The 144,179-nt window shown below is 41.1% G+C and overlaps 4 protein-coding genes across 6 annotated transcripts in view; 2 read left to right on the top strand and 2 right to left on the bottom strand.

Moving 5' to 3' along the window:
* The window catches only part of PROKR1 (prokineticin receptor 1), a 16,205-nt gene extending 9,566 nt beyond the window's left edge, over positions 1-6,639 (bottom strand). The window contains exons 1-2 of one of the 2 annotated variants that reach the window (XM_079792607.1): positions 6,607-6,639; positions 1,342-1,965 (exon numbers count right to left, since the gene is read on the bottom strand). In XM_079792607.1, the coding sequence (XP_079648733.1) occupies positions 1,342-1,814 (473 nt within the window). In that variant the 5' untranslated portion in view covers positions 1,815-1,965; positions 6,607-6,639. Of the gene's footprint in view, positions 1-1,341; positions 1,966-6,020; positions 6,201-6,606 lie in introns of those variants that run through there. The other variant, XM_079792606.1, reaches the window with a different exon arrangement.
* Positions 6,640-27,323: 20,684 nt separating this feature from the next.
* On the bottom strand, positions 27,324-94,178 carry APLF (aprataxin and PNKP like factor). Of its 2 annotated transcripts, XM_079792803.1 has the most exons (10): positions 93,872-94,178; positions 73,658-73,729; positions 65,211-65,383; positions 61,526-61,673; positions 61,144-61,273; positions 54,554-54,735; positions 44,654-45,009; positions 40,776-40,901; positions 30,973-31,019; positions 27,324-28,598 (listed from the first exon to the last, which is right to left on the bottom strand). In XM_079792803.1, exons 1-10 carry the CDS (start codon positions 93,965-93,967, stop codon positions 28,402-28,404), a joined length of 1,527 nt encoding a protein of 508 aa, XP_079648929.1. In that variant the 5' UTR covers positions 93,968-94,178; the 3' UTR covers positions 27,324-28,401. The 2 variants fall into 2 exon arrangements, with proteins under 2 accessions (XP_079648929.1, XP_079648930.1); XM_079792804.1 differs by lacking the exons at positions 27,324-28,598; positions 30,973-31,019 and adding an exon at positions 31,058-31,793.
* Positions 94,179-97,378: 3,200 nt separating this feature from the next.
* On the top strand, positions 97,379-98,902 carry LOC307112200 (F-box only protein 48-like). Its single transcript, XM_079792651.1, has 2 exons — positions 97,379-97,698; positions 98,205-98,902. The coding sequence occupies exons 1-2, from the start codon at positions 97,399-97,401 to the stop codon at positions 98,424-98,426; spliced, it is 522 nt and encodes a 173-aa protein (XP_079648777.1). The 5' UTR covers positions 97,379-97,398; the 3' UTR covers positions 98,427-98,902.
* Positions 98,903-122,723: 23,821 nt separating this feature from the next.
* Positions 122,724-125,372, top strand: FBXO48 (F-box protein 48). Its single transcript, XM_079792029.1, is given in 3 exon segments — positions 122,724-122,818; positions 122,820-123,036; positions 123,557-125,372. Coding segments are annotated over 3 exon segments (486 nt in total). The 5' UTR covers positions 122,724-122,732; the 3' UTR covers positions 123,740-125,372.
* The last annotated feature ends 18,807 nt before the right edge of the window (positions 125,373-144,179 follow it).

Here is a 144,179-nt window from a genome sequence, read left to right as displayed (position 1 = left end):
GAAGGGGATTTAAGGGGCAGATACCCAGCTTGATTTCCCCCCTCCTGCTCCTTCTGTAGGTCCACTCAGGGTGCATCCCTGGATGGACAATATACTGTGGGGCTCTGTCACTCATGTGGAAGACCTTGGCCAAGGAGAAGTAGCCCTCTGCAGGGATGACCCTCTAAGCACCTTCTATGGGTGCAGACTAAGGGCTATTTAAGCTGCTAACTCCCTGACATCTTCCTTCCCAAGGCTCCACCCCTCAGTGGCTTTAAAGCCTGGTTCCTTTTCAACCCCCTTTCCTCAGGAGTGGTGTCTTTCCAGGTCAGTGTATGCCTCATTGTCCTGCCTATGACTCCAGAAAACAGGCTCTATTTGCTGTGCTGCTCCCCGGAACATTGTCCCAACTATGAGAGACAGGCTGAACTCCACCAGAGCCCTGAGGCCATGGAACAGGGAGAACATCTGTGCTTCAGGCTTTCTGGGTTAAGGGAGAGAGACGGGCAGTTCAGATTCAAGTACACGGAGGCCTGATTTGACCCTCAAGGTAAGTGTCTCTGCATTGTAACAAGGTATTTTGTAATGAGAGGAGCTTGCAAAGATTGTCCTGAGGGAACCAGAAACCACCCTGGTCATTAGCACAGGTGATTATACTAAATGAAAAGACTAAGCATAACATCAGAAAGATTTGCATAGGCTGCTCTTACTGATTTTATTTACCTTCAGTAGAAACAGGTCTTCTATGCTGCTGCATGCAAATGTATGAAGAGGGGCAAACTGACTACTGCAACAACGAACAGTAAATAAGCATATGTTCTCTTTTGGGGTTTTTTTTTTAGTTAGTTTGTTTGTTTTTCAAAATAAATCCCTCAATTTTATTTTAAAATCAATTGGTGCTGGTGGGGCTGGGTAGTTCATGTTTCAGTAGAGGAAGTCTTAATAAGACAGAAACCTCCGTCAAGATATTTAAATTTACTCAAGAGTTACCTGCCTAGCATTTAACCTTGTCCCTCCACCCCTACTCTTCCCTCTCTCTCTCTAAACCTTGAACAGATACAACATCTAGGAGCATAACCATAGCAGAGGGATCCATAGCCTTCCCACTGCCCAGTCATCAGGGCTCTGCTACCTCCAGCCTGCCCACAGCTAGAAATCTAGAGCCCTTCTCACTGTCAGTCAATGAGCTAACTTTTCATAGTGCACTTGATCTTAGCAAAAAGGCCAAGAAGCCATGGGGCCAACTTTTGAGCCCTTATAGATCCACATTACTGGTGAATACAGATATCTCTCCTCAATTATAATTGCAGCCAACAATTCCAATGCCCCTTCCTTGGTTGTCCCCACTGTCCCCTTACTCACCTGTCGATGGCGATAGCCAGCAAAGCATTGGTGGAGACGTAGAGAGAGACAGTACGCAGGTAGTTGACAGAGGCGCACAGGATGTGGCCATGCTCCCAGGAGAGCTGGCGCACCACGTAGTAGTCCATCTCAAAGGGGCAGCAGACAATGGCCACCAGGAAATCAGAGATGGCCAGGTTGGCAATGAGTAGGTTGGTGAGGTTGCGAAGCTTCTTGTAGCGGGCCAGGGCAGCAATGAAGATGAAGTTGCCAATGCCACAGACCAGCATGATGCCCACCAGGGCCATGCCAATGACAATCTTGGCAGCAAAAAACGTCAGAGAATTGGTTACATCCTCATCTTCATCCAAGGGCATATCATAGTCGCCATAGCTGAAGTTAAATGGGAAGAAAGCAGCCTGGGCTCCGTGGGGGTCAAGCACAGAAAGGAAGCCAGTGGAGATGTTGGTGGCATTCTCATCCATGACTCCCATGGTGGCCAGATGATGCCTTGAGCAACACAGCTGGGAATTCCTCTGGGATGATGCCTGGGGAGCTGTCTTCTCTCTCTGCTGACACTCAGTTCGGTCTTAATGAGTCAGAGTGTCCCTGCCAGCATCTTTGGGGTTCAGCTCCATCCTAAGCCTTTAAAAGACATACAAACAGTTGGCTATATATCTGAGTGAATCCGGCCAAATTTAAAACCATCCTGTAACCTAAGCAGATCCATTAGCCACCTGCTCAGAGTGAACACTGGGTGATGGAGTGGAAATAAAAAAAAAAGTGAGAGAAGAGAAAGTATTATCAACCACATACCCACTCATTCAGGGAAGATTGGATTGCTATAGAGACAATCAGGCACTGACTCTGTTTATTTCCCTTCCACTGAGGACTCTGAAATGTTACACTTTTTTCTCAGGGACCAAAGTTGGGAGTGTGGGAGGCTGAAGAGAAGGAAAGTGACCTGCTCCAAACTCCATTTCCTGTCCTGACAGCCTGATCTTTGTCCTTGTGGAATTGTTCCATTCTGTTGCTTAAAAGAAGTGATTCTGAGAACAGTGGCTTTGTAATACAGCTTGATATCTGGTATTGAGATCCCACCTACTTTGTTCTTCTTTCTCAGGATTGCTGCAGCTACTTGGGGTCTTTTTTTATTCCGGATGAATTTTTGGAGAGTTCATTCTAGGTCTGTGAAATATGTCATTGGTATTTTAATGGGGAGTACATTGAATCTATAGATTGCTTTGGGTAGTATGGACATTTTAATGATGTTGATTCTACCAATCCATGAACACGGTATGTTCTTCCATCTGTTTATGTCTTCCTCTATCTCTTTTTTTAGTGTCCTATAGCTTTCCAAGTAGAGGTCTTTTACCTCCTTAGTTAATTTTATTCCTAGGTATCTTAATTTTTTTGGTGCAATGGTAAATGGGATTGTTTTTATTAATCTCTCTTTTTGTAAATTCACTATTGGTGTATAAAAATGCCATAGATTTCTGGGCATTAATTTTGTATCCTGCTACATTGCCGGATTAATTTATTAAGTCTAATAATTTTTTGATGGAGTCTTTAGGGTTTTCTATGTACAGTATCATGTCATCTGCAAATAATGACAGTTTTACATTTTCTTTTCCAATTTGTATACCTTTTATTTCTTCTTCTTGTCTATTGCTATGGCTAGCACGTCCAGAACTATGTCAAACAGGAGTGGTGAAAGTGGATTACAAAGCCACTGTTCTCAAAACTGCCTGGTACTGGCACAAGAACAGACATATAGACCAATGGAATAGAATAAAGAACCCAGAAATCAACCTAAGCCACTATGCTCAATTAATATTTGACAAAGGAGGCAATAACATACAATGGAGTCAAGACAGTCTCTTCAATAAATGGTATTGGGAAAATTGGACAGATACATGCAAAAAAATGAAGCTAGAACACCAACTTACACCATACACAAAAATAAACTCAAAATGGATAAAGGTCTTAAACATAAAGACAGCAAACCATAAAAATATAAGAGGAATCCACAGGCAGCAAAATCTCAGACATATACCAAAGCAATATCTTCACCAATACAGCTCCTAGGGCAATGGAAACTAAAGAGAAAATAAACAAATGGGACTACACCAAAATAAAAAGCTTCTGTACAGCAAAAGAAAACATCAACAAAACAACAAGAAAGCCCACTGTATGGGAGAACATATTTGCCAATGTTATCACCAGTAAGGGTTTAATCTCCAACATTTACAGGGAACTCATACAACTTAACAAACGGAAGATAAACAACCCAATCAAAAAATGGGCAACGGACCTTAATAGATACTTTTCGAAAGAGGACATAAGGAAGGCCAAGAGACATATGAAAACGTGCTCAAAGTTACTAATCATCCGAGAGATGCAAATCAAAACAACAATGTGGTATCATCTCAGACCTGTCAGAATGGCTATCATCAACAAATCAACAAACAACAAGTGCTGGTGAGGATGCAGAAAAAAAGGAACCCTCGTGCACTGCTGGTGGGAATGAAGACTGGGGCAGCCACTGTGGAGAACAGAATGGAGTTTTCTTAACAAACTAAAAATGGAACTCCCATTTGACCCAGTGATCCCACTTCTAGTAATATATCCCAAGAAATTAGAAACACCAATCAGAAAGGATATATGCACCCCTATGTTCATAGCAGCACAATTACCATAGCTAAGATTTGGAAACAGCCTAGGTGCCCGTCAGCAGATGAGTGGATTAAAACCCTGTGGTACATCTACACAATGGAATACTATGCTGTGGTAAAAAAGAAGGAATTCTTACCATTTGCAACAGCATGGATGGAACTGGAGAGCATTATGCTAATCGAAATAAGCCAGTCAGAGGAAGATAAATATCTCATGATCTCACTCATTTATGGAATATAATGAACAACATAAACTGATTAACAAAAACAGATCCAGAGACAGAAAAGCATCAATCAGACCGTCAAACCTCAGAGGGAAGGTAGGGGAGGGTGGGGGTAAGGGGAAGAGATCAACCAAAGGACTTGTATGCATGCATATAAGCTGAACCAATGGACAAAGACATCAGGGGGGTGAGGGCACGAGGAAGAGGGGGCAATGGGGGGATAAGGACACATGTACTAGTAATACCTTAATCAATAAAGAAAAGAAAAAAAAGTGATTCTGAATACAATTGAAGAGGGAGGGCCTTGAGGCAAGCCTGTCTGCTCTCCAGGAGTTGGTCTCTTTCCTTCTGGCAAAACACTGCTCTAAAATCACGGCCTCCTAGCAGCCACCCTTCCCGCTCCTCACTGGGCTTGCTGTTCCAACATTCAAGTCTGCGGTGACCCTACAAGCCACCCACAGTCTTTACCAAGGCTTGACCCCAGGCAGAGGCTATAGGGTAAAAGTCACAGCCTAAGCGTTGAATGGCTTGGGAAGGGGGCTCTGGAGCAAAACGCTTTCCTTGGCTGGTGTGTGTCCTGAGGTAAACAGAGTTTCAGCATCCTCCAGGCAGGAGATCAATAATGTCTGTAAAGCATGGAGGTCCTTGGAGAGGGAGGGTGTTACACCTAGAACTGCAAGGAATGACTATGGAACAGCTCAGGCCTCCCAGTCAGCTGCAAAGAAGGGGAGGGGAATCCTAACCTGGATGACTCCATCACACCCCATAATAGGGCTGCGATGGGAGATGGAGAGGGGAGGGGCTGTCCTCTGCACTGCTGGGGACAGAGAACAACAGGAAGTCCCCCTGTCCCCTGCCCTCTCCCCTAGTCCCAGTCCTTCACAGGCTTGAAAACATCAGACCAGGTTGTTGGGGTGTAAAAGGAAGACTGGGGCCTGGGGAGCCCTGGAAATGTCAGGAAAGCCAGAGAGAGAAGCTATGGAAAACCTGAGGTTCCTGGAAAAGGGAGACCCCTAGGGCCCCCAGGAAAGCCTGCTGCCCAATCCCCCAAAGATGAGACATCTGAGCTTGTCTTTGGGGGACCAGGGTTAAGGTTCCTCTGTGTCCCAATTAAGTTTGGCCCCATTCTTGCCTCTCTCCCCAGCTCCTCTCCCCCGCTTTTCTCAGGATTTTTTCCTTCCTCTGAGCCTTCAGTTCTGTCCCTCAGGCCTTGCCCGTTGCCCCTGTCAAGTGTGAGGAGCTGAAAGGTCCGAGGGGACCAGGCTCGTAGCCCGGGCAGGTAGGGCTGCAATCCGGGTGGGATTCTCCATACCCCTTGCAGACCTGTGTCTTGGAGGCATGCCACCTCTGAGGGTAGGGTACCCAAAAGCATGTCAGCCAGAAGGCTCAAAGTCAGGTTTTAAAAACTTCTTGTGGGGCAGGGTGTTCGATTTTAGAATTTGCGGCCTTTAATCCTGAATTCTCACCTCTCCAAGAAGAACCCTATTCCCATCAGGTGTCCCCGGGGACCCTGCTGGTTAGCGCCGGCCCCCTGGCCAGACCCCTCCTCCTGCAAACCTGGAAGCCACTTTGCAGCCTCTGCTGCTCAGCCCTCGCCTGCTCTCAGCTTTGTCCTCGGAGCTTCGGAGGTTACACCTAAGGGCAGGAGTGGGTACCCGGCTCCCCTGAAGGAACGAGCTCCAGTGCCAGTCTCCTGAAAAGCCCCCTCCCCACGCAAAGCCTCCGCCCCGCCGCGGCCGGTGCGGCGCGGGGTTCCTGGGAGCATCTCCCGGGGCATCTCCCGGGCGGGCGCGCTCAGTACCTGCGGCATCCCGGCGCCAGCGGACCAGGTCGGGTTTCTTTATTCCGGGTCCGAGGACAAAGCCGCTTCTCCCCGAAAAGAACAGGTCCCTTTCCTCTTCCTCCTCTTCTCCCGGCTCTTTCCCCGACTCCGGCGCGGGTTGCGCTCCTGCCGCCGCGGCAGATCCGAGGGAGGGCGGCTCCGCCGCGAGGCCCCCCGTGTCCCGCGCCCGCCTCCTGGCACTCGCTGTCCCCGCCCCCGGCGGCCAAGGGGCACCCAGGCACCAGCGGCTGGCTCCGCAGGGCGTGCCCGGGGTCCGGGCTCCCAGCGGGGGTACCTAGGAGTCGCCCGGGCACGCGCGCGGCTGGGAGGCTGGTGCGGTCCCCGGGCAGCTCCAGGCTGGGACCCGCCGGGGGGGGGGGGGGGGGGGGGGGGGCGGGCCCGCCGGGCGGCGCGCGTTCCCGGACTCAGTCTCCCGAATGGCCGCCTCGGGCGGGACCGAGGGCGCCCGCGCTGGGAGCAGGGCTCAGTGGGGACTCTGCGCTGGAGGTGCCCATCTGGCAGGGCTGTGCCCGCCCCAGGGCCCGGGGCTTCTGGGCTGTCTCACCTGGCCAGCCCCGCGCCTCCGCCGGAGTGGGTGGACACGGCCCGCTTCGCTGGGGAGATTTCAAAGCGCCGGGAGGAGCCTCCGGCCCTGCCCACACACCGCCCGCGCAGGACACGCTGGGACCCACCCAAACCTCCTTCGCTTGGGTGCGCCCAACTGGGCACTGGGATCAGCATGGGTTCAGCCGCTCGGACCTCTGTGTCAGAAAGGCTTGGAGAAGTGCTTTTCCCAAAGCAACCAAGTGGGGGAGGTGGGCAGTGTGGATGCCGGAGGGAGGGAGGCGTTCCCCACCCACCGGGATGTCTGTTCAGGAGAAGGCTGGGATGACCAGCGCTAACTTACAGAGCACTATCTCTGATTTCTCAGAAGTCTGTAGATTTCTCAAGAAGTTAAATATAGAACGACTCTATGATCCAGCAGGTCCACTTCCAAAAAACACTGAATGCAGGGACTAGGATACTTGTACGCCAATGTTCATAGCAACATTATTCAAAATAGCAAAAAAATGGTAAGAACCCAAATGTCCATCAACCGATGAATGGAATTTTTTAAATGTGGCATATACATGCATTACAATATTTCTCATCCTCAAGTAAAAAAGGAATGAAGTATAACACGTGTGGATGAGAATGTGGAGAAATTGAAGCCCTGTGCCCTGTTGGTGAGAACGTAAAATGATACAGCCACTGTGAAAAGCAATATGGCACTTCCTCAGAAAGTTAAAAATAGGATTACCATATGATCCAGAAATTTCACTTCTGGGCATATACCCACAATAATTGAAAGTAGTGTCTCAAAGAGATACTTGCACATTCATGTTCATAGCAGCATTATTTACAGTAGTCAAAGATGGAGGCAACTTGAATGTCCATTGACAGATAAATGGATAAACAAACGGTAGTGTATACATGCAATGGAATATTATTCGGCCTTGAAAAAGAAAGTTCTGACATATGCTATAAAATTCTGACCTATGGATGAACCTTGAGGACATTATGCTAAGTGAAATAAGCCAGTCACACAAGACAGCACTGTATACTTTCACTTAAGTGAGGTACCTGGAGTAGTCAAAATCATAGGGACAGAAAGTAGAATGTTGGTAGGCAGTGGCTGGAGGGAGAGGGAAGGGGAAGTTACTGTTTAATGGGTACCCAGTTTTCGTTTTGCAAGATGAAAAAATTTCTGGAGATGGATGGTGATGATGGTTGCAACAATATGAATGCACTTAATTCGTTGAACTGTATACTTAAAAGTGGTCAACATTGTAAACATTATGTGTATTTTATCACAATAAAAATTGTGGTAAAATATTGATACATGCTACAATATGGGTGAATCTTGAAAGCATCATGTGAAGTAAAATAAGCCAGACACAAAAGGACAAATATTGTGATGCTGTGTACCAGGAGAGGAGGAATGGGGAGTTATTGTTTAATGGACGCAGACTTTCTATTTTGAATAAAGAAAAGTTCTGGAAATGGATAGTGGTAATAGTTGCACAATATTGTGAATGCACAAAAATCAGAAACAAAGCACAGACTGTATTAGTTATCTGTTTCGGTGTAAAAAATTACCCCAAAACCTGGTGCCTTACAACAACAAACATGAATTAACTCACAAAGTGTCTGAGCATCAGGTGGTTCCAGGATCAGGGTCTGTCATGACATTGTAGTCAAATTGTCAGCCAGGCCTACAGTCAAATCTAAAGGCTAAATCAGGAGGAGAATCCACCTCCAAGGTCACTCACAAGGTTGTTGTTAGGTCCCAGTTTTTCACTGGTGCTGCATACTTTAGTCATGTGGGTGCAGTCATAGGCTGCCTTCCCCCATTGCTTCTTTTATAAGCTATTCACCGCAAAAAAAAAAAAAAATGTGTGAATGCCAAGAGGTGGAGATCCTTAGAGACTGATTTGGAGGCCATCTTGGAGGCTGGCTACCATGTATGCGGACCTTAGCATTTTCCTTCTCCCCCTTCAAAGACCTGGCAAAGAAAGGTACTTGAGAGTAACGAAGAAGATTAGCCACAATGAAGAAGGTTTTTACCTTCTGAGTAGGGATGATTTCTGGTGTTAAAGTCAAGAGGAAATAATTGGGATAAGGCGTTGGCCAGGGATCAGCATGGGGAAAATGGAATAAATGGACACATATAGTTTGGCAAGTTCTATGCACTGCAGGTCCTATTGAGCAATGGCTTGAAGGGTGTGGTCCCTACATGTCACTTTCTGCCAAAAGCTTCAAGAGATCCCTTTCATCTGAGAGGCAAACACCCATCAGGACCCTGTTTGAATAGTTGTTTCTGTGTCAGAGTTAAGCTAGGACTACCTTGGATTAGAACAACATCTGGAAGTAAAAGAGTTAAAAAAAAAAAAAAAAAAAAAGGAAGGGAATATACACAATCAGTAACTCCAAGGACGTAATTTTTTTTCAAACTTGTGGCCCCACGGACACTAAGAGCCTAGAATTTTCCCCTGTGACTAGAGTCTGCTGCCAAGAGGAAGCCACAATATGTAGGAAAACTCACCATCCCAGAGAACCTTCATCAAACAAGATCAAGGAACTCCTTTGGAAATCACTTTCTTTGGTGTTGTCCCTTAAACAATGCCCTTGGACTACTGTGGATATTTTTCTATCCTATTCCACTGGCAGGATTCATCCCAAAGGCCCTTTGAATTCTCATGTTTTTATCATTTTATTCTTTAATTATGTCCTTTGGTTCAGACTTGGCAGTTTTTAACATCGTGGGGCTTCTTTCAGCCATGTAACTCCTGTGATGCTCTAGTACCATGGTCGGCAAACTGCGGCTCGCGAGCCACATGCGGCTCTTTGGCACCTTGAGTGTGGCTCTTCCACAAAATACCACGGCCTGGGCGAGTTTATTTTGGAGAAGTGGCGTTAGACGAAGTTTAAGTTTAAAAAAATTGGCTCTCAAAAGAAATTTCTATCGTTGTACTGTTGATATTTGGCTCTGTTGACTAATGAGTTTGCCGACCACTGCTCTAGTATATACCACATAGAAACTCAGCTCAAGGAGGCCTCCAAGTTCATTCAGTGAGCACTCATGTTGAGAAAGGAGCAAACAGATGCTCAAGAGGGAAGGCCCGTGGTCCAAGGGAATGGAGAGAGCTGATTTCAGAGCCCAGATTGGAATCCAAGTCTCCTGACTTTCAGCCCAGGCCTCCATCTCTGGCCAGCCATACCCACAATATGGACTGCTACCTGCTCTCAATTTCCATACTCCTTGGCTCCAGGGCCCAGCCACCATTCCTCCTGTCTGGCAAATGTATTCAGTCAGGTTAGTTTTTGCTTTCGTCAGATTTGTTCTCTTGGCACATGATCTCATCCAGTGCCATGAACAAAATCAAGGATTCCTGGAAGATACCCAGAGCTGGCTCAGTAATCATCCTTTTCCAATTACCTACCCAGCATCCGAGCCAGCAATGCTCGCCCAGCTTCCCAAAGCCCACTCAGCAGGTCCTCAGACTGCGCTCTGCCAGCCCCCTCCACCGCCTCACAGCCCCCTGGAAGAGACGTGAAGGAAGATTCAGATAGGTCCGGGGACATGCCCTCATTCCTGATGGAAGCCCATACTCTTCATAGATGGCAATCATTCATGAATTTCACTGGTTTAATGCCATTCTTAAAAAATTCTTAGTAATTGGCAAAACTAACCCTATGTTTATCAGGAAAAATAAACATTCCTCTGAAACCAATACAAAAATATATTTTTTTAAAAAGAATAAAAAGGTAGCAGCATACAAGAATTTTTTTTCAAGAGCATAATAAGAGGAAAATTGACCTAGTAATATAAAAATATGAAAGTTCAAGAGAAAAAGCAGATAATGAGTTTGAGAATAAAGTGGGCCCACTGTCTTGGAATGAAGTCTGATAACTCAGGGGACTCACTAATCTGGAATATTTTACATGGGAGTCAGGGATGGGAGAGGTGAGGACAGGAATGGAGCTGACACATGATATCTGTCTCAGATCCTAGTCTTCCTGATTAAGCCCAAAGTAACAAGGCTATAGACACGGGGACTCTGGGAGACAAGAGGACACCAGTAGTGCTGTTTCGGGGCTCCTGGTAGAGTGGGGAAGAAGGGTCTCTCCTTGTTTGGCTCTGATGTAGCGAGGGCCACATGGAATGCCACTGTGGGCTCAGCTGGCCCCTCGCAGGCTCAGCTGCTGAAACCCTGAGGTGGGTCCTTTCCACAGGGCACTCTCAGGGGAAGCAACACAGCCAGGCCCCCAAAGTCTTTATGAAAGGATGTGTTCAGGAGCTGGGTAGGAGGGAGGAATGTGAGAGGATTATTCAAGAACTTGAATGATAACTTGAACTTGAACCCCCAAGGACGCCCAGAGATGAGGGGCTGAACTTTTTGCTTCATGCAAATGATGGCAGGAGTCAGTTATATCTTCATGTGGGGCTAGGGAATCCTGGTGAAACTGGCAGGGACAGGAAAAAAGCTTTAAAAAAAACAAAAAGGCAGCTTATATCACCAAGTACAACACTCAGGGATAGTAATTTGGTGATTCATAGCCATCATCTTACTAATATTCCCCATTAATATTCTTTGATACAGATAGTTCACTTTTACAGTTTCTTCTAAGAAAAAAAATTAAAAGAATACTCATAACACTATAAAATATAATAAAACATTCAAAAAAACCCAAATCCATGGAAATTGGGTTAGGTATCTATAAGTGTCCTAGGGCTGCTATAACAAAGTATCGCAATCTAGGTGTCGTAAAACAACAGAAAATTATTCTTTAATCGTTCTGGAGGCTAAAGTGAATCAAGGTGTAAGCAGGACCATGTTACCTTGGAGTCTCTGAGTAGAATCCTTCCTTACCTCTTCCTAGCATCTCATAGGCCATCAATCTTTGCTCTTCTTCAGCTTGCAGCTCTATCACTCTGCCTCTCTTATCACAAGGTGTTCCCCCTCATGTGTTTCTGTCTTCATATGGCATTTTCCTCTAGTCATAATGGATTAGGACCCATCCTCACGACTCTATCTTAACTTAATTATAACCACAAAGACTCTACTTCTAAATAAGGTAACATTAGATTTCAACATAACTTTTGGGAGGGCACCGTCTAACCCATAACAAGCATGTCAGAAATGGGGCTGTGAAACGAATCGGGATAGAAGAACAATGGGAAGGGAGATGACTGGAAAGAGCCATTTGTAGGGCTTCTGGGGCAATAGTAATTTCTTTTACTTGATCTGGTAGCTAGTTGCATGCATGCATTCAGTTGATAAAAATTCCTCCAGCTGTACACTTGCAAAATGTGCACTTTTCTGGAGGTATGGCATATTTAATTAGGTTACAGTGTTTTAAAAGTATATTGATTGACATGGAAAGATAGTCATGGTGTATCACTGAATGGAAAACATCAGGTTACAAAACCATATTGTAGTACAATTCCATTTGGAGAGAAATATCTGCACACATCTAGTAGTAGAGAATGTAAAACAAAGCAAATTGCTAACACCAATGCAGAGTGGAGAGAAAATATAAGTATTTTTCCCTTCATTTCAATTGTTTGCATTTTCTGATTTTTTTAAAAAAATGAATCTATATTACTTGTATAATGCTTTAAATTTCACAAATGAGAAAAAGGATGAGATAACAATAAATAGGAGATTCAACTATTTAGGGAAATCTTTAATTTAGATCTTTATCTCACACTATATTCTAAAATTCAATATGGAAGGATTAAAGAGTTAAATTTTAAAAAGTAAGAACTGAAAGAAAACATTGATAAAAATTTATCTGATTTCAGAGTATTGAAAGGCTTTATTAAGAAAAATAAAGTAGAAAATATCCCAAAGGAGAAGATGGAGAGATTTTTCTACATTAAAGTTTTAAACATTTGAAAGGCAAAAAATCATAAACAAAGCTAAAAGACAAATGTCAAACCAGGAACAATATTTATGACAAATATTGCAAACAAAAGGACAACAGTGTATGAAGTACTATTTCATTATGATAACAAAAAAGTAGTACCTCAAAAGAATAATGGGAAAAATACACAAATAAGCAATTCACACACAAAAAAAATGTAAATAACAATAAAAATGTATTTTAAAGTGCTTACCCTCACCAGTAATCATCTAAAAACAAATGAGATACCATTTGCCTATCAAATTAGCCTAGAGCATAAACTGTAAACATTGAAATTGGATCAGTAGCTTAATTTAAGAATTCAAATAAACCCTCTAGCTTTGGAAGGATCTTGAGCTTTCTTTGCTTCCTCGACCTTTACTGCATTCATCCCAGAGCAGCTTTATAATAAATACGGGTTGATTCAGTTAATTCCCCACAATCATTCCCCCCTCTCCTGATTTTAGGTCTGCCTGACATTTGCTGGAGCTGCAGCCAGGAGAATAGCCATGATCGCAGGGCCAAGAAGATGATGTCATTCCAATTAAAGTCTCGGAGTTCCGTGCTCCCAGAGAAATGCACAGGAGAAGGTTGAACTCAAATTACACTTGAAAATGTGTAATTAATCTTTTACGTGGTTTATTGAATAAGTTATAGTCAAGCCATTTTTAAGTTGTGTTTGTGTGTGTGTGTTTGTGTGTGTGTTTGTGTGTGTGTTTGTGTGTGTGATTGTGTGTTTGTGTGTGTATGTGTGTGTATGTGTGTATGTGTGTGTATGTGTGTGTGTTTGTGTGTGTGTTTGTGTGTGTGTGATTGTGTGTTTGTGTGTGTGTGTGTGTGTTTGTGTGTGTGTTTGTGTGTGTGTTTGTGTGTGTGTGATTGTGTGTTTGTGTGTGTATGTGTGTGATTGTGTGTGTGTGTGTGTGTGTATGTGTGTGTGTGTGTGTGTGTGTGTGATTGTGTGTGTGTAGTAGGGGGTGGGAAACAAGTGACACACATGGCAAAGCCCCAGAAGCACTTCTATCACTGGCCCAAAGCCAGACCTTAGCTATACTGCTGACCTAAGGAAAATGCTTGCAATGTTAATTAGCCCCCAGAGCTGGAGGAGGTAGGGAGAAGTGAGAATATTGAGGCAGACAAAGGACTAGGGCTTCCGGTAAAGTGGGTGAAGTAGAATGGAAGCCATCTGTTGGTAAGAAGGGTTCGAGAAGGGTTGAAGTTGCCAACACAGAAATGCCACTGTTACCAATCCAAAGGCCTGACTCTTTGAAAAGCCAAAATTCAAACCGTCCGAGTTTGGAGTAAAGGAAGGTTTACTGATCAAGGGAAGGTTTATTGATCGAGAAGGCACCAACTGAGAAGATAGGAGCCCAGATCTATCTTAGCAAAGTATAGAGTTCAGGCTTCTTTTAAGTCCGGGGAGGGGTAGTGGAAGGGGCTGTTTTTGTAGAACTCCAGCCGAAAGCAGGATTCCTCTAATGATGAACATGTCTATGTGGGAGACTAAGCCAGTGCTATTAGCCGGAAGGCTGTGGGAACAAAGCAGGCCTGAACAAGATGTTCAAAGTTTGGTATAGATGTTTTCCTAAATACAGTGTCTTAAGATAACCTTATAAATAATCTATCAATGTGATATTAACATATGTTAATGTATAATTTCAGCAGATAGAAAGAATAGACTATAAAGTCATAAATGTTCAAAATAACCCCCCTGCCAGTGCCAGAGTATTAGTTTAACATAATGGTGTACATGGTTTGTAAAATACTTTCTGTGTAGATACGTATTAAAGAAACCAGGTAGAAGACTGAACAATCTGAACTTTGGTAGAATTCCAAGCTCAGATGACTTTCCCTGGGGAGATTGTTTCCTGGAACCCATGAGGACAAGACAGCGATGCAGTTATTCTGCATCTTAGTCACGCCCAGGCAGGAAATGGATGGGCCTTGGGCTTGCAGGAGGAAGGAACATTTGGGGCTGTGTGGTAGGGAGGAATGAAGAAGCTGTATGGAAGATCCTGTGGTGGAAGTGAACTGCCCTGGTCTTAGAGAAACAAGACGGTCGCGTGGCCAGACTCCTGCCCCACTTTTCTGCCTGATGGCGAGGAGTCGTGAGAGAAGCCGTGGCAGCGTGTTGGAGCCCCAGGTTCTAGGCAGCAGCCTCCGTGACACCTCGGACCAGGAAAGCAACCAGAACTGGCCCTTTGGACCCAATACAGGAGAGAAGTGCATTCTGGTATTAGAGGTGAGAGCAGAGAAGAGAGGACTCTGTTGAAGAGTCTCTGGGTTAAACAGTTTAAGCAGTGACTGCCACGGAGCTCAGCTACACGTAGAAAGTCTGAAGAGATCTAAAACAAATATAGAGCTTGATGTAGTAATAAAAAATAAAAAACTTCCAACAAAGAAAAGCCCAGAACCAGACAGCTTCACTTCTATCAAACTCTTTCAAAAAATAGAAAAGGAGTGAAAACTTCCTAACTCATTTTATGAGGCTAATACCGCCCTGATACAAAAGCCAGACAAAGATACCACGAGAAAGCTCTAGACCAGTACCCCTTATGAATACAGATGCAAAATCCTCAACAAAATCCTCACAAGCCAAATCCAGCAACATATTAAAAAGATTATACATCATGACCCAGTAGAATTTATCTCTGGAATTAATATACCATATTAATTGAAAATGGCAAAACCATATGATCATCTCAATTGATGCAGAAAAATTAGACAAAATTTAACTCATGTTTAAAAACACTCAACCAAATAGGAACAGAGGGAACATCTTCAGCCTTATAAAGGACATCTATGAAAAATCCAAAACTAACAGTTCAAAGGTCAGCAGTTTGAGTAATCCGCAGGAAAAGCTTCAGCAAAAGTAGTTAGTGGATTTTAAAAAACTCCCTGTTATCTTTTAGTTATTCAGTTTCACACAGACTTTTCAGAATGTAAAAACAACAACAAAAATTACCATTGAATTGTTCTAAATAAGCCAGGGGTATTCACAGTCAAGATTTTACCTATTGGCTTTGTCTGAGGTGCTCAGGTTATTTCTGGAAATGGAGGAGACTGACTCCCGAAGGGAGACTCCAGCTGCCTCTACAGTGCTCTCTTCCTCCAGGACCCAGCCATTCATCCTCCTGTGCAGACGCCATGCCCTGCCAAAGAAGGGACAAGTGTTCATTGAGCACCCACCATGCGCCAACACTGTATATGCATTGTTCACTCAATCCTCATAACAACTTCTGAGGTAGGTCCTATGAGTAATTCCATTTCATATTGGAAAAAAAAGTCTTGTAGTAATGTTCTAAACTTTAGAATCTAAAGTCACACAGGCAGTAAATGGCAGAGCTGGGATTCAAACTCATGTTTCCAGAACTTAAAATGCATTCCCTTTCCATTCTGATGAGGCAAACAAAGCACTGATTTGGAAAATAGAGCAAGATACAGGACTGAATATGTCCTCTAAACCCATGTTTAGGGAATTTTAAGAAGCCTCTTGGGGATTTATTTTGTTACCTCTACAAAAATGATTTTTAAAAATCCTCACCCAAGGATCCTTTTCCACTTCTTTTAGGTAGAGTGGAAGGGAGAGAGAGAGGGAGGGTGGGAGAGATAGAAAGAGAAACATTGATGTGAGAGACACATCAATTGGTTGCCTCCCTCACGCCCCACCTGGGGTCAGGGTATGGGATTGGGGGTGGGGAGCAGAGGTGGGGAAATGAACTTGCAATCCAGGTATATGCCCTTGACCAAATCGAATCTGAGACCCTTTGGGCACGGGCTTATGCTCTAACCACTGAGCACACTGGCCAGGGCTACAAAGATGATTTTTAATGAGTTGTGCATCAGAATCACCTGAGGAACATTTTCATTATACACATGCCTGGGATTCACCCCTGGAAGTTCTACTTAGCAGGAGAATAAAATGTGTTAAGATTTTCTTGTCATTTCTAGAAAAGATACCAAATAAAAATAGTGAGAGAATTAATTAAGCGCAAAAAAAAGTGTATGGGATGAAAAAGGGAGACTTAATTAAGTTGTGGCTAACTTACTGGGTCTTAAAGACATGAGGAAATCTCAGAGGGTAGCATTTTGTTTCCTTGTTTGTAATCCTTGAATCGGACTAGGTTGCCTGGGGCTCCAGCAACAGCTGTATTCAAAGAGCAGTTCTTTTCCCTGTCCTCAATTCAATTCAGTCATTTTTTTTAATGCCTTCTCTTCAAAAGGCTACTTTTTTTTTTAAGAAGTCACATCAAGAAGAAAAGGTTAAATTGAAAAATAAATTTAACAAACATGTATTGATTGCTTGCTGTATGCAAAGCCCCATGCCAGGCAATGCAGATCTTGAAAGGAGAAAAGGGAGACCAAGGTAGCGAGGGCATTTCACAAAAAAAGAAATAGCTTATCTAACACCGCACAAAAACAATGTGATTGTTCAGAAAACTTCTGCTAGATTTTTATTATTGTAAATGTGATCAATTACTTATTCAATGTATATATACATCTTGCCCCCCAAAAAGCTCCTTTTAAGCCATAGGGTCTGTGCAGAAGACTGGATTATTTGTTAGCCATTATTTGCTAGGTAGAGTATACTTTCCTAACTGCACTAGCCTCCTTCCTCCTTGATGAGTTTGGGCTTCGTCAGGTGACTTACTTTGTTTGGCCAATGGAATGTGAATGAATAGACTCTATCTGACCACTTGCGTGGTTTTGCTTGACCTTCCGAGCTTGGCCTTCCACCTGAGAACAACATGTCTCAGAAGTGGCTGCTCCTTTAGTCTTGCTTCCAAAATGAGAACATAGAGCAGAGGATCTTCCCCACATGTTGGACCAAAGGCTGACTAATACAGACTGAAATGGGTTACAAAGACTGGAATCATGAGATGCTGGCGTATTTAGAGATATCATCTAACTTAGTGCCCATACTAGTTTGCTTGGGCTTCTTATAACAAAGTACCAAAGTAAGTGTTTCAACAAACAGAAATGTATTGTATTACAGTTTTGGAGGCTGGAAGTCCACGATATAGGTGTAGTTAGAGTTGATTCTTGCTGAGAGATGTGCAGAAGAATCTGTTCCATGTCTCTTCCCGCTTCTGGTGGTTTGCTGACAGTCTTTGACACTTCTTGGCTTGTAGAAGCCTTACCCCAATTTTTTCTCCCATCCTCACATGTTGTTCTCCTGTGTTCTTGTCTGTGGCCTGATTTTTAAATAAGGCGTGAAAATATTTTTTAAGAAGACCAGTCATATTCGATTAGGGGTCTACTTTACTCCAGTATGACTTCATCTTAACTAGTTACATCTGTAATGACTTTATTTCCTAATAAGGTCACATTCTGAGGTACTGGGGACTAGGGCTTCAACATATGAATTTGGGGGTATACAGTTCAATCCATCAAAGTGCTTTTTATTTTATTTTTTAAAATACGTTTTTATTGATTTTAGAGAGGAAGGGAGAAGGATGGAGAGATAGAAACATCAATGATGAGAGAGAATCATTGATTGACTGCCTCCTGCACACCCCGTACTGGGGATCCAGCCCGCAACCCAGGCATGTGCCAGAATTGAACCTGGGACCCTTCAGTCTGCAGGCCGACGCTCTATCCACTGAGCCAAAATAGCTAGAGCTATCACAGTGCTTTTTATACTTGTACTCCTTGAACCAGAAGAGGACCAAAGATCATTATGGCTTACCTTCCCCGTGTGGGGCCACTGGCCCATACTGTAATGATTCTCTCGTTGAAAGGATAGATAGTTCATGGCATGGTATGTGTTTGTTTACAAAGCTTGTAAGTTCTGGAACAAAAATGGGAATTCATGTGTCTTGATATTAGAACATTTTTCCTATTTCATCTTATCTTTTTAGTGGTCAGTGATTCAGGGAGGCACATAAAGCAAACAGAATAAAGTAATTATCCAGTTAGTAATTGGGGGGGGGGAGGGGACGACAATTTAACAATCATACAATTCAAATCACCCGTAAGTTACACCTACCATTACCAAGGAAAAGTTTCAAAGGCATGAAATCTCTGAAGGAAATAAACAGAAAAATGGCAAAGGCTAACTTTAGCAATCAAAAAGTGATATAAATATACAAGATATTTTTAAATATGAAAGTAAAAGTTTATAAATATAATGAAATGGATCATTTTATGAAATTTTCAAAAATTGACTCAAGAAGAGGTAGAAATCACAGTAAATATAGACAAATGAAAATGTACTACCAAAAAGGTACCAAACCCAAATTTACTCTGAAAGTTAATAAACTTTGAACTATTGCAGAACAGATGGAAATATCCCCAAATATTTACCCATCACCCTTATGAACAAAGATTTTTAAAGACCTTTAATAGATATTAGTAAAATCAGATACAGCAGGATAATCATGACCAGGATTTATTCTAGGAATACAAGCATGGTTCAACATGAGAAATCTATTTTGTAATTTGTTACATTAATAGGTGAACGGGAAAGATGTACAATACTCCTAGATACTAAAAATTTTGATAAATGTAAAACCATTCTTTCCTAGAAAAATTCTTTCTAAGCTGCAAATAAAAGTAAACTTAACCAGAAACCTCTTTCTTGTACAGAAGAAAGCAGACTCAGCAATCAATAAAACTTCACGTTACATATTCTAGATGTTATCTCAGCAAGGAGCTACTCAGCACTCACTCTGTGATCTCTTTACAGTTCTTCAATGTTTTTCCTCTGGAAAAGATGCTCTGGTGGAAAGCCCACAGAGCAGGAGCAATAGGGCCATAGAGATAACTTAATAGGGACATAAAGAAAATCAGAGCACTTACATATACCCAGTACCTACCACTGCGTGTGCCAAGCATCTGCTGAGCACATTACATACAGGATCTCCTCTCATCCTTTCAACACGTCTGCAAGATGGTTTTACAGATGAGAAAACTTGAGCCTCACACTTGTCTGAGGGCTCTTTGCTACTACACCACCCTGCAGACCCAATAGAGGGCAGTAGAGATCACATAAGGGAACAGAAGAAGAGCAGGTGAAGAAAGACGGGGAAAATCTAGCCTGCAACTTGAAAGAACTGTTCACAGGTGCTCACACAAAGACCTTAACAGAATGTAAGAAAACCTAGGGATTCAAAATAAATAGATTTTGGAGCCTCTTGAGAGAAGTGGCCAGCAAGAGCCTTCATTCAGACAGAAGCAAGCATTCCCTCTTTTAGGGTGACTTGTGTGCAGAGGGCCAACGCTGGGGAATAATGACAGAGTGGCTTCAACTACCAGCCATCCTCTAGAAGTCAGTCGTGAAGTAAAGTGTGGAAATATCATAGGTAATCAGATCTGTGGGTTGCTGGGGATGATGCAAACCTATTATTTCCCCCAAATCAAAGCACTCTATTCCTGTCCAGAGCTCGAAAATGCGTTTCTCAGTAAAGGTCAACAAAAGCAAACACGGCCTAAATGTAATTATTAAGCCAGCTGTCAGATGTGACAGTGACAGGGGCAGGATGACATTCTGAGTCAGGATATCAGCTGAAATAGCACGACAGGGTCCTTGCATCTTTAATCAGAAACTCCTCTTTCAGAAATACTGTAGCACTAAAAGAATGGTGCCAAGCTGGCATTCATTTTATTCCCTTACTGATTTATCTCCTTCTTTTAAATTGCAAATCTAGCAAACAAGACCTTCGTTCACTAAAGCAATGAATTTCCATTAGGGCTGATAATTGTACTCATTGGTTATTGATTGTCCACGTTCTATAGCAGTGTCCTGAAGCAAATTCAAGAGGAAAGGTGGCGAGGGTTGGAGGGGGAGAAATTGACCGGGGAACCTATATGGATATATGCATGGTCCATGGACACAGACAATGGTCTGGTGAAAGCCTGGGAGGGGTGGATGTGGGGTGGAGGGTTTCAATGGGGGGCGGAGCGAGAAACAAAGAGGACATCTGTAATACTTTCAACAATAAAGATAAATTTTTAAAAATTCAAAGCATGAGGTAAAAATCGGACTTCTTGGTTTTGTTTATAAGTTTCGGTGTGAGAAAGTTGGTCCAGGCATCAGATGAACTGTGAACCCACTACTGATTAGGGGCAGCTTCAAAGGTACAGGGACTTGGTAGGTTGGAAAGGAGTTTTTGAGCTATTGACATAGAATGCGTGAGGAAAGGGCCTAAATCACCTGCCATCCCCTTAGAACCACCAGTACTACTAATTGTTTCTCTGTAACTTTGAAGAATTCACTTAAACTCTCTGAATCTTTAATTAACCAGTTGTAAATGGGAATAGGATCTAAAGGTGGGGGTGGCAGTGGGAGATTTTATGTTGTGCCTTTTGTTTGTCTTTCTCTGATTTTTCAGAAAAAAAATGAAATTTTAAGCATATTATAGAATGTCAATATTCTTTTATTTTTATACACGAACATTTCTTTAAGATTAAGTTATTGCCTAGTTACTGATGAATGTTCTTCTGAGGTTTTATGGACCTTTACACCTTATAATAGAGGAAGCAACCCATTATTGACTCAAATTATAGTCAACATTTCTTCCATAGCCCACGTTACTTCTCAAGAAATTTGAAAGCTTCTTCCAACAGTAAAATGACAATGATACTTTTATTACTTTCATCCAATACATATTCTCCAATCATCATGATGAAAGAAATGCTTTCTGACATTACTGTCTGACAGGGAGTTAATGAGCTGTATAGAAAAGTTCAGGAATATTAGCTAACCTGCCATCAATTCGAGAAACTACTTAAAGGGCATGATTTAATCCCATTTTGAAAAGTTTAAAAATTTTTAACATAACAAAGGCCACAGGAAAGAAATGACTTTTTTGAGTTAGAGTGAATTATATAGAAATATCATAATTTAAAAAATGAATACAAAGGCATTCACACCTAACACCAAAGAAGGTCTTAATCTTAAGTTTAATATTTCTTTTATACATATCAACACATATGTAAGAATACATTTAATTAATATGAACACAAGGTCTGTTATTTTTATCTGAAGTGTTTTAACTTTTACTAATGTAAGTGTTATTAATGATTATGATAGAGATATTTATAAGAATTCTTGTGTTCTAGATTTATCTTTCTCTCAGATGATATGAATTTAGATTTACTGGCTATAGTGTAAGTCACTTATTCTTCTTGAGTATTCATTTTCTTAAAGTCACAAGGTCTAAATGCATTTCACTGGAGCAAACATTTACTGAGGAAGATCAACCATACAGCACGGGCTAAGTATCATGTGAGAAAAAGAGAACACAGTCCCTACACTCGTGGAAACTAGAATCCCATGGCACACCTAGGGAGACCCCCTTTTCCCTGGTGGGACAGGCCCTCAGGTAGAAATAAAGGACCCCCAAAGAGCTCTGAATGCCCCTGCGAATACTGTCTCCTCCCCTCCTTCAGGACAACACAAGCCTGAGCTGCCCACAGAGCAATTTAAGTCAGCAGCTGCAAGTGGAGATAATTATTTTCTATGAGATTTATCCCATCATGCCTCTCACTCCTGTTTGCCTCACTCAAGTTCAAGATGCCAGGTCATTCATTTCTCACCTACTATCTTACCCCTATGTGTTCAGCAGGTATACAAATCTGACTCGGTTTCTTACTCCTTCCCAACCCCAAATGCTCACCTACTGTAACTCACAGTCTACAATCTACAAAATCCCCCAAATGTTCACTCTTCTTTGAAGAGTCCCATGATCTGGCTCCTGCCTACCTCTACCAAAGGAAGAGGTCTCTCACCCCTCCTGTCTCCTCTCCACATTGCTCATTCTACCTTAGGCAATGCTTGCTTGATGTTTCTGGAACTTCCCAAGCTCCTTCCTGCCCTGGCCTTTGTACCTCTGTCGAGAATACACTTCCCCTGGATCATCACATGGCCATTGCCTTGCTTCACTATAGTCTCTTCTCAAATATCACTCTTCAGGGACATTTTCTAAAATAGCCACCACCATTAACACCCCCAAAAGTCCCTCCCCCCACTCTCTTTCCCATTTTATTTTTATAGCATTTACTACACTTCTATCATAGTCACTGTTTTCTTGGCTTATTTTGCTGTTATCCTATATAATAAAAGGGTAATATGCAAATAGACCGAATGGCAGAACAACTGAACAACCAATCAAAGCATAATATGCTAATGATATGCTAAGGCTGCTAAGCAGCTTGCTATGATATGCACTGACCACCAGGGGGCAGATGCTCCAACCGGTAGGTTAGCTTGCTGCTGGGGTCCAGTCGATCAGGACTGAGTGAGATGAGCTGGTCACACCCTGGAGCCCTCCTACCGTCCCTTCCTGGCTGGCCGACCCTGATTGGCCCTGATCAGGACTGGGTGAGACGGAGCCAGATACGCCCTAGAACCCTCCTGTGGTCCCTCCCTGGCCTGATCATGCACCAGTGGGGACTCTCAGCTTGGCCTGTGCCCTCTCACAATCCAGGACCCCTCGGGGGATGGTGGAGAGCCAGTTTCAGCCCAACTCCGCAGGCCACACCCCTTAGGAGGGCACCAGACGCAGGGCTCATGGCTGTCGAGCACTTGGGACTGATTGGGCATGAGCCCTCAGCAGGCACAGTGGGGCCGGGATGAGCGGTTGGCAGGTAGGAGCTGCGGGCAGCGTTGGACTGCGGGTCTTGGCCCGATCCCTGAAGGCCACCCAGAGGGACCCCACCCATGCATGAATTCATGCACCAGGCCTCTAGTCTCAATATAAGCTCCATTTGGGGAAAAATATTGTCTTATTCATTTCTGCATCTACCGTGACAAGAACAATGTTTGCCACAGTTATAGCTACTAAACTGTATTTGTTGAATGAAGGAGTGAATGAACATAACAGAATTTCTAGAAAAAAAATCATGTTTATATAAGTTTTAGAAACAGTGAATACTATAAACCCCATTTTGAAGATTCACGGTGCAAATTTCCTTTTCACAAACTTCATCATTGTATTCCTTTTTTGAGTCTCACCTATAAACATCCTATAGAATCAGTATTCCATTTGGGAAAGGCTACTGTTGGCTATGGAAGTCTGTTGAGGGTGTTTTAGGAAAGAAATGACACCTCTGACTTCCAGGCAATCCCCTGCTCTCTTCTTGCCCCCTGCCCACTCCAATATCCTAATTTCTTTCCTGGACCAGAAACAGAACTCCATTCTCAGTAGCCCAGACACTTGGGCTCTGGAGTTCATGTGAGAGAAGAAAGAGTCTATATGTCACGGCCACCCAAAACACAAAGAAAGGTGTGATCAGACAGCCCCCTGAGTCAGAGGAAGAGAGCTGTCCCACCTCCGTTCTTGTATTCTTGTATGAATGAATTCTCTCTGCTCTACATACCTGTAGTCTGGTTGGTTATTCTACCTGCCTTAGTAGCCGTTCAAAAGTTGACCTGGAAACATGAGACATGGTAGGCATGGAAGTGGTCTCCAAGTAATTTTTATTGTGCACTGCAGGAGCAAGACAATTTTGAGCGTGTATATTTCCCTATATCAAGTATTTATGTAAATACTTGGCACAATGTATTTACACGCACCGTGATATTAATATATTATATGCACTTTAAAACACAAACAAAATTAAAATTTTAAAAGAATGAAGTCAACTTGAAAAAAAAAAGAATGAAGTCAACTTGAAATAATCAATATTTTTAACATAGGGTTCTTTTGTTTTCAGAATAACTAGGATAGAGCTATACATCACCTTCTTTAAAGAAATCATCCCCATGTTTTCCTTTATTTTGTTGAGATTTAAATTTTTTTCAAACACTCAGAAAAGTTAAATAATAGTATAATGAATACTTGTATTCTCATGAGCTAAATTAAACATTAATATTTTTGCCATATCTGCATTATCTGTGTTTGTGTGTATACTAGTAAATGGAACCAAATGAAAATAAGATAAAAATATTGTTATTTCAGCTATAAACACCTCAGCTTGTATCTCCTACAATTAAGAATACTCTCCCTCAAAATCAAAATACTTCAATCATAGCCCAGGAAATTAACAATTTCCTACCATCGTCTAATATGCAATTCATGTTCAAATTTCTCTAATAGCCCTAAACATATCTTTTAGAGCTGGTTTATTTCCAAACAAGGACCAAATTCAGATTCATGCATTACATGGAGTAGTTATGATTTTTTTTGTTCTCCTTAAGTCTAGAGGGTTCCTCATTTATCTTTTTAGAACATTGTCTTTTTTAAGAGATCATGTAGAACTGCTCACATTTTGTATTTATCTGATTATATTTTGCTGTGGTGTCACCATGTTCCTCTATTACTATATTTCTTCTTTCCTGAGAGTTAGGGTCAAAGGCTTGATTAAACTTAGTGAAACACTTTGGCAAGAACATTACTTAAGAAGCACATAAATCCAGGCCATCCACTATCGACAGGTGACATCTGACCTCTCCAATGTAAAGCTACGTTTTCTCATTTGTAATTTATCTGGGGGATGATATTTTTCAGTCTATTAATGATCCTTGCCTGAATAAATTATTACATTGTGGGTTTTGAAAATGGTGATTTCCTCATTCTCTCATTACTTCTCCATTTATTAGCTGGCATTCTACCGTAAAAATATTTCTACCCAGCAGGTGTGGCTCAATTGTTGAGTGTTGGCCTATGAACCAGGAGGTCACCGTTCAATTCTTGGTCAGGGCACATGCTGGGTTTTGGGCCTGATCCCCAGTAGGGGGCATGCAAAAGGCAGCCAATCAATGATTCTCATCCTTGATGTTTCTTGCTCTCTCCCTCTCCCTTCCTCTCTGAAATCAATAAATACATATTTTTAAAAAATATTCCCTCATCTACTGAGGATGAAATACAGTTCCTTCCCAAAGGCAGAATATATGTTTATTAAAATTTTCCAGAGTAAGGAGTTAATAAAAATCAGCCTTTTCTTACTTTTGCTTTAAAAATAAATCATTAGTAGTAGTATCTCTATGTACTTATAGATTTTCATTTAATGTTTTATAATAAATTAGTCACAATTTTTTTTTCACTCCCAACTGTGGCAGTTTAAACTTATAACTTAAAAATCTCTAAAAATAAGCTCAATAAGTGCTGGTGTAGCACTCCACACACTGGGGTGGGAAGATCTACAAGAACTTTTTCCTTTTAAGAAGTCCCTATCCGTATTAGAGCTTAGGGAGCATTGAAATAGCACTTGTCAAATAGAATGAACTTGGAGACTCATTACTCGGCAAAATGCCAGGAATTCCTGCTACAGCATTATATGAGATGTCTTAAAAAGGTAAACACTGACTTTTCAACATTTTTACCTCAGTCTGCCTACTTAATTACTGACTTTTGGAGAAAAAAGAAGTATCTACGTTAACACTAACATTTCCTTAATTAAAATGAAAACTGTAGTGTTGATTACATAGCTCAATCATAATTTATAGTGTAGTGTAATAATTCAACGTTCTTCTTTTTGCTGGATGTAACGATCAATCCTGACTAGCTAAAGGAAAACAAACATAGATCCTGGGGAAGTTCAGAGAAAGGAAAGGTTGACCCGTCACGAGACATCTCTGAGGCCTCAGCAATGGAGGCTCCTGTCTGTCCGTAGGCTGAGCAGGTTCCCCGAAGGAGCACCTGATGGGCCTGGCTGGGGGCTGGAGGCTGGACCCACCCTGGAGGAGGTCAGAGAGGCAGCTCATGGAGCCGGGACAGGGGCCCAGAGGCCCCCTCCCGGACATGGTCTTGCCGGGAATGGAAAGTTTCCCAGGAAACTGCAGAAGTCCTTTAAAGTGAACTGGACGTGGCTGTCAGGGCATGATGGCATGTTGAGTGGAACTGCAGGAATTTCATTCTCTTAACACTATCATTCTGATAGGAGTGATATTTCTGTGTTGTTAAAATGAAATGTCTTGGGTGTGATTTTTACTGGTTTAGGGAGACAACAGCTAGGGTGCCAGTTTGAAAAACTAAGCTTGGGGAGAACAAACATGTACCCTTGACTAGGGAATGTTTCCATAAATGTCCAGACTGTTAATTCCAGACACTTGCTTATTTCACACATCAGTAAATCTGCTAAGTCACAAACGGGCCCTCTCTTCATCAGGCGACATGGTGGTTATGTAGGTCTGGATGATTGGTGCCATCTTGAGATGTCAACCATGAATCAGAAATAACAAGTGCTACATCTAAGAAGGAAATGGCAGGTAGAGTGCTTTGTGGCTATCAGTCACACCTGCAACACAATTTTATCGTCTGTCAGTTAGCACTTAGTTATCAACACCATCAAAGAAAGGTGAGTTTTTCCAGCTGGGCACACATTGTGCTTCATCTCAGTTTTAGAACAATAAATTTCTCTTTCAAAACAAAAGGGATGAATTACAATGCTATACTTCCATTAAGCTAGCCTTGACACAATTAGGGAATATTTTGGACTTCCCACGTGAGCACTGGGATGGGGATTGTTCAGAGTCATAATGAGCTCACATTCTTCACCCTGCATTTCCTTATCCAGGGGGCAGGACCACGAGATGAAAACCTTCTGGCTTTTCCCCTTGCCCCGCTATAATACACAGAACAGCAATGCTCTGGTGTTCACCTGTTGCCCTAATGATGCTGACACGGTGCAGGAGTCCAAGCACCAAGACATCCAGGAGAACCCAGGCATTCAGTGTCTATGGCTGAAGGTGAACATCAGAGAATGCCAAGGGGCCCCAGGAGAAGGTGAGAAGATTCCTTCCGGGTAAAGGGTGAAGATGCCGTACCAGCTGGTTCATCATGTCTTTCCTCATAATGTTCTCCACCTCCCACTCCCAAACTCACCACCCAATAGGCCTCACAAGATTATCTTGGAAAGATTCAAAAACACTAAGAAAACCATTACAAATCTGTGTTGCTCTTTTAATATGTACATTTTTAGGTTCTTATAGAATAGAAAATATTAGTGTTTAACAAGGACACTTGGTTTAGTGATTTATTATTTCCAATACATATACCCAACTATTATTAAAGATTCTAATCTGTATTTCAAAAATTCTAAGTCACTTGAGATGAGATTATTACTGGGCTTAAAGAAGTTTGGGAACAGAGATACAGAGACATAGTTCATGACACTGGAGAACAAATAAAAGGCCAGATAGCTTGCCACCTTCATCTGAGGATGAAAGAACTAAGGTCCTTTGAGAAAATTATGGTCAAAAATCATTTCTATATTCTTAATGTAAAGACAGCACAATGAAAGTTAAAATAATCAGGCAGGATTTCCATTTGAAAAAGAAACTCAAATACTTTAAGTTTTTCTGTTTAAACTCAGACACACAGTAAATTACAGATGTGGAGCACTAAGTAACATTCCCTGCATGGTGAACATTTCTATAGTATTATGGAATCTATTTTCAGTATCCATATGGTACTAATGTCCCCAAGTTTCAAAGAATAAAATGGTCGATGAAATGCGAAGCTTGCGTCTAGGATACTAGAAAAATGCTAGCTATTATATGATGGCTGTCATTTTTTAAAGCCTGGTTCTGCTTGAAGAATTACTTCAATAGCAATGAAAAGAGGCATGCTTTTCCACCCATGATGTAATTTGCCAGGTTATACTTGCATAGTATTCTACAAAGACAGAATCTTTTGGAAAACAGAAAAAAAGACCAAAACCTGTGGTTTTTTGCTTTTTATAACCAGCAGACAAAGCACATGAAAAATATCAACTATTTGTCTTTAACTTTGTCTACTTTCCACTTCTAGATGCTTTAAATAGGATAGAAAAAGCAAAGCAACAACAAAAAAATTCCACAGACTACACTGAAGGTTAACATTTCAATGTTTCATTTGCAAAGAGTCAATAGTAAAGTCATAACTATAGAAAGGAAACCAATTATTGCTTAAGTGCCTCCTTAGTTTCTGAATATTTTTCCATAAAGAAATAGTAAATGTGAGCCATGTATTATTGCATAACCAAGTTACTTTTTTCTTTTCATAAATTTTTTTGCTTCTTTCAAAAGCTCTTCCATATCTTCCTTCTCTTCGTCCTCCTTTCCAGGTTCCCAGTCAGAATCTTCATCCGTGGGCTCATACTCTTCTTCTTCATCATCTAGAAAGCTGTCATTCAGGTCGTACTCATTGGGTTGCCCCTCATCATCATCCACAGTGTTTTGGACTGAAAAACATAAGTTTGGTACATGAATTGCCACTCAGCCTGGGATTAGAGATGGCTAACTGTAAAATACCCTTCTCCGTCAAGAAAAATTCATTTTACCTAATACATAGCTAATCACTACACACTCCTAGAAAGGGGACTAAAATGACTACTTGTTATTTATTATTCCTAGCTTTTTCTACCATGAGGCTCCTGGACTAAAATGTCCTATGAGATTCATAATAATGGTTCCTTCATAATATCGTACTCGTATCCAGGCCACCCTGCCTTCTGGGATGGTACAGTGTATTTCTGTCCCAGTTATTCACTGCCCCTCCCTATGATATGATTATATTTCTCCATCCCCAATGACACAAGACTTGGCCAAAACTAGTGGGTGGAAGTGGTGTGTGGCCTTCCAAGGAGAAGCTTGCAGAGCTTTTCTGTGGTTCTGCTATTATGATGTCCCCTGGCTATGAGAGCAGTGGGTCCCAGGCAGGGGCTGATCCTCCAGCCTGAACGCTGAGCTGGGACGAGGCCACAGCCAACACGAAGCTGGAAGTGAAGAAGAAACATATCTCGTGTTTGTGTAAGACAGTAAAATTTGGGGATTATCACAGCAAACCTAGCACAATCTGACTGATGCATGAGGGTTGTAATCAAATGAGAAGATACAAAGTTTACATACTTTGGAAAGTTTAGTTTATAAATCTATGATATTCTATAGTTCATTATACAAGTAAGATTACTATAACAGCATTTAGAATTTATAGATTTCTAATTAATATTTTAATACTAGAATTCTTCTGTCTCCAAATTAATTTCTTCCCTCATCCCACTCTGTTTTATATTCCTTCCATAGTGAGCATCAGAGTTGGTCTAAAGTAAGGCAGTGAAAGACTCTGGGAAGATATGGAACATTTAAGAAACAAGTAGGGCCCTGACTGGTTTCAGTGGATAGAGCGTCAGCCTGCGGAATCAAGGGTCCCAGGTTCAATTCTGGTCAAGGGCATGTGCCTTGGTTGCGGGCACATCCCCAGTAGTGGGTGTGCAGGAGGCAGCTGATCAATGTTTCTCTCTCATCGATGTTTCTAACTTTCTCTCCCTCTCCTTTTCTCTCTGTAAAAAATCAATAAAATATATTAAAAAGAAAAAAAAAGAAACAAGTAGGCTCAGCCAGTGTGGCTCAATGGTTGCGCATCAACTTATGAACCAGGAGGTCAGAGTTCAATTCCCGGTCAAGGCATATGCCTGGGTTTCAGACTCAATCCCCAGTTTTGAGCATGCAGGAGGCCAATCAATGATTCCCTCTCATCATTGATGTTTCTATCTTTCTCTCCTTCTCCCTTCCTCTCTGAAATCAATATGCATATAGTAGGACGGTTCTATCTGGAAATCTTCTGAATAGCAGAGGACAATCCCTGTGGTGAAAAGCAAATGTATGGGTAAGAAATATTAATGTATATGCTTTTACATATGCTTTAGTTAATGTCTTCCTAAAGTTCACATGAAATAGATATTTATATTTTTCTTAATATCACTACTCATACAAATAAGCCAGAATTTGTTAAAAGGGGAAAATATTACAGTTCAGAAGGAGGGGAAACAGAAGGTCAAACAGGCTGATGTAAATAGGACTAATGGACGTTAATAGTTGCTTGTCTAGTGTCTATTCCTGTTTCTTCTCCTTCCCCAAAAATTTTAGTTTCTATTGGGGATCCCTGTGGTTTTGAAGGAGGTGACTCTATTCTGGTTCCAGGGCTGGTACAAACTAATCAGTAGCATAGTGAATGGTTCAAGAGAAACAATGTGATCTAAGCTAGTAAAAAAAAGTGAATTTTATGATTTTTTTCTTAGAATAGTGAGAGTCAAAGTTGTTAATTCTCTCTCTCTCCTTAGATGTAGAAGTGGGTACTTATCATCCCAGCTGAATAAGGATGGGAAGAAAAGTCAGTCTTAGGATAATATCAACCCCTCTAAAGACAGAATGGTGGAAGGAGATTGGGTCACTGGTGACCTTATTAGCAATATTAGTGAGCCAAAGCATAAATTATGTCTAAATCTAGTCCTATATTTGAACTTTGCAATTATAGAAGTGAACAAGTTCTCTGTACTGTTTAGACCAATTTGAAATTTTGTTTTCAGGTACTTACAAAGAAAAAAATCCTAATAGATGCAAGGATAAATTTATATATTGTTACACAATGATTGTAGAAAATATTTGCTGCATAAATACTTATATTTTTATTTAATAAAAATCATTAAAATTAGCAATTTGACAAATTCACAGGAGAAATTTTGGAAAAAATTCATAATCACTGGAAACTATATGTAGGTTTAATAGGAGATTCATTTAAAGGTTTCATTTTGAGTTTCCTGAAGAAAAATTACTTACTTGAAAGTGTACTATGTCTATATTCTACCTTGTGCTGAGGATTCTTCCTGAAGAAAAAAAAAGAGAAGAAATCAGAAGTAATATCTAGTTTTCCAGTCACTAAAAATTAATGACTATTTTAATTAAACTAGAACACTCACTAACTCACACAGACCATCAGACCCCAATAAGCCTCTCTTCGAAAGCATTTGCTTTTCCTTGTTAACTACACTCACCATGCTGTACACAGCATTTGCTTTTTGATTTCAACATTTACTGATGCCAGGCATATTTCTAGATGAAAAGATAGAGTGGTGAACCAAAGTTCTTTCCTCATGACTTATACTCTAGAGAAAGACAGCATGAGACAAACAAAATATATCATATTCCTAAAGTAAAATATATTTTATTTTTAAAATGTCAATGTCATATGTTACATATATAAAAATATAATGTAAAATAGTATATAAAACACATAACACAATATAAAATACGTGTGTGTGTGTGTGTGTGTGTGTGTGTGTGTGTGTGTGTATTGTGTAATGTCTAAAAGATACTTTTAAGGTTCTTCTGAATCCAAAGAAAAATCTGACAGTCATAGTAAGCAGACTCCACTGCAATCAGGTTCCTGGCTACTAACTGCTTAGCATCATGAGACACTTAGCTCTAGTCCATCCATCACTCAGGTCAACAAGGAACACAGAGTTCTTCCCAGATGCTTCAGAGAGAGATGCCACTGTGTCTTGGACCTGTTCTCATCTGTCTTGTTTAACTTGAGCATTATGTTGTGCAATGGGCTCTGGTTTCAGGATCAGAAGACTTAAGTCTGAACTGAAACGACACTGTTTACAGGTTATGGGATTCAGGGTAAGTCCTATGAACCAAGTCTCCACTTCCTCCTCTGTAAGCAGGGATAATAGTGCCTACTTCACACAAGGTTGTTCCAAGGGTTAAGTGAAGTAATGTGTATAAACATTTGTAGGCTATTTAGCATTTTACAATTGTCAGCTATTTTTATAGAAATAGAAATCAATTTTACTTTAAGATAGCCAACAATATCTGAAAACTGTGCCAGCAAAAGTAATTGCCAAGTAATACTACATAGCTAAATTTTGCCTTCAATAATACATACAATTATTATGGTTGAATATGTCCCCAATCACACTTCACACACTTATAGAATATTTTCTAACATTTGCCTATGTATATTCCATTCTCAAAAACCAGTTATTTCATAATAAGGCAGAATGCCTTTTTCATATAATCCTGAGTTAATGCCAAGTGGCAATTCTGTAGGGTTCTTTGGAGGCATATGAGCATTTGTAATAACTTTCTAGGACGATGTTAAATTCCATCCAGGACTTGTTCCTAATAATGAATGGAAATACTCAGAGTTCATTCATAAAAGATTTATATCAACCTTTTTCACAAATGGCATTTTCTATAACTCAGCAGGCCTCAAAATCCTGTATGGTGTTTTTGGTGTGTGTGTGTTTGCATTGTTACTAATTATTAACAGTAATCTATGGGTTCTAAACACAGAACCATGCACCCATAACCACACCAGGTTTTTGTGAGCTGTTACATTTTAAAATATACATTTTCTAAAACATTTCTGATTTTAATGATATAGGTATATGAGTAACAATACATAGCTGAAGGAAGAACACTTCAGGAAGAGGTAATTTTTAAAAAGTCTTTAAATTTGCTTTAAGGCCAACGTAGAAACAAGCTAGGGCAGGTGGAAAAACACAGAAAGGTCTGTATAGCTCAACAGGAATGAATGAGAAGGAAAATATAAGGAAATCAAGTCAGAGAACTTGGGAGACATGGTAAAGAGTTTTGTAGGAAGCTACCAGAAGGTGTTAAGTAAGAAAACAACATTTCACAACTTGTTTTTAGAGAATTCCTCTGGTTGCTACGCGGAAAACAAACTACAGAAAGGCAAGGGAAGGAAAGGGATATATCCCAGGGAAGAGGTTATGACTAAGGTGATAGAGACAGAGGAAGTAAGAAGTGGTTAGGGTTTTAAAGGTTGAAATGGCAAGAACTGCCAATGGGCTGGAAGAGTGGTGTGAAGAAAAGAAAAGAAGCAAGGGTGCTTCTTGGTTTGGGGCCTCAATACTCTGTGTTAAGGTGAAGTCATTGACAAAGATGGAGCACACTTGGGACCATTGCTTTCCTGATGGTTTCTGATGTGGTAAGTGTGAACTACCTATTTACAACCAAGTGGGGGCATTCAAACATGAGTCTGGCGCCATTAAGTTAAATTAGCTCACCCAGGGAATAAGGATAGAATAGAGAATGGATGAGATCAGAGAACTGAGTCCTCTGGCTCTGCAATAATCACAGGGAGGAAAAAGGAAGAGGAGACAGCAAAGAAGGCTATGAAAAGTAGCTGGGAATATAATGATGACTGTATAAATATGAATAAACTAGAAGCCCGGTGCACGAAATTCGTGCACGGCGGGGGGTTGTCCCTCAGCCCAGCCTGTACCCTCTCCAATCTGGGACTCCTGGAGGGATGTCCGACTGCCCGTTTAGGCCCGATCTCACCTGGGATCGGGCCTAAACGGGCAGTCGGACATCCCTCTCACAATCCAGGACTACTGGCTCCCAACTGCTCGCCTGCCTGCCTTCCTGATTGCCCCTAACCGCTTCTGCCTGCCAGCCTGATCACCCCCTAACCACTCCGCTGCCAGCCTGGTTGATGCTTAACTGCTCCCCTGCCAGCCTGTTTGCCCCCAACTTCCCTCCTCTGCCAGCCTGGTCACCCCTAACTGCCCTCTCCTGCAGGGTTGATCACCTTCAATTGCCCTCCCTTGCAAGCCTGGTCCCTCTCAACTGCCCTCCCTTGCAGGCCGGGTGCCTCCCAACTGTCCTCCCCTGCTGGCCATCTTGTAGTGGCCATCTTGTGTCCACATGGGGGCAGGATCTTTGACCACATGGGGGCAGCTATATTGTGTGTTGCAGTGATGATCAATCAGTATATTACTCTTTTGTTAGATAAGATAGAGGCCTGGTGCACGGGTGGGGGCCAGCTGGTTTGCCCTGAAGGGTGTCCCAGATCAGGGTGGGGTTCCCTTGGGGCGTGGGGTGGCCTGAGCGAGGGGCCTGTGGTGGTTTGCAGGCGGGCCACGCCCCCTGGCAACCTAAGCGGAGGCCCTGGTATCTGGGATTTATTTTCCTTCTACAATTGAAACTTTGTAGCCTGGAGCAGAGCCAAGCCTGCTGTTCCCTCCGGGGCGGCAGCCATCTCTGTGGCAGTTAATTCACCTTCTACAGTTGAAACTTTGTTGCCTTAAGCGGGTGGGCCCGGCCAGGGTGTGCTTTAAAGCTTTGCTTCCCCTGTTGCCGCCGGCAACCCTGGCCTGCTCTCTCAAGCTCCATTCTGTTGCCATTTGTTTGAATTTGTTTACCTTCTATAATTGAAACTTTGTAGCTTGAGTGGAGGCTTAGGCCTGCAACGGCTATGGAAAGCTTGGCTTGCTCTGTTACCTGGGAAACCTTGCTCTCTGTGGCTGTAGCCATCTTGGATTGGGGTTAATTTGCATACTCGCCCTGATTGTCTGGTGGGCGTGGCTTGGCTGGTGGGCGTGGCTTATGTAGCGGAGTGATGGTTAATTTGCATATTACCATTTTATTAGAGAAGATTGCTCTCTGCTCTCAATTTCTCCACCATTGAGTGGAGAACCCTAAGCATAAATGATCTAACCTCTGTTTTCCATGTTTTCATGAGGAACTGAGGCTCAGAAAGATCCAAGTTATACCATAGAACTGGCATAACCATAACTAGAATTTTAAGTCTGCTGATTTTAAAACCCATATATCTCCATCATAAAGAGCTACCTAAAGATTAAGTAGGCAAAAATAATGATAACAGAATAGTAATTTTTATTTTTGCTTACTTCCAAACATTTGGTAATTTAATACCAAAACTTAACACTCAAAATTTAAATGAACCGGAAGTACTGTTTTACATCAACTATCTAAAATAGTGACTAGCACATTAGGTGTTCAATATTTGCTCAATGAATAAATGATCATACTATCTTTTTGCTTTCATCCCAAAATAATTTACCTTGCATTTTTGAATTCCAACACTTATTTTAAAACCTAATGCAAAAATATGAATTCTATGTTATCAAATATCTAAGTATCAAAATTTAGGAGAAAAAAATAATTAATAAATATGGTCTTTGTTAAATAATGAAAGAAAAAACCAGTATAAAATAATAGAAAGTAGTTAATTTGGTAACTGGAAGTAATTATAATTTACTACTTATGCCAAGAGAAATCTGCAAATTCTTATATATTTGCAATTAATACTAAATATAACAAAGAAAAACAAATTTATTATTAAAATGAATACATATGCAAAAAAAAGAGAAGAAAAATACCATAGAAGCCATATTTTATCAAGGCTATATGAAGATAATAGGTGGTGTTACTGCTATTTATAAATGAATTTTTAAAAATTATACTCAAATATTATGTAAAACTGTGTAGCAAGTGATCAACATTTAGTCTAAAATAGTTTTCTTCTAAGATCATACTCTTATACATGATTAAAGAACTATAACATGGCAAATGATAGGTTACTTTCTCTAACTGCAGATCCTATAAAAATGCATTAAAAGATACTATCAACTTTGATTCTGCTCAACTACAAATAAAATGATTGATAGTCTCACATAACTAATTCTGCGAATTTCAATTACCAGGCAACTATAACTAGTGTTTCTGTAATAAAATCTATTCATTTTGCCTTAAATTATATAATATAGATTATACTAAATACAGGTTCCCATTTTTTATTAAGTGGCTTCTAAAAGTCAGTATCTTATAATTTGAAATGTATACCTGCATACATTATCAGTTAAGATAATATTGCAATAACTGAAAACATTTTTGGAAAATAAAACATTTTATGTCATACCTGTAAACTTGAATCAGCAAAAACAAGATATAATAAATGTACTTATTATCAAATATACATTTAAATGATTTATTGCTTGTGGCGAAACCCTGTTCTTTCACACTGTACAGATCATGTTGCAGATTCATTACAATGAGAGCACTTATAGTTGATGACTGATACACTTCCTTACCTCATCCCTCTTAAAAGGTACAATGAAATAAAAAATAAAAACGTAGGGTTCTGCTTCTGAGAAACATGAAGGCACCAACATCTTCATATGCATAACACCTGCTAAGATTTTGTAAATTCAAGGCAATGTATGAGTTTGAATTCACATTTTTACATTAAACTGGTTGAAAAATCATTCCAATCATTTTAGTGTATATGCATTCTAAATTTAGTGTTTAATTTAACAGCAAGAACAGGAATAATAAAGCACTGCATAAAACCTATTGCACACCAGAGGAAGCAAATGATTCAGAGGCAGGCGCAGCGATCAGTAGGTTATGCTGGACATTAAGTATCTAATATTCTAATTCAGACAAGTATCTCAAGAAAATCAAATGCATGAAACTGAGCTAGGGGAGGGGAGGGGAGGGGAGGGCAGTGAAAGGAAGTCTCTCAGCTAGTCTTCTGACAGACTGCAGTGTACAATGCAAAAATAATAAATTAGTAAATGGGCAAGATATTTAAAATGACAACATCAACTGGATCATTTTAATTATCTTTTTTCAAGTTGATTTTTTATTCGATTTGAAAAATAATAACATCAGAGAAATTGGAATAATGCCTGTAGTCCAGAAAAAATTAAATTTAATAATATCCTTTCCTATACTTTAACTTCCTATAGTATATGGCCAGAGAAAAAGCACATTAATTATAAAAGAGCAACAATACTAGCATATACTTCTGACATAAACTATGAATGCAAGCAAGAGTCAGTAGATTGATATCTTTTAAGAGATGAAAGAAAACAAAATTTGCCAAGCTAAAATTCTACACTGAGTAGAAACATCCTTAAAAACAAAGAAACAAAAAACTAAATAAGGCCAATTTCATACACACAAAAGCTGAAAGAATTCTTTTCCAGCAAATTTTTCACAGCCTGAAATACTAAAAGAAGTTAAGACTAAAAGAAAATAATGCCAAATAAATGGATAAAATCAGGGAAAAAAATGAAGGGCACACAAAGTAATAAACATGCCAGTAAATATAAAAGAGTGATGATGCTTAACATTCAAGGAAGTAATAACAATACTTTATAAGTTAACATGTATAGTGGTAAAAATATATGATGATATATAAAAAAAGGTGGAAGAGGAAATGGAGTTAAACTGATGTAAGAAAGATTATTGCATTGTTTGGCAAATGGTAAAATTAGCAACTGTAAGGTAGATTGTAAGAAGTCAGTGATGACTATTAAACAGAATGTTACATGAAAAAATATCCTATGTAATAATCTACACTAATAAAAGAGAAAAATGATAATTGACCGTACCATCACTACGCCAACAGACAATCAGAGCGAGTATACAAATTAACCCAAAAAAGATGGCGGTTAATTTGCATATGCGGAGGGAGGGAGGAGTGAAGACTGAAGACAGCATAGAAGGAAGAGGGAGGGAAAGCGGAAAGCAAGGCGGCTGTGGGAGGGAAAACACGCGCAGCCACCACCGCCACAAAGGAGGCCAGCCACAACGGCGGCGGTGGCAGCGGGTGGGGCGGGGCAAGCGGTAGCGAGCGGGATGGGGCAGGCGGCGGCGCGTGCGGCGGCGACCACAGCGGCGACAGTGGTGGTGGCAGGTGGGCCAGGCGGGTGGCAGCGGGTGGGGCGGGGCAGGGCAGGGTGGGGCACACGCCCCGCTGCCGCCGCCGCCGTTGCGGCCACTGGAAGCCCTGTTCTTGCAGGAATCTTTCCGCAATGGGCCACTAGTCCTATATAATAAAAGGGTAATATGCAAATAGACCAAACGGTAGAATAACCGAACAATCAATCAAAGCATAATATGCTAATGATATGCTAAGGCTGCTCAACTGCTTCCTATGACATGCACTGACCACCAGAGAGAAGACAGTCAACTGGTCGACCAGTTGCTATGATGTGCACTGACCACCAGGAGGCAGATGCTCTGACTGGTAGGTTAGCTTGCTGCTGGGGTTTGGCTGATGGGGACTAAGCAAGATGGGCAGGACACACCCTGGAGCCCTCCCACAGTCCCTCTCTGTCCCAATCGTGCACCAGTGAGGTCCCTCAGCCTGGCCTGCGCCCTCTGCAATCTGGGACCACTTGGGGGATGTCAGAGAGTCTATTTCAGCCTGATCCAATCCCACAGGCCACTACCCTTAGGAGGGCGCCTGATGCAGGGCTCATGGCTGGTGAGCGCTGCTGTGGGCGGCAGGCACAGTGGGACTGGGATGAGCAGGAGCAGCAGGTAGGAACTGCAGGTAGCATTGGACTGTGGGTTTCAGCCTGATCCCTGCAGGCCACCCAGAGGGACCCCACCTATGCACGAATTCATGCACTCAGCCTCTAGTATATAACTAAAAAGTAAATGGAGAGGAAAAATTGAATGAAAAACAATTGGCTAAATCCGAAAGAAAGCAGGAAAAGAAGAATAAAGGAACAAAGACTTTGTGTGAGAAATCGAAAACAAATAGTAAAAGACAAAATTAAACTGAAATATATCAGTAATTGTATTAAATGTAACTGGACTAAGGATTACATTTAAAAGGTAGAGACTATAAGACTGGATAAAAAAATAAGACCATGGAACCAATTATACACTATTTGTAAGATACATGCTTTAAATATAAAGACAGAGATTGAAAGTAAAAGGATAGAAAATATCTCACAAACACTAACATAAGCTTGAGCAGCTCTGTCATATCATACAAGGTAAGAGTTCTACTTCTGGTAACGACAGAAGAAACCTATTAAAAACAATAATCTTAAAGCAATAGATAATACCAAAAGCAGGCAGAAACCAGAGGGGTGTTACATGGAAAAAGGGAACATCTGAGTGAGTTTCCCATTTCTATGGCTTTTCTATTAAAGACAGACCACAGTTAGTTCATGAAGAAAAACTGACAGAATTAAGGGAAGAAATATTACTATCTCATTTCTGATATCAGAAAGAGTAAATTTAACATATCACTTCTAAGTATGTATATTTACTATAAGCTTTTTGTAGATATTCTTTATAATATTTAAAAAGTTTCCTTCTATTCCTACTTTGAAATATAATCATAAATAAATGAATTTTGTCAGTTTTTATAATTATTAAAATTATATAATTTTCTACTTATTCTGATATGTGGAAAATTAACATTTTTTAATATTAAACAAAACATGCATTCCTTGACCAAACCCAATTTGGTCATATTATAGTTTCTCTCTCTCTTTTTTTTTTAATTGCTTGATTCACTTAACCAACCTTTTTTAGTTCTTTTAGGAATATTTGCATCTAAATTCTAAAGTCATTTTTCCTGTAATTTTTCATTTTGTATTTTTCTTGCTAGGTTTTAGTATTAAGATTATTTTGGTCTCGCCCAGCTGGCATGGCTCAGTGGTTGAGTGTCAACCTATGAACTAAGAGGTCACAGTTCAATTCCCAGTCAGGGCACATGCCCGGGTTGAGGGCTCGATCCGCGGTGTGGGGCATGCAGGAAGCAGCCAATTAATGATTCTCTCTCATCACTGATGTTTCTATCTCTCTCTCCCTCTCCCTTCCTCTCTGAAATCAATAAAAAATATTTTTTGAAAAAAAGATTATATTGGCCTTATAAAATGAGTTGGAGAATATAACCTTTTTTACTTTTTTTGGAATACTCTATATAAACATTGAGTGTTTCTTCTTTAAATGTTTGGTAGAATTAACACCAAACAGCCTTTCCTTAGTGGAAGGCTTTTAATTATGTATTCAATTTCTCTAATATTATGGGATTATTCCATTTTTTCTTGAATATGTTTCTAAAAGACGTATTTTCTAGGAATTTGTTAATTTCTCCTAAATTTTCAAGTTTATTGACACAGCTGATGAAAATATCTAATGATGTTCTGTTGGAATGGAACACTTATTTTCCAAATGATAAGGCATTTTCCTTTCTATCTTCAGAAGCTTATTCTGCCTTCTTATTAAAGACCACAATTACAAAACTGGCAACAACTTCAAAAAGTCCACTAGGTTTAGTAACCTGTATTCCATAATTATCAGAAAAATGGCTGTCTGGAATTAACACTCTCTAAAACTAAGAATGAATTTTGAGGGAATTTCTTCCTATGAGGGAATCACTACTTCTTTCTTTGGTAGTGTGATCTATTTAAAATTCATTCATTCATTAAGCAAGGTTGCAGATACAAGGATAAAAGAGTCCTTACTGTCAAGAAAGTTCCTCTCTGGAGAAGGAGGCATTCTGGTAAAAAAACAAATAATCTCATGAGATAAATTCTACTCTTCATGATACACACGGGCACAAGATGCTACAGAAGGAGAGAGAGGTAGCTTTACTTTCCTTACAGGATCCAGTTTCATGTGTTGGCAAGAACGGTGGAGTTGAGGGAGGCAGAGATAACATCCTGAATTGATCTGTGTCACATTAAGGAGCCTGGATAAGAGTGTACGATGGGATAGCATCAACCCCTTTGAAATTATATGATTTGCATTTTAGAAAGTTAGAAATGAGAAATATTTCAGATATTTATAAGGTTAACAACTTCAACAATTTAGAATTATCTAAAAGAAATATAGTAATCCTACTTATTAGAAGAATGAAAACCTACTTTCTATGGGAGTTTAAAAACTAAAAGTTAAAGGCTTGAGATGAGAAACTGCAGGCATAAATGAATAAATAACAGAAATTAAGGAGAACAGGAAGCACAACCAAACCTCCTAGGTTTCCATACCTATAACAAGATTCTCCATAAGGGCATTCAGGCCGGTCATCAGCTAGATCTTGACACATGACTTGTGCACCTCCATAATCACTATCACCAGGATGACTGAAATGTTGGAAATGGACAGGATTCTTCCTGTAAGGGTTACAAATATACAGTGAGAAAAAAATAACTAATAGAATATGCGAAATACTAAAAAATAATTAATAGGATATGGCAGGAAGCAAAGCAACACACATCTAATTATTCCAGAATGTGAACTAATATGCTACATTGTTAAAAACAAAACTCATCATGTATTCAATACAGAACTCTCCATGGTAACAAAATTAATTTCTAGTGAAGTATGGTAAGCTATGTATGTCAATTGATAATATTTACTTTACAGATAAAAGTATAAGTGTTTAAGGACTTTTAATGAGCACAATTAGGCACTCTTTGCTAAGATTGAAAAAAAAAAAAAAACAGACCATTACCAACATTCTAGAAGTCTTCACAGGTCTCCTAATCATTGAACCAATTTTCCTACCCAAAAGTAGATACTATCCTATCATAGAAAATAGTGTATCTCAAATTTTTTGGTTGCAAGAAAAATTTACTAAAACTCCAGAGAGCTTTTGTTTATGTGGTTGTTTAACCTGTTAGAAATTAAAAAAAAATAAGAAATTTAAAAGACATATTTAAAAATAACCCTTTATATATTACTAGTGGCCTGGTACACGAAATTTGTGCACATTAAAAGGGAACTAATTAGAGGAAATATTTTAATATTGCTATTTGCCCTTTCTCTATAATAGAAGTGTCCAGCCAGCCATGCCCCCCTTGGGCAACACCAAGACCCAGCCAGCCCCACCCACGTCAAGCCTCACCAGGTGGGGGATGCAGCCTCACATCCTGGCACCGGGGCCTCAGGTCCCCCAGCCCTGGCACCAGGGCGGGAGGCACGGCCTCAGGTCCCTGACCCCAGGGCCGGGGCGGGGGGCACAGCCTCAGGGGGGCATGGCCCCGGCCCAGTGCCATGCAGCCTCAGGTTCCTGCTGATCAGTCCTTAAGGTGTCACAGTGTCACAGTGTTATGGCATCATGGCATGATGACCATTTGCATTTTAGCCTTTTATTATGATGACTAGAGGCCCAATGCATGAAATTCATGTAAGAGTAGGCCTTCCTTCCCCCAGCTGCCGGCACTGGCTTCCCTCTGGCACCCAGGACCCGGGCTTTATTCCGGCACCCAGGAACTGGGGTTCCCTCACATCCCCAGCTTGGTCCAGAAGGACGTCCAGTCTAATTAGCATATTATGCTTTTATTATTATAGATCATAAATAACATGTCTAAATGTAAATAACTCTACCTTTCCCAAAAAATTCAAGGAGACACTGTTTCAAACTTTGAAAATGTATTTAATGTCTGGCTCAATCGTAATAGATGGCATCTGGATTCTCAGATCTGCTTCTACATTCAATCATTAACAGTAATGCAGATCATGTAGCCTCTGGAAAACTCTGCTGTACATCTGTGAGTGAGAGAATTAGAGTGAAAAAGGCAAACCCACAAAATCTTAATATCATTATGAAAATGGTTTTATCCTTACAGATTTCCTAAAAGCTTCCTGGGAACCAGAACTTCTCAGGAGTCTCTTGACCATACTTTGAGAAGTGATGTTATAAAACAACACATTAGTTTTCTCTGTTCTTGAATTTAAATTGAAGAATATAGTATACTAGAGGCCCGGTGCACAAAATTTGTGCACGGGGGAGGAGGGTGTCCCTCAGCCCAGCCTGCACCCTCTCCAATCTGGGACCCCTCAAGGGATGTCCGACTGCCCGTTTAGGCCCGATCCTGGTGGGATCGGGCCTAAACGGGCAGTCGGACATCCCTCTCACAATCCAGGACAGCTGGCTCCCAACTGCTCGCCTGTCTGCCTTCCTGATTGACCCTAACCACTTATGTCTGCCAGCCTGATCACTCCCTAACCACTCCTCTGCCAGCCTGATTGATGCCTAACTTCTCCCCTGCCAGCCTGATTGCCCCTAACTGCCCTCCCCTTTAGGCCTGGTCATCCCTAACTGCCCTCCCCTGCAGGCCTGGTCCCCCCCAACTGCTCTCCCCTGCAGGCCTAGGTCCCCCCCAACTGCCATTCCCTGTAGGCCCGGTCGCCCCCAACTTCCCTCCTCTGACGGCCTGGTCACCCCTAACTGCCCTCCCCTGCAGGCTTGATCACCCCCAACTGCCCTCCCTTGCAGGCCTGGCCCCTCCCAACTGCCCTCCTCTGCTGGCCATCTTGTGTCCACATGGGGGCAGCCATCTTATGCATTGGAATGATGGTCAATTTGCATATTACTCTTTTATTAGCTAGGATACTTCTTTGAGAATGACTTTATGTTTACATGATTACTCTATATTATTGGATGTAGCAGTAGTATATTTTCATTATTGTGTAACATTCCATTGTATGAAGTTACTAAATTTATTTGTCCATTCTACTATTCATAGACCCTTGGATTCATTCAAGTTATTGGCTTTTATAAATAACACTGCCAAGAACATTATATTTTTGGTGTACATGTTTATGCATTTTCTACATATGCAGAAAACGCTAAAGATTCTACAAAAACCATTTAGAAGTAATACACTAATTCAACAAAGCTGCAGGATAAAAAATAAAAATAAGTTCTGTTTCTTTACATTCATAATAAACAATCCCAAAAGAAATGTTAAAATCAATTTCACTTACAATATCATTTAAAAAATAAAACAGTTACAAATAAAATTAATCAGGAGGTGAAAGACTTGTACACTGATTTAATTTTTATTAAAGAAGACACAAATAAATGTAAAGATATCCCATGTTTGTGGAATGGAAGACTTAATGTTGTTGAGATGTCAACACTACCCAAAGCAATCTACAGATATAATGTAATCCCTATCACAATCCCAATGGCATTTCTTAGAGAAATTCATATGGAATCTCAAGGCACACCAAATATTTTTAAAAGGTAAGAGATATTCTACAAGTTTATAAATTATGTTCCACATGTGGAACTAAGGCTTTTTTAAAACAGACAAAATTGTGAATAAATGCATAAATTCTAACTGTTGAAATTGAAAAATATTGTTATTCAAGTGCTAGAATGGGCACTTTAAAGAAAGATAATATGAGTGTGAAGTTGACAGAATATGTGATATATGCACACTATTGCAGAGAAGACAAACTCTACTGGGATGTATTGGTTTCACAAGTTGGAGTCACAAAGAAATACTTCTGAAATAGTATTACTTAATTATAAACACTCTAGTATAAATGTTATAGATGAAACTATAGCCTAAAACTAAGGGATATTAATTTTAATAAATGATTAGAAAATATAGTGCAATATAATCAAATGAGGTAAGTATAGAAGTAACCAATTAATCCAGGAAATATACATTCAGTTGTTTTAGAAGGCATCATGGTGATTCAAAAGGACCATTAAAAAATATAGAGGAAAATGCACAAATATAATAAGATGCCTAAACACAACCAAAAATTATCTTGATAGTTATAATGACACAACTATTTATGAAGCTATCTTTCTAATATCTCAATAAGACACTAAATAAGCAAATATCTGGGTCTGAGTGATTCAATTTTCAAGTCTGGAATCCCCAGTTCAAATCCTTGCATTAACCAGAACGTCTACATATGATACATCTAATTATTAAAACCTTATTAGCACGATTTGCAAGAATGCACACTGAGAAAGTATAAACCAAGTAGATACATGAAAAAGCTCCTAATATTTAGGCCAATGTGTTTTAGAAGGCTTTTAATGCATGATAACATATATCTACATAGCTACATGCCATTGAAATAATGGAATTATATGCTACCTATAATTTCATTTTACCTGTAGCAGTTTGCCCCATACATGCAGGATGTTCTCTTGACCTTGCTTTCTTCAGAACCTTGTAGAACTGGATCAGCTGCTTTTGCATGCAGAGTTGCAGGGTTGGAGGGATCAGAGCTAGGCCCAGGACAAGATCCTTGAGACTCCCCATGGGAAGATTTGCCTTGGGCACTCTCAGAACAACTCTCAGAACAGCTCACTGTCTCTTCTTCATTTCGTGTTCCTTTAGTGATGATTTCATCTTCAGAAACCTTACCAAGTTCCTCTGTTGGGATTTCATTTCTCAGTGCATTAGTCTTCTTATTACTCACATCTGTGTTACTTAATATGATTGTAGAAACTGATTGTGGCATTTTCTATAAAACAAATCAGAAAAAAATGTAAAAAGGAATATGTAAACTTAAGCATAAAAGCATGGCACTACAAGATTCATGCAATATGTATATTTTTAATATTTACTTCATTCAGAATTATTAAAAATACAATTTTCTATGTCTCTAGTTAATAACTTAAAAAAACATAGTTATTAGAAAAGAATTTATAGCTGGATCAAACCATTCTAATCATGTCAAACATTCCATAAAAGATAACCAGAAAAAATAGAAATGAAGCATAGCAAATACAACATTTGCTTTCATTTGAATATAATCTTTCTCAAAAAGCCTACTAATCTCTTAAATTTTCTGTTCAACAATGTGTTTCACTCTTAACATGCACAGTCCTTATAATTTCTTATAAGTTACTGCAATACTTCATTTCTCCCATCTAAATATCATGATTTTTCCCTATAACTAAATAATAAAATTGCTCCTCCCTCACAGATAAATTTACATGAAGCTATATTATGGCCAGCATGATTCCTCTGACATGATCTGAGTAAAAGTTTCAGTTTAATCAATTAGAGGGGTTGTGAACCAGGTAAGTATTCTCATTAACACTATAGGACCTTTTTCATTTGCACTTAGTGCCAGCACAAAGAGTAAAACTGGTCCTATGCTATTGAAGATGACCGCTTACTGACTAATACTTCCTTTGGAGTGAAAACACTGCTCAGATACACCCCAGTCCTCCTGGGAACCATTTCTAGGAAGTGATGACAACATACTAGATACATATGAATGTTCACCCCATGTATAACTGAGGACTCATGTATACTGGCTGCATCTGGAAAAAGCTGATTTTGTTAATACTTAATGCCTAACAGTTCCAATTTCTTGAGAAGATATTATTAACATGGCTTTTTTTGGACAAATTACTTGTATTTTAATACTTTTATTTTTTTTAAAAACACAGTATGTAATTTTAAAATATTATCCAAACTGACTTAACAATTTGTAAATGGAACCTAAGTCTTATAGTGTTTCTTATAATAAATAACTATTGGAAAAGCAATCATTGGCTACCTCTTGGAACTAACCTTCCGCTGGTGACATTTATACCATTCTTCTAAACCATAAACTCTTTTTTCCTAAAGCTGCTCAACCACACCCCATTCTCATCTCCCTCTGCTGCAGGACCAACCAACACATGCCAGAGACTGGAACTCTGGGGTGGGACTGAGACAATCCTGGGCTACCTCCCCACGGGGCACTCTCCCACCAGGTCAACTCTCACAGGTTGCTTTTCTGTCTATGCAGGTACTAATTGGGTAAGTAGGCCAGCAAATCCACTGGCTAAGCCAATGTCCAAGTAAATGCCATTCTCTTCTTCCCGTTGGTATATCTAAACTCCACAAGTAATTCTCTCAGAGCCCCCTCTTCTCTTGATTTTAGAAAGGCAGAAAAACCTTCTCTACACAAGCATAGCACTCCCCCAAATCTAAAAACCTTGTCTCTCAGTTCTCTTTGTATACAGCCTAAAGGCGGGTCAGTGAATGCCTTTCAACAAGCCCCATGGGAAAGGTCTGGCTTTCACTGTTGGAGGCTCCTTTCAAACATGAAATACTCAGTAGTGTTGTCGCAGGTTTGGGCCTCAGCAACAGTTATAGGACAATGGCGGGAGGGGGAGCCCCACTCAACATCCTTCACACTTAAGTAGAAAAAAGGAAAAAAGGGTACAGCTAGGGAGGAAGTTAAATAAATTAGAATGCATTCTTACTATAAAACACCATGTAGAGGTTGAAATATATATATATATACATATATATATATATATACATACACACACACACATATATATATGTACATATATGGTGTGTGTGTGTGTGTGTGTGTGTGTGTGTGTATGTGTGTGTGTGTATATATATATATATATATATATATATATATATATATATATATATATATATATTGAGTGGCCAGATTATTATGATCTCTGAACTCATAATAATCTGGCCACTCAGTATATATCCTATATAATAAAAGGCTAATATGAAAATTGTCCCCTCAACCAGGAGTTTGACCAGCAGGCAGGCCGGCCAACTGCCCATGTCCCCTCCCCCTGGCTAGGCTGGCCGGACCCCACCCATGCACAAATTCATGTACTGGGCCTCTAACGTGTGTGTGTGTGTATGTGTACACACACACACACACACTGAGTGGCCAGATTATTATGTGTTCAGAGATCATAATAATCTGGCCACTCAGTGTGTATGTGTATATGTGTGTGTGTGTGTGTGTGTGTGTGTGTGTGTGTGTGTGTGTATTATTTTATAGAGAGAGAGAAAAAAAAGAGAGAGGGGAGATGGAGAAAAGAGAGAGAGACAACAACTTATTGTTCCACTTATTTATGCCTTCACTGGTTGATTCTTATATGTGCCCTGACTGGGGATCGAACCTGAAATCTTGGCACATGGGGATGATACTCTAACCAACTAAGCTACCAGGCCAGGGCTTTTTTTTTTTTTAATTAAACAATAACAATATACATAGTACCATGATCCCAGTCAGCTTTTTTTTTAAAGCCCTATATAGCTATGTGTGTACTTACTTGTATAAATCTAAATGAAAAGGTTTAGGATACAAATCAAAATATTTGTAAGATAATGGGACTGAAGGATAAGACAATTCAAGATATATATGTTTTATTCTACATGCTTCTGAATACTCTGTGTTGGTGGTGTTGTTTTTTCACAACAAGCATGTATTACTTTGCCATATAAAAATAAAAAACAAATAAAAGAAAATGAAACAAAATATAAGGCATGAAATGTTTGGCATCATATTTCAACTCCCTCTACTTCCATGAACTATAAGGAAGGATTTGTTTTATTTTTAAATATCTTTACAAGAAATATGTTTAACACATTAATTTATTCTAAAAAAGAAAGAAATTATAAAGTCACAGATATCAATTCTATGGGTCAGGGGGTTCTCAAATATACCATTTTAAGAGTCACAGAAGCTAGAACTCATAATGTTCTTTATGGAACTCCATGAAATATTGATATCCAGTAGACCCTTGGCATTCAAGAATTTAACAATCATGGTTTCAATTATTTATAAATGATCCCCAAAATCCATTACATGCAGTAATTTGTAAGTTTGCTGAGACATAAATTTGCACTGTGCCAATTACAAAGCTCATGAGCCAGAGCAAGTGAACTAGCAACTGAGGGAACAGGAAAAATGCAAGGTGCTCTGTACTTGGAAGAAGTAGGGGAAAGGCAGAAAGTTCCATATTTTATAAAATAGCCACATCGCTTATTTAGATTGGATGAAAATATGAAGAATGAAGTATGGGAGGCTAGAGATTCATTATAGAGAGGACGGATCCCCTACACTGTAAAAATACATGCTAGAGACCTCAGGGATGGAGGAGCATGGAGCTCATGGAAGGTGACCTTGGTGCTTGGAGGCAGCTGGAATGCATTATTAAGGCTATTAAAATAGTTCATTAACTTGCCCTTCCCATTCCTCCACCATCTGAAGTTTTCATGTACTATAAGGGACAGAATAAAAAACTTCCTCCTAATACTAGTTCAATGAGGTAATTCATCATTGTTTCCAAGCTGCTCTTGGAAAGAATGTCTGTGCTCATAAGTTGCTTTAAAAGTCCTACATCCATCCCATTAGCACCCACATGCTAGAGACTAAAAAATCCTAAACTCTAGCCTCACGTTCACTCTTGAGCTTCAAACTCATATATTTATTCAATCACTAGCTAGACATTTCTTCTTCAATATCCAATGCACCTTAAACTCAAAATGTCAAAATTGAAACCCTCCCTCTGTATTCTGAACCATAGCTATGCCAACATAACTTATCCATTCATTCCAGCCGGAACCTTGGAAGTGTGTCTTTCCCTCCTTTCCTCCACTTTCCCCAGATCCAAGCAACAAGTCCTACAGTTCTGCTTCCTAAACATTACTCTAATCCAATGTCTTTGCTTCATCCTTAAAGTTACTGCCCTTGGTCCCATTCTCTTCATTTCTTGACTGTGTTACATAATTCCCTAATCTCCTCCCTCTTCCCCCTATCTTCCAATCTCTCCTCTGCAGAGCTGCCAGGATTATCTCTGTGGCTGAAAACATCTCAAGGGCTTCCCACTTCTGACTTCACCCTCATCTCACACTGCCACCTACTTTGCACTAAGAACTCCAAGCATATCATTTGTATCCCCCCTGCTCATATACCTGCTGCCCCATCTACCTGCGATGGACTCCTACCTCTACCTCTTCTACACCTGGGCTGTACCTACTGCTCTTCTGTTAAGATTCAGCTCCATCATTTCTTTTAGGAACCCTTCCCTAGGAATCCTCCAGCTGGCATGGGTAGTCCCCCTCAAAGCCCCCATAAAAATCAGTATGTGGTCACATTATTTTATAATTCAAATCATGTCCCTAGGATCCCTTATTAAGTCCATCTTATTCATCTTTTAATCCCAAATTCTTGTACACTGCCTTGCACATAACTGCTTAGTATAATGATTATTAGATTAATCTTTGAAGTAAAAAAAAAAAGGATTTTGAATATCAGCTTTGCCATTTCTTAACCTTTGACTTTAAACAAGTTGATTTAAACTCTCAGAACCTCAGGTCTCATAATCTAAAAACCAGATATATAATCAACCTACTTTCCAGGATTTTCTAAAAATTAAATGAAATAATATCTTAGTGCTGGGTCTAGCCCAGAATAAGAGCTCACTAAATGGTTGTAGTTTTTTGTTTTCATTTGTTATTGTTAATAGCATAATTAATGCCCACTATATTACTACTATTAATGAATGCTTATTGAGTGCATGAATGGATGAATGATAAATGAAAAGATGTTTCTATGGGACTGACCAGAACTATGCTATAAATGGTACTAACCCAAATGACCAATCAGGAGTAAAGGGTATAAGATCCCTTGATTTAATAAACCAATACTTAGGAGCTCTGGGGAATATAGCCTTTCCTAAGAAATAGCTGTGTAAGTAAGCATTATAGTCTTTATCTCCTCTGCCATTTCCCTAAAGAAAAATGAGTTAAGACTCCACAGCACGCATCTATCTGTAGAGAAATGAGATACTTAACAGCCAGCTTATTTGTTTCAGCAATTATTATCACAGAGGGAAGCTGCACAGACAGGACAGAGCAGGAAGTATATCTGGAAATGGCTCTTATCACCAAAGCATCCACTTCCACATATAGTCCATTTGCTCTGAATGAAATACAGGTGTATTTGCAAGTTGCTCCCAAATAGTATGGCATAACAGAACACTTTAGCTCTGATTTTTTCTCTCTCTCTTATGAGACAGACTTTCATTTCTACTAGGCAGCTTTCACAGATTTATCATCCCTGCCTCAAACCAAGAAAGTCCTCCCCATCTCTTCCCCAATTGCCATATTTGTTAAGAACATTTTCAATCTCTTCCTCGATATTCTGTTAGTCATCAAGTTTGTTCATTCTATCTTCAAAATGTCTCTCTCATTTCTCTACTTCTCTCTGGTCCCAATGGCACCATTCCAGTCCAGGCTTTCATTCCCTGTGGCCGCCTGTGGCAGGTTCTTAGGCAGGTCCCGCCTCCATCTTACATATCACTGCTACACGCTCCTAACCACATAACTCTCACTCAAAACACTTCAAAAAGTATCTGAAACCATAAAATACAGTCCTGATTTCTTACTGAATCTGGCTTTCACCCTGGTTTGTTCTGTAGCTTCCTCCTCTGCTCTTGCCCATGCATATCTACACACACATCCATGCACACACACACAAGACACTGCAGTGTAGATAGACATCCATGGACCACACATTTCCTGCGTCTGCACCTCTGCTCAGCAACTATGCCTTTCACTGACATTACTCCTCCTTACCAAACCAACTTGCTAACAGGCCAGCCATCTTTCAACACCTAACTCAAATACCTCCTTCAAAAGAGGTTAACTTAGTCTTTCCTGCCCCTGCCCAAGGTGTACCCCAATGTTCCCAACCATTTCCAGCCTCCTTATTTGTTAGGTTGATCTCAACCAACCTAAGAAAACTACCAGTTGTTTTCCTGCTCTCTGAATTTATCCAAATCTAACTATAGTATTTTTAAAAAGTATAATGTACATCATTCATTTCTTCCTAGACCTCTTTCCTCCATTCATTATCAAATGACTGAGAAAGGGGTAATACTGCCTCATCTTTCTGACCACTATGAATGGTCAAAATGGAGATTCCATTATCCAAGTTCCTATAATTTAACACTAAAGCAACCACAGAGACAAGACACACTTGTGTGTGTGTTTTTTTCTCTTAATTTAAAAAACTAGATAACATGAGCCTAAAGCTACCTGTGACCATGTTTTAGACCATGTGAAAAAAGTCTGTCAATAGCAGTAAAGAATAATTCAAGAAGCAAAAATAAGAAAACCATAGACCAACCTGATTTGATCAAGTCTCTGGCTGGTCCCTATGATCTATAGTTCCTGCTGTTTTTCTTTCCATTCTGGAAATTGAATTATTCCTATATCTTTGTGTGGGATACAGTCATCAAAGATGGCTGCCAATAATCCTGCCCATACCTTCTATATAAATCATTCCACTGGACAAGTGGAGTCTAATCCCCTTCCCCTGAATCTAAGTGGTAACTTCTTCTGACCAAAAGATTGCTGCAGAATGATCATGTACCAGTTCCAGTTCTAGGCCTTCAGAGACCTGAAAGCTTCTTCTTTCACTCTGTCAGGCACAGATTCTCAGTTTAGACTACTTAATAGTTAAGTGGAAGGAGGAGGCCCAGCCAGCCCCCAGCCATTCCATCAATCCTTGCTGGGGCACCATTCCTGAGAGTGAAGCCACCATGGATGCTCTAGCCTAAGCTGAGCTCCCAGCTGAATGCAGTCAAGCTGACACTAAAATTGTGTCATAAAAGAATTGCCTAGCTGAGCTGAACCAACCCACAGAATTATAAGAGATAATAAATCATTGTTGTGCTAAGTAACTAAGTGCTGGGATAGCTTGTTTCCCAACAATAGACAGCTGATACACTTTATTTTGCTTATGTTGATTCCATCTGTCATTTACAACCCAGTTAGGCTTCTATCTGTCATTTACAACCCAGTCCTAATTAAACTGTGTATAGGACATACCATTATTTCTGTTAAAGTTCATGAATTCAAGCACCCTCATTTCACTCCCCAATTAGATAATTACATAACTGGTAAGGGGTGACATAAGGAAACTGATGAAAAATGAACTATTTCAGAGCAATTCTCTGCATTATCAGAAGTTATAGAGCCACAAAACTCTTGCAGACAATCTCATATGTACGGTAGAGAAATCCATTGTACCCAAAATGAAAAGACCTATGTTTGAGGCCCTTGGTCTCTAGCAATGTGCTCTTGGGCCCAGTTACCTCCAAGGTGTTTAATGACGGTACATCAGTAGCTCTCAACCTTGTGTGCACATTAAAATTGAAAATGTTTATTTAAAATAATACTGATGTGCAGGCCACACAGACCAACTGAATCAGAATCTCAGGAGTAGGCCCCAGTGGGGTAAGGTGATTTCTGCCCCTTCTCTCTTCCTCCTTTTTCTCTCTTTCCCAGGAAAATGTGACTGATTCTTCCCAAGTGAACTGACCCAAGTCTACTCTGCAGGCCTGGCCAAACTGTTCTTAGCCCCACATAATTTAGGATAGTGTGCACTGAAGTGATTGAAATCTCATGCTATTATAGTATAAACAGGCAGCCCCCACCTCCTGTTTTCACTCTTTTGTAACTTTCCCTCTCACCTGCTTCTGCACTGCAGACATCCCTTCAGGACCAGCTGCAAGCCAGTGTTAAGAGTGAAACTGGGTGGGGATGGAGGGTGGGGCTTAGAAAGTTCATCTTGGGTCTCAGTCTAAGTCCTCATCTCTGACCCAGCTTTATCAGAAAGCCCTGCATAAAAGGTTATGAAAAGGTAATGAAACCTTGAGCCCTGTTTCTCCTGTGCCATGAGAGCTGAATCTCCCTCAGAAACCCTAAGATAAGGAAAAGAAATTGGCCAAGTAGAGCTCATTCATTTTGATGAATACTACTTTGATGTCATCAAAATCTCACAAATACCTTAAATATTTTGGCCCTGTTTACTGCTCCTCTCTAAAATCTATAAGTTAAAAAGGTGTTTGTGTAAGTTGTACTTGTGATCATCAAACTGATGGGTTGAAATAACATAGTAAAACATGTATACTATAGATTTTATTCTGAAAAAATAAACTTCTTTTCTTGGAAAATAAAGGCAGTCATAATAATATGTTCAGTTAGTAGAGCATGTTAGGTCTCAAAGCAAATAAGTTTTACCTTATAAGCTTTTACGGGCAATACACTGAGTCAGAAAACACTTGGTTTTCATTTCTTAAACTTGACTCCAAAAGCAAGCAAGGGGTTCGGTCTATAGTTATTAGACCCCACCTCTCTAGCTGGAAGAAGGATCCAGTAGGAAGTTGGATCTGCTCTGGTGGAGACGAGGCAGGAATGAGAGTATTATAAAAAACCCGACCCTTGGGAAGGCTACTGGCCTTTCAAATCACTTCAGTGCACACTATCCTAAAACCAATCGTATCCTTTGGCTCTCATTGAGACTAAAAAGATGAGGGCCACAGAGCTCAGCCATAGGTCTACAGGATCATGAAAACCGTATCTGAAGCCACCCCTCCACCAAGAGGAAGAATATCTGACCTTTCTGCTCCAGGGATATCATTTTTTTCTTCTTCTCTCCTGTTATATGCATCCAATATAGGCCTAATTTTCTTTAAGTACTCAGTGCTAAAGAATGCATAAGTCATCCAAACTATTTTAGTAAGTTAGCAAAAACTGAAAGAGAAGATTTATAAATACTGGAAGTTAGCCCAGAAGTAATCCTGCAACAGGCTATTAAGAATTAGACCATTAGTTGTTCTCTGAATACTCATCAAGAAAAAGGTGGTTTGCCCTAAGCCGGTTTGGCTCAGTGAATAGAGTGTTGGCCCTCGGACTGAATGGTCCTGGGTTAGATTCTGGTCAAGGGCATGTACCTCAGTTTCAGGCTCAATCCTGGGTCCTGGTCAGGGCATGTGTGGGAGGCAACCAATTGGTGCGTCTCTCTCACACCAACCTTTCTCTCTCTGTTTCTTCCTTTCCCTTCCATTCTCTCTAAAAATCAACTGAAAAATATCCTCGGGTGAGGATTAACAAACAAAAAAAGTAAAGAAAAAGGTGATTACATGCCATTTGAGAATAACTAATATAATAATAAGAAGCCAGTTTTTAATAATGGAGGTTCCAATTATAACCACAGTCAGGTGGTCTTTAACTTTTCGCCAGTCTGAAAATTTCTAAATAACTTTGTTTTCTACAATGCAAATACTATATTAAAGCCAGCAAAATAAGAGCTAGTTTTTCTTTTTATAAACTTCATAAACTCATTAGTAAGAAGCAATTTTGTTTTTTCCTTGCTGTATACAACATATAATTAATTGCTATACAGAACACTTGATTAAGAAAACAATGAGATAATTATTTTTTTTAATCACCTTGGATGAAATGATAGACTCTTCCTGATCAGCATTTCTGCACTTTTTTCCTGTGTCTTGCTCTGCTGATGTACTTTCTGAGCTTCCTGGTGAAATCAATCTCTTTCTTCCTTGCTGTGTTATGTTTTCTTGGGTTTTATTTTTGCAGACTCCTTCTCTTCCACTTTTCCGGTTTACATTATCTTAAACACACAAAGAAAAAGGAGGAGAAAATTATCTCCTATAACTTCCAATGTCAATATTCAATGCCCCCCAAAAAACACAAAAAACAAAATAACAACAAAGAAAGAAAGAAAAAGGATGAAGAAGCTAGTAAAATTAAAGTTCCATTATGGTAATGTCAACTTGAAAACACTTATTTGCAAATCTCAAAAAGTATTAAGCAAACAATAGCCAAGAGCTCCAGCCCTGGAGTTAGCAAGAGTAAGATGCTAATGAGGGCAGACTCCATCCTTAACTATTTCACCTCACCTCTCTGAACAAAGCTTTCATCATTTGGAAAAAGGAAATTATAATAAACTAGAAGCCTGATGCACAAAGATTCGTGCAAGAATGGGCTTTCCTTCCCCTGGCTGCCGGCACTGCCTTCGCTCTGGCCAGAGTCGCCTTTCCACTCTGGCCCGGAGCCGCCTTTCTGCCTTCCCACGCTGTCCAGAGGCCCGGAGCGGCTGGGGCGGTGCAGAACACCTGCATATTCAAATTAACCCGTCATCGCCTCACCCCAGCCGCTCGGCACCTGCATATGCAAATTAACCCGCCATCTTGTTGGGTTAATTTGCATACTCACTCCTGATTGGCTGGTGGGTGTCGCAAAGGTACGGTCAATTAGCATGTTACTCTTTTATTAGGTAGATAGCTCATGGTGTTATTAAAAGGAGTAAATGAGGTAAACTAGGAGAGTACCTGATATATGTTAGCTATCATATTTTTTTTATTTTAGCATTGAATTTCTCTAACAAAAAAATCTGACATGAATTTTATATATATTTATTGAGCCCCAACAGCCACAGTGAGGAATTCAACTTAGGTTACCTTACAGATTAAGAGCCCAAAATAATACAAAATGGAGAGTGACCTCTGCAAATTTCACCACAGAAGAAAGTAAATCTCACTAACAATGGACATTATATCCCATGTTATACTTCTCGATTCACTATAACTAGGAAACTTATGTCAGTATAATATTTTGTTAACAAATTCATGAATTATCTCATCAGAAAGAAGATTTACATATTTTAAGAGGAAAGTCTTCATGGTTAGTTGTCTATTTCCTCTACACTTAAATGATAGCTTCATGAGGACAGAGACTATATGTGCCTTGTCCACTGTTTCCCCCTTGTCCACAGTTCTCCAGTACCTAGAACTGTGCCTCAATATGCTAACTGCATGACTTGTGAACATAAACAGAATTTGTCCAAAGATTCCCTCGAGAGCCTGGATATAGGTATGTAAGGCAATCCATAGTCACTATTCTAATGTGGTAATGTAAGGGTTAGCAAATTTTTTCTGTAAAAAGTCAGAAAGTGAATATTTTAAGTTCTGTGGCCCATATAGCATCTGTCACAACTATCTAACTCTGCCTTTGTAGTGTGAAAGCAACCATAGAGAATAAAAACATAGATGGGCCTGGCTGTATTCCAATAAAACTTTATTTACAGAAACAGGCAGTGGGTTGAATTTGGCTTAGGAGCTATAATTTGCTTAGAGCTATTCTAAAGGATAGTCAAGTAACCTGAAAAAACAACTCCATTAAATTCAGAGGAAAAATACTAATAGAATATGTATTATCCATATTATTAAACAGGAAAATCACCTGAACCAACATAAAAATAATACATTTATTAAAGGAAACTTAGGAATAAATTAATAACTAAACTTTACATAATTATTTAAATATTTGTTTTAAATCTAGGTTAGGAGACATTCCACATCATTTTAGAAATTGTCAGAAATAGGACTAAATAGAATTGTACAGCTTGGTAAAACAAATGACCAAATGCTAAAATGCTATAACAGTTATGAATTAGTCAAACCAAGGAAAATAGCCAACTATGGTATTGTTTACTATGCTAAAAACTAAAAAATGCAAATTAAATCAGACACAGTTTCTGCCCAAATGGCAGTGCATCAAATTGCAAGTGGCAATCCTATCTAATAAAAGAGAAATATGCAAATTGACCATACCTCCACTACATCCACGCGCCCACCAGTCAATCAGGAGCAAGTATGCAAATTAACCCAACCAAGATGGCTGCAGCCACGGAGCGAGCAGGAGGCTTGAGTTTCCCTGGCAATGGAGGAAGCCAAGCTTCCTGCACACCCTGGCCAGCCTGGACTCCACTCAAGGCTACAAAGTTTCAATTATAGAAGATAAATAAATCCCAACAAAAATGGCGGCAGCCACGAAGCGAGCAGGAGGCTTGAGTTTCCCTGGCAATGGAGGAGGCCAAGCTTCCTGCACACCCTGGCCTGCCTTGGCCTCCACTCAAGGCTACAAAGTTTCAATTATAGAAGAGAAATAAATCCCAGATACCAGGGCCTCCGCTTGGGTCGCCAGGGGGCATGGCCAGCCTTCAAACCACCACAGGCCCCTCGCCCAGGCCACCCCATACCCCAAGGGAACCCTCACCCTGATCCGGGACACCCTTCAGGGCAAACCAGCTGGCCCCCACCCATGCACCAGGCCTCTATCCTATCTAATAAAAGAGTAATATGCAAATTGACCATCACTCCAACACACAAGATGGCTGCCCCCATGTGGACACAAGATGGCCAGCAGGGGAGGACAGTTGGGAGGGACCAGGCCTGCAGGGGAGGGCAGTTAGGGGTGACCAGGCTGGCAAAGGAGGGAAGTTGGGGGCGACCAGGCCTGCAGGGAAGGGCAGTTGTGGGGGGGACCCAGGCCTGCAGGGGAGAGCAGTTGGGGGGGACCAGACCTGAGGGGAGGGCAGTTAGGGGTGACCAGGTCTGCAGGGGAGGGCAGTTAGGGGCAATCAGGCTGGCAGGGGAGCAGTAAGGCATCAATCAGGCTGGCAGGGGAGTGGTTAGGGTGTGATCAGGCTGGCAGGCAGAAGCAGTTAGGGGCAATCAGGAAGGCAGGCAGGCGAGCAGTTGGGAGCCAGCAGTCCCAGATTGGAGAGGATGTAGGATAAGCTGAGGGACACCCTCCCCCATGCACGAATTTCATGCACTGGGCCTCTAGTCTTATATAATAAAAGCCTAATATTCTAAGTGTCTGGTTGGCCGGTTGGCCATTCAACCAATCAAAGCATAATATACTAATGATATGCTAAGGCTGCTCAACTGCTCACTATGATGTGCACTGACCACCAGGGGGCAGACACTCTGACCGGTAGGGGTCCAGCCAATTGGGACTGAGTGAGATGAGCCAGACAGACCCTAGAGCCCTCCCGTGGTTCCTCCCCAGCTGGCCAACTTCCTGCGTCCCTCCCCGGCTCCAATCGTGCACTGATGAGGTCCCTCAGCCTGGCCTGCAATCGGGACCCCTTGGGGAATGTCGGAGAGCCGGTTTCGGCCCAATCCCGCAGGCCAGGCCAAGGGACCCCACTGGTGCACGAATTCATGCACTGGGCCTCTAGTATGTACATAAAACTCTAAATTTAAAAATATCTATATTTAGCCCTGGCCGGGTAGCTCAGTTGTCAGAGCATCATTCCTATATGTCAATGTTGTAGATTTGATCCCTAGTCAGGGCACATACAAGAGTCAACCAATGGCCGAAACCGGTTTGGTTCAGTGGATAGAGCGTCGGCCTTCGGACTGAAAGGTCCCGGGTTCGATTCCAGTCAAGGGCATGTACCTTGGTTGCGGGCACATCCCCAGTAGGGGTTGTGCAAGAGGCAGCTGATCGATGTTTCTCTATCATCGATGTTTCTAACTCTTTATCCCTCTCTCTTCCTCTCTGTAAAAAATCAATAAAATATAAAATAAAATAAATGTAAAACTCTTAAAAAAAAAAAGAGTCAACCAATGAATGCATAAATGGGTGGAGCAACAGGCCAATGTTTGTTTGTTTTTTCTCTCTCCCTCTCCCTTCCTCTCTCTAAAATCAAATTTCAAAAAAAAGAAACAGATAGTTCTGTTACTCAAACTGTCCTTGAGCCTATGTGGAAAAACTTCTAATTCATTTTATATGAATGCTGATATAGCTCTACCACCAAAATCTAACATAGTTGGCATACATGGAAAAAAATACAAACAATAATTGTGAGTATAGATACAAATGTTCTAAACTAAATATTGGCAAATCTAATCTAACAGAGTATAAAAATAATAAGCCATTATGATAAACTGAACTTATTCCAGGAACACAGCATGGTACAACATTAGGAAATCTACCAATATCATTAATTAGATTAACACATGAAAATGCAAGACTATGTCTATACTGAAAAAATGTCCAGAGAATTCAACAGTTATTCCTGGAAAAAAAACAACAACAACAACAAAAAAAACCACACTTTCTAAACATAAGAGTACCAGAATCAATCCCAATCCTATTAAATGCTGAAAAACTAACAGAATTCCTATTAAAATCAGAATAAGAAACAGGCACCAATTTTACCCATTTTTATTTAAAATTTACAGTTTCTAGTGCATGAAATAAGGTCAGAAAAATTTAAGAAGCAGTAGATAGATCAAAAGAGCCAGAAGTGTCATAGAAGCATGGAACAGACTGATGAATTTCAGAGGGAAGGGGAGTGGAGTGGGAAGAGATTAACCAAAGAACTTATATGCATAACTCATGCACACAGAAAATTGCAGTGAAGGCTTCAGTTGGAGGAGAGGTGTGGAATTGAGGGAGTCAATGGGGAGAAAAGAGGGATATCTGTAATAATTACAACAATAAACATAATTTTTTTAAAAAAAGAGCCAAAATGTCATAATTCTATAAATATGATTACACAGCTGGAAAATCCAAGGGGCTAAAAAAACTATTATAATTAATTAGATCATTTAGCAATATTGCTGGAAATAAAATAAATACAGGATGGGGCAAAAGTAGGTTTACAGTTGTGAGTACAAAAACACAGAGTTTATTACTGTACTAGAGGCCTGATGCACGAAATTCATGCAAGGGGCTCAGCCGTTGCAGCCCTGGCTTTGTCCAGAAGGTCATCCAGACGGTCGTCTGGAAGGTCATCCAGATGGTCGTTCTGCTGTTTGGTCTAATTAGCATATCAGTTCTTTATTATATAGGATTATTTATTAATTATTGCATTATCACTCCTCTGATCCTACTACAATCTAAACTAGCATTATGCTGTCCACAACATACTTGATCAAAAACTTTAGAAGACTTCTGTGACCACTATGCTAAATATTAAAAACAGTAAGAGTAATAATATCAATTAAAATAAATACACAATTGTGCTATTATTTTATAAAAGATAATGTTCACGGTAAAATGTAAGAGTAGCTTGAATGAACTAATCATCCCAAACAAAACCATTATAAATTTTGGACAAAATATATAAAAGCCACTATCTGAAGACACTGGAGAGTGACCAAAAGGCAAAAGTAGAGAAGAATCTAAGCTTGGAAAACTCACTACAACCTGTGAGATTTGTGAACTTTGGCTCTTTCCTGAGAGCATCTCCCAATTCACAGGTAGCAGAAGCCTGCAGCCTTACTGGCTGACCTGTTCAGAGGACAGAGTTTGAGGCTTGTGGAGCAGGTAGAAAGCTAGGGATAAAATCCTAAAAGGAAGAAACCCACAGAGAACCAAGAACCAAAATCAATGCATAAAATCAACCCAAATCCTTAGCTCACTACATGGCCTGGGGAAAGCCCTGGAAGGCAGAGAAAAAGAAGCAGCTGGAAGCTGAGAGAACTAAGCAGAGACTGTAACTGCTATCCACACAGGGGAGAACAGAATTTAAGGCTTGCATCAACTGCCTATTCGAAGAAAATTGCCTACCAGGCCAAATTAATTGTCTATTAGAACAAAAATACCTATTTGGAGGAACATAAAATCAAAAGCTCTACATCATTTATAACATCCAATTTCCCACAGAAAGTCACTAGGATGGAATAAAAGGAAAATGTAACTCATATAAAAGAAAACAAGCAATCAAAAGAAACTGAACCTGAGATGACTGAAAAGTTGCAAATAAAATGTTGACTAAATAAGATAATATAGAAACCTTTATAATAATCTTAAATCCAATGGGAATACCCAGCATAAGACATAAATCATTATAATATCTGCCAGGACAGTGAGCTATACTAGGACAGAGGTCACCTCTTCTTTAAATCCTCCAGCACATAACATCATGTGCCTAGCACTTTTTAAACATTATATTAATTTATAAAGCCCTTACTGTGCTGGCCTTTTATCTAAGACATGCCAGCACAGGTTTGTTTAAAAATCTGTTAATATGGTAAGTCTAGCACATGTTAAATCAAAAAATAATTAGCAGGATGTTTGATAAATGGCATAATAGCTAGTGTTCTAAATTAGACTTCATGTACACATCTAAAAAAATGTTAAGCTATGTTATACACTTCTTCATTTGTTCAGAAAAACTTTCAAATTCTGCTTAATGTTTGCTTGAAACAAAACCTACTTCCACTGGTAACTGGAGCTGGGAGGTTTTGATCACCCAGATCTGTTAACATCCACGCTGGAAGGATTCTCTTCCTCTGGGCCGGGTTGGACTGCTGCTTACTGATGTCTGAACATTCACCTGCGAAAGACTAAAAAGTCACCTATTTTATTAATTACCAAACATAAGCATGCTCCCTTAATAAAGTTGTAAATTTTTTTACTTTGCAGAAAGCTACCATAAAAAAAATCCATCTGCAATTATGGACTGAATTAGTCAAATTTCTCAAAGACATTCATGATCTCTATTAGTTGAAGTGTTGTGCCTAATTTCAGTTGTCTTTTCTCTCCTTGAAAAAATTTAAGGGACAGGTTATAAATGGATGAGATCTTAAATTTCTCACCACACTATTGGTGGTAGAAGTCTGGGTTGCCGCTATTTCTGTGCTTCCTTCCAGCTGTGGGGCACCAGTTGTCTCATCAGGCAAATTAACCAAGGATGATTCTGGTGTTTCATTCAATATATCATCTTCATCAAGCATTTGACTATTTCTAGAAAATAAAATCAAAATCATTTATTCATCATTTAAATTTAAAACTGCTGTTATTTGTTATTATAAATGTAAGTCTCCCAAGTACATCTAAATAATGAGTTATGCTACTTTTCTCAGACTTAGAAGAACAAAAAAGCAGATTGTAGTATAATAGAATAAAATACTTAAACTAGAGCATGTTCTTTGTCTTCTGACCACAGGATCACCATAAAACACATTGATCTTTCCAAATCCTGGGCCTAAAAACCACAGCTATTTATCAGATGGGGGTCAGTCATCTCTCTCAAGGCTTAAGAGCTACTTACTTATTTAATATTTGTCCAGATAGTCCATAAAAGTTAAGATCACCACCCAGAATCCAAAGAGAAAATGCAAACTGCAAATATATTAGCTAAGTTAGTTAGGCCCTTGGAGAAAAAATAAAGTCCTATAACTGTTACTGGGGTTCTGGCCAGTAAAGCCACTTGTGAAATCTCCCCAAACATGCAGCCTGACTGAAGCTAAATGTTCTGACACATGGTCACATGTGGAACATACTAGCAGAACCAATTACTTCCTACTTGCTGCAAATGTGATAAGATCACCCAAAGTGTTGCATCATTATCACTTACGTATGCATAGAGATGATCCAACAAATTTATCTTTTTGAAAATTTGAAAATGGAAATAGAAATGCTACTCAGAAATAAAAAGGAATGAACTGCTGATATGTACAAAACATGCATGCATCTCAAAGACATTTTGCTAAGGCAAATGAGCTATTTATATGACATTCTGAAGAGGTAAAGCTGCAGGGACAGAAATCAGGTCAGTGGCTGCTAGGGGCTAGGGGTGGAAGAGTGGGACTACACAGACAATTGAATGTTATCCCAAAGAGGCATGCTAAAATGGATTTCTAACATAAGACTAGAGTATCCACCAGATGGCTATGTTCCCTGGAAGGACCCAGAACACTAAGCAATAAGTACACACTAATGAGACAGTGTTGAGTAATTCAATGGTGGCTGCCTCTACAGGTCAGTTTTAGTGGTAGAGGAGGCTGCCAAAAAACAGGGCTCCTTAGTATCAATGAAGATGACAGGATTCTAGAATTGTGCAGGTCAGCTGGTTATCATTAAACATCAGAGGCTAAGTGGAGGTTACTGGCATAACAGACAGCAAAGCTGGAATGGCACTGGCCAGTAAGCATCTGTAACAATGTCTGTCCACCTAGCTGGAGACCACATTTTTCAGCTTTCCTTGCAACTCTGTATGTGCCTAATTTGGGGAAAAAGGGGTGTAAATGAAAATGATATGTGCAAGACACTGTCCTGGATTCTCTTCCTCATTTCCTTCTTACCTTACCAAATGGCAACACCAACAATGAAACTAATTTAAAAGATATATATTGAGGATGACAGAGTTGCTCCATTAACAGAAGATGAATTACATTATGAAGGAGAGCCAGCCTATAACTCTGGAAAATTGTGTGACAGAAAAATGTCCTCTCTTGTTTAAGCACTGCATTTGGAGGTCATTTTTTAAGCAACTTAGCTTTTACTCTAATACAGCAATCAGCAAACTGCAACACTTAGTCCAAATCCAACCTGCTGTTTTTGTAAAGAAAGTGCTACTGAAACATAGCCATGGATGTCTGTTTACATACTGTCTAGGGTTGCTTTTGGACATAGCCCCTTTTGAGAAAGTATTCAGTATTTTAGGTTCATCTTTATTCTGCCTGTTCAAATATTAAATGTTTAACCCAGTGGTCAGCAAACCATGGCTCGCGAGCCACATGCGGCTCTTTGGCCCCTTGAGTGTGGCTCTTCCACAAAATACCACATGCAGGCATGCACATACAGTGACTGAAACTTTGTGGCCCATGCGCAGAAGTCGGTTTTCGGCCTGGGTGAGTCTATTTTGAAGAAGTGGCGTTAGAAGAAGTGGGGGTGTCGGTCGCATATGGCTCGCGAGCCGCGGTTTGCCGACCACTGGTTTAACCAATGAAATAAAAAACATTCTGAAATGAGTCAAATATTGCCAAAATGCTCAAAAGGGAGGGCTATATCCTTTGAATCATATATTGAATGATGCATATGTGATAAATGTTTTTAATTAAAAATAGAAATTATAGTTAAATTATCTTTAAGCAAATGGTCTTTCAACTATTGTTACTACATAAGTCATAAGGATCAAAATGAAAATCATTACTGCACATCAGAAATCATTATATCATCAATAGAGGCCCGGCGCATGAAATTCATGCACAGGTAGGGTCCCTAAGTCTGGCTGGCGATCAGGGCCAATTGGGTCCTCTGGCTGCCCACCCAGGCCTTCTTTCCCCAGCTGCCGACCAGGGCCTTCCTTCATTTTGTGCTGCCCCCTGGTGGTCAGCACACATCATAACGAGCAATTGAACTCGTGGTCTTCTGGTCGAACTCCCGAGGGGACACTTTGCATATTACCCTTATATATATATAGATGGGAATATTTGAAAACTCCAAATCACAAATGGAAAAAAAGCTAAGAGTGAAATCAACACCCTGAAGGAAATTTTACAAGAGCAGACTAATACCAGAACATTTAATTTTTAATATAAAAACACAATTAATTTGGTTACCCTAAATTAAGCACATAATTACCAAAACATATAAAAATATTTACTACCTCTTTCAACCATTTGGCTTGATAGCAATAACACACAAGATAATACTCCTCATAATAGCCTGAAAAAAATAGAGTGCTCTTAAAGTGGGTTCTATTTTCAGTTTTATCAATACCAAAAAATTTAAAAATTCACAATCTGACTGAAGGCACAACACTGATCTTTCACACCAAGGGGACAAGCTAATTTGAATAGACATAAAAATTAAAAGTGACATATAATAATGTAAATGAGTTATCAGGCAATGGACACAGTTTGCTTAAAATAGAAATGTACAGCATTTTCCTGATTTTTGAAATAAGTAAATAATTCTACTTTTATAGGTCCAGTTTATGTATTCTATAATTTAATTTTACACCAGATGTTTATTATAATACCTCATTTCCTCAGTTTCCCTATTCTATATTTTCTGTTATTTTTATAAGAAAGAAAAGTTATACAACTTTAGTCTAAGTCAAAGATTAATATCTTAATAAAGAAAAATGGGGGATATCTGTAATACTTTCAAAAACAAACATAATAAAATAAAAACTTTAAAATGAACAAAAAGATTAAGAAAATATAGTGAGTTTCAAATTAACTATCCTGGTTACTGTTAGATGGAGAATACATTCTGAGCACAATGGTAAAAGACACCACATATGAGAACAATCACTACTGAGGCATGAATTTCCAAAGTCAAATGTTTTCTAGAAACACATACACACACACACACACACACACACACACACACACACACATACACACACACAAACACACCATGTAACTCCTATATCGCCAATACAGTTTAATACTAGAATAGTTTCTACTGAGGCATTTGCAGATGGCTGAGGAATTAGATTACAAATACCATTACATAATGTCATTTCATCAGGTAATCAGGCAATCTTACCTTAAAGTACATTCCAATTCTGTTTCAGAATACGTAGAGAAAACACGGAAAATGTATTTGTCAACAAACAAAGAAAAACTATCTCCAGGGTTCAACCAGTGCCATAGATTTGTCTTCAATGGTAAGAGCTGGCTTTTCTCAGAAGACTGATAAAAACATGGACTTGTGTGTATCTAACAAAGAAAGAATACAGTGATGTTGTAACTCAAAATTATGAAAAAATACAACTGAATATTAACTAATGCAAAATTTTAATATCATAATAATTCAGGTGTATAAGAAACTTAAAATTCTAATAAATCTGGAACTTATAAGTACCATAATTCTTATCCAATCATACAAAAAGAGCTGTAATATACCTCCCATTTCTCTAAGAATAAAAAAAAAAGTTATCATTAACTGGTTAAAAGATACTCTGATTTGCTTTAGGTAATTTGAAATTGAAAAGAGAAACTTGAAAAAAATTTCTTCAGTATGGAAACTTACTCCTTTTACTTTAAGATCCAAAATTCACCAATCCCCTGGAAATGGCTAGCCTCTTTTCCACTTATTTTCTCTTAATAATTTCTTACTATGATTAAAAAATTAGAAATTATGAGAAGGGAAATTTTGATCCTATCTCTCAAGCAAACAGCATAATTTTTTTGTGTGGGGTTTTTAAGCCTCTCATGGAGGAATCTTATTTTGTTTGAATAAAATCCCACTATGAGATTATCATCCATATTCGAATTGCAAGAAGTAAATATATCTTAATGTCAAAACTATGATAATATCCATTATTTTGAATTATGTTTGCCACCAAAAGCTTCCATGTTAAAGATAATGAAGTTCCCTTCATAACTAAGACCTATTGAAAGACACCTTAAAAATTCCAACTAGAATCAAGCTGAAAGTGGCTATTTCCAAAGGTCAAATAGCCTTTTTGTCATCAACATGATGAAGCTTTTAAAATAAATAAGCTTTATTGTGTAACAAAGCAATCTACATTAATGCAGATCTTTGTTGTTGTTTTTTAATAGAATCTTAGATAAAGCAACTCCCCTTACCATCCATCCATCCATCTGCTTCATCAATTTAAGTGAGACTTTCTAGAGACATCAACAGCCTCTCCAGTATAACAGGTAATTACCACCCCAGGATTGGGCTGAACATTTCCAGTTTTTCTATTTATATTTCATTAAAGTATCTTGAGATACAATTATATTTTCATACATTAAAACCTTTTCTGATCCCAACCATTTAAAACATCTGAACGTATTAAGGTATGTTTTATTCATCCTGAATTTGAATAGATTAGAATTCAGTATAAATACAGTAGGTAAAAACTTCTGTTCCTATTTTAAAATATTTCACTATGGGAAAACTAAGGAAGTTTATAATAGGCCTATTGTTAATGTATTTTGAAATTCTGGAAATGTATCTTTTTCTTTTCTTTTTACTCCACAACAATTTTTTTTCCATTGGTAAACTTGGTTAAAATTTTTATTAAATATACTCACTTTCATTTTTTAAAAATGTTAAGCCTGTATAAACTAAGTAAAATATAAACAAGTCTAGAATGATGTGATAAAACATGAAGCAAATAATATCATTAACTTTGGTAAGCCACTTGCATTATAACTTATTTTTCAGTTGCTTTTATTTTTTAAAAAGCCTATTTCTCCAGAATATAAATAGGGTCTTTCAGGGGTAAATGTGATATATTCTGATTTTAATTTCTGTTATATATTAAAACACACCAAAATATCCACACTTACTGAACATATTACAATGTTCTCCCACTCCATCCAAATGTCAAATCCTAGATCATTTACCTCTGAACTATCTCTTGAATCCATTTCTCGTTGCCATTTACACAGTCACTCCCTAGTGCAAGTTCACACCCACTGCTCGCATTTCTAGCTTGAGCTAACATCACATCAAGTCTCCTGTCTTCATTCACCTCACTACATTCCAAGTTATTCTTTTACATTTCTCTGTGAAAGCCTCTGATAATTCCCCAATACAAACACAGCACAGCAGTGAAGGCTCTTCATAAACCTCAGTGGTTTTCAAACTCATCTCCCACCTTCATACGCCCAAATATTCACACACAGAATCTTTGATCCAATCATGGATATCTACTCAAAATGCTCTTTGATTTACTACAATCTGAAATGTCTTATCCCATCATACCTCTCTGCATGAATTGTTTGATCAGTCCCTATAAGTTCAAAGATTACCTATAATCATCTGATAAATCACCACTAGACTGTCAGGTCCATGGCTGCATATGACTGTACCTACCACAGAAGTCTCTAATAGCAGGAAGAATCAATATTTCAACTACCAGTCATTAGAGAATAATATCAGGAATCGTTCCAAAGAGTTTACTATAAGAAATGAGGCTTAAAATCTAATGTATTTACTAAAAATGCTACCTGTTGAGTCACTTAAATAGATTCACCACTAAAATCATTTCAATTCCATTCTCTATAAGATAAATTTTTAAACAATAATCACTTTCATCTTCTAAAAAGCCCCCAATAGCAAGCAGTTAGGCATATAAGCTTACTGGCTTTCAAAACCCCCCCAAGTAACTTTCTCACTTTACGTAACTTCATCAATTATCATAACATTATACTTTTAAACTAACAATAGAACCATAGTATTTGGGGAAAGAAACCTAGAAATTATTTAGCTCAACTTGTAAAGAAAAAGAGCTGAACTGTCCAAACAGTATGTTTAACCAAGCTTGGGGTTGGGGGAGATACTAATATAGAACAGGAAGCAATGCAACAAAAACTGTGTTATTGGAAAATACTAAGCGTTGTTACCTATATGCCCAAATTTTATTTAAGGAAAAAAAAAGACAATGTTGAAATTTAGAATGAATATAATCTACCTAGTCCTGGCAATTTAATTTCATGAGGATTTGGCCATCAGACCTCCAGGTGAACCTGCAATTGAAAACATTTGTATTTTCTTTAAATGTGTGTTAAAAGCAAGCAGTAAAATAAAATTTGGAGATTAGGAATAGAGGTAACAATTTAAAACAGAGGCTATACAAATTAGGTAGGCAATTATTTTATTGGTCAGGGTCATTTTGCAAAACATGCACAAGACTATATAAGAATGGAAATGCAGTGATGCGCCATATTCCTAAAAAGAGTTGTGAATGTTTCATTTTGTAAATCAAGTTCTAATTTAAACTTAATGTTTAGAAATCTTTCATTATGCTAGCAGTCACCCCTAATTTACCTCCCAAAGTGGCTCTCTGGCCAGAGATTTTGAGTGCAACAAGGCACGACAAGCCACCAGGTTCTGAGCTGTGCACACTGCTGGGCTTGGAATCACTCCCTATTACTCCTTGAAAATCACTCCTTTTAAGGGAAGCCTCCCCTTCCTTGAGTATGCCATGGTCACCAGAGTCAGGAATGTTGGGTAGCAGAAGGGACAAGAGTCAAAGCAGGAATGTACATTAGCTTCTTCTAGAACACTGAACATTCATTCAGTCAGGTTTGCCTCTTATAAGATACGATTATGTTCTTATTCATGAATATTTTAGAAATTCAGTTGAATCTCTAAACATTAGATAATGGTATAGTCTTAAGTTTACAAAGGCTAAGATGTTAAATACAAGGCGTAAAATTCTAAGAGTAGAAAATGTAAAATACTTTTAAGAGGAAATTAATTACATTTGGCTCGGGGCTGAGTGAGGGATATAAGGATCAAAGGGGGGGAATGGGGAGACATCTGTAATACTTTCAACAATAAAGATAAATTTTTTAAAAAATGCATCACAAACCCAAAGTCAAGAAAACATTCAGTTTGAGTATTTTTTTCCTTACGGGAAAGCACTTATTTAAATTTTAGGAGGTTAAATATCAAGCGCTTAGCAAATTCAGCCATAAGAAAGCAGACCAACGTGTGGTCCTTTTTCTTTTCCTAAAACTATTCATACAGGGAATCCCAGAACTAAGAGCAAAAAATGATATTCCAAGAACTCTAATGTTTGATCCTATAACTTATACCTAAATCAATACAATTCATTGAATACGTTTTTAAAATCAATGTCAAACTAAATACACTCCAACTAAAAAGCCACACATGAAGTTCAAAAGATAGTTTTTTAAAAATCTAACAGTATTAATAAACACAAAGAGAGAAGACATACACATGTACATACAAAAAAATTTTGAGAAAAGCAATGACATAACTACATATAAAGGAAAACTTGTGAGCAATAATACAGTAAAATACTATAAATATTTTATGCCAATAGATTTACGCCAAAATTGACAATTATCTTTAAGAATATAAACCATATTTTTAAAAAATGTATGTTTATGCCTGTATGGGGGTGGCTTGTTTAAAAAGTAACTATAAAAAGAAAAGATGGCCCTAACTGGTTTGGCTCAGTGGATAGAGCGTCGGCCTGCGGACTCAAGGGTCCCAGGTTCGATTCTGGTCAAGGGCATGTGCCTTGGTTGCGGGAATATGCCCAGTGGGGAGTGTGCAGGAGGCAGCTGATCAATGTTTCTTTCTCGTCGATGTTTCTAACTCTCTATCCCTCTCCCTTCCTCTCTGTAAAAAAATCAATAAAATATATATTTTTAAAAAGAAAAGATGATTGAATTTGACCTATAATATTTTAAAAATACAATTAATAATTAAAAACCTTTCAAATCCCTCCGAAAACCAGACCCAAGTTTTAAAGAATTTTTTGAATATTCAAACTCTTCCAAGACTAAAAAAGATGGAAGTCTCTCAAATTCCTTCAGTGAGGTTAGTTTAACTTTGATTCCTCAAGCAGACAAGGGCAGGCAAACCCAAGCCCACAGTGAATGAAAGATATGAACTGCCCATATCAGAATCATATCATTGTTGTGTGCCTTTTAACATATCCCTGGGATTATAAAGGTGAACCCAAATAGATGCTATTATTGTAGAAGTGGTGCAAAGGATACATTATCCCTGAATAAATGGAACTAAAATGTAGTCAATTTTCTATAGCTTACTCTTGGAGTTATCATCAAATATTAAAGAAAGATTGATTTGTACCCAAAAAAAGAGGTTCCTCTCATTTTCAATGTTGTTATTTTTTTTTTATTTAGAAAGCATTCTCTCTCTTTTTCAAAAGTTGTGGAAAAGCTATTGCAGTATTGTATAGCTATTTTACAAGTACACTCATAATTTTATGGGAAGAAAAACCATCACAATTCAAGAATTTTATTGTGCAATAGAAAAAACACAATCACCCGAAGATGTATATTTTGAGGATCAATAACCAAATGAAGACAAAAATACATCTTACAATTTTTACATAGCTATGTAACCTCTCTCAATCACCAAGAACCAAAAAACGTAAGATTCTATTAAAATGAAATAAAAGCATTGACAGCCATGAGGATATAACAAACCATTGGTGATAAAGTCATTTATAGAGAATATTATCATTTGGCCTTTATAATGTATTTACTCCCTGCTGATATCAGACTAGCTTAAATTTGGGGGAAAAAATCACTATTCTCTCATGAGCTAACATTATCTCTTCATGCACTACTTCCAAGAACTACTAACAGTAGAGACTTTTAAAGGAAAATATTAGAGAGAAAAAAGACAAATTTAAAAGTACAAATTAGTAATTGCTTAATTGTATTTATCTATCATAGTCAAAGCTACTTTTTATTAGGTTAGCTTTCTAAATTGAAGGAGAGCAGAAAATATATTTAATCACTTAAACATAATTTGAAGCATACAGTATTCAGAAGGGATCTTCATAATAAAGCATTTGTTATATTCATTTACATAATTTTATAATGTTTTAAGCTAAAATTTATCTCTTAACTCTTTATTATACTTGTATATTTAAATTGCTTTAGCATATCAAATAAAAAATATGTAGTGCACATTAAAATGAATGAACTAGAAATCACTTGTTCACCTCATTCTCATTACTTTCAAGATCTTTAAAACTTCTATTAACAAAGTCAGTTTTTAAAAAGAACAAAAAACGGTCAGTTTTAGAATTTCTGTATATTTCTCTAAATTGCACCTTGTAGGTGCAGCTACAATAAGTAGATGAATAAGTAAGTAAATCTATTTCAAGGGAATAGGTATTTTATTGAAACTATCGTATATAAGAAAAGGCTAATATGCAAATTGACTGAACGGCAGAATGACCATTCACTATAACGCACAGTGACCACCAATGCAGGAGCTGCCAGCCAACCTCTCGGTCCCTTCCCCCAGCCAGCAGGCTCCGATTGCCTGGTGGGGAACGGGGAACCGGGGGTGGGTGGCAGCGGATGCAGGCAGCACCGGGGCCCTGATCACCCCACCGGTCACCCCACACACCGAGGGCAACCAGTGGCAGGGGGGGAGCAGGGCTGGCTGCCAGCAGCCAGGGAAGATCAGCCCTGATCGCAGGCCAGGCCTAGGGACCCTACCTGGGCACGAATTTTGTGTGCCGGGCCTCTAGTCCTATATAATAAAAGGTTAATATGCAAATCAACCGAATGGCGGAACGACCGGTCGCTATGATGCGCACTGACCATGAAAGGGCAGACGCTCAATGCAGGAGCTGCCCCCTAGTGGTCAGTGAGCTCCCACAGGGGGAGCACTGCTCAGCCAGAAGCCGGGGTCACGGCTGGCAAGTGAGGCGGTGGTGGCAGCTTCTTCTGCCTCTGCAGCAGCACTAAGGACCCTTCTGGGGATGTCCCCCCAGGGGTCCTGGACTGCGAGAGGGTGCAGGCTGGGCTGGGAACCCTCCCCACACCCCCCCGAGTGCATGAATCTCATACACTGGGCCTCTAGTACTTTTATAAAAATCCATGATATCCCCACTCCTAGATATGCCACATATAGTTCTCACTGCAGCATTTACTCATGAACTGAATAAATATTAATTACCTATTAGGCATTAGGCATTATGCTAGATACTAGAGATAGGAAGATTAGTCAGTGTTCCTATATTCAACAAGCTTATGGTCTAGTAAGTCTCACTATGAAGAAAAAGATCGTTGGGCTCAAAGACAAATAACTGATGGTAAATAAAGCCCCCCCACCCCACCCCCCCGAGAATGCTGACTACAGATATTAGCACTTTTCAAGACACTAAGACAATGTAGAATGAGATACAAACTTTCTTTAAAAGTATTTATTTAAGGTTGAGGTGATGTGAATTCATCGGTATTCAAAAATTTTCCCAATACTAGAATTAAAAGGATACCGTACTTTCCGGCGTATAAGACAACTGGGCGTATAAGATTTTCCTGGATTAAAAAGTCATTTTATACACCGGAAAATATGGTATATTGGACTATATTGATGGGATTAGAAATAATGGATTAGATATATTGGACTACCGTATTTTCCGGCGAATAAGACGACTTTTTAACCCAGGAAAATCTTATACACCCAGTCGTCTTATACGCCAGAAAATATGGTACTTCTCAAATTTGGGAATAGTTCAGCATAGGATAATAAAAGTACTATCTGTATAAAAGAAAGAACTAATAAAACAACAGGAAGTTATACATATTAAGATGAACATACATGTAGGTTTTTAAATGTTATAAATTAATGAAGTTCATTCCATATTAATAATTTTAACACCCCAGCATCGAGTCTAAAATAAATGGACCCTCATACACATATTTTATTCTCCTATACAATAGATTCTGCAAATGAAAAGGAATGATTACATAGTATATTCTCAGAACCTGCTTTCCCTACAACATATCAGTGCTTAAACTAAAAGCAATTAAAATTCTAGCCCTTAAAAGGAACTTTCAAATTACAATTATTTTTAAAATCCTACAGTTGAATAAGGTCTAAATTTTAGAAATATTCAACTCTACACACAGAGGTATAGAAATCTATTAAAATATAACTCTATAACACTTAAAGTGACTTTGGTCACTACCCCACTCCCTTAGTTATGAGCTTTTTATAGGATCTTATTTGTAATACCCCATCGTGAACAAAATAATCATGTACACGTGAACTGGTAGTCATCTTTCATTAAAATTCTGTGTAAATGTAACACTGTCCTATAGGAAAGAAGGTAAATAGTTTGATCTTTATCTCCCAATTATCTCCTAGCAATAAAAAGGATATGTTTTGCCGAAACCGGTTTGGCTCAGTGGATAGAGCGTCGGCCTGCGGACTCAAGGGTCTCAGGTTCGATTCCGGTCAAGGGCATGTACCTTGGTTGCGGGCACATCCCCAGTAGGGGGTGTGCAAGAGGCAGCTGATCGATGTTTCTCTCTCATCGATGTTTCTAACTCTCTATCCCTCTCTCTTCCTCTCTGTAAAAGATCAATAAAATATATTTTTTTAAAAAAAGGATATGTTTTGACATTAATTTCCTATTTCCATAACTTAAAAAATAAGCCCCTTTGATCTGAAGCTGGAAAAAAAGTGAGAGACAAAACATTAAAATGTATCATTAACATATTTACCGGTTTGATTCGAAGCTGACCACCCACCACCTCAAGAATCGCGTGTCTTCTGGACACTCTCTTGTCTGTTATCTACAGTGGAAAAAAATAAAAATTTCAAATACAGTAAATATAGTGTAGGTTATGATGACCAACAGCTTTTAAAAGCAGCAGTCTAGTAAGTGTAAAAGGTAGGACTACAGGCTTTAGGGCAGGGGTCCTCAAACTTTTTAAACAGGGGGCCAGTTCACTGTCCCTCAGACCGTTGGAGGGCCGGACTATAGTTTAAAAAAAACTATGAACAAATTCCTATGCACACTGCACATATCTTATTTTGAAGTAAAAAAACCAAATGGTGGTCCTGGCCGGTTTGGCTCAGTGGAGAGAGCGTCGGCCTGGGGACTGAAAGGTCCCAGGTTCGATTCCGGTCAAGGGCATGTACCTTGGTTGCGGGCACATCCCCAGTAGGAGGTGTGCATGAGGCAGCTGATCGATGTTTCTCTCTCATTGATGTTTCTGGCTCTCTATCCCTCTCCCTTCCTCTCTGTAAAAAATCAATAAAATATATTTTTTTTAAAAAACAAACCAAATGGCAAAAACACCCGCATGTGGCCCGCGGGCCATAGTTTGAGGACGCCTGCTTTAGGGTCAGGCAGACCTGCATTTGAGCTCTGGAGCCATCAGCACTACTTAAGAAAACAGGAAGGTAGGAGAGGGAGTAGTGACAATCAAATGTTTACAGTGAAGAAGAGACTATCATCTAATATATATGTATATATTTGCTTTCTGCATTTGAGCCAATAGTGCTCTACTTATGCTCATAATCATTTCTGCATACAAACATTTAAAAACTGTTTGTGCCAAAACCGGTTTGGCTCAGTGGATAGAGCCTGGGCCTGCGGACTCAAGGATCCCAGGTTCGATTCCAGTCAAGGGCATGTACCTTGGTTGCGGGCACATCCCCAGTAGGGGGTGTGCAAGAGGCAGCTGATCGATGTTTCTCTCTCATCGATGTTTCTAACTCTCTATCCCTCTCTCTTCCTCTCTGTAAAAACTCAATAAAATATATTTAAAAAATAAATAAAAATAAATAAATAAAAACTGTTTGCACTTTAAGTGCTAAAATTGCCAATCAAGCCCTGGCTGCATGGCTATAAACACAATAGTTCAGATTACCTTTGTAATTTGTGGCTGATTCATATGACAACATTTCAAGCATCAACTTAGGATAATTACTTGGTCCATCTTATGGTTACCTTAGCATCTATCATTTACCCACATCACAACCAAAATTATAGATAAAAGCAGACTACAGTAATGCTTAAATTCAATTAAATCCATTAGGTCTGCAAAACCTGTCAAAATGTGGAACTACCAGGAATCAGTACCCATTTTTTAAAGCCAGAGAGCAGTTCCACACTTAAGACTGTAACTAAAAAGTAGTAACATCAAGCATCACAGCAGAATGAATTCCACATCCATAAATTTTCCACACAGCTGCAAGTTAATATTTAGAATATTTTCTAAAATAAAATATCCTTTTTATTGTTGAAAATATTACAGATGTCTCCTTCCCCCCCATTGTCTCCCCTCCTCCTCACTCCTGCCCCATCCCTAGGCCTTCATTGAACTAAGTATCTTAAAGGCAGCCCTATTAAAATTAGCCACTATTAGCCACTATGGTTATTTCAGAAAAGTAAATATAAATTAATAATCTATTCTACCAGAAAAGAGAGGATAGAAATTCAGAGGTTCCTATAATCTTTCCAATAATTCACCTCAGTGGGCCAAAATCAACAGCAGTTATCTAATAACCCACTTTACCATTTGCATACAGCTTTCACTTAAGTGTTAAGATTCACTATAAACAGTACTCAATACTGTTATAGCTATTATTCACATTTTACATATTTGGAAATTGAAATCCCAGAGAATTTAAGTAACTTTTGTAGGTCATTTTTGAGTAGGTAGTCCTCCAAATTCATACTGTTATTAATAAAAATATGTGAGAAAAATATTCATGTGATTCTATACCTACATGTAATCATTCAGACATAATTTCAATAAAAGCAAATTATTCTGTGGCTGAGAGTAAGAAGTTTCTATTTCTAACTTGAATACTAAGATCTCATTGTTAAGTTCAATAATACAAGTCAATTTGCTAACCAATCCTATCCTATATAATAAAAGCCTAGCAACCAAAATGACAGAATGACCATAACGACCATGGCCCCCCACCCCAGACCCCCCCGCCACCCCCAGCGAGCGGTTAGAGGCAATCAGGCAGGCAAGCGAGTGATTAGGGGCAATGAGGCAGGCAGGAGAGTGGTTAGGAACAATCAGGCAGGCAGGCAAGTGGTTAGGGTGATCAGGCAGGCAGGCAGAGTGGTTAGGGGCAATTAGGCAGGCAGGTGAGCAGTTAGGAGCCAGCGGTCCTGGATTGTGAGAGGGATGTCCAACTGCCAGTTTAGGCCCGATCCACAGAGATCCATACGGGATCAGGTCTAAACTGGCAGTCGGACATCTCCCGAAAGATCCTGGATTGCGAGAGGGTGCAGGCTGGGCTGAGAAAACCCCCCACTCCCCGTGCACGAATTTCGTGCATCAGGCCACTAGTAGAATAATAAACTGTCAAACATAAAACCATGACATATAATGATGTGTAATTGTCCAGCTTGGGTTTCTTTTTTTCCAAGCTATATTTTTGCAGAAAGCAATAATAGACTCTTCCTATCTGTCTGAAGTAGGCTTCACTGACAGACACACCAGCAAGAAAGACTTTTAAATAATATAAAAGTATAATATGACCTCTAGTGGTCACATGACTCCACACAATGTAATTTCATTGCTAGATGTGCATCTCTATAAAGAACCAAAAAAGTGCTTTAAAGACTTTGAAATTGACATCCCTCAGGCATTTAGTTATAATTGTCCCTTTTAAACCATACCTCTAACAAATGAGTAAGATTTAAAAATATTATGTTTTCTCAATGGAAAGCTTACAGGTCTGATAAATTATCATTAAAGTTTATTTTAATTTCAGGATGGGGTGAGAAGGGTGGGTGGTAGGTGGAAGGTAGGTCACAAATAAATTATCCTAAATGTCTTAGGACCTGCTTACTTTAACAGTTGGTCACTGCTCCTTGTGCAGAATGAATATCCACACATTGTTATTAATATATTAACTGTAACAGCAATAATGTATCAAGACCAAGAACACTATATGTATCATGTATTATCCTTTTTAATCTTCACAAAATCTGTGAAGAAGATACTATTATCTTCATCTTTATAGGTGAGAAATGGCGGTAAAGAGAGATTAAGCAATTACGTAAAGTTATGTAGCCAATGAGCAGTGGAACCAAGATTTAAACCCACAGAATCTGATTCTAGAGACACCTTTACTCTCAACACTGTACTGCCCTCATTATCATTAGGCAAAACATCATTTTTTAGATTACTTATCAGAATATATGAACAAAACTGGAAATAAAGCAGAATGGCTACTTAACCAGAAAGTAGACATTCTGAGAAAATTTAAGCTCTAAATAAAGCTCCAAGAGGCCTCAGGCTCTCACTTGGTCCTGTTTATTCTAAGGGTCATACCCAAGTCTAACAAGATGTGTTATTTAAATTCTCAATTCTCTATTCACAGTAGAGAATAAAGTGGACAGGGTTTAGTAAGCAATGCATTGACAATGGGGTGTGGATGGGAGAAATGACTAATGTTGGTCTGCAAGTGGAAAGAGAAAGGCTATAGAAAATAAAAATAAAAAAAAAAACCCCAGGATTCAAAAAGAATACGCTGGCTAGAAGCTATTGAGAGTAGGGACAAATGACATAATATCCTTCAAAAGGTACTAAAGCTTACCACAATTTTGCTTATTGATTATAGGAATCATCGGGTTTAAATGAAAACTTCATTTGAAAGTGAGACATTTTTGTATGTTAGCCATAAAAATAGTTAAAATCAAGGAATTCCAGTTTCATATAGAATAACTGTAGCCACCTAAAAATCCTAATCGTATCACATACCTCCCCCAAATCTAAGATCAATAAATAAATAAAATAAAACCAACTATATCACACATCTAAAGAACTAGGAGACAGAGATTACCACAAACTTTAATTTACATGTAAGAGGGGAAAGAGACATCAAATGTAGAAGACCAAGCTTCAGGACCTATGCTGCAACCGACAGGTGGCAACTGGGAGGAAAAGAAAAAGAGAAGAGAGGGCAGTGAGTCACGGATAATATCACTCCCAAAAGAGAAGTCACACCTTGAGTGGGAAATGCTGAAAACACATCTCACTTCCATCAGTTCAGAGGGCTAGCAAAATTGGAAATAACTTGGGCATCAATATGAATAATGATTTTAATGGAATATAACACAAACAATACAAAAATAATCCATGAATTCATACTGAACTCAAGAAAGGGGCTGGGAGGAAAAGCCTTTCTTTATAAAACTACTAGAGGCCTGGTGCACAAATTCATGCATATTGAAAGGAAATTAATTAGAAGAAATATTTTAGTATTGCTATTCGCCCTTTCTCTATAAAAGAAGAGTCAAGAGATGAAAGAAAATTAGTAAAATGTATATGAAAATAATATATAAATTGATTAATAAACAATAAACATGATATAACAACAAAAAAGACATGATATAAAAACATTGATAAAAACAATGACTGATAAATTGATTAAACTTCTTCTAATATCTCCCTGTATACCACATTATGAGTAAAAACACAGAGTGCTTGACTAATTTCCCTTGTGATGAAGTATTTACAACTTTAACTTTGTCACACGCCCTTCAAACTCGAGAGAAAGCAACATATAACTGACCATGTCCGAAAATGGGTTCAGGTAAGAATATTCCTACTCTGTTTAGATTGGTGCCAGTGAGAGTTTTATATGTATCGAGTCAATGATTATTTTTAAATTGCCAGTGCGCGTCATATGTACCGGTTGGTCAGTCAGTTGGATGGACATACAGTCAGTCGTTTAGCCTTTTATATATATAGATGCCTGCTAATGTAGAAGAAAGGAAAGTACCAAAAAATCACTATTTTGTAACCACCAAAGTATGAACTGACTCAGTAAAAGATCAATGGATGTTAATTTTCAGGTGAAAGCTTGATGGGAAACAATATTCATGAAGTCTCAAGGCATCACTCCACAGACTACTCACAAAGGGAATGTCCTCTTCACTGGAAGAAGTCTGGCACCACCCTCCCCAACTCATCACACTAATGACATGATGGCGAACAGAACAACCAAGAGCTGGGCCTCCTGACATGCTACTCTCAGTTCACATCACCTATGGAATTCTCTTACCCAGAATGCTTAACCTGAGTCTAACTATGTAGAAACAATCATTCAAATCAAGTTTGTGGGCATTCTATGAAATGACTGGCCTGAACCCCTAAAGCATCAGTGCTATGAAAGACAGAACAGGTCTAGATTACAGATTATATATATGTGTGTTGTTGTTGTTAATCCTCACCCAAGGATATTTTTTCATTGATTTTTAGAGAGTGTTAGGGAGGGGAAGAGACAGAGAGAGAGAAACATTGATGTGAGAGAGACACATCAATTGGCTGCCTCCTGCATGTGCCCCGACTAGGGCCAGGGATCAAGCCTACAACTGAGGTATGTGCCCTTGACCAGAATAAAATCCAGAACCCTTCAGTCTGCCTGCCGACACTCTATCCACTGAACCAAACCAGCTAGGACCAGATAATATTTGATTGGATCCTAAATTGTTTTAAATGCTAAAAAAGACATTATTGGAAAAGTTAGATAAAACTGAATGTGGAATATTAAAATGTATTACAGTTACAAATTTCTCAAATGTAATAATGAGTATGTGTATTTATTTTCTATTTATGTAGAAACATCCTTGTTCTTAGGTAAAACGTGTTGATATACTTAGGGAAAAAGTGCCATAATACATGCAGTATACTTTCAAATGGGTTCAAGAGAAAGACAAAGTAAATAAGGCAATATGTTAACTATCAGTTAACCTAAGTTAAGGATATACTAGTATGTGTATTCATTGTACTATTCTTTCAACTTTTCTGTAGATCTGAAATCTTTCAAAATGAAAAGTTCAGGAAAAAATAACTAATATTTCAAAAATGTTGATACTTAAGAGTTACCATCAAGGTAACTAGAAAATGTAGTGTACATGATTGCTAAATAACATAATAAAGTATATTTCTATTTACAGTCTCTTCAGTAAAATTAATAAGCATCTTTCTATTACATGTAATTTAACTAGGCACCACAACTGATAGCTAATAGGCCACAAATCACATTATTTTTTCATTTTTACTTTGAAGAGTATACACACCCTCCATCTCACCAGCACTCCCTATAATCTTCCACTGAGCCCACTTTACTCTTTATGGCATACCTGGCCTCTGGTGGCATTTGAATTTGCAACTCACAATTTAAACTACACCTATACTTTTTAGATGCTCATTCTTCCCATGTGACACTGTATACCAAATGCTACTAGTTGCTTAATCAATATCTACTCATTTCTTCTTCAGTACTAAAAGAACTCCAATTTATTCTGGTAACAATGTGCCCAGTTAAAAATGTCCAAATGTCTAGAGTTCTTTGTAGTGATGGATGGCCAAGAAACACAGTTCTAGCAAAGGATATAAGAGGGACTGTGTTTTAACCACATTTTCTAGCTCCTGTATCTTCTGCTTTGATACCTAGGGCATTACTAACAAGGAAAGAACTACCCCTCCCAGGGTTATGGGATTCTTAGAGATAATAAATGAATGACTCACCTGTAAGTGCACATTTCATATGCAAACTAACAATCCAAAACCTTACCCCCAATCCCATGGCCTTACCTGGCTCTTACACTGCCCTAATCACCACAGGGGTAGGCATCAGACAACTAAGGGCAGTCCCAAGGGACCTGAGCTCAATAAAATTATTCAAACTAGTCCATCCTAAACCTGCTTCCTTGCCTTGCCCATTCATTCTGGAGAAAGCCACAATAAAGGCTTTCCCCTCCAGTTTCCCTAGCTCTCTCCACCTTCTGCCTTCCACTGGCCTAGGGTTCCCTAGTGTGGCCCTGCATGGTGTGCCCTTCTTTGCCTTGGGAACTGTGAGTAATAAATTGTCTTTTCAGTGGCAATAATCTCCTGATCAGTTGGCCTCACCATACCTGATTAAAACCATAAAATCGGCATTTTAAAACAGAGGAGAGCTTCTGGAAAGATTGTCTTCCCGATAAAAAGGACCTGGCTCAACTGGCATGCACCTTTTGCCCTCTGCCTTTCTTTCTTCCTGCTTAAATGTGACTCCTCAAAGTACAGCAGCCATCTGCGACTACAGACATGAAAGCCATATGCAAAGGCTGAGCAAGGAGCACAGAAGAGCCCATTCCTGGAATAGCTGCACCAGCCCTGACTGACTGCCCCTGTGATTCTCTATTACAAAAGAAAAACCTATTTGATTAAGCTGCCATCTACACTTTTCTGTTACTTACAGCCAAGAGCAATTATGATTAACACCCATTACTTTAGCAACTGTTATATTGATACTAGACATCTAATAACAAATTCATTTATGCTCAGCCATTTAGAGAAAGAATATTAAGAAAGAGAAAAGCTAACTAAGCATTCAAGAACAAGAACTTTCTTTAATATTAAAAGAACTAGAGGCCTGGTGCACGAAATTTGTGCATGGTGGGGGGGGGGGGTCCCTTAGCCCAGTCTGCACCTCTCGCAATCTGGGACATCCCTCTCGCAATCCAGGACTGCTGGCTCCTAACTGCTCACCTGCCTGCTTGCCTGATCGCCCCTAGCCACTCTGCCTGCCTGCCTCATCACCCCTAACCACTTGCCTGCCTGCCTCATTTCCCCTAACTGCTCGCCTGCCTGCCCGATCGCCCCTAACCACTATGCCTGCCTGCCTGATTGCCCCTAACTGCCTCTTCCTGCCTGTCTGATCGCCCCTAACCACCTCTGCCTGCCTGCCTGATTGCCCCTAACCACTCGCCTGCCTGCCTGACCGCCCCTAACCACCTCTGCCTGGGCCACCACGTGGCGGCTTCGTCCGGAATGACATCTGGAAGGTTGTTTGGCTGCCCGGTCTAATTAGCATATTACTCTTTTGTTATTATAGATTGGGTATCACATGGCAGGAACTTAGAAAAGAAACCCTGATGGATACCCAAGCTGAAGGATAATGCTGAAGTCACTCCTCTCCTCTGTGAACAGCACTAAAGTGATAGCAGTTTTCTACAGGTACTATAAAAATACCTTTTACTTGAATTCTTCATGTTGTTTCTTGACTGGGGGCAGGGCTCTGTTTTTATATGACTTTTGTATTGATACAATGTGGTTCCCTTACCTTTGATTTTCTGGTTTTGAATTGAATGTTTCATGCATTATGATCAAAAGTTTGTGCCAGAAGAGAGAGACATAAAAAAAAATAAAGGAACTGTTTGTGACTTGTTTGCCACATATTCATTTTTAGCATTTATTGAAGTCAAACAAAATGAAGATTTTCTTATGCTACCAGGAGAAATACTTAGATGTTTTGAATCAAGGTCTCTAACCTATTTGTTTATTATTTCCAAAATCCTAAAAATAAACCTGAATAAAGTAAAAGCAGGATCCTAAAATAGATAGAATAGAATTGTATCATTCATTTCATTTTTGCCTATATGTATTTACAACTTTTCTTAAGATATTTTCCCAGATAAATTTCTGAATATTATATAACTCAATAATTCAGTGTTCCCATTTAGCCTGCTTCCTATAAATATAAGAACAGAAAAGAGGTAAAATTTGTTTGTGTGTTGTTTTTTCAGTATAAATTATATAGCCCACTAAGGCCTAAGACAGGGGTCCTCAAACTTTTTAAACAGGGGGCCAGTTCACTGTCCCTCAGACCGTTGGAGGGCCGGACTATAGTTTAAAAAAAAAACTATGAACAAATTCCTATGCACACTGCACATATCTTATTTTGAAGTAAAAAAACAAAACGACAAAAACACCCGCATGTGGCCCGCGGGCCGTAGTTTGAGGACGCCTGACCTAAGAGAATAAAAATTTCCTTGTACAGTACTTTATAACTTTCAGTGCTTTCACACAAGATTATCTAGTTTGCTCTATCAACAACTAATAAAAAATAGACCAAGTCAAACTTTCATGGTAGAGAAAAACAGAAAACCATCTGAGATCTGGGTCTGTGTTATGGGAAAATGCACAAACCCAAAGAAGCACAAGATGTATTTTAGGCATAATTTGCATAAAATTCCTCAAACAGTGTGTGTGTGTGTTTGTATGTGTAAAGTCAATAAAATCTAAAATTAAGACCTGAATTGAATAAGCTGGCTACTATAAAGCAGTCTTCAAGCCATAAAGTTTTCTTATCTAGAGAGCTTCCCAGTATCGGGTCCAGCATACACTCCAAAGTTCAATCACCAACACTGAGACTCTACAATAACATTACATTAGTTTATCTTATTCCTCATAAGAGCAAAAGTTAATTGACGTAATATGTTTATTATTTCACTTGGAATTTACCCAAGTCCAATTTCTGATATTAAGAAAAGACAACTTTGGCCCTATCGGTGTGGCTCAGTGGTTGAGGATCCACCTAAGATCCAGGAGTTCATGGTTCGATTCCCAGTCAGGGCACATGCCAGTTGCAGGCACAATCAGGAGGCGGCCGATAACTGATGTTTCTATCTCTCCCTCTCCCTTCCTCTCTGAAATCAATAGAAATATATATATATTTTTTAAAAAAGGACAACTTTGAGAAAATATACTTGATTTTGGCCATAAGCTCTCTAGGCAGACTCCAATTTACAAATAAGCTTACAAAGGTTATTAGTATACTGGAGGTGAAGTAATTTTTTGAAATTTGTGAATATACTTTTCCATAAGAATAACAGGGTAAATGGTAAGGTTATCAGGCTATCTCACAAATACCTATTTAATCAACAATACTGATGAAATGTGGATCATGTAGATTTTTAAAAGTAAAATCCAAAACTCTCTGATCTCCTAATTCAAGGCTGCTGAGTTTTTAGCCAATATGATGGAACTGTGCTGACTTGCTGCTGTTGAAATTTCAACTCACCTAACCTGTTTGGCTTGCAATGCAGCTTGCAGAGTGAATGCTATACAAGTGTGAGAACATCATCTTCATCATCAATATATTATGAAAGAGACAACATAGTGAATAAATGCACAAGCAAAGCTTAGGAGGACAAAAATGCATTTAAATCCTCATTTGAGACTTTGGTAAATTAAAGTTTCTTAATTGTTACTTATTTAGTTCAGTTCAGCAGACCTTTCTTAAAGACCTATCTGTGCCAAGCATCCCTCATAGTGTGTCTAGAAGTGGTGTTGAACTCTGGTTTCATAACAGAATCATCTTCAAAGCTTTTTTAAAAAACACAGATATCCAGATACCACCTACAGAATCAAGTTACCAGAGAAGGGAGCTCATAGAGAAGTATGAAGGCATATGAAAAAAATGGCAGATGATAATATTTATATACATAAGAAAAGTAATTCACTACATACCTACTAGAAGGCTCAAAGTCAAAACACTGACAATACCAAACTCTGATGAAGATTTGGGACGGGAACTCTCATTCATTGCTGGTAGAAATGCAAAACGGTACAGCCACTTTGGAAGACAGTTGGCAGTTTCTTACAAAACTAAATACATTTTTTACCATAAAATCCTGTGCATAGATGTTTAAAACAGCCTTAGTCATAACTGTCAAACTTGGAAGTAACCAAGATGTCCTTCAGTAGGTAAATGGATAAACTGTAGAACATCCAGACAGTGGAATATTACTCATCATTAAAAAGCCATGAAGAGCTATGGAACCTTAAGTACATATTACTAAGTAAAGAAGCCAATCTGAAAAGTCTACATAGGCATCTGCATGATTCCAGTGATACGATATTCTGCAAAAGGTACAACTATAAAGACAGTGAAAAGTTCAGTAGTTGCCAGAGCCTGGGAGGGAAAGGAAGGATGAATAGACAGAGTACAGAGGATTTTCCAGACAGTAAAACTATTCTGTGTGGTACTGCAATGGCGGATACATGTCTTTACACGTTTGTCAAAACCCATAGAATGTACACAAAGACCGAACCCTACTGTAAACTATGGACTTTGGGCGATAATGACATGTCAATATAAGTTCATAGAACATACCACTGTGGTACAGAATGTTGATAGTAGGGGAGGCTGCAGATGTGGGGGGAGGCGGGGGCAGAGGTAGATGGGACTCTGTACTTTCAACTCAATTCTGCCTAAAACTGCTTCACAAAATAAAGCCTTTAAAAAAAGAGAAAGAAAACTAATAAATGCTATAAAAGTAATGTCTGTAAAAAGTTAAATGGGATCATTGTTGTAATGATTATCCCACAAGTCTAGTCAGCACTTATCCAATTATCCAATACTAGAGGCCCAGTGCACGAAATTCGTGCGGGGGAGGGGGGGCGGGGAGAGGGCCCCTCAGCCCCACCTGCACCCTCTTGCAATCCAGGACCCCTTGGGGGATGTCTGACTGCCGGTTTAGGCCTGATCTCTAGGGGCAGTCAGACATCCCTCTCTCAACCTGGGACTGCAGACTCCTAACTGCTTGCCTGCCTGCCTGATTGCCCCAACTGCTTGCCTGCCTCCCTGTTCGCCCCTCACTGCCTCTGCCTCAGACCCCACCGCTGTCTGGAAGCACCTACGGAATGACATCTGGAAGCACCTACGGAATGACATCTGGAAGGCTGTTGGCTGTCTGGTCTAATTACTACATTTTACTTTTATTATTATAGATCATTTCAGATAGATGTGAATTTCCAATCAACACACTGATTTTTTCCAGTTAAAACAAAATCTTTGCTCTCTCATACTACCAAAAAAAAAAGGGAAAAACAAACCCAACCTTATTGGAAATACTATTGTTTGAAAAAGCAACCCTCATGTTGAGTTTTAACCACTACAGAGAAGAAATACATGTGTCTGTCAGCTCCAAAATCTTAAAAACCACAGATGATTTGTTCGTTCTTCACATTTTCCCTTCAATGCATGTAAAATATTGTTCATAGGCACTTCAAATGCCTGCCAAATTCGGCAATAGAATCCTATCCATGGATATTGCTTTGAAAAGGAAAAGCAAAATCCAGACCAGATAAATGAATTTCTACTCCTTACCATTTTCAAAAACAGAAGCCAAATAGGCTCATATCACAAGAACAAAAATGATCAAGCTACAAATGATGAAAGGGTCTGCAACTTACATGTTTATAAAACATAGGCCTAAAATTCACCCATCTTTTAACTAGATACATAGAATTCTGTGTTGGTGATATAATTTGTTAAGCAAATCAAAACTCATTAGTCACGAGTAGATGAAGCACATACTCTGCTAAGTTCCTAACTTAGATATAAAGAGATAGAGAGAGAGGGAGAGGGAGAGAGAAAAGGATAGAGGGAGAGATAGATATAGGGAAGAAGGAAGAGAGAAAAGGGGAGGTAGAGGACAAACCTCCCAGGCAGTTAGTTCCTTCAAATGTTTGTACAGCTTAATAAATTGTGGCAAAAAGTATCAATGTTATTTAAACATTTAAGTAATTACTTGCCAGGTAAAAAAATAAAAATAAACAACAGGTGAATTTCAACTTTCTTCCTTAACCTTGCTACATACATACACATACAAACACGCGCGCGCGCGCACACACACACACACACACACAACACGCGCACACACCCCTTTAGGACTGACTTCCTTCTCACAACTGTTCCTGCTTGGAGAAAGGTTCTAACGCTAATACCAATCCTTCCATTTAGACACTGGAGGTTAACCAGGATAACAGTCCGTAGTCATTACTCCCTGGCATTAGCTCACTGACACATGTTTGTTTCCACCGTCCAAGAGAAAAGTGAAGGGCATCAACCCATGCCCCATATGTGTATGCCCCACAGAGCTAGAGTCTACAAAATGTGTTGCACAAAGTGGGCACTAAAAAAGAAATGTTGCTTCTGGAAAAAGATGGCGACCGGCAGGAAGGTAGGGAGAGAGTGTGAGTGAGGAACCCATAGAGGAGAGTGTAGATGTGTGTGGTAAGTGTGTGTGTGTATGAGATAGGGTCAGTTAGATTCTGCAGGTCTTCCAAGGGGCTCCCGAACAGGGCAGCCCTAGACGGCGGAGCCCCGCGCACAAAGCGGACACTTCTCGGCGGCTGGTGCGGACGCAGAGACCACGCCATCTTGGGAAACAGAGCTGCCCGAGACTCGGATCCTGGCTTCTGACACAAACCAGGACCCTGCAGCCACTGGGGACAGAGAACTGCTATCACAGCTTCAGACAAACAAACAAGAATCCAGACTTCCCGGCAGATTTCCGTGAGTCAAAGAGCCTATCCCCCTCCTCGCAGGCGCTGATAGCGCCATAGTAACTGATAGACCCGCCCCTCCCCCAAGCTGCTGAGCGCCCACAGGCGTGAGGAAAGCGCCATAGTAACTGATAGACGCGCCCCTCGCCCAAGCTGCTCACAGGCGCGCGCGCACAGACAGCGCCATAGTAACTGATAGACCCGCCCCTGGCCCAAGCTGCCGAGCTTTGCGCAGGGACGCGCTCCCTCTTAGGGAATTTGGCGCGCGCTCGCGCACGGGACAGAAGCAGCTCCCCGTCGGGGAAATCTGTCAGTGCGCACAGAGGGCTCCCCTTCGGGGAATTTGGGGGAATTTGGCTCGCGGGGCACGGCTCCCCCTTCGGAGATTCTTAAAAGCGTGCACAGAGGGGCTTCCCTTTGGGGAATTTGGCGCGCAGGACGGACTCCGCCCCCCTTCTGGGACTTTGGGAGAGTGCACTGAGCCGGCTCACCTTCAGGTTTTTAAGAATGTGCGCTCTAGCCGGTTTGGCTCAGTAGAGAGAGCACACACAGGACGCAGCCCCACTTCAGGGAATTTGGCACGCCGGACACAGCTGCCTGGGATCCCTGACTCACAGCGCATTCACACTAAGAGCCAGCGACCCCAATTGTTGGTGCGTGCACACACAGGGACCCTGATTCTCAACGAGAAACCGCACAAGGCAACAGAGACTTTGACACTCGAGTCTTGGTGCAGACACAGGGAAACTCTGACTCCTGGCACATGCTAAGGATCTCATTCTCGGCACATACCAACAGTGTGGTGCAGACAGGGCCCCTGATTCTAAATGTGCACACGAGACCACACGGAACACTGGGGACACTGATCCTGGGCAAGTTTGGTTCCCACCAACCAAAGACAGTCACACGTCCTAGTGTCAGAGCACTTCAGTGAAACTAGGGTGGAGCGAAATCCCCACAGCACACGGCCCAGGTCCACGCAAACAGAAGCTTGAGCTTTCTGGTAATAGCCAGAATGGGGAAACGAAATAACTCACAGAGGAAAGAAAATGTGGAGTCGCCAAGAAAGGAAATTAGTGAAAATGAAGCTTGCAACATGACCGAAAAGGAGTTCAGAGTAATGGTCATGGAATTTATACATCGGATGGATGAGAAAATCAACAACTTATGCAAGAATCAGGAAGAAATGAAAAGTGATATAGCTACAATCAAAAACACCATGGAAAGTTTCAACAGTAGATTACAAGAAGCAGAGGACCGAATTAGTGAGTTAGAAGATCAGGTACAGAAACAAGCTCAAGCTGAACAGCAATTGGAGAAAAGAATTAAAAAGCAGGAGGAAAGCCTAAGGGAGCTTCGGGACAACATGAAACGAAGTAACATGCGTATAATAGGGCTGCCAGAAGGACAAGAAGAGCAGCAGAGATTAGAAAATCTATTTGAAGAAATAATGACAGAAAACTTCCCGGATATGGGAAAGATAAAAGTTACGCAAGTAAAGAGAGTCCCAAGCAGGATCAACCCCAAAAGACCCACACCAAGACATGTCATAATTTCAATGGCAAATATAAATGATAAAGAGAGAATCCTAAAGGCGGCAAGAGAGAGACAGAGAGTTACCTACAAAGGAACACCCATCAGATTGTCAAATGATTACTCATCAGAAACACAACAAGCTAGAAGTGAATGGAAGGAGGTATACAAAGTGTTGCAAAGCAAAGGTCTGAATCCAAGAATACTATATCCAGCAAGACTATCAATCAAAATTGAAGGGGAAATCAGGAGCTTTGCAGACAAAAAAAGCCTCAGGGAGTTTATCACCACCAAACCAGCAATGCAAGAATTGCTAAAGGGAATACTGTAAAAAGAAGAAATAAACAGGTAAGAAGGAATACAGACACAAAAATAGATATGACTGCAAACAAATACCTTTCAGTAATAACTTTAAATGTAAACGGACTAAATGCTCCAATCAAAAGACATCGAGTAGCTGAATGGATAAAAAAACACGACCCATATATATGCTGTCTACAAGAGACCCACCTCAGAACAAGAGACTCACACAGATTGAAAGTGAAGGGATGGAAAAATATCTTTCAGGCAAATGGAAATGAAAAAAAAGCTGGGGTAGCAATACTTATATCTGACAAAATAGACCTCAAAGTAAATGCCATAACAAGAGATAAGGAAGGCCACTTCATAATACTAAAGGGAGAAATCCAACAAGAAGAAATAATTCTGGTAAACATATACGCTCCCAATATAGGAGCACCCAAATACATAAAAAAACTCCTGGAGGATATCAAGGGAGAGATTAATAGCAACACAATCATAGTAGGAGACTTTAATACCCCACTATCACCACTGGACAAATCCTCTAAACAAAAAATCAGCAAAGAAACAGCAATCCTAAATGACTCACTAGACCAGATGGAATTAATTGACATCTTCAGAACATTTCACCCCAAAGCCACAGAATATACATTCTTCTCAAGTGCACATGGGTCATTTTCAAAGATAGACCATATGCTGGGTCACAGGCAAAGTCTCTTCAAATTCAAGAAGATAGAAATTATATCAAGCATCTTCTCAGATCACAGTGGCATAAAACTGGAAATCAACTACAATAAAAACAATCCAAAGAAATCAAACACATGGAGACTAAACAGCATGCTATTAAACAAGGACTGGGTCACCAGAGAGATCAAGGAAGAAATAAAAAACATCATGGCAACAAATGACAATGAAAACACAACAATCCAAAATCTATGGGACACAGCGAAAGCAGTCTTGAGAGGGAAGTTCATAGCTCTACAGGCCTATTGCAAAAAACAAGAAACAATGGTAATAAATTACTTAACCCTACAACTCAAAGAGCTAGAAAAAGAGCAGCAAGAAAAGCCAAGTGTAACCAGAAGGAAGGAAATAACAAAGATCAGAGCGGAGATAAATGACATAGAGACCAAAGAAACAATACATAAGATCAACAAAACCAAGAGCTGGTTCTTTGAAAGGATAAACAAGATTGATGGACCTCTAGCCAGGCTCACCAAGAAGCAAAGAGAGAGGACCCAAATAAACAAAATCAGAAATGAAAGAGGTGAAATAACAACAGACCCCGCTGAGATACAAAGGATTGTTACAAAATACTACGAACAACTCTATTCCAACAAACTGGACAATCTGGAGGAAATGGACATATTCCTAGAAAAATATAACCTTCCAAAAATCAATCAAGAAGAATCTAAACAGCTCAATAGGCCAATAACTATGGACGAAATTGAAGCAGTCATCAAAAAGCTTCCGGCAAACAAAAGCCCGGGGCCTGATGGCTTCACAGGAGAGTTTTACCAAACATTCAAGGAAGAACTAAAACCTATCCTCCTCAGACTATTCCAAAAAATTCAAGTGGAAGGAACACTTCCAAGCTCCTTCTATGAAGCCAGCATCACCCTAATACCAAAACCAGATAAAGACAACACAATGAAAGAGAATTACAGACCAATATCCCTCATGAACATAGATGCCAAAATCCTCAACAAAATTCTAGCAAATCGGCTCCAGCAGTACATCAGAAAGATCATACACCATGACCAAGTAGGATTTATCCCAGGAATGCAAGGATGGTACAATATCCGCAAATCAATAAACGTGATACATCACATAAACAAATTGAAAGATAAAAATCACATAGTCATATCAATTGATGCAGAAAAAGCATTTGACAAAATCCAACACCCTTTCTTGATAAAAGCTCTCAACAAGGTGGGAATAGATGGCTCATACCTCAACATAATAAAAGCTATATATGATAAACCCACAGCAAACATCATACTCAATGGACAAAAACTAAAGACATTTCCCCTAAGAACAGGAACAAGACAGGGATGCCCACTCTCACCACTCCTGTTTGACATAGTACTGGAAGTATTAGCCATTGCAATTAGACAAGAAGAAGAAATAAAAGGCATCCAGATTGGAAAAGAACAAGTAAAGCTGTCTTTATTTGCAGACGACATGATATTGTACATAAAAAATCCGAAAGACTCCGTCAAAAAACTCATAGACTTAATAAATGAATTCGGCAATGTAGCAGGATACAAAATTAACGCCAAGAAATCTATGGCCTTTCTATACACCAATAGTGAGCTTACAGACAGAGAGACTAAAAAGGCAATCCCATTTACCATCGCACCAAAAAAAATAAGATACCTAGGAATAAACTTAACTAAGGAGGTAAAAGACCTATACACGGAAAACTACAGGACACTGAAAAAAGAGATAGAGGAAGACGTAAACAGATGGAAGAACATACCATGTTCATGGATTGGTAGAATCAACATCATTAAAATGTCCATACTACCCAAAGCAATCTATAGATTCAATGCACTCCCCATTAAAATACCAACGGCATATTTCACAGACCTTGAAAGAACTCTCCAAAAATTCATCTGGAATAAAAAAAGACCCCGAATAGCCACAGCAATCCTGAGAAAGAAGAATAAAGTAGGAGGGATCTCAATACCAGATTTCAAGCTGTATTACAAAGCCACTGTTCTCAAAACAGCCTGGTACTGGCACAAGAACAGACATATAGATCAATGGAACAGAATAGAGAATCCAGATATTGACCCAAACCACTATGCTCAATTAATATTTGACAAAGGAGGCATGAACATACAATGGAATAAAGACAGTCTCTTCAATAAATGGTGTTGGGAAAATTGGACAGATACATGCAAAAAAATGAAGCTTGATCACCAACTTACGCCATACACAAAAATAAACTCAAAATGGATACAGGACTTAAACATAAGACGGGAAACCATAAAAATACTAGAGCAATCCACAGGCAGCAAAATGTCAGACATATTCCAAAAGAAATTCTTCACTGACACTGCCCCTAGGGCAATGGAAGCTAAAGAGAAAATTAACAAATGGGACTACATCAAAATAAAAAGCTTTTTCACAGCAAAAGAAACCATCAACAAAACAACAAGAAGGCCCACTGCATGGGAGATCATATTTGCAAATGGCATCACTGATAAAGGTTTAATCTCCAACATCTACAGGCAGCTTATACAACTCAATAAAAGGAAGATAAATGATCCAATAAAAAAATGGGCAACAGACCTAAATAGAATCTTTTCAAAAGAAGACAGAAGGAAGGCCAAGAGACACATGAAAACATGCTCAACGTCACTAATTATCCGAGAGATGCAAATCAAAACAACAATGCGGTACCATCTCACACCTGTCAGAATGGCTATCATCAACAAATCAACAAACGACAAGTGTTGGCGAGGATGTGGAGAAAAAGGAACCCTCGTGCACTGCTGGTGGGATTGCAGACTGGTGCAGCCACTGTGGAGAACAGTATGGAGTTTCCTCAAAAAACTGAAAATGGAACTCCCATTTGACCCAGTAATCCCACTCCTGGGAATATATCCGAAGAAACTAGAAACACCAATTAGAAAGGATATATGCACCCCTATGTTCATAGCAGCGCAATTCACCATAGCTAAGATTTGGAAACAGCCGAGGTGCCCGTCAGCAGATGACTGGATCAGAAAACTGTGGTACATCTACACAATGGAATACTATGCTGCCATAAAAAAGAAGGAATTCTCATCATTTGCAGCAACCTGGGAGGAATTGGAGAACATTATGTTAAGTGAAATAAGTCAGTCAATGAAAGAAAAATACCACATGATCTCACTCATTTATGGATAATAAAGAACATTATAAACTTGAACAAAAAGATAGATACAGAGACAGTAAAGCATCAAACAGACTGTCAAATTACAAGGGGAAGGTTAGGGAGAGGTGGGGGAGATAAGAGATCAATCAAAGGACTTGTATGCATGCATATAAGCATAACCAATGGATGCAAAACTCTGGGGGGTGGGGGCATATATGGGAGTGGGGTGTGGGGAGGGCAATGGTAAGATATGTACACATATAATACCTTAATACAAAAATTGGAAAAAAAATAATAATAAAAAAAAAAAAAGAAATGTTGACTATTAAGAAAATATGAATGTACTAGTACATATTTAGGAGAGCTACAAAGTTTCAGAATGCAACAGACCACTTTTCTAATTCTTAAACATCCCAAAGAGGGTGGAGATTAAACAGCTTAGTGCCACTTTGTGTCCAAAACCTTACCTGTGGCCTTTAAATAACCGAACTACAAATGAATTTTCTCATCTGAACAATAAGGATAATAAGAGCACCTAACTCACATGGTTTTGAAAGGATTAAAGAACTTGGTATGCCTGGACCACTACACACCCCATAAAGGTTAGCTACTGAAAGACTATTAAGATAAAAGTGAGGCCATCAGTCACACAAAAGAGGCCAAGAACTTAAAAGAAATTATTCTAGAAAAGATAAATTCAGGGGTTGGCAAACGTTTTTTCTATAAAGGGCCAGATACTAGTGTAAATATTGTGGTTTGTCAAGAGGCAATATCCACAGCCCTTGGAGCAATTATTCTCTGAAAGGCTAACAGGTCCTTTGTTTGTTTACATTTTCCATTTTAAAACTTAAGGACCATTGTTAGGACGCAGGCCCATACCAAAACAGGCATTTGGACCCAGGGCCACAGTTTGCCGACCACAGATAAGATTATAATGATGATAATACAAGTCGGTGCTTTTTAAAGGCAACATAAGAGAAACGTGTGAGTTGATTCAAGTTGAGTGAAAAACGTGCTGCCCCCAAACTTTTAAAATCCAGACGTGGCCGGCGTGGTTCAGGACCGGGAAAAGGCCTCAGAAACCAGAACGTTCGCTGCACGGCTCTGGGGTCCGGCCGAGCCCTCGCCACACTTACTCCCAGCAGCGGCCCGCGGCCGATCACCGTCTCCCCGGGCGCCAGGGCCACCCGGGGGCCGCCGTCCCGCGGCTGCAGCTCAAAGCCCCCGGACATGGCGGCGAGGATCAGGCCCCTCCGCAAGGAGACGGTCCCCGCAGCCGTTTCCGCCTTCCAGGAACACGCGCGGAGCCTAGACAGGACCCCCAAGAACACAGGGCGGGGAGCTGAAATTGGTCGGGGTGTGTCAAGTTCTCCCGCAGCTGGGGCACAAGCACCGCCTCCCGAATCCAGCCTCTCCACTCCGACCAGTGACGCAATCGGGGATTCCCCCTTTGCCGGTGTGCCAACTACTGGTTAAAACCCCCGGGTGAGCCCGCCTCCTTCCCCCTCCCACCGCCCATCTGGCTAGGAGGATGCCGGACCTTGTAGTCCGTAGCGCCGTCCCTTTGCTGCCTGGCCCAGGAGATGATGCCCTAGTAAAACTACCAATCCCAAAAGGCAATGCGCGCTCCTCTCTACGCCTACACGAAATCAGAGTCAGCAAGGCGGGGCTAGAGTGGGCGGGGCCAGGGGGGGGGACTCCGGAATGGGATTCAGTGGGCGGAGGATTCAAATTACCAGAGCCGCGGGCACCTTCCAGCAGGTAAGGTCCCTTCCCTTCCAGCCCGCGTCTGGCCGGCTGTCTCCTGGGCGCGGCCCCAAGGCCAGTGCTGCCTCCGCTCTGGGCCGCAGAGCTGAAGTGACAGCCGGTGCTCAGAGTTGTTCTTGTCAACTGTGTTCTTTGAGCTGTCAGCTGCAGCCTGCGAGTGGCAATCAAGAAGGGTGGCTCAGATGGGACGCGGGGTCATTTCTTCCAACTTGCAGGGTATGGACAGCGTGGGGGCTCCCCGAGAGCCCGGAGGCGCCCGCGGCTACGTCTGTCCAGTCTCCAGATCCATCTCCCTCCGAGTGACATCTGAAAGGGGGCGAGCCCTTCCCTAACTCGAGAGGTAATTCGACAGGTTGGTTCTTAAAGAAGAGGCAGAAAGGGGATAGTTTTCCAGGCATCCAGGCAAAACTGGACTTAGAAGAAAGATGTCTAGTGTGATTTTAGGAACCTCACCAAGGTACCCCCCGACTGTTAAATTCAAAAGCCTTCTTCTGCCTCTTGTGGAGTAACTAATGAGAAGGCGCATTTTATTCCCCAGTGAGATCCTTGAACTGGTAACAAATAGCAATGTTCTCCTAATATGAGATTCTTTTCAAGAATATGGTAGTTTGGCTTTGTTTGTATTGATGGGGGTGGGGTGGGGGGGGCGGTTGAATGGCAAAAACTTGGGGATGACTCTTAAAACTTTGCTTGGTTTACTTCCCCAAAGCCTCAAGAGGAAGTCCTCTATTGCATGGATACAGGCCTTAAAATTCTCACCACCATAGTTACTTAGAATCATAAACAACCAATTGATCGGGAGCAACTGTGGCCTTGGTAAGTCCAGAAACATATAGGTGAGTAGCTCATCTAGAAAGGGGAATTGTCATGAGCCAATTTAAAAGAAGTATTAAGCTGTATCTTAAACCCCTCCTCTAACAGCATCACTCTCTATTATAGAAGGAAGTGCTAAATGAAATAAACTGATTTTAAGTAAATATAAGCTGTCTTTATGCACAAAAATAGCTCCATTCTTTCAACTGATTTTGGAAGCCTACACCATACACCTCAGGTAAATTAGCTGAAACTGGACTTTTTTTTTCAGTTAGGAAACAAAAACCCTTTATTCATTATTTTAACTTATAATTACATTTATACAAAACACTTTCAATATAGTAATTGGTGGTTGAAGTAACAGTACAAGATTAGTTTTCTCTTTACTTATTTTTAATATTTTATTGAATTTATTTGGGTGACATTGATCAATAAAATTACATAGGTTTCAGGGGTACAATTCTATAATATATCATCTGTATATTGTATTGTGAGATCATCACCCCAATTGTTAGTTAAATGCTGTACCTAGCTGAATTATAAACATTGTTTACAGTGGTTAGTCATTGGTGCTTGATAGCCTCAGGGATTATTATCCTTGGTTCATAATTAATTGTGCAAGCAGTAGGATAGCTTCAAAAGACCATTTCTAAAATAATCATCATGGAATTGAATATTTGAGACTTTGTTTCATTGTAACCCTGACCTCAACCTCTTGTCCATCTCAGATAGTATTTGTGTCAAATGTGAGCACCTACCCATTAGGTACAAGTTGATAAACAATTATCTACATAATAAAAAGGTAATATGCAAATTGCATCACTCCGCTGCGCCCACGCCCACGATTGGGCCAGCTGGAGGCTCGGGGGGCGGGACTCAGGGTGGCCGATTGGCCGGGGGGAGGAGTGGGGAGCAGGGACTCGCGAGTCCCTGACCCCGCTCCTCCCGCCGCCTAAACAGCCAACGCTGCAGAAGGACCCATGGGGCCGGCGGAAGACTCTGGTGGCAGAACTCGGGGTGGCCGATTGCGTGGCTGCTGGCACCAGTTTTCCGCCAGCAGCAGTTTTCCTCTGGCCACCCGCCGATCGGAGCACCTCCCGATCGATCGGAGTTCCTCTCGGGGTAGTAGCCGATCACGCTGGCAGGAGGTGCTCTGATTGGCAGGTGGCCAGAGGAAAACTGCTGCTGGAGGAAAACTGGTGCCGGCAGCCAGGTGAAAGTCTATTGCACGAAACTTCGTGCAACAGGCTTCTAGTATAAACTATAAATGTCCATCAGGTTTATGATTAAGTTGCAAATTGTAGGTGAAGACCTTAATGGCAAGGCATCAGTTCCCACAGACAATGAGTATTCAGGAGCTTAACAGAATTGAATCCCACATATTTTTAAAGGTACTTTCAATAAATAGTTGGAATGTGTTCTCACAATAGGCATTTCTACTAAACTCAATAAATCATAGTCTGTGAAGAATCGCTTCTTTTTTCTAAGACAATGTTCTTTGGGAGCAAGCAGAAAGACAGATGTTTACTAACAAACCCATTTACTAACAATATTAAAAAGAAGAGAAGTAACATTTGTCCAGTATCTCCAACGTGCAATTCAGAAGTGAGGCTAGATGATTCACACGTTATCCCTGTTATTCCTAGCAAAAACATGCATGTGAGGAGCATTTTTGGCCCCATGTTACAGATTGAAAAGCTCAAGTCAAGAAAGTTAAAGTTTTGCCAAAACCGGTTTGGCTCAGTGGATAGAGCATCGGCCCGCGGACTGAAAGGTCCCAGGTTCGATTCCGGTCAAGGGCATGTGCCTTGGTTGCAGGCACATCCCCAGTGGGGGGTGTGCAGGAGGCAGCTGATCGATGTTTCTCTCTCATCGATGTTTCCAACTCTCTCTCTCTCTCCCTTCCTCTCTGTAAAAATCAATAAAAAAAAATTTTTTTTTAAAAAAAAGAAAGTTAAAGTTTTTAAAATCATGCCCGAAAATCATACCTGGCTCAGAGTGGGACCCGTAGTCTGATCTGAAGAGACTAATTTTAAACTCTGCCTTTTAGGTTACCTGTGAAGATTACTGAAAACATCAAGCTATGCAGAATAACTCCAAGAGGAACCATAATTCAAGAGTTTCTGATATAGACTTGAACTCTGTGGATACTGAGAAGGAAAAAAATGAATCAAGTGACTTTTTTAAGCTGCCTCAAGAAATTGCTTTACACATTTTCAGTCAGCTGGACGTTCAGAGTTTGTGCAGGGCTTCGATGACATGCAGGAGGTGGAATGACACAATAAGAGACCATGACTTCTTATGGAAACCTCATTGCGAGGCTGTACGAGCTGTGTGCGCAAGAGAAGTAGATGATGATCGAAAAAGCGGTTATTCCTGGAGGGTAAGTGTAATTTTTGTGGTCTGCAGTATTCTTAACTACATGGTGGTAGGTGTGAACCAAACTCTGCGTTCTGCTTGGATGAGGTAAGATTTCATATAGAGAATGACATACAGAGTGTGTTGGCTTTTGAACTTAAAGTTGAATTATGATTCTTTGCCTGCAAACCACACTGTCTCCCATCCATCCTTCAACATTTTTTCAATCTTAAATTAAGGCATTTTCTCCTGTTAACCAGAAGGAAAGTGACTACTTCTTTTAACTTCACATTATCCAAAACCCAGCAAACTCCATGGTTCACACTGTATATATACACATATACATGTATATCTATACACACACACACACACACACACACACACACACATTTAGTAGTATATGTGTATATCAATGTAAAAACTTAATCTTCTTTTCAGCCCTGTCAATCAGCTTCTCTGGTTTCAAACAAACTCAACTCACCAGGCAGCAACCTACTACCTTCTGTGATGATGCTGGTTTACCTTTTTCAGGACACACTACTGAGGAATTACAAGAAGAGTCAAGTAAAACATGGATGGCTAAGTGGCAGATTCAGCAACATAGATTTGCCTACTATCCTATCAGAAACAACCATGTGCCCAATGGATGCCGAAACCTGGGGGGAAATTCTAGAAGCAGAACTGAATGGATCAGAGATTAAAAATGACGGCAGAATAAGTGGAAGCTACACTCCCAGGACCAAACTGGAATAGTAACTAAAATAAAAGAACATCTTGAATAATCAACTGAAGACTAGCTGGAGAGAACCCTGATAACCAAGGACGGAAAGTGGAGACGGCATAGAAACTGGAAAGAAGGACTCGCACAGACACCAGCTGAAGAGATATTTCATCTGTGGGGTTGCCACTGAGAACTCTGAGGTCTAATCCCCAAGCTGGGCCCCCCAGCAGAGAGCACCAGAACTGAGAAAGGTGTCCACATAACATCCAGCTGTGAAAAGCAGCAGGATTGCTGTCTGCACCCTTAAAGGGCCAATTCATAAAATTCCATGTGTAGCCACTTACCTTGTGCTCCAGCAGAGGAGGGCAGAGTGGACTGGAGCTGTGTGAGCAGAAGCCAGGGTTGGGCCTCTAGGGTTAGAGCTCAGAAGGCAGACACCTCAGTTTCCTGTGCTGAGTCATTCCCTCAAGCTGCAGACATCTTTCTCATGCAGACAATTGAAATCCAGGGATCTTGCCTGGGGGGTGGGGTGGGGGGGGGGAAGACAGTAGATTCACCATATTGGAAAACACCTTGCCCCAAGGTGTGGAGTTTCTGAGGCCCATTAAGAGACTGAGAATAACAATTAGCCTCCAGGCAGAAGCAATTGCCCCCAGCCTAGTACACTGGTGGTAATGCAGAGTGGTGCAGCCATTGTGGAAAATACTACAGAGTTTCCTCAAAAAATTAAATATAGAATTGCCATTTGACCCAGTGATCCCACTTCTATGAATAGATCCTAAGAACACCAAAATACCAATCAGAAAGAATGTATGTGTGGAGAGCGGCTACAGAGTTTGGACAGGTTCAAGCCTTGGACTAATGAGAGGGCACAGTCCTCTCATGGCCACGTGCAAGTCCCAGCTTGGAGGACAGGGCCCTCCCAGCACAATTATAGCCAACAGCTATAGTTGTAAACTTGAACCTATGGTCCGAACACGTGGCCCATGATGTGGGCTTGATAGATTCAGGTGCATGTAATTGAGTAGGATTGAAACCCACGAGAATGTTGTAAACATCTTGACCATGCCCTTACTTTGCCTCGTGGCATCTGGCTATAAAATAAAGACACAGCTTGTAGTCCATGGCACTGTCTCTCCATCAGAGAAGCAGCATTCCACCCAGACCCACCTTTCATTCTCTTGTCTGTCTTTTCTCAATCCTTCACTGCCCCCTCTCAGGGTCACTGAACCTGGCTGAGCTGGTGTGGCACATAAGGCGCCCTGGCAGGGACCTGGGGAGTATCATGCTATGTGAAATAAGTCAGAGAAAGCCAAGTATCACATGCTCTCACTCATATGTGGAATCTAAGTAACAAAATAAACTAATGAACATAGTGGATCCAGTGACATGGAAGCGTGGAACAGGGTGCAGAATCTCAGAGAGAAGGCGAGGGAGGGTGGATGAGTGGGAGGTAATCAACCAAAGACCTTGTATGCATATATGCATAACCCATGGACACAGACTATGGGGTGGTGAAGGTCTGGGGTGAGGTGCAGGGGTGAGTTGGAGGGGCTCAATGGGGATAAATATAAAATGAATTTATATTTTAATGACTTTAAATTTTTCATTTCAGTGAAATCAGATTAAATTGTCAAACATTGAAACCATTTTTAAAATGCGCTAAACTTGTGGCTTAGTTTCAAATTAATCTGATCATGGGGCTAAAACTTGTGAGATTAAGGTTCCCATTAGTTGCCTGCAGACCTGGAATTGCTCTCAGGGACTGAAAAGTTATGGAAAGTTTTCAGAACACTTAACTAACATCAGAACTGCCATACTATTTTTCCTAGAAAACCTCTCTTTCTAACAGCCTTATATCACCATCTAGTGTTTTACTCATAGACTAGAGGCCTGATGCATGAAGATTCATGCAAGAATAGGCCTTCCTTCCCCTGGCTGCCGGCATCACCTTCACTCCGGCCAGAGCCGCCTTTCCACCTTCACTCTGGCCAGAGCCGCCTTCCGCCTCTCACCTTGTTGCGTCAATTTGCATATTCCCTCCTTATTGGCTGTGGGCGCCACCATCTTTTGTCATGGAGTTACGGTCAATTTGCATATTCCGTCTTTATTATATAGGATAACCAAAACAAAGGACAGCTCCTTTTTGTTTTCTCCACATTTAAAAGAAAAATATTGTTTCAGAGAACCCTAAATACCAGACTTTGTTAAAGTTTATAGCTTTCCAGTAACATTTAATTTCACTTTTTTTTCTAAAAGTAGATGATATAGTATGCGCTATACCAGATTGTTCATTCTGAATCTGTGGCCAGCACCATCGTAGAAGGTGTTTACAAAACATTTTAGTTAGAATGGGGCTTTCTTCCCACACTGTGCTCTATATCATGAAAAATAAGGATCCAGGAAACCAGTCTTTAACTAATAGGCAAATATCAGAAAGATTCCCCCATTCTCTACAAATTCTCTTCATTGGATCAAGCAGGTAATGATTGCTTGTCTCTTATGATCTTCTTAGAGTTGGAAGGGGCCTTAAAGATCAGGCAGTCCAATCTCTAAGACTATTTGGCAACCTCCTCTTTAGGAATGTTCTTCCTATAACCCAACATTCATTCTTTTCTTGGCAACCTCTTTTGTAAAACTTATCTTGATCTCAAAACCATCCCAAACTTCTACTACCATTCTGGATTAAGTTGCCCTCTGAAGGTTCTCTATAGTTCTTTGTGCATGCCATTCTCAAAGCTGCCACAGTACATTAAATTTGTCTGTTTATCTGTCTGTCTCCTCCTTTAAACTGTGACCTTCTTGATGGCAGAGACCATTTATTTATTTTTGTGTTCCCAAAGCCTGGAACATAGTAGGTATTCCATAAAAAATATTAAATTATGTTAGTATTATTTAATCCTACCCAGAATCCTATATAATAACGAGGTAACATGCAAATTGACCATCACTCCAACACACAAGATGGCCACCCCCATGTGGTCAAAGATGGCCGCTACAAGATGACTGGCAGGGGAGGGCAGTTGTGGGCAATCAGGCCAGCTGTTGGGAGGGACCAGGCCTGCAGGGGAGGGCAGTTAGGGGCGACTAGGTTGGCAGGGGAGGGCAGTTAGGGGTGACCAGGCTGGCAAGGGAGGGCAGTTAGGGGTGACTGAGCCATCAGGGGAGGGCAGTTGAGGCAACCAGGCCTGCAGGGGAGGACAGTTAGGGACGACCAGGCCGGCAGGGGAGGGCAGTTGGGGGTGACCAGGCTGGCAAGGGAGGGCAGTTAGGGGTGACCAGGCCAGCAGGGGAGGACAGTTAGGGGTGACCAGGCCGGCAGGAGAGGGCAGTTATGGGCAATTGGGCTGGCAGGGGAGCAGTTAGGCATCAATCAGGCTGGCACGGAAGTGGTTAGGGGGTGATCAGGCTGGCAGGCAGAAGCAGTTAGGGGCAATCAGGAAGGCAGGCAGGTGAGCAGTTGGGAGCCAGCAGTCCTGGATTGTGAGAGGGATCCCAGATTGGAGAGAGTGCAGGCTGGGCTGAGGGACACACACCCCTGTGCACAAATTTCATGTACCGCACCTCTAGTATATAATAAAAATAATTTACTAGGTTAGTAGACAAGTATTGAAATGCAATGTAAAACTCACAAGATATATGGTACGTTTCATATTAATGCTAATCTATATAATAAAAGCTCAGCGACCATTACAGTGGAATGATCAGAACGACCGGTCGACCAGTCGCTATGATGCTCACTGACCACCAAGGGCCAGACGCTCAACGCAGGAGGAGGGGGAGGGGGGCATAGTGAGGCCTGGAGGTGCACGCTATGGCCCAGGGATCCCAGGAACTGCAAGCCCAGAGCTTGCTTTCCAATAAAAGAAGTAAACTGGAAAAAAAAAAAAAGGGCCCGATGCCACCACCCTGGGAAGAACGACTCCAGGAGGGAAAGGCCTCCCCAGGCCCTGCCTGGCCTGACTGGCATGCCGCGGGCTCCGGGGGACTCATGGGTGACATGCTGGAAGCGTAGCTCCTCCGACTCCAAAGCCGGTTGCACCAACAGCTGCTCCCCATCCAGCTCCATGGTGGACGCAGCGCTGCCAGGCCTCCTCAGCTCCTACTTCCAGCTTCTGGCTTTCTGCTGGCCACTTGGTATACCACATGCGCTTGGGGGCATGGCTTCAGCCTCCCCGGCCAATAGCGCCACAGCACAGCCAGAGAGCGGCAGGACATAGCCACCAGGGCTGGCTGGGCATTGATTTGGCCACTGACTGACGTCCATGTGCAATGACACTGTGTGCTTACATTTGTAGGGCAGCAGGGCAGCCCACTCCTGCCATTGGCCACACCTTCTAGGCCAGTGATGGGCAACCTTTTGAGCTTGGTGTGTCAAACTTCGCCAAAAAACTGAGCATAACTCGGGTAGTGAGTCACTTTGAGGAAAAAACTAACTCCAAGACTCTAGTCGCAAATGTTTCATCCTCAGGAGCAGCAAATGTCTCATCCTCGGCATGCGGCCACTTGTCATCAGAAATGGCTACGCGTGTCAGTGCTGACACGCGTGTCATAGGTTCGCCATCACTGCTCTAGGCTAAGAAAGACCCACTGATCTCCATGTTTCTCCTCCCGTCTGGAATCAAAATCTCTTGGGGATGAATGATCCCAGTGATGGCCCCAACACATGCTCGGTGTCACTGTCACAGACATTCCCAGTCATTACAGCCCTTTCCTCAGCCCGCAGTGCCCTGCTCCACCCACGGCCACTCCTCACCTGTCACCCCTGAGGACCACCTTATGTTATCCTATTTGAAATGTGAGCAAGATCTCAAATGCTCCCATCAATAGCTCCCTTGCCTGATCTTTCTTCCCCTTGAAGATTGATTTCAGAGAGGGAAATAGAGATAGAAACATCAATGATGATAGAAAATCATTGATTGGCTGCCTTCTGCACATTCCAAATTGGGGACCGAAACCTCTCCTAGCCCTTCCCTCTGGCTCTCCCCTGGCCAGCAGCCCCACAGTGGTGGTGCAGCAACAAGGGAAGGAGAGGTGGGGGAGGCGGGGAACCGCAGGGGTGGCAGGGAACCAAGGGCAGCATCAGCATCTGGCATCTATTCCTTCTGCGCTCAGCCCAGCAACAGTCACCTCTTCTCCCAACCCCGACGGGGCCTTTGGGCCCCAATCAGCCTGGCCCTAATTGGCCCTGATCGCCCGTCAGGACTTGGGACCCCACCCGTGCACGTATTTCATGCACTGGGCCTCTAGCATATGAATAATTATTTTAGTCTTCTCAAAAGCTGTAAGAGAAAAATCAGAAAGTAAAAATATTTTGTTTATTTTAAAAATAAACACTTGAAAATACACTTCACCCAAATGTATCACTTACTACTTTTAATTATTGGGTCACCCCAATCAATTTTAAGTTTTTGGTTTTTGTAGTATTATTGCACTTAAGTAATTCTTTGTATAATAAGTTATGAGCTATGATCACAGTCTATACTGAAAGGGAAGTTTTGGACCTCAAAGATAATTTTTATGGCATGGGCTTAGAATGAAGTGTACATTTATCAGAACAAGCCATTGGCATTTGAAAACATGAATGAGTAAAGTAATGTGGGAGGAGTGCTCTTAGAGAAAAATAACATGTTAAGCATACAGTTTGTAAAAGGGGCAAGGTTGTTGGAATTTCCAGTGTTTTCAAATATTTAATCAGTTCAATATCTACTATTTTAAAAAATAGTAGTTTATAACCCAATCTTAGACCAGGACATAATCATCAATAAAATCTATATGAGCCCTAGCTGGTTTGGCTCAGTGGATAGAGCATCGGCCTGTGGACTGAAGGGTCCTAGGTTCGATTCTGGTTAAGGGCACACGCCCGGGTTACAGGCTCAATCCCCAGTAGGGGGCATGCAGGAGGCAGCCAAAAAATGATTTCTCTCTCATCACTGATGTTTCTATCTCTCTCTCCCTCTTCTTTCCTCTCTGAAATCAATAGAAATATATATATTTTTAAAAAAGGACAACTTTGAGAAAATATACTTGATTTTGGTCGTAAGCTCTCTAGGCAGACTCCAATTTGCAAATTAGCTTACAAAGGTTATTAGTATACTGGAGGTGAAGCAATTTTTTGAAATTTGCGAATATACTTTTCCATAAGAGTAACAGGGTAAATGGTAAGGTTATCAGGCTATCTCACAAATACCTATTTAATCAACAATACTGATGAAATGTGGATCATGTAGATTTTTAAAAGTAAAATCCAAAACTTTCTGATCTCCTAATTCAAGGCTGCTGAGTTTTTAGCCAATATGATGGAACTGTGCTGACTTGCTGCTGTTGAAATTTCAACTCACCTAACCTGTTTGGCTTGCAATGCAGCTTGCAGAGTGAATGCTATACACGTGTGAGAACATCATCTTCATCATCAATATATTATGAAAGAGACAACATAGTGAGTAAATGCACAAGCAAAGCTTAGGAGGACAAAAATGCATTTAAATCCTCATTTGAGACTTTGGTAAATTAAAGTTTCTTAATTGTTACTTATTTAGTTCAGTTCAGCAGACCTTTCTTAAAGACCTATCTGTGCCAAGCATCCCTCATAGTGTGTCTAGAAGTGGTGTTGAACTCTGGTTTCATAACAGAATCATCTTCAAAGCTTTTTTAAAAACACAGATATCCAGATACCACCTACAGAATCAAGTTACCAGAGAAGGGAGCTCATAGAGAAGTATGAAGGCATATGAAAAAAATGGCAGATGATAATATTTATATACATAAGAAAAGTAATTCACTACATACCTACTAGAAGGCCCAAGCCAAAACACTGACAATACCAAACTCTGATGAAGATTTGGGACGGGAACTCTCATTCATTGCTGGTAGAAATGCAAAACGGTACAGCCACTTTGGAAGACAGTTGGCAGTTTCTTACAAAACTAAATACATTTTTTACCATAAAATCCTGTGCATAGATGTTTAAAACAGCCTTAGTCATAACTGTCAAACTTGGAAGTAACCAAGATGTCCTTCAGTAGGTAAATGGATAAACTGTAGAACATCCAGACAGTGGAATATTACTCATCATTAAAAAGCCATGAAGAGCTATGGAACCTTAAGTACATATTACTAAGTAAAGAAGCCAATCTGAAAAGTCTACATAGGCATCTGCATGATTCCAGTGATACGATATTCTGCAAAAGGTACAACTATAAAGACAGTGAAAAGTTCAGTAGTTGCCAGAGCCTGGGAGGGAAAGGAAGGATGAATAGACAGAGTACAGAGGATTTTCCAGACAGTAAAACTATTCTGTGTGGCACTACAATGGTGGATACATGTCTTTACACATTTGTCAAAACCCATAGAATGTACACAAAGACCGAACCCTACTGTAAACTATGGACTTTGGGCGATAATGACATGTCAATATAAGTTCATAGAACATACCACTGTGGTACAGGATGTTGATAGTAGGGGAGGCTGCAGATGTGGGGGGATGGGGGGGCAGAGGTAGATGGGACTCTACTTTCAACTCAATTCTGCCTAAAACTGCTTCACAAAATAAAGCCTTTAAAAAAAAAGAAAAACTAATAAATGCTATAAAAGTAATGTCTGTAAAAAATTAAATGTGATCATTGTTATAATGATTATCCCACAATTCTAGTGAGCACTTACCCAATTATCCAATATGCCTACACTTTCAAACCTTAGAGGCTGAAATCATACATTCTTTTAGTCTGAAAAGGACCTTCCCTCCCTACTACCCAGTCTCCACCGACCAAAATTCTACCTATTCTAACACTTCATAATCACTGACATACTGAAGAAGTCTTACGTCCTTCCAGTTCACTCACTCAAGTTGCCTGCCTACCTCCACTCCCACTTGAGGTTGTGACTCATTTAGTTACTTGCTTCTATGTCTCTCATACCTATTAAACTTTAAGTTTCTTGAGAGTAAAGACTTATTTCTCTTTTATCCCTCCCATCTAACTCTAGTATATATATTCATCAACTATTTTCTGAGTTTACTAAAATATTAGTCAACAAAATAGGAAGAATGTTAATGTTGCTCCTTAAGCTTTAACAATGGGTAGCACTGCTTCTTTGTTAAAATGCATTTCCGAACTCTATATCCTTTTCACCCTAAATTACAAATAGACTCTTTTTTTGAGGACTGGAAGAGTGAGAGGCTCAGACATAGAACAGGAAGGACGAGATCATGTGCCAGACATATACTGGGCTCAATAATTAAGGAAGGGAGGAGCAAAACCTAGCAACTAGGAATGCTTGGCACACCTCTAGGGATAAACCTTGTTGGACAAGGTAGGACTAGCATTCCAAGAGAGCCAGTGAGATTCTGCAACAAGCAGGAACAGTACAGAGTTGCCAGAATGAGGAGCAGTTACTTTGTAGAAACTTTCTGGGACACTTACAGCATTCTTACAAGTGGTAAACTGATGCCACTTGAAGAGTCCACACTAAAGTCCATGACTTCCCCACCAACTGGGGACCTCCTCTTTTTAATTAAAGCAGTAGATTCAATTACTTTAGGGAATCTCACTAGATAGATATCTAGTGCTGTCCTATTTCCCTGGAGGAAAAAAGATCAAAAAGGAATGTCATCTAATTCCTGCTATGAAAACAGAATAAGAAAATTTTAAAATCAAAAACAGTAGTTTTGCCTGGCTGGCGTGGCTCAGTGGTTGAGCGTCAACCTATGAACTAAGAGGTCATGGTTCGATTTCTGGTCAGGGCACATGCCCAGGTTGTGAGCTTGATCCCTAGTGTGGGACATGCAGGAGGCAGCTGATCAATGATTCTCTCTCATCATTGATGTTTCTATTTCTCTCTCCTTCTCCTTTCCTCTCTGAAACCAATAAAAATATATTTTAACTGATGAACAAAAGTAGATCCAGAGACATAGAAGCATCAAACAGACCATCAAACCTCAGAGGGAAAGGTGGGAGTTGGGGGGTAGGAGGGGGCAGGTAAGTGATCAACCAAAGGACTTGTATGGATGAAGATAAGCATAACCAATGGACACAGACACTAGGGGGCAATGGCATGTGCTGGGGGGTGGGAGCAGCCAGGGAGAGGTCAATGGGGGGAAAAGGAGACATATGTAATACTTCCAACAATAAAGAATTTAAATTAAAAACATATATATATATATATATATATATATATTTTAAAACAAATAAACCAGTAGTTTACATTTAAGAGTATAATAACTAATCATCTTTCATCAAAGTAAAACCATAAAGCAAATAGTTTCACCTAAAGGTACTCTGTTGCTTCAGATGCTGTATTGTAAAACTTTTTCCTAATTAAAAATTTTAAGATAGTTGTAGATCCCATGTGGTTGAAATATACAATACAGAAAGATCTCTCATAGCATTTACTCACTTTTCCAAAGCAGTAACATCTTGTAAAACTATAGTACACTATCACAATCAGATATAGACACTGATAAGGTAGAGATACAAACACTTCCATCACCACAAAATCCCTCCTGCTGCCTTCCCCCCTGTCTCTGACCCCTGCAACCACTAATCTAGATTGTCCTCTAATTTTATAATTTTGTCATTACAATAATGTTAGGTAAATAAAATATAATATGTAACCTTTGGGATTGGCTGCTTTTATCCAGGATAATTCCCTGGAGATTCATCCTGCTGTAAAAGCTTTTAATTTGTATGGATCATTAAACATAATTCCAACCTAGCAAAGTAAAGTAAACGAAGACCTTGGGTTCATGATGACTCACACTAAAGCAAAGGGCACAGGAAATTAAATTTCACTCGGCTCTGTTATATATGTGTTTTCCTGCCACTGTAAAGACATAAACATCCTTGTTATCAAATTGTTTTTACTACCAAGACTGTTTTTATAAACCTTTATGCTTGTGTGGCCATAAAGTTTTCTGAAACTTGTCTCCAAAACAATGTGGCTAATTAAATCAGTTCAAAAAATCATCTTTATTATTATTAACTAGAGGCCCAGTGCACGAAATTCGTGCACGGAAGGGGTGGGGGGAGTCTCTCAGCCTGGCCTGCACCCTCTCACAATCCAGGACCCCTTGGGGGATGTCTGACTGCTGTTTTAGGCCCGATTCTGTGGGTCTAACCCAGCACTCGAACATCCCTATCACAATCCAGGACAGCTGGCTCCTAAATGCTGGCCTGCCTGCCTGCCTAATTGCCCCTAACTACTCGAATGCCTGACTGATAGCCCTTAACTGCTCTCCTGCCTGCCTGATTGCCCCTCACCGCCTCTGCCTCAGCCCCCGCCGATGAGGCTTCATCCAGAAGGACATCCGGAATGACGTCCAGAAGGTTGTTCGGCTTTCCGGTCTAAGCATAATATGCTTTTATTATTATAGATCATTTCAGATAGATGCGAATTTACAATTAACTTCCTGAGTATTTCCACTTAAATTAAGTCTTTGCTCTCTTATACTACCAAAAAAAAAAAAAAAAGTCAAAAACAAACAAACCCAACCTTACTGGAATGGCTACTGTTTGAAAAAGCAACCCTCATGTTGAGTTTTAACCACTCCAGAGAAGAAATACATGTGTCTGTCAGCTCCAAAATCTTAAAAACCACAGATAATTTGTTCGTTCTTCACATTTTCCCTTCAATGCATGTAAAATATTGTTCATAAGCACTTCAAATGCCTGCAAAATTTGGCAATAGAATTCCATCCATGGATTTTGCTTTGAAAAGGAAAAGCAAAATCCAGACCAGATAAATGACTTTCTACTCCTTACCATTTTCAAAAACAGAAGCCAAATAGGCTCATATCACAATAACAAACAAAAAAGATCAAGCTACAAATGATGAAAAGGTCTGCAACTTACATGTTTATAAAACATAGACCTAAAATCCATCCGTCTTTTAACTAGATCCATAGAACTCTGAGTTGGTGATATAATTTATTAAGCAAATCAAAACTCATTAGTCACGAGTCAAAAGATCTAGATGAAGCACATACTCTGCTAAGTTCCTAACTTAGATATAAAGAGATAGAGAAAGAGGGAGAGGGAGAGAGAAAAGGATAGAGGGAGAGATAGAAATAGAGAAGAAGGAAGAGAGAAAAGGGGAGGTAGAGGACAAACCTCCCAGGCAGTTACTTCCTTCAAATGTTTGTACAGCTTAATAAATTGTGGCAGAAAGTATCAATATTATTTAAACATTTAAGTAATTACTTGCCAGGTAAAAAAATAAATAAATAAACAACAGGTGAATTTCAACTTTCTTACTTAGCCTTATTACATACATACACACACACACACACACACACACACACACCCCTTTAGCACTGACTTCCTTCTCACAACTGTTCCTGCTTGGAGAAAGGTTCTAACGCTAATACCAATCCTTCCATTTAGACACTGGAGGTTAACCAGGATAACAGTCCGTAGTCATTACTCCCTGGCATTAGCTCACTGACACATGTTTGTTTCCACCGTCCAAGAGAAAAGTGAAGGGAATCAACCCATGCCCCATATGTGTATGCCCCACAGAGCTAGAGTCTACAAAATGTGTTGCACAAAAGTGGGCACTAAAAAAGAATTGTTGACTATTAAGAAAATATGCCTGTACTAGTACATATTTAGGAGAGCTACAAAGTTTCAGAATGCAACAAACCACTTTTCTAATTCTTAAACATCCCAAAGAGGGTGGAGATTAAACAGTTTAGTGCCACTTTGTGTCCAAAACCTTACGTGTGGCCTTTACATAACCGATCTACAACTCAATTTTCTCATCTGAAAAATAAGGATAATAAGAGCACCTAACTCACAAGGGTTTTAAAGGATTAAAGAACTTGGTATGCCTGGACCACTACGCCCCATAAGGCAGTGATGGGCAACCTTTTGAGCTTGGTGTGTCAAACTTCGCCAAAAAACTGAGCATAACTCAGGTAGTGTGTCACTTTGAGGAAAAAACTAACTCCAAGACTCTAGTCGCAAATGTTTCATCCTCAGGAGCAGCAAATGTTTCATCCTCGGCATGCGGCCGCGTGTCATCAGAAATGGCTTACGCGTGTCAGTGCTGACACGCGTGTCATAGGTTCGCCATCACTGCCATAAGGGTTAGCTACTGAAAGACTATCAGGATAAAAGTGAGGCCATCAGTCACACAAAAGAGGCCAAGAACTTAAAAGAAATTATCCTAGAAAAGATAAATTCAGGGGTTGGCAAACGTTTTTTTTTTTTTTTTTTTTTTTTTGTCTATAAAGGGCCAGATACTAGTGTAAATATTGTGGTTTGTCAAGAGGGAATATCCTCAGCACTTGGAGCAATTATTCTCTGAAAGGCTAACAGGTCCTTTGTTTGTTTACATTTTCCATTTTAAAACTTAAGGACCATTGTTAGGACGCAGGCCCATAACAAAACAGGCATTTGGACCCAGGGCCACAGTTTGCCGACCACCGGATAAGATTATAATGATGATAACACAAGTGGGTGCTTTTTAAAGGCAACATAAGGGAAACGTTGTGTGAGTTGATTCAAGTTGAGTGAAAAACGTGCTGCCCCCAAACTTTTAAATCCAGACATGGCCGGCGTGGTTCAGGACCGGGAAAGGGCCTCAGAAGCGAGCGAGAACGTTCGCTGCACGGCTCTGGGGTCCGGCCGAGCCCTCGCCACACTTACTCCCAGCAGCGGCCCGCGGCCGATCACCGTCTCCCCGGGCGCCAGGGCCACCCGGGGGCCGCCGTCCCGCGGCTGCAGCTCAAAGCCCCAGGACATGGCGGCGAGGATCAGGCCCCTCCGCAAGGAGACGGTCCCCGCAGCAGTTTCCGCCTTCCAGGAACACGCGCGGAACCGGACAGGCCCCCGGGAAAAACACGGGGCGGGGAGCTGAAATTGGCCGGGGCGTGTCAAGTTCTCCCACAGCTGGGGCCCGGGTGCCGCCTCCAGAGTCCCGCCTTTCCATTCCGACCAGTGACGCAATTGAGGATTCCCGCTTCGCCCGAACTTCTACAGTTTAAAACCCCCGGGAGCCCGTCCGCTTCCCCCTCCCACCGCCCATCTGACTAGGAGGACGCCGGACCTTGTAGTCCATCTCGCCGTCTTTCTCCTGCCTGGCCCAGCGGATGATGCCCTAATAAAACTACCGATCCCAAAAGGCAATGCGCGCTCCTCTCCAGGCCAACGCGAAATCACAGTCAGCAAGGCGGGGCTAGAGTGGGCGGGGCCAGGGGGACTGGGGAATGGGATTCAGTGGGCAGAGGATTCAAATAGCCAGAGAAGCTGGAACCTTCCAGCAGGTAAGGTCATCCCTTCCCTGTTAGCCTGCGTCCGGCCGGCTGTCTCGGGGGCGCGGCCCCTGCGCAGAACTGAAGTGACAGCAGGTGCTCAGTTATTGTCAACTGTGTTCTTTGAGCTGTCAGCTGCAGCCTGCGAGTGGCACGCAAGAAGCGTGGCTCAGATGGGACGCGGGGTCATTTCTTCCAACTTGCGGGGTCTGGACAGGGTGGGGGCTCCCCGAGAGCCGGAGGCGCCCGCGGCTAGGTCTGTCCTGTCTCCGGATCCATCTCCCTCCGAGTGACATCTGAAAGGGGGCGAGCCCTTCCCTAACTCGAGAGGTGATTCGACAGGTTGGTTCTTAAAGAAGAGGCAGAAAGGGGATAGTTTTCCAGGCACCCAGGCAAAACTGGACTCAGAAGAAATATGTCTAGTGGGATTTTAGGAACCTCACCAAAGTACCCCCCAGACTTAAATTCAAAAGCCTTCTTCTGCCTCTTGTGGAGTAACTAATGAGAAGGCGCATTTTATTCCGCAGTGAGATCCTGGAACTGGTAAGAAATAGCAATATTCTCCTAATATGAGATTCTTTTCAAGAATATGGTAGTTTGGCTTTGGTTTGTATTGATGATGGGGGGGGAGGGGCGGGGAGGAACAGTTGCATGGCAACAACTTGGGGATGACTCATAAAACTTTGGATATTTTTACTTCCCCAAAATCTCAAGAGGAAGTCCTCTGTTGCATGAATACAGGCCTTAAAATTCTCACCACCATAGGTACTTAGGATCATAAACAACCTATTGAACGGGAGAAACTGTGGCCTTGGTAAGTCCAGAACATGTAGGTGAGTAGCTCATCTAGAAAGGGGAATTGTCATGAGCTAATTTAAAAGAAGTATTAAGCTGTATCTTAAACTCCTCCTCTAACACCATCACTCTCTATTATAGAAGGATGCTAAATGAAATAAACCAATTTTAAGTAAGTATAAGCTGTCTTTATATGCAAAAATAGCTCATTCTTTCAACTGATTTTGGAAGCCTACACCATACGCCTCAGGTAAATTAGCTGAAAATGGACTTTTTTTTCAGTTAGGAAATAAAAAAACCTTTATTCATTATTTTAACTTATAATTACATTTATACAAAACACTTTCAATATAGTAATTGGTGGTACAAGTAATGGTACAAGATTAGTTTTCTCTTTACTTATTTTTAACATTTTATTGAATTTACGATATTTGGGTGACATTGGTCAATAAAATTATATAGGTTTCAGGGGTACAATTCTATAATATATCATTTGTATATTGGTTTTTGAGTTCACCACCACAATCATTAGTTACATGTTATACCTAACAGAACAATAAACATTATGGTGCTTAGTCACTGGTGCTTGATAGCCTCAGTGACTATTATCTTTGGTTCATAATTAATTGTGCAAGTAGGATAGCTTCAAGGGGCCATTTCTAAAACACTCATCTTATCATGGAATTGAATATTTGAGACTTTGTGTCATTGTAACCCTGACTTCAACCTCTTGTCCATCTCAGATAGTATTTGTGTCAAATGTGAGCACCTACCCATTAGGTACAAGTTGATAAACAATTATATAAACTATAAATGTCCATCAGGTTTATGATTAAGTTGCAAATTGTAGGTGAAGACCTAAATGACAAGGCATCAGTTCCCATAGACAATGAGTATTCAGGAGCTTAACAATTGAATCCCACATATTTTTAAAGGTACTTTCAATAAATAGTTGGAATGTGTTCTCACAATAGACATTTCTACTAAACTCAATAAATCATAATCTGTGAAGAATCGCTTCTTTTTTCTAAGACAATGTTCTTTGGGAGCAAGCAGAAAGACAGATGTTTTCTAACAAACCCATTTACTAACAATATTAAAAAGAAGAAGAGAAGTAACATTTGTCCAGTATCTCCAATGTGCAATTCAGAAGTGAGGCTAGATGATTCACACGTTATCCCTGTTATTCCTAGCAAGAACATACATGTGAGGAGTATTATTGGCCCCATTTTACAGATTGAAAAGCTCAAGTCATGAAAGTTAAAATTTTTAAAATCATGCCCCAAAAGTTACCTGGCTCACAGTGGGACCCATAGTCTGATCTGAAGAGACTAACTTTAAACTTTGACTTTTAGGTTACCTATGCGGGTAATTAACTAAAACAGCAAGCTATTGCAGAATAACTCCAAGAGGAACCATAATTCAAGAGTTTCTGATATAGACTTGAACTCTGTGGATACTGAGAAGGAAAAAAAAATGAATCAAAATAACTTTATTGAATGGCTGCCTCAAGAAATGACTCAACGCATTTTCCGTCAGCTGGACATTCAGAGTTTGTGCAGGGCTTCGATGACATGCATGAGCTGGAATGACACAATAAGAAACAATAACTTCTTATGGAAACCTCATTGCGTGGCTGTACGAGCTGTGTGCGAAAAAGAAGTAGATGATGATCAAAAAAGTGGTTATTCCTGGAGGGTAAGTGTAATTTTTGTGATCTCAGTATTCTTAAGTATATGGTGGTAGATTTGAACCAAACTCTACTTCCTGCTTGGATGAGGTAAGATTTCATATAGAGAATGACATAAGACATACAGAATGTGTTGACTTTTGAACTTAAAGTTGAATTATAATCCTTGCCTGCAAACCACACTGTCTCCCATCCATCCTTCAACATTTTTTCAATCTTAAATTTGGGCATTTTCCTCTGTTAACCAGAAGGAAAGTGACTACTTCTTTTCACTTCACATTATCCAAAACACAGCAAACTCCATGGTTCACACTGTATATATATACATATATACACATATACATGTATATCTACACACACACACACACACACACACACACACACACACACACACACACATTTAGTAGTATATCAATGTAAAAACTTAATCTTCTTTTCAGCCCTGTCAATCAGCTTCTCTGGTTTCAAACAAACTCAGCTCACCAGGCAGCAACCTACTACCTTCTGTGATGATGCTGGTTTATCTCTTTCAGGACATACTACTGAGGAATTACAAGAAGAGTCAAGTAAAACATGGATGGCTAAGTGGCAGATTCAGCAACATAGATTTGCCTACTCTCCTATCAGAAACAACCATGTGCCCAATGGATGCCGAAACCTGGGGGGAAATTCTAGAAGCAGAACTGAATAGATGAGAGATTAAAAATGACAGCAGAGAAAGTGGATGCTACATTCCCAGGTCCAAACTGTAATGATTCTATCTAATAAAAGAGTAATATGCAAATTGACCATGCCTCTGCTATTCCCACAAGCCATGCCCACAGCCAATCAGGAGTGAGTGTGCAAATTAACCCAACCAAGATGGCTGCAGCCACGGAGAGAGCAGGAGGCTTGGGTTTCCCCGGCAATGGAGGAAGCCAAGTTTTCCGCCTGCCCTGGACAGCCTTGGCCTACACTTAAGGCTACAAAGTTTCAATTATAGAAGATAAATAAATCCCAGATCCCTGGGCCTCCATTTGGGTTGCCAAGGGGCGTGGCCAGGCTGCAAATCACCACAGGCCCCTCACCCAGGCCGCCCCATGCCCCAAGGGAACCCCCACCCTGATCTGGGATGCCCTTCAGGGCAAACCAGTCAGCCCCCACCTGTGCACCAGGCCTCTATCCTATCTGATCCTACTATCTAATAAAAGAATAATATGCAAATTGACCATCACTCCAACACAAGATGGCTGCCCCCATGTGGTCAAAGATGACTGACCCCATGTGGACACAAGATGGCCAGCAGGGGAGGGCAGTTGGGAGGGACCAGTCCTGCAAGGTAGGGCAGTTGGGGGCGATCAAGCCTGCAGGGGAGGGCAGTGAGGGGTGACCAGGCCTGCAGGGGTGGGCAAACAGGCTGTCAGGGCAGCAGTTAGGCATCAATCAGGCTGACAGGGGAGTGGTTAGGGGCTGATCAGGCTGGCAGGCAGAAGCGGTTAGGGGCAATCAGGAAGGCAGGCAGGTGAGCAGTTGGGAGCCAGCAGTCCTGGATTGTGAGAGGGATGTCTGACTGCCCATTTAGGCCCTATCCCAGTAGGATCTGGCCGAAACGGGCAGTCGGACATCCCTTGAGGGATCTCAGATTGGAGAGGGTGCAGGCTGGGCTGAGAGACACCCACCCTCCGTCCATGAATTTCGTGTACTGGGCCTCTAGTAACTAAAATAAAAGAACATCTTGAATAATCAACTGAAGACTAGCTGGAGAGAACCCTGATAACCAAGGACGGAAAGTGGAGACTGCATAGATACTGGTAGGAAGGACTCCCACAGACACCAGCTGAAGAGATATTTTATCTGTGGGGTTGCCACTGAGAATTCTGGGGTCTAATCCCCAAGCTGGGCCCCCAGCAGAGAGCACCTGAAATGAGAAATGTGTCCACATAACATCCGGCTGTGACAAGCAGCAGGGTTGCTGTCTCCACCCTCATACAGGGCCAACTCACAAAATTCCATGTGTAGCCACTTACCCTATGCTCCAGCAGAGGAGGGCAGAGTGGACTGGAGCTGTGTCAGCAAAATCCAGGGTTGGGGCCTCTAGGGTTAGAGCTCAGAAGGCAGACACCTCAGTTTCCTGTGCTGAGTCATTCCCTCACGCTGCAGAGGACATCTTTCTCACGCAGACAATTGAAATCCAGGGATCTTGCCTGGGGGTGAGTGGGAAGACAGTAGATCCACCATATTGGAAAACACCTTGTCCCAAGGTGTGGAGTTTCTGAGGCCCATTAAGAGACTGAGAATAACGATTAGCCTCCAGGCAGAAGCAATTGCCCCCAGCCTAGTACACTGGTGGTAATGCAGAGTGGTGCAGCCATAATGGAAAACACTATGGAGTTTCCTCAAAAAATTAAATATGGAATTCCCATTTGACCCAATGACCCCACATCTATGAATATATCCTAAAAACACCAAAATACCAATCAGAAAGAATGTATGTGTGGAGAGCGGCTACAGAGTATGGACAGGTTCAAGCCTTGGACTAATGAGAGGGCACAGTCCTCTCATGGCCACGTGCAAGTCCCAGCTTGGAGGGCAGAGCCCTCCCAGCACAATTATAGCCAACATCTATAGTTGTAAGCTTGAACATATGGTCCGAACACATGGCCCCACATGCCTGAGTGATGTGGGCTTGATAGATTCAGGTGCATGTAATTGAGTAGGATTGAAACCCACGAGAATGTTGTAAACATCTTGACCACACCCTTACTTTGCCTCGTGGCATCTGGCTATAAAATAAAGACACGGCTTGTAGTCCGTGGCACTGTCTCTCCCTCAGAGAAGCAGCGTCCCACCCAGACCCAGCTTTCATTCTCTTGTCTGTCTTTTCTCAATCCTTCACCGCCCCCTCTCAGGGTCACTGATCCTGGCTGAGCTGGTGTGGCACATAAGGTGCCCTCGCGCTCAGTATGCCATGGCCATGCCAACTCACCACATGTATGCACCCCTTGGGTCTTGGTTTGATTCCAGTCAAGGGCAAATGCCTGGGTTTCAGGCTCAATCCCCAGTGGGGGATGGGGCTGTAGGTGGCAGCTGATCAATGATTCTCATTATTGATATTTCTAACTTTCTCTCTCCCCTCTGAAATCCATAAAAATATATTTAAAATTGTGTTCATAGCAGCACAATTTACAATAGCTAAGATCTGGAAACAGCCCAAGTGCCCATCAGTAGATGAGTGGATAAAAAAGCTATGGTACATTTATACCATGGAATACTATGCTGCAAGAAAAAAGAATCTCTTACCCTTTGAGACGGCATGGAGGGACCTGGGGAGTACCATGCTATGTGAAATAAGTTAGAGAAAGCCAAGTATCACATGTTCTCACTCATATGTGGAGTTTAAGTAACAAAATAAACTAATGAACAGAGTGGATCCAGTGACATGGAAGAGTGGAATAGAGTGCAGAATCTCAGAGGGAAGGCGAGGGAGGGTGGATGAGTGGGAGGTAATCACCCAAAGACCTTGTATGCATATATGCATAACCCATGGACACAGACAATAGGGTGGTGAAGGTCTGGGGTAGAATGCACCTTCACTATGCCTAAGGCACGCCCAGCAGCCAATCAGGGTGAGTATGCAAATTAACCCAACTAAGATGGTGGTTAATTTGCATATCAAGACAGGTAGGAAGAAGCCAAGCCTGCAGAAGGGAGCGAAGCTATGGAGAAGCAAGCAGGTGGGGCCGGCAGAGAATGGAGACAAGCAGGTGGGGCTGGGGGAGAAGGGGGGCAAGCAGGGGGCCAGGGAGAAGGGAGGCAAGCAGGGGGGTGGGGAGAAGGGAGGCAAGCAGGCGGGGCTGGGGAGAAGGGAGGCAAGCAGGGGGGCGGGGAGAAGGGAGGCAAGCGGGGGGGGCGGGGAGAAGGGAGGCAAGCAGGGTGGTGGGGAGAAGGGAGGCAAGCAGGCGGGGCTGGGGAGAAGGGAGGCAAGCAGGGGGGGGGCGGGGAGAAGGGAGGCAAGCAGGGGGGGGGCGGGGAGAAGGGAGGCAAGCGGGGGGTGGGGGGTGGGGGGGCGGGGAGAAGGGAGGCAAGCAGGGTGGTGGGGAGAAGGGAGGCAAGCAGGCGGGGCTGGGGAGAAGGGAGGCAAGCAGGGGGGGGCGGGGAGAAGGGAGGCAAGCAGGGGGGGGGGGCGGGGAGAAGGGAGGCAAGCAGGAGGGGCAGGGGAGAGCCAGCAGGAATCTTCCTGCAAGGGGCTACTAGTAAGAATAATAAGAGCACCTAACTCACATGGGTTTTAAAGAATTAAAGAACTTGGTATGCCCGGACCACTACACACCCCATAAGGGTTAGCTACTGAAAGACTATCACCATAAAAGTGAGGCCATTAGTCACAAAAAGAGGCCAAAAACTTAAAAGATAAATTCAGTGGTTGGCAAACCAATTTTTTTAGGACGCAGGCTCATACCAAAACAGGCTGGACTTGGACCCAGGGCCACAGTTTGCCGACCACCGGATAAGATTATAATGATGATAACACAAGTGGGTGCTTTTTAAAGGCAACATAAGGGAAACGTGTGAGTTGATTCAAGTTGAGTGAAAAACGTGCTGCCCCCAAACTTTTAAATCCAGACATGGCCGGCGTGGTTCAGGACCGGGAAAGGGCCTCAGAAGCGAGCGAGAACGTTCGCTGCACGGCTCTGGGGTCCGGCCGAGCCCTCGCCACACTTACTCCCAGCAGCGGCCCGCGGCCGATCACCGTCTCCCCGGGCGCCAGGGCCACCCGGGGGCCGCCGTCCCGCGGCTGCAGCTCAAAGCCCCCGGACATGGCGGCGAGGATCAGGCCCCTCCGCAAGGAGACGGTCCCCGCAGCCGTTTCCGCCTTCCAGGAACACGCGTGGAGCCTGGACAGGCCCCCGGGGAAAACACGGGGCGGGGAGCTGAAATTGGCCGGGGCGTGTCAAGTTCTCCCACAGCTGGGGCCCCAACGAGGAGTCCCGAGACCCGCCTCTCCACTCCGACCAGTGACGCAATCGGGGATTCCCCCTTCGCCTAAACTCCAACAATTGTTTAAAACCCCCGAGTGAGCCCGCCCCCTTCCCCCTCCCACTGCCCATCCGGCTAGGAGGATGCCGGCCCTTGTAGTCCGTAGCGCCGTCCCTTTCCTGCCTGGCCCAGCGGATGATGCCCTAGTAAAACTACCGATCCCAAAAGGCAATGCGCGCTCCTCTCTACGCCAACGCGAAATTAGAGTCAGCAAGGCGGGGCTACAGTGGGCGGGGCCAGGGGGGGACTTGGGAATGGGATTCAGTGGGCAGAGGATTCAAATCGCCAGAGAAGCGGGCACCTTCCAGCAGGTAAGGTCCCTTCCCTTCCAGCCCGCGTCTGGCAGGCTGTCTCTTGGGCGCGGCCCCTGCGCCAGCGCTGCCTCCGCTCTGGGCCGCAGAGCTGAAGTGACAGCCGGTGCTCAGAGTTGTTGTTGTCAACTGTGTTCTTTGAGCTGTCAGCTGCAGCCTGCGAGTGGCATGCAAGAAGGGTGGCTCAGACGCGGGGTCATTTCCTCCGACTTTCGGGGTCTGGACAGGGTGGGGGCTCCCCAAGAGCCCGGAGGCGCCCGCGGCTACGTCTGTCCAGTCTCCAGATCCATCTCCCTCCGAGTGACATCTGAAAGGGGGCGAGCCCTTCCCTAACTGGAGAGGTATTTCGACAGGTTGGTTCTTAAAGAAGAGGCAGAAAGGGGATAGTTTTCCAGGCATCCAGGCAAAACTGGACTTAGAAGAGAGATGTCTAGTGTGATTTTAGGAACCTCACCAAGGTACCCCCCAGACTTAAATTCAAAAGCCTTCTTCTGCCTCTTGTGGCGTAACTAATGAGAAGGCGCAGTTTATTCCCCAGTGAGATCCTGGAACTGGTAACCAATAGTAACGTTCTCCTCATATGAGATTCTTTTCAAGAATATGGTAGTTTGGCTTTGTTTGTATTGATGATGAGGAGGGGGGGAGTGCATGGCAAAAACTTGGGGATGAGTCATAAAACTTGTTTTTACCACTTGGCTTTTTTACTTCCCCAAACCCTCAAGAGGAGGAAGTCCTTTGTTGAATACAGGCATTAAAATTCTCACCACCAGTATTCCTTTGTATTATAAACAACCAACTGAACGGGAGCAACTGTGGCCTTGGTACGTCCAGAACATGTAGGTGAGTAGCTCATTTGGAAAGGGAATTGTCATGAGCTAAGTTAAAGAAATGTTTAGCTGTATCTCAAACCTCTCCTCCAACACCATCAATCCCTAGTATACAAGGAAGTGAAGTAAACTAATTGTAAGTAAGTATAAGCTATCTTCATATGCAAAAATAGCTCCATGTTTTCAACTGATTTCGGAAGCCTGCACCATGCACCTTAGGTAAATTAGCTGAAACTGGACTTTTTTTTTCCAGTTAGGAAAACCCCCCTGTATGCATTAGTTTAACTTATATTCACATTTATACAGAACACTTTCAATATATTAATTAATAGAAATAAAAGTACAAGGTTTGTTTTTGTATATTTATTTATTTATTTATTTTCAATATTTATTGACTTTATTGGGGTGACATTGGTCAATAAAATTATATAGGTTCCAGGGGTACAATTCTTTAATATATCATCTGTATATTGTATTGTGAGTTCACCACCACAATCATTAGTTACGTGCTATACCTAACAGAATAATAAGCATTATAGTGCTTAGTCACTGGTGCTTGATAGCCTCAGTGACTATTATCTTTGGTTCATAATTAATTGTGCAAGTAGGATAGCTTCAAGGGGCCATTTCTAAAACACTCATCTTATCATGGAATTGAATATTTGAGACTTTGTGTCATTGTAACCCTGACCTCAACCTCTTATCCATTTCAGATAGTATGTGTGTCCAATGTGAGCACCTACCCGTTAGGTACAAGTTGATAAGCAATCCTATCTAATAAAGAGGGAATATGCTAATTGACCATCACTCCATCACAAAGATGGCTGCACCCACAGCTGAGGCCAAGTTCCCATAAGGAGCCTTAAAGAGCAATCAGCAGGGATCTGAGGCTATGCCCTCCCCCGCCCCCATGGGGCTTGACAGGGCATCTCAGGCCGCATCCCTCACCCAGCAGGGCTTGACAGGGGACCTCAGGCTGCTCACCCCACCCCAGCACCAGGCCGGCGGACCTCAGGCCATGTCCCCCACCAGGTGGGGTTTGACAGGGGACTTCAGGCTGCACCCCCCACCCTGGCACCAGGCCGGGGGACCTCAGACCGCACCCCCAGCCTGGTGGGGCTTGACAGGGGACCTCAGGCCACGCCCCCTGCCCCAGCACCAGGCCAGGGGACCTAGGCTGTGCTCCCCTGCCTGGCTGGACTTGACAGGAGACCTCAGGCCGTGCCCCCCACCCAGAGGGGCTTGACGGGGGACCTAAAGGTGCACCCCCCAGTGCTGGTTTGGCAGGACTCAGGCCGGGCCCCTGCCCAGCAGGGCTTGACAGGGGACCTGAGGCTGTGGCCCCCTCTCCATGCTGGGCCGTGGGACTAGAGGCTGCACCCCCACACACACACCTTGTGGGGCTTGACAGGGGACCTCAGACCATGTCTCCCACCCAGTGGGGCTTGACAGGGGACCTCAGGCCGTGTCCCCCACCTGGCAGGAGGACCTCAAGCCACACACCCCATCCTGGCGCTGGGCCAGAGGACCTGAGGCTATGCCCCCTGCCCAGCAGGGCTTGACAAGGGTGGGACTGGCTGGGTCTGGATCTAGCCCAATACGGGGGTGGGGGGGCAGCCAGCTTGGTCTGAGTCTCACACGATTTTGAGGTGCATGTGGGTGGGTGGGGACTTGACTCTGGGTCCCATGGTGTGCCCCAGACTCTGACAGGAGGAAGGTTTTCATATACATTTTACTAATTTTCTTTCACCTCTGACACTTCTATTATAGAGAAAGGGCAAATAGCAATATTAAATTATTTCCTCTAATTAATCCCCTTTTAATGTGCACGAATTTTGTGCACTGGGTCACTAGTTCTTATATAAACTACTAAATGTCCATCAGGTTTATGATTAGGTTGTAAAATGTAGATGAAGAACTTAATGACAAGGCATCAGTTCCCACAGACAATGAGTATTCAGGTGCTTAATAGAATTGAGTCCTACACATTTTTAAAGGTATTTTCAATAAATAGTTGGAATGTGTTCTCACAATAGGCATTTCTACTAAATTCAATAAATCATAGTCTTTTTTTTTTTTTTTTTTAGATAATGTTCTTAGGGAGCAAGCAAAAAGACAAATGTTTACTAGCAAACCCATTTACTAACAATATTAAAAAGAAGAAGAGAAGTAACATTTGTTGAGTGTCTCCAACATGCAATTCAGATGTGAGGCTAGATGATTCACACGTTATCCCTGTTAATCCTAGCAAGAACATACATGTGAAGAGCATTATTGGCCCATTGATACAGATTGAAAAGCTCAAGTCAAGAAAGTTAAAGTTTTTAAAATCATGCCCAAAAAGTTACCTGGCTCACAGTGGGACCCGTAGTCTGATCTGAAGAGACTGAATAAGTTTAAATTCTGACTTTTAGGTTACCTATGCGGATAATTAACTAAAACAGCAAGCTATGCAGAATAACTCCAAGAGGAACCACAATTCAAGAGTTTCTGATATAGACTTGAACTCTGTGGATACTGAGAAGGAAAAAAATGAATCAAAATAACTTCTTTAAATGGCTGCCTCAAGAAGTTGCTTTACACATTTTCAGTCAGCTGGACGTTCAGAGTTTGTGCAGGGCTTCGATGACTTGCGTGAGCTGGTTTGCCACAATAAGAAACCATGACTTCTTATGGAAACCTCATTGTTTGGCTGTACGAGCTGTCTGCAAAAGAGAAATAGATGATGATCGAAAAAGCGGTTATTCCTGGAGGGTAAGTGTAATTTTTGTGATCTCAGTATTCTTAGTATATGGTGATAGATTTGAACCAAACTTTACTTTCTGCTTGGATGAGGTAAGATTTCATATAGAGAATGACATACAGACATACAGAGTGTGTTGACTTTTGAACTTAAAGTTGAATTATTATTTTTTGCCTGCAAACCACACTGTCTCCCATCCATCCTTCAATGTTTGGGCATTTTCCTCTGTTAACCAGAAGGAAAGTGACTACTTCTTTTAACTTCACATTATCCAAAACACAGCAAACTCCATGGTTCACACTATATATGTGTACACATATACATGTATATCTATACACATACACACAGACACACAGACACACACACACACACACACACACACACACACATTTAGTAGTATATGTGTATATCAATGTAAAAACTTAATCTTCTTTTCAGCCCTGTCAATCAGCTTCTCTGGTTTCAAACAAACTCAACTCACCAGGCAGCAACCTACTACCTTCTGTGATGATGCTGGTTTACCTCTTTCAGGACATACTACTGAGGAATTACAAGAAGAGTCAAGTGAAACTTGGATGGCTAAGTGGCAGATACAGCAACATATGTTCTCCTATTAGCCTACCAGAAACAATCATGTGCCCTATGGATGCCGAAACCTGGGGGGAAATTCTAGAAGCAGAATTGAAAAGACCAAATCACAAACAGATCTCATAACTGTGAGAATTTAAACCTAAAATGACTCTTAGGTTGCAAAAGGTATATCTTTATCCACTCATTTTGTTGTTGTTGTTCACCTTTTAAAAAATTTAATGTTTAAAAGTAGAAAATTTTGTAAAAGTAAAGCTTTGTTTTTACTTGGCACTTTAGTAAAAAATATTTTTCTGGTTTTAATGTAACGTGAAAAAATCATGAAATGTTTTTTATATAAGAAATAATGTACCAGTAGAGTAATTCCAAAATGTATTGTTTCATGTATTTATGTTAGTATATTGTGGTACTTGAATGAGAAGAGAGTTTGGCATTTTCTGATTAATGATAATTCAAAAATTCAGGAAACCATTTGAAGAAGCTGTCTTGGAGATCATTAAATAGTTATAACTAGGCTTATGGGAAGATAACCTAAATTAAATTAATTGCAATATGTTTAAATGTATAGTAAATGTATATTTCAATAACTTTAAGTTTTCCATTTCAGTGAAATCAGATTGAACTGTTAAACATTGAAACCATTATAAAATGTGCTAAGTTTGTTGTTTAGTTTCAAATTAATCTGACCATGGGGCTAAAACTTACTCTCAGAGACTGAAAATTTATGGAAAATATTCAGAATACTTAACTACCATCAGAACTGCCATTCTATTTTTCCTAGCAAACCTCTCTTTCTGCCCATCTTATAGCACCATCTAGTGTTTTACTCAGAGATAACCAAGACAAAGGACAGCTCCTTTTTTGTTTTCTCCACATTTAAAAATATATATATTGTTTCAGAGAACCCTAAATACCTGACTTTGTTAACGTTTATAGCTTTCCAGTAACCTTTAATTTAATGTTTGTTCTCTTTTTCTTAAAAGTAGGTGCCATAGGTATACACTCTACCAGATTGTTCATTCTGAAGCTGTGGCCAGCACCATCGTAGGTGTCTACAAAACATTTTAGTTAGGGTGGCGTTTTCTTCTTACACTGTGCTCTATAGCATGAAAAATAAGGATCCAGGAAACCAGTCTTTAACAAATAGGCAAAGATCAGAAAGATCCCTCATTCTCTACAAATTCTCTGTTGAATCAAGCAGGGGATGATTGCTTGTCTCTTATGATCTTCTTAGAGTTGGAAGGGGCCTTAAAAATCAGGCAGTCCAATCTCTAAGACTATTTGGCAATCCCCTCCTTAGGAGTGTTCTTCCTATCACCGCCCCCACTCCATTTATTTCTTGGCAACCTCTTTTGTAAAACTCACCATCTCGATCCGGAAACCATCCCTAACTTCTACTACCATTCTGGATTAAGTGGCCCTCTGAAGGTTCCCCATAGATCTTTGTGCATGCCATTCTCAAAGCTGCCACACCACATTAAATTTGTGTTTATCTGTCTGTCTCCCCCTTTAAACTGTGAGATTTTTGATGGCAGGGACCATTTATTTATTTTTGTGTTCCCAAAGTCTGGAACATAGTAGGTATTCCATAAAAAATATTAAATTATTTGTGTGTTAATTTATTTTAATTCTACCCAAAATATATAATAAAAACAATTTACTATATTGTTAGTAGACAAGTACTGAAATGCAATGTAAAACTCATAAGATATATGGTATGCTTGATATTAATGCTAATATATGAATAATTGTATTGGTATGCTCAAAAGTTGTAAGAGAAAAATCAGAAAGTAGAAATATTGTTTTATTTTTTTAAATAAACACTTGAAAATACACTTCACCCAAATGTATCACTTACTACTTTTAATTATTGGGTCATTCCTATCAATTTTAAGTTTTTGGTTTTTGTAGTATTATTGCGTTTAAGTAATTCTTGGTGTAATAAGTTATGAGCTATGATCTCAGTCTACACTGAAAGGGAAGTTTTGGAACTCAAAGATAAATTTTATGGTATGGGCTTAGAATGAAGTGTATGTTTATCAGACGAAGCCATTCGCATTTGAAAACATGAGTGGGTGGAGTAATGTGGGAGGAGTGCTCTTAATCCTTATATAGAAAAAAATAACATGTTAAATATACACAGTTTGTAAAAGAGACAAGATTATTGGAATTTCCAGTGTTTTTTAATATTTAATCAGTTCAATATCTACTTTTTTAAAAATTTAGAAACCTTTTTTTAATTGATTCTAGCTTATAACCCAATCTTAGACCAGGACATAATCATCAATAAAATCTATATGAATATAAACTTTAAACCTTAGAATAGTCACATATGTAAAAGCCTAATTTGAAAAATACAACCCCTAACTACTTTATCTTTGTTTTGACTTAACATAATACCTTCTCTCCAAAAATTCAAATGCATAATAATATTAACAAAATAAGAATAATACATAAGATGGAGGATCATGCCTTTTTATTTAGAGTACAGTTGAAAGACCAAAGGTCAAATGGATGGAAGTAGGTCAACAATAGACAAAGTTGAATTATAATAGTTAACATTTATTGAGTGTCTACTCCACAACAAGCATTAGCTTATGTGGGGGTGCTATTACTGTATCTCTACTTATGAATGAGGAAACAGGTTAGCAAAAGACCTCTCTAGTTCATTACCACTCCCAGTAACCTATAAGAGTATGTAACAGTAGGTGCTAAATAAATTTGTATTAAATGAATTAAAAACTTATCTGAGAATGAGCAACTCAAATGGAAAAGCCAAGAATGTTCATCCAGCTCTTTATTTTTAAAAATTTAAAACCTGCAGAAAAGTATAATTATATGACAAAAACTTTTATGTATACCCTGTACCTAGATATACCAGTTGTTAACATTTCCACATTGGTTTTATTATTAATTTTGCTGAAGTATTTGAAAATAAGATGAAGATGTGATGATACTTTATCCCTAAATATTTCAGCATGCATCTTCTAAGAATAAGTGTACTCTCCTGTATATAATATCATTATCACATCTAAAATTTTATATTAATTCAATAATATCTCATTTACAATCCATACCTAAATTTCCCCAATGGCCCCCCAAAATATATTTTATAGATTTTTTTTTTCAATTCAGAATCCAAACAAGGTTTACATGTACATATCATTTTTATGTCTCTTTAATCTCTTAACCGGAAGTATCCCCCCTGCCTTTGATTTTGTTTTTCAGGATACTGACTTTTTATTTATTTATTTATTTATATATTTTTTTAAATATATAATTTTATTGATTTCAGAGAGGAAGGGAGAGGAAGAGAGAGATAGAAACATCAAATGATGAAAGAGAATCATTGATTGGCTGCCTCCTGCACGCCCCCTACTGGGGATCGAGCCTGCAACCCCAAGCATGTGCCCTTGGCCGGAATTAAACCTGGGACCCTTCAGTCCGAAGGCTGACGCTCTATCCACTGAGCCAAACCGGCGAGGGCTAGGATACTGACTTTTTAAAAAGAATTCAGACTGGTTATCTTATAGAATTTTCTGTAACTGATTTGACTGATTGTCTCTTCATGTTTTGATTCAGGTATAACATATTTAGCGACTATACCACCTAGGTGATGTAATATACTTCTTATTGCATCACATTAAGAATTAGCACATAATGTCTGATCCATGTTAGAAAGTAAGTCTGATCATTTGATTGAGATAGGAACACCAAATCTCTCCACTGAGAAAGAAATGAAAAGGGAGCCCACTGTATGGGAATAGTTGGCACTGTTGGCAATGCAACATCTGATAAAGGTTTAATATCCAAAATATATAAGGAACTCATACAACTTAACAAAAGACAAACAATCCAATTGAAAAATGGGCAAAGGATCTAAATAAATACTTCTCCAAAGCAGACAAACAGATGGCCAACAGACATATGAAAAAATGCTCAGAGTCACTGATCATCAGAAAGATGCAAATTAAAACAATATCACCTCAACACCTGTCAGAATGGCTACCATCAGCAAATCAACAAATGACAAGTGCTGGTGAGGATGTGGAGAAAAGGGAACCCTAGTACACTGCTGTTGGGAATGCAGACTGGTGCGGCCATTATGGAAAACAGTATTGGGATTTCCTCAAAAAATTAAATATGGAAGCACCGTTTGACCCAGTGATCCCATTTCTAGGAATATATCCTAAGAAATCCAAAACACCAATCAGAAATAATGTATGCACCCCTATGTTCATATGTGGTGAAGGCCTGGAGCGGGAGATGGAGGTGGGTTAGAAGAGATCAATTGGGGGGGGGGGGGCGGTGGGAGGGGGGAAGAAGGGACATATGTAATACTTTCAACAATAAAGATTTATTTTTATAATAAAGTTTTTTTAAAAACTGACACCACAAGTAGAAGGGGCACCATGACATTTCCAGAATGGAGCATATTAGGAACAAGACCCAGCGCACAACTCAGACACGAGTTTGCCCGCACCCACTGAGACGTGTACTTCTGCAGTGGCACCCTGTCAGACTTGTAACCAGGAAACCGGCTTCCTGGCCTCTCTCTCCCTATACAGAACTTTCCGTAAGTAAAACTTGCTTTGGATCTCACTCTACTCGTTCTTAAATTCTTTCCTGCGCTAGTCAAGAGCCAGGGCAGGGCCAGCCCCCAGGATGGAACCCATTTGGTGACTCCTGTATGAAGGTGTAATATATTTATCATTGAACTTCCAGAAGGAATGGAGAGAGAGAGGTCACCCTCAAGTTTCCCTCAGCTCAGTGGGACTTGAGGGAGAGCTGACAAAGTTCCAATGCCCCATGAGAGAGCTAGAGAAGCAGCTGAGAAATAAGGTCCCATGACCCCAAAGCAGAAGCCATGCGATTGGCAGCCAAAACCATGAGAGAAATAGAGGATGCCGCAGAGTCCTTAGAGCACCCCATACCTGGAACCCTGATCCTGCCAAGAGAACAGCCTGCAGATTTTAGGGGCAAAGGACGCACTGAGAGGAGCGGCTGCTACCCAAAGGGGCAAGAGGCCCCTCAGGAAAGGCTGTGGCGTGCAGGCCGCAGGCTGCGCCTCTGATGCAACGCTGTTACCCAAGCTTCCTGCTCTGACTGGATGCCAGGAAAGGGGAAGAAGGGAAAAGGGGGAACTCCAGATAGGATTGTCAGAGTTAGCAAATAAAAATACAAGATGCCCAGTTAAATTTGAACTTTAGATAAACAATAAATCATGAATTTTTATATAAGTGTGTGCCAAATGTCAAAATTTTAAAACAAATTTTAAAAAGTGTTTCAGGCCTTAACCGGTTTGGCTCAGTGGATAGAGCGTCGGTCTGCAGACTGAAAGATCCCAGGTTCGATTCTGGTCAAGGGCATGTACCTTGGTTGCGGGCATATCCCCAGTGGGAGGTGTGCAGGAGGCAGCTGATTGATGTTTCTCTTTCATCAATGTTTTTAACTCTCTATCCTTCTCCCTTCCTCTCTGTAAAAAATCAATAATATATATATATTTTTAAAAAAACAGTGTTTCAGTTTTATCTGAAATTCAATTTAACTGGGCATCTGTATTTTACCTGGCAGCCCTAGTCCCAAAAGACTGAGTAATGTGTTGAGCCTGAGTTAGCGTGCAAATGACTGGAGTACTTTCCATAGGCAAGATTAAGTCTTATAGTGTGTCCCATCCCCCTCCCAACTCCACAGTCTTCATGAACCAGAATATGGTTGCTGACTACGCGGTGGCATTGTAAGGTAACGCAGTCTCTTCTCAGGCCCACTCTGCATAAAACACCCTACAGCACCCATTTCTACTCTACAGCAGTTGCTTCATGCTGTTATAGGATGTCCTTCTCCCAGGTTCCAGGAGAAACGGAGAATGTTCCGCCATGGATATCTATTGGAATACTATTAAATTAGGGATAATTCACATCTTGATGATGTCTAGTTATTGTATCCCTGACCAAGGAATATTTCCATTGGTCTTTGAGTAGTGTTTTAAATTATACCCTACAGCAAACGGCTTCTTAGATTGACATAATATATTTATGTTTTCTCAGATCCAGAAAACCAACAATATTTTACAACCTTGAAAAACTTGAGAAACAGACTGGCTGTCTTCCCTAAAATTGTCTAATCATAATACCTTCCATCGATTAAGTGCCTTTTATGTGGCCATTTAACTCATCAAACAGTCTTGAAAGGTAGTTTTTTAACATTAATATTTTAAAGATGCAAAAATTGAGGCTCACGGAAGCAACGTAAGGTGAGTAAGGTCAAACAGCGTGTACTTGGAAGAGCTGTTTCTGCCACCCCCTCCTTGAGACCTGGTCAATGCTAACAGCTTCCAGCAGAGGGAGGAATAGTTCTGCTGAAACCAGACCAAGAGCTTGAGTGTGAGAAAGTTCCTCATTCCCTGGGTTTGCTAATCTCAGAAGCCAGAAGTCAGAATTTGTCTGAACCCTTTTGAGTCCCAAATAACAGAACTGAAACTAATCAGTTTCACCTCCAGGTGGGAGGGTTGGGCTAGAGTGAAGTGTGACTTTAAGAACATAGGGAGGGTACAACCCAAAATAACAAGCAGCCTCTACAGCTAGAAGTTTAAGATGTCAAGGAATATAATACTCCAATTAATAAAATTTCTATCCCTCTCTGCCCCTCAATCCTAATCTGGCCACCCAATAGTTTTCTTTACTTTAACCTCCAAAGGCACAATTTAAAACATATGGATTTAATTTTGCACTTTTTGTCCAATTATTCTGTGCAGGTGTTTTTCTGTAGGAGTATTATTTCTTTTCTGCAGATTCATTCTTTAACTGTTCATCCCAGTGTCTCCACTGATTCTGCAGTTTTATGATGCTGGGCTGTGAGTGTGAGTATATTTACTGAAGTAACGGATGTGAGTTCTGAGTTTGTTGGTTTCAAGAACTTAGAAATAGACATTTATGGTTTGACAGTCTTGAGGTGTAAAGAAATTTCTCACTCTTTTGCTAACATTGTGATTAAATTCTTCTTCCCTATATGAATAGACTATGAAATGAATTCACCTAGGGGTGAAAAAACTTCTAGAATTATGTTTTTACTAGAAGCCCGGTGCATGAAATTCGTGCATGGCGGGGGGTTGTCCCTCAGCCCAGCCTGTATCCTCTCCAATATGGGACCCCTTGAGGGATGTCCGACTGCCCGTTTAGGCCCGATCCTGGTGGGATCGGGCCTAAACGGGCAGTCGGACATCCCTCTCACAATCCAGGACTGCTGGCTCCCAACTGCTTGCCTGCCTGCCTGCCTGATTGCCCCTAACCGCTTCTGCCTGCCAGCCTGATCACCCCCTAACCACTCCGCTGCCAGCCTGGTTGATGCTTAACTGCTCCCCTGCCAGCCTGTTTGCCCCCAACTTCCCTCCTCTGCCAGCCTGGTCACCCCTAACTGCCCTCTCCTGCAGGGTTGATCACCTCCAACTGCCCTCCCTTGCAAGCCTGGTCCCTCTCAACTGCCCTCCCTTGCAGGCCTGGTCCCTCCCAACTGCCCTCCCTTGCAGGCCGGGTGCCTCCCAACTGCCCTCTCCTGCTGGCCATCTTGTAGTGGCCATCTTGTGTCCACATGGGGGCAGGATCTTTGACCACATGGGGGCAGCTATATTGTGTGTTGCAGTGATGATCAATCTGCATATTACTCTTTTATTAGATAGGATAGAGGCCTGGTACACGGGTGGGGGCCAGCTGGTTTGCCCTGAAGGGTGTCACAGATAAGGGTGGGGGTTCCCTTGGGGTGTGGGGCGGCCTGAGCGAGGGGCCTGTGGTGGTTTGCAGGCCAGCCACGCCTCCTGGCAACCCAAGGGGAGGCCCAGGTATCTGGAATTTATTTTCCTTCTACAATTGAAACTTTGTAGCCTGGGGCGGCAGCCATTTCTGTGGCAGTTAATTCACCTTCTACAGTTGAAACTTTGTAGCCTTAAGCGGGTGAGCCCTGCCAGGGTGTGTGGAAAGCTTTGCTTCCCCTGTTGCCGCCAGCAACCCTGGCCTGCTCTCTCAAGCTCCATTCTGCCGCCATTTGTTTGAATTTGTTTACCTTCTATAATTGAAACTTTGTAGCTTGAGTGGAGGCTTAGGCCTGCAACGGCTATGGAAAGCTTGGCTTGCTCTGTTACCTGGGAAACCTTGTTCTCTGTGGCTGTAGCCATCTTGGATTTGGGTTAATTTGCATACTTGCCCTGATTGGCTGGTGGGCGTGGCTTGGCTGGTGGGTGTGGCTTATGTAGCAGAGTGATTGTTGATTTGCATATTACCATTTTATTAGAGAGGATTCTTTCCCTTGAAACTCATTTAGGCAGAAAATTGAACAAGGGAAGGGGCCTTGGGGAGCTGAGCAAGGTAATCAAAATTCACATGCAAGACTCCATTTCATTTAAAAACAAGCTGCTCACATTTAAGTGTTGAAATCTGTCTCCTGGATTATATACACTTTATTGTGTATACAATATCCACATCGCAAAATGAAAGTAAAATATGCCTAAGTATGATATATAGTTTTATCTCAATATGACTTCGTTTTTTATTTTACTGTCATGACCCTGCCTAAGCACAGTATATTTGTGATGCAAGTCACCACTCAAGGTCAAGGTTCATAGATAACTAGAGGCCCAGTGCACGAATTCCTGCATGGGTGGAGTCCCTTGGCCTGGCCAGCAATCGGGGTCTATCAGGGCCGTCTTGCCCAATCCTGATTGGGACCAGCCAGCCAGAGGGAGGGACTGTGGGAGGTTGGCCAGCCACGGGAGGTTGGCTGTGGGTGCACACTGACCACCAGGGGGCAGCTCCTGCATTGAGCAGCTGCCCTCTGGTGGTCAGTGTGCATCATAGCTACTGTCCAGTCGTAACTGTCGCTTAGGCTTTTATATCTATACTGATAAAAGGGTAATATGCTAATTAGACCAGGACGGTGGTCAGCAAACTGCGGCTCGCGAGCCACATGTGGCTCTTTGGCCCCTTGAGTGTGGCTCTTCCACAAAATACCACCGCCTGGGCAAGTCTATTTTGAAGAAGTGGCGTTAGAAGAAGTTTAACCCTTCGCACTCGCTTGCTTTTTTCTCGATTCCTTTATTCTAATGCCAACCGTGTCGAGTCACACTCGACATCCGAGTGCAAAAGGTCAAGTTTAAAAAATGTGGCTCTCAAAAGAAATTTCAATCGTTGTACTGTTGATATTTGGCTCTGTTGACTAATGAGTTTGCTGACCACTGGACCAGGAGACCTTCCAGACGTTCTTCCAGAAAAAGCCATGGTTGCGGGGCCGAGGCAGAGGCGGTTAGGGGTGATCAGGCCAGCAGGGGAGGGCAGTTGGGGGCGATCTGGCCAGTGGGGGGGGGGCAGTTGTGGGCGATCAGCCAGCAGTTGGGGGCAGTTGAGGGTGAGCAGGCCGGCGGGGAGAGCAGGCCAGCAGGGGGCGCAGTTGTGGGAGAACAAACCAGCAGGGAGGGACAGTTGTGGGAGATCAGGCCAGCAGGTGGGGGAAGTTTGGGGCAAGCAGGCTGGCAGGGGGGCAGTAGGGAGTGAGCAGGCCGGTGGGTGGGACCAGTAGGGGGCAAGCAGGCTGGCAGGGGGGCAGTTGGGGGTGAGCAAGCCAGCAGGGGGGGCATTTGGGGGTGAGAAGGCCAGCAGGGGGGGGCAGTTGGGGGCAATCAGGCCGGTAGGGGGGCAGTTGGGGGCGATCAGGCTAGCAGGCAGAGTGGTTGGGGCAATCAGGCAGGCAGGCAGGCAGGTGAGCGATTAGGAGCCAACAGTCCCGGATTGTGAGAGGGATGTCCAACTGCCAGTTTAGGCCTGATCCCTGCCATCGGACATCCCCTGAGGGGTCCCAGATTGGAGAGCGTGCAGGCCAGGCTGAGGGACATCCCCTCTCTGTGCATGAATTTCATGCACTGGGCCACTAGTATATATATATAGACTAGTGGCCTGGAGCACGAAATTTGTGCACATTAAAAGGGAGTTAATTAGAGGAAATATTTTAATATGGCTATTTGCCCTTTCTCTATAATAAAAGTGTCAGAGATGAAAGAAAATTAGTAAAATGTATATGAAAATCTTCCTCCTGTCAGAGTCTGGGGCACGCTGCAGGACCCAGAGTCAAGTCCCCGCCCACCTGTGTGTGCCTCGAAATCATGCGAGACCCAGACCCAGCCGGCCCCACCCCATCAAGCCCCACAGGGCGGGGGGGGCATGGCCTCAGGTCCCCCAGCCCCGGTGCGAGGGTGTGAGGGTGTGACGACCATTTGCATATTAGCTCTTTATTATATAGGATAATAGCTACCCTAATGTGAATGTTTATTAGATGGTATCCTTCCATTTCTGCAGCTGCTCCTTATTAACTATGTAGGCAATTTATCTGTGCCTCAGATTTTCAACTGTAAATTACGGAAGTATGTACTTCATGGAACTGTTATGAGAATTAACAGTTATCCCCCTCTCCCCATCCCTTTACCCTTGGATTGAGACCTGAGATACTCCACCATTCAGAGATGAAGAGGAAGAAGAAGAGCCAGCCAAAGAGACTGAGAAATGAAGTAGAGGGGAAACTAGAAAGTAAGCGAGATGACTAAGGAGGCAGGAGGGACCTACCAATGGCACCTGACTTCTGGGACCATTGGTTTTAACAATGTGGATGGAAGGTATTTATGTGTTTAATAAATTGACAGGTACAATGTATTGCATTTCTAAATCTAATTGAAAATATGCTTCTCAGGAGTTGAGAAAAGGCCTGAGAACTTTTAGAATGCACAGCATGGAAATTTTTACTTATTTGTGGCATTTCCTGAAATGATCCTACATGACCTGGACTCCACTGCTGCTTTGGTCTTACCTGCAGGCCCCTTCGCTCCCCCACCTCCCGCTCATACTTTGCTTTAACCGCACTGGCATCCTTCATGTTCCTCAAGCCCACCCCACCTCGGCCCTCTGCACTTGTTTTCTCTGTCTGGATGATTTCCCGCCAGAATCAGCATGGCTCACCTTCTTCCTTTAACCTAATGTCACCTCATTGGAGAGGACTGCCCTGACTTCCTTCGCTAATAGAGCATCACTAGCCTCGACTCTTTATTCCTGTTATCTGACTTTTCATGTAATAATTATCACCACATTATAATGTCTATTTAAAAAGAATATAAACTCAACAAGATCAGTAGCAAAAAAGGGTGCCTGCCTGACATGTAGTGATTAATCAATAAATATTTTGAATAAATATTAAATAAATAAATAAATAAATAAAATAAAATAAAAAACAAATGGCCAAGACATTTCCATGGTAACTAGATACCTCATAATTATTAATCTCCCAAGAAGGGTAAAAACTCCATCTTTGATTAAGGGACATAGTTTTATAATCTACAGGCAAATGTCTGCATACAGCCCCCCTACACACACACACACACACACACACACACACACACACACTTACACACACTTTTATGTAACTAAACAAGAAAGGCTAGCTGAGAACATTCGCTTCAAAACTCTAGTGTAGATTTTATTTCTAAAAACCCTCTAGTGACAACTGTTTCTGAAGTTTCTGATTTCATGTGAATAAATTAAAAAAATACATGCTGTATAAGATTCCTACAATAATATCCATGTCTATACATTACTTTAAATTTTCTTCTATTTAAAATAATAATTTGGTTTTTTATTAATTTATTGAGGAGACACTGGTTAATAAAATATCAAGACTCCTTCCATCACCATTTATCCTCCCTTTACCCTCTTCTGCCTCCCCTACCTCCCCTTCCCTCTGGTAATCACCATATTGTTGTCTGTATCTATGAGTTTGGTGTGGGGTGGGTTGCTTAATCCCTTCACCTTTTTCACCCAACCCCCAACCCCCTCCCCTCTGATAAATGTCAGTCTATTATCTGTCTTTTTGCATCTGTTTCTATTTTGTTTGTTTTGCTTATTAGATTCCACATGTAAGTGAAATCATATGCTATTTGTCTTTCTTAGACTGACTTAATTCATTTCGAATAATACTCTCCAGGTCTATCTATACTGTCATAAAAGATAAGATTTTTTTTTTTATGGCCAAGTAAGTATTCCATATGTAACTGTACCACAGCTTTTTTATTCACTCATCTACTCATGGACACTTGGGCTGCTTCCAAATCTTGGCTATTGTAAATAACACTACAGTGAGTATAGGGGTGCATACATTCTTTTGAATCAGTGTTTCGGGTTTCTTCAGACAAATTCCCAGAAGTGGAATAACTGGGTCATAAGACAGCTCCATTTTTAATTTTTTGAGGAAAGTCCATCCTGTTTTCCACAGTGGCTGCGCCAGTCTGCATTCCCACCAGCAGTGTCTAAGTTAACTCTTCAATAAACTATATTTACTACATTTTGAGTCCTCACTTTTTAACTAACCCTTTCATTGATTTTAGAAATTTCAACTTTAAAAAAACCTTCAGGCTTTGAAAGAGAAAGTATGCAAAGCATTCAACCCATTAGCATTTGTAGCTACCATTCCGGTGTCCAGATGGAGCAGAAAAGATAACGAACTAGACGCCTTTACGTGCGTGCGCCATATGCGCAGACACCATGGACTATGCAACCCTGGTACCTTGGCTGCGGTATGACACTGAAGCACATGAAACAAGCCAAATAAGGGAACAGTTACATCTTTGCTGACTCATTTGACAAAGACAAGAAATTCATAGACAAATGCAAATAAAGAGTGAATGCAGGGGGAATCGGCTGGGGAAGATTTTCCCGTTTCTGATGCCCTGAAGAAGCACCCACATAGGGAGAGAGCACTGAGAACAGATGCATGAATGCAGAAGGGTGGCCACATGAATGTGTATAACATGTACAGGTAACAGGATAGTGTTAACCACTTGCATGTGCCTGTTCTTTTGCCTTCCTGAGAATAAGAACTTGACCTTGTCCTTGGTCTGCACAGGAAGAATAGGGTAGAATTAGAATTGCCACTGCATTGTAATAGAGGCCATAGGGGCTTACTTTTGTTTTATTTTCTCAGCCTGGCTGAACAGAGGCAATCAATAAGGAGCCACTGAAAGACTGAATGAGTAAAACAAGGAGAAAAACTTTCCATTGTTAGGAAGCAGGGAAAGGCCTTTCTATACCTAATTGCAGGTTACCCCAAAACAACAACAAAAAAGAGAAACAGCAATATAAAGTGCATTTTCAATATGACTAAGGAGATGTGTAATTGAAACACAGTCTGAAAGCAGGAAGTCGATGGAAGAATGAGAAATGATTTAGCAGAGGAAGAGGAAGGTCAATTATAGTACATGCAGGGAGAGATACCAAAAAGAATCATTGTGGAAACCCAGAATGGTCAGGAATTGAAGGAGCAGTGCCTTAAAAAAGACACATATAGACTTCCAGGTCAAAAATACATTTTACTCAGAGTTTTGAAGGCATTGATCTATTCATTGATGTTTCTATATCTCTCTCCCTCTCCCTTCCTCTCTGAAATAAATAAATAAATAAATAAAGCTTCCTTTTTTTTTTTTTTTTTTCTGTCATAAGCTCTTTTCCTTCTTAAAGAAAAGTCTAAGTCAAATCCAAGCTTGGCATTTTTTCAGCCTTCACCCCACTGCTTTATTTGTGATAAAACTCCATGTTGCTGCTCTGCCTGTATGTTGCACAGTTTGATTCTCCATCAACTCCAGTGTCATGACTGCAGTGCTTCGCCAATGGGACATAAGAAAGACTAAGTAGAAGTTAAGAGAATGAGGACTTACCAATCAACCTCCTTTAAAATTAAAAGCACTATGAACTGTATGAACCTCCTTAATCGTGTGCCTTGTCCTACCCAGAAAGTGGCTTTTACAAGAATTGTCTAAAACTTTGGAATATGCCCCGTGTACACTGGATCATTAACAGTTTATAATATTTGCTGGACTATCTCACCAGGAGAACAGCATTAACAGGCAGAGTGCAGAACTTCCAGAAGTCAACAAACAGAGCCAGCCTTCTGGGTAGATGAAGCAGGCTGCTGCAGAGGTAGCATATATTTGTTGCTTCTGGAGAGGTCTTTCCCCATCAAAGGGAAAATTATTTTTTATAGTGAGAGGTGAGTTGACCTCCGTGTTCCTTGAGATGAAAGTCACAATTCATCTTTTTTTTCTCTCTTGATATGCATTTTGCCATCTTCTCCCTAGAAACCCATGTTTCATATTCATGATAGCTAAATTTTATATTTCAGAGAATGGCCAGGACAGGAGATTGAAACATCATGGGGCATGTTATAAACTTGTGAGCACTAGAGTAAGCAGACCCAGGAATAATTGGTACTAGAAAAAGCTCATTTGGGGGGATGCCACTTGAAAATGGGATGATGATTTTATTGCAAATGGTTTTTAAACTTTTTTTTTTGGTTGGGAAATTATCTTGAAAACTTTAATTATAAATTAAGAAACTATAACAGAATAATAATTGTGGTGAGCAGCCTTCTCCCAACCAAAGGACATTCATATCCTAGTTCCTGGAGACTGTGAATATGTTAAATTACATGGTAAGAGAGAATAAAGGTTGCTAATCAACTAATCTTAAAACGGGGAGATTATATTGGATTATTCCGGTCGGACAAATGCAATCACCAGGGTACTAAAATGAGTAAGAGGGAGGCAGAAGAGTCAGAACCAGAGAGATGTCATCACTTGGCCAACGTTGGCTTTGAAAATGGAAGGAGAGTCCAAGCCAAAGAACCTGGGAAACCTCTAGTAGCTCAAAAAGGCAAGACAAAGACCAACCTGGGTTCTCTCCTACAGCCCCTAGAAAGGAACACAGCCCTGCTAACACCTGGATTTTAGCCTGGGGAGACCCATTTTTGAATGTTTATTATCTATAATAATAAAAGCATAATATGCTACGTAGACCGGACAGCCGAACGACCTTCCGGACGAAGCCGGCACTGCGAAGGCCGAGGCAAGCCACCAGGGCTGCGAGGGCCAAGCCCCTTGCACAAATTTCATGCATCGGGCCTCTAGTAAGATAATAAACGTGTGCTCTTTTAAGCCACTAAATTTGTGATAATTTATTACAACAGCAATAGGAAACTAACAATACATTTTTATTGAAAGACAATATACAATTATATTCAAAAGCACACTAATCTTAAGTGTACAGATCAACAATTTATCTTCCCCATATTAATACACAATTCCCAGATCAAGTTATAGAACATTCCAGCATCTTATGAGATTTCCTCCTGCAGTTTCCCAGATGATATAGCATACCCCCAAAAGTATTCAATGTTCTGACTTTTATAAACTTTAGTTTTGCCTGATCTTAAACCTCCTGTAAAAGAAATCAAACATTATATTCTTTGGAGACTGGTTTCTTTTATGCAACATGATATCTATGAGATAAATCAATGCAGGGTAATAATTTGAAATATTATTACAAGTACTTTTTATTCCTGGCAATTTTTATTACTCGCTTAGCCTCTTCAGAGGGGTGAGCAGAGCTAAGCTACAAAAAAGGGAAACAATATTCAGCTTTTAGTTCCAAACTAGGATTTTGATGTCCATTTTAGAGATAATAGTTATGTAAGCCAATGTTCTCATTAGTAAATGCCATGTTTTATTGGGAGAATAAAGGATTGTAATGTTCAATTGAGCCAAAGCTACAGGACTAGAGTTCATATGAAAGCTAACTAGACACTAGGGAGATATAAGGGTGGGATCTGTAAGAACCTTTTCTGAAATACAGGAAAGGCTCTTTTTAAAATCCATATGGACCAAATACCTCTGTTCTTAAGTAGTAAATCATGGTGGGATAGGAGGGCTTGGCCATTTCTCCTCAACGGGGGAACAGGCAATCTTTGCTCTGGAGCTTCCCATGATGTGGACTGAGCCATTGTCCTACTTGCACCACAATGTAAGGTGCTCCCTGCCTAATCCTCCCACTTTTATCTTTCATACGTATTGCCTCCAATAAATCCCTTACATTTCTAATTCTGATTCAAGTTACTGACTCCACTTCTTATGGGCTGGTCCCAAGACACAAGAAATTCAACTTATAGTTTAGTGGGAACTTTGCTGTGTCCTCTAGCAAGAATGTTCTCCCTGGGGATAAAGACCTCTAACTTAACAGAGTCCAGAATTGCAAAGACCAGTACCCCCAAATCACCCCATGGGTCATTGGGCATGGTGGTAAGTAAGGCTACGCCTGCTTTCACCCTTGGGTCTCAGACACAGTGTCATACAGAAGTCTCTGATTCGGCTGCCATACTGCATCCCAGATGCTGGTTCCCCTCTTTGCAGAGTATTGCCTCTGAACTGCCACTTCTGCTGTGCTTTCAACAGGACATTCCAATGTCCTACCACTCCAGCAACTTCTGGATGTGACAGTGTGTCATATGACTAATGGATCACATGGTCGTGGGCCCATTCCTTACAACCCTCATTGTGAAGTGGGTCCCCTGGTTGCATGCTATGTTGTATAGGACCCAGTACCTCAAATCAGGCGCTCTGTAAACTTTCAGATAGTGATGCTGGCTGTGGGCTCCATGGACAGAAAAGGGAAATCCAGGCCCATAATTGATGTCTAGTCTTATAAGAATAAATCATTGGTCCTTTCATGATGGAAGGTGTCCAGTATAGTCAACTTGACCAGTGGCTGGTTGGTCTCCTAAAAAATAGTGCCAGCTCTGGCTGGCTTGGCTCAGTGGATAGAGTGTCAGCCTGCGGACCAAAGGGTCCCGGGTTCCATTCCAGTCAAGGGCATGTACCTTGGTTGTGGGCTCCTCCCTGGCCTGGGCCCTGGTCAGGGCATGTGCAGGAGGCAACCGATCGATGTGTTTCCTCTCACATCGATGTTTCTCTCTGTCTTTCCCTCTCTTTTCTATTCTCCCTAAAAAATCAATGGAAAAATATCCTCAGATGAGGATTAACATAAAAATAAATAAAATAAAATAAAATAAAATAAAATAAGCCATACAGGAGGCTCAACATTTATCTCTGTTGCTCACAGGGTGGCCCTTCAGAGGTGGCAGTAGCTATATCAGCCTTGGGAAGTGTAAGTCAATACTGCTGGCATAGCCTCCATCTCTACCACCATGACCACCCTATTGAGGTGCCCATGGTTCTGTAGTGACTGTAGACAAGGACTGGCTAACACCAACTGGCTAACTAATTTGCAGGTGGATGCTTTTGGGGAGTATTAACATATAATACAGACATCTTTATACTTCAGGTCCCCTTCTATACATCCATATGCCACTATCTCAGACCTTGTTTCTGATTTTTCAGTCTTTTTCCCTATAGGACCCTGACTATTTCTACAGGCCATTTGTCACTGTCCATGAGTCCAAATATATGATCACCTTGGGCACTTATTCTTCCACACAAATCTCAAAGCTCTGTCCATTGAGTAGACTACCCTTTGCACTGTTTTTCAAGGCCACCACTGCCAGGTTTGCATTGTAGTCTGAAAGCTTTCTCTACCCAACTCAGCTTCTTCTTCTATCTTTCATGGACTTAACCTCTCTCTTTCCCAATAAACCCCTCCCATTTCTAATTCTGTCTCAGTATCTGCATTCCAGATGACCCAGTAGACATGTTATGTCTTCAGAGGAGTGATATGTACTCTTTCTACATTACATGGCAAATTGAACATTGCATGTAGCCTTACACGTCATTATGCTGAACACTTACCATGGCGTTTCATCGGTGCTTATTTACATTTGTGGACAAGCCACAGTGAGAAAGTGGGGGATTTCCACATTGCTTAACCCCTGGTCAGGGGCAGTTGAAGGCAGCTCATACATACATTTATTTCCTGATTTTCATGGTTCCAGTTTGAGCTATGTTACTACAAAAACAGTTGCACTGCTGCTATGGACTTACTAGTATGTAACAAAGAGAAAAGGTACAATACCAAAAGTGGAAGAGGAGCATCTTCTAGTCCATCCCAAGACCTAGGCTTTTGCTCTGTTGCTTCTAACTCCCCACATCAAAGTCTCCACATCTTGTTCCCCTTTTCCTAGATCCTGGCATCCATCCCCTGACCAGCTCCTTCAGGTCATGGGTGTATCTTGCCTCCTCGGTCCTCCAGGGCTCTCCCTTTGAAGTGTCATGGCTGGTGAGTGCCTTCCAGACAGTAGTCTATACCTGAAGTAGTCCAAAGACCTCCAAGCAGGAGCAGCTATGACATTGTGTTAAAAGTTTGCTTTGCTTAGAGGCTTCTCTCCCTGATATAGTCCTAATATTATGTGTCAGGAATTGCCTTAAGGTATTTACATGTAATATCATCCTTACATTAACCCTGTGTACTATTATTTGCATACCCATCAGCTGATAAAGAAATAGAGGCTAGGTTAAGTAACTAGCTTAGAAGGTCATCTAACCAGTAAGTACCTGCCTCCCTTGGTTATTCCCTGTGAGAAACGAAACTTCCAGGAGACCCTCACAGTCAGGATTCTGTTCCCTCTAACATTGTAAGACCTAAAAATGTGCTTGAACATTGGTTTCTTCTTCAGACATATCTGTATTTTCCACTTCCAAGACAAGTGTATATTCTTTTTTAAAATCATAAAAATCAGCCCTAGCCAGTTTGGCTCAGAGGATATAGCCAGTTTGGCTTGGAGGATAGAGACTAAGAGGTCCCAGGTTCAATTCCGGTCAAGGGTACATGCCCGGGTTGCGGGCTTGATCCCCCGTGGGGGGCATGCAGGAGGCAGCCAATCAATGATTCTCTCTCATCATTGATGTTTCTATCTCTCACTCCCTCTTCCTTCCTCTCTGAAATAAAATATATATATATATATATATATATATATATATATATATATATATATATATATATATATTAAAAAAATAAAATCAGAAAAATCATATAGATTACAAAGTAAAATATATCAAACCAATCTATAAGAAAGATCCTCACATCTTCAGCAGAAATATATAGTTCTTTTTTTTTTAATTTTAACTTTTGAAAGCCTCATTCCCCAAAGCAGCCCATTCCAAATTTTAATATGCATAGAACATCACCCGGGAGTCTAATTAAAATGCACACTCCTACTCAGAGATTTGGGCTGGAACCCAGCTTCTGTATTTCTAACAGACTCCTGGGGACACTGCAGCTGCTGGGCTGTGAACCACACTTTAGAAGCACAGCTCTCTTCTGCGGCAAACACACCCAGCATTCCCCACCTCGTCCCCCGTCCCCCCCCCCCCCCCGACACCAGGACCCTAACCCATCAGCCCCACTCAGTATCCCACACACACCCTTAACCTAGTCTAACAACACTCCCCTCACCTACTGCTAGAGTTTCCACTCAACCTGTGTGCCCAATTCATTCCCACTGCAATCCTCATCCTTGCCTGAGGGTCACTAAGAACTTCTGAGGTCAAGGGCTTTTCTCACTCCTGCACTAGAGAGTGATGCTCTCTTCTCTCAACTGAGCCCCTAAGATGTCTATTCCTCACCTCTCTCTGTCCTCCAGCTCCTAACAATTCCTCTCCCTGGAATACCCCTCAGCAGGTGACTTCCTCTCTTATTTAGAGAGATGGCAGAGGTCATCCCACATAAGCTCTACCCTCTTTCTTCCTCTCAACCTCTAAAGAACTCTATTTCTACATCTGTCTTTATTTCCGTTTTCACATCAGTAGAGTCCCTTCTGCTTTCGATGGCAAACCTCTGTCTGGGCCAGTGATCCAATCCTTCCTTCTCTCCTTCAAAACCTTCCTTCTTCATTTTCTGCCTCTCAACCCCTCTCCAGCATATTCCTACCCTCAATCTATAATTTACAAAATTCAGTTCTCCACTAAGAGAAAAACCTTCCACTGGGTTCTGACCACTCCTCTGAACCCCACCTCTACTTAGATGACTCAAAACATGTCACACATGAGCAACCCGTCTACCCTACTACCCTTCCACACCCCACATCTGCACCTCCCCCAGTCTTCCCAGAGCAGCAAAAGGTTCCACTGTTGATCCACTCACTCAGATAAAAAACCCGAGTCATCCTTCACTTGTCTTTTTCCCTTCTCCCGACATTTAGCAGGTCCTAACTGGTGATTCTGCTACCAAAACATATTCCAATCTGGCTCTTTCTCTCTGTTTTCAGTGCTACCCAGCCTGGTCTAAGCCACCCTTCTCCCTTGCCTGAATTATTCAGCAGCTTCCTATCATGTGTCCAAGCTTCACCTCTTGCCCTCCTCAGTCCATTCTTCACAAAGCAGCCAAAGAGAATTCAAAAGTTGTAAATCAGATCATGTCATTTCTCTAAAATCTATAATGGTGTCCCCTTGTGTTTAGAAGAAAACCCAAACTCCTTCCCTGGCTCTCTGATGTCTTCCATTGCTTCCCCTTTAGTTTATCAAGCTGCAAGCACAATGGCCTTTTTGTTCTTGAATATTTGGCACTTGGTCCTACCTCAGGACCTGTGTGCTTTCTCTTTCCATCCATAGACTGCAATGTGCCTGTTTTGTGCAAGCTGTGTAACAGTGGGGATCTGGCCTGCCTTATTCACCTAGCAGTGGACAAGCACCTAGTGGGCTCTGGTACCTAGGGGTTGAACAAGTAAGTGAATGAGTTATGCTATTACTCCTGAAAGCTGCAAACCA

The sequence above is a fragment of the Cnephaeus nilssonii genome (assembly GCF_951640355.1).
Source record: "Cnephaeus nilssonii genome assembly, chromosome: 15".
In the NCBI taxonomy this organism is placed as follows: domain Eukaryota; kingdom Metazoa; phylum Chordata; class Mammalia; order Chiroptera; family Vespertilionidae; genus Cnephaeus; species Cnephaeus nilssonii.
The sequence above is the reverse complement of the archived record's forward strand: the minus strand, read 5'-3'. Positions and strand labels throughout refer to the sequence as shown.

Excerpts from the sequence above, each read along its gene's own strand:
- APLF (XM_079792803.1), bottom strand. The coding sequence starts at position 93,967 with ATGTCCGGGGGCTTTGAGCTGCAGCCGCGGGACGGCGGCCCCCGGGTG. Across the intron at positions 54,736-61,143 it reads AGCTCCAGTTACCAGTGGAA|ATAATGTAAACCGGAAAAGT; the intron begins GTAGGTTTTGTT and ends TGTGTGTTTAAG. Across the intron at positions 31,020-40,775 it reads TATGGAGAATCTTGTTATAG|GAAGAATCCTCAGCACAAGG; the intron begins GTATGGAAACCT and ends TTTTTTCTTCAG.
- LOC307112200 (XM_079792651.1), top strand. The coding sequence starts at position 97,399 with ATGCAGAATAACTCCAAGAGGAACCATAATTCAAGAGTTTCTGATATA. Across the intron at positions 97,699-98,204 it reads AAAGCGGTTATTCCTGGAGG|GACACACTACTGAGGAATTA; the intron begins GTAAGTGTAATT and ends TACCTTTTTCAG.